The 144,179-nt window shown below is 42.5% G+C and overlaps 4 protein-coding genes across 10 annotated transcripts in view; 2 read left to right on the top strand and 2 right to left on the bottom strand.

The window, feature by feature from the left end:
- Positions 1-20,944, top strand: part of Mtmr10 (myotubularin related protein 10) — a 63,504-nt gene extending 42,560 nt beyond the window's left edge. For all 4 annotated transcript variants that reach the window (XM_027408071.2, XM_027408072.2, XM_027408073.2 and 1 more), the window contains 9 exons: positions 386-473; positions 556-644; positions 1,862-1,992; positions 3,072-3,141; positions 4,032-4,102; positions 7,731-7,900; positions 13,652-13,822; positions 17,156-17,338; positions 17,903-20,944. In XM_027408071.2, the coding sequence (XP_027263872.1) occupies positions 386-473; positions 556-644; positions 1,862-1,992; positions 3,072-3,141; positions 4,032-4,102; positions 7,731-7,900; positions 13,652-13,822; positions 17,156-17,338; positions 17,903-18,499 (1,570 nt within the window). In that variant the 3' untranslated portion in view covers positions 18,500-20,944. The remainder of the gene's footprint in view (positions 1-385; positions 474-555; positions 645-1,861; positions 1,993-3,071; positions 3,142-4,031; positions 4,103-7,730; positions 7,901-13,651; positions 13,823-17,155; positions 17,339-17,902) is intronic.
- Positions 20,945-33,744: 12,800 nt separating this feature from the next.
- On the bottom strand, positions 33,745-69,756 carry Fan1 (FANCD2 and FANCI associated nuclease 1). Of its 3 annotated transcripts, XM_027408075.2 has the most exons (15): positions 69,623-69,756; positions 67,982-69,441; positions 64,674-64,814; positions 62,312-62,513; positions 59,153-59,386; positions 53,009-53,140; positions 51,573-51,681; positions 50,144-50,263; positions 49,183-49,194; positions 42,884-43,048; positions 42,062-42,212; positions 37,433-37,536; positions 36,779-36,973; positions 36,094-36,222; positions 33,745-34,261 (listed from the first exon to the last, which is right to left on the bottom strand). In XM_027408075.2, exons 2-15 carry the CDS (start codon positions 69,198-69,200, stop codon positions 34,124-34,126), a joined length of 3,051 nt encoding a protein of 1,016 aa, XP_027263876.1. In that variant the 5' UTR covers positions 69,201-69,441; positions 69,623-69,756; the 3' UTR covers positions 33,745-34,123. The 3 variants fall into 3 exon arrangements, with proteins under 3 accessions (XP_027263876.1, XP_027263877.1, XP_035298362.1); XM_027408076.2 differs by lacking the exon at positions 49,183-49,194; XM_035442471.1 differs by lacking the exon at positions 64,674-64,814.
- A 3,048-nt stretch (positions 69,757-72,804) lies between these two features.
- On the bottom strand, positions 72,805-88,560 carry Mphosph10 (M-phase phosphoprotein 10). The gene is made up of 11 exons (XM_027408077.2): positions 88,403-88,560; positions 86,023-86,710; positions 85,275-85,423; positions 83,774-83,942; positions 82,206-82,347; positions 80,986-81,053; positions 79,358-79,495; positions 77,343-77,453; positions 74,979-75,086; positions 73,398-73,628; positions 72,805-73,035 (listed from the first exon to the last, which is right to left on the bottom strand). Exons 1-11 carry the CDS (start codon positions 88,489-88,491, stop codon positions 72,886-72,888), a joined length of 2,043 nt encoding a protein of 680 aa, XP_027263878.1. The 5' UTR covers positions 88,492-88,560; the 3' UTR covers positions 72,805-72,885.
- A 307-nt stretch (positions 88,561-88,867) lies between these two features.
- Positions 88,868-115,074, top strand: Mcee (methylmalonyl-CoA epimerase). 2 transcript variants are annotated; one of them, XM_027408078.2, is made up of 4 exons: positions 89,017-89,163; positions 97,353-97,591; positions 99,577-99,914; positions 114,792-115,074. In XM_027408078.2, the coding sequence occupies exons 2-4, from the start codon at positions 97,504-97,506 to the stop codon at positions 114,942-114,944; spliced, it is 579 nt and encodes a 192-aa protein (XP_027263879.1). In that variant the 5' UTR covers positions 89,017-89,163; positions 97,353-97,503; the 3' UTR covers positions 114,945-115,074. The 2 variants fall into 2 exon arrangements, with proteins under 2 accessions (XP_027263880.1, XP_027263879.1); XM_027408079.2 differs by lacking the exon at positions 97,353-97,591 and having other exon boundaries at positions 88,868-89,163.
- Positions 115,075-144,179: the final 29,105 nt, after the last annotated feature.

Raw genomic sequence — 144,179 nt, 5'->3', positions numbered from 1 at the left:
TCATTCATTCATTCATTCAGTGTTCTGCCTGCATGTATGCCTGCAGGCCAGAAGAGCCCCCCCAGATCTTATTATAGATGATTGTGAACTACCATGTGATTGCTGGGAATTGAACTCAGAACCTCTGGAAGAGCAACCAGTGCTCTTAGCCACTGAGCTATCTCTCCAACCCTCAGTCTGCTTTCTTATAGCATCCAGGACTACCATCCCAGGAGTGGCACCTCCTACAGTGAGTGGGTTCTCCTACATCACTCTTCAATTAAGAAAATGTCCTACAGGCCCATCTGGTGGGGCATTTTCTAACTGAGGCTGAGCTATTGTGAATAGAGCTGCAGTGAACATACTGAGACAGGACTCACGTGTGACCTTTTTATCTCCCATCTAGCCTTCCAGAATACTTTGTCGTACCAAGTTCATTAGCAGACCAAGACCTGAAGATCTTTTCCCCTTCTTTTGTTGGAAGAAGGATGCCAGTAAGTGACTTCTATTGGATGTCATTGATGATAATGCCCACTGTTTCTGTCCAGTTAAGTGAGGATTCTGCCTGTCTCCTAGTTCTGGTGCTGGAGCCACTCTAACGGCAGTGCTCTTGTGCGAATGGCCCTCATCAAAGATGTGCTGCAGCAGAGGAAGATTGACCAGAGGTAAGGAAGTGTGGTGGTCAGTGCACTTGGAATCGTAAACAAGAGCAGTCAATCCCTTGCTAATTGGAAATAGTTGGTATTACCACACATCCTATACAAGGACTACTGTTCTGAAAAGAATGAGTATACTAAATTCATCTTTGTTTGATAAAACACTTGTCTTTAACATACTTTCAGAGTACTGTGATTTCTACTTGAGACACTTGAGGACAAATCAAACTTCTTTCAGTTTCATGTGTCTTATTTAGGTTTATGAAGTCAGAATAGTTCAGAAAATGGTTTTAATGGGTTTGCACAAACAAGTTTGGCAATGTCTGCTAAAGTCAGCAGTAACCTCCCTTGACTAGCAGGAAGCTTCTCTCTATTTCACTCATAGCCTCAGGCTCACAGTTGACCTGGGTTCCCACTGTGGACCACAGTTCTCAATGCCCTGGGTCCTCAACTGCTGCCCTTGTTCTTGCTGCCCTGTGCCATCCACAGACTGTCCTGTCTCTCTAAACATCATCTGAGGTCTAAGGCCCCTTCCTCCTTCTGATCTGTGTTCCTTTCTATGAAAGGCCACTGAGGGCCATGGCTTTAGTAGACAACACATTAATATTATCTCTAGCTTGACATCTTCCATGTGGACATCTTCAAGGCCCTTCAAACTTTGTGTCTAAAGCTGAACTCAAGGATATGGCCACCAAACTTCCCCAGCCTGATGCCTTCTTCTTTTCCTTTCTCCAGCGGTAGCCCCTTGTGATTTTGACACTTGGTTTTTCAGAAATCTTAATAAACCCACATTGTCTCCCTAGCTTTACCCCTAGGGTGTTACTGGTGCCATCATTTTCTCTTTCTGTGTCACATTTCATTGGCTCCAGCCACCTGAAAATTACCAGGCCTTTTCACTGTCATTCACTGTCCTGACAGACATGTAACAGGGCTCTTCTCTCCTGGGTCATCTTCTTCATGCTCCTCCTGAACACTCTGTACCCCACTGACTTGGCCCTTATCCTTCTCTCATTTCTGAGGCACCTTATAAGGAGGTCAGGCCTCGCTGTTAGGCATTTCCATTTGATTTATATGTGATGGAGGTCCGATTACTGCCTGTCTTCCCCACTAGGCCCCATAGGGTGACACCATTGTATAATTAGCTCGGGAAGTATAAAATGATTCTGAATGTAAATGTTCTGTCTTGACATGGATGAGCAGATACTAAAGGATTTTGTTTTTACTAGGATTTGTAATGCGATAACTAAAAGCCATCCACAGAGAAGTGATGTTTATAAGTCAGATCTGGATAAGACCTTGCCCAATATCCAAGAAATACAAGCGGCATTTGTAAAACTTAAGCAACTGTGTGTAAATGGTAATGACATTTTTATTTTGTACACATATATAATGAATGGGAATAAAGAATTACATGGGAACTATCAGGAAAAATGATGTTCCCTAAAAATATAGTAGATACATCTAAGATGAAACCCAACCTCTAGAAAAATGAGTCTAAACTTGGTTTTGGAGAGGAAAAAAACTAAACCCTTCTAAATGTCCCTCGAATCATGAAAGATACTGACTACCTTAAAGAAGCATTTACTACAGGCAGAGATTCCTGAGATTTCAGTGCACAAGCTTAGATTTCAAGATTAGTGGCTCAGCTCAGCACGTGTTGAATGTGTAACCTTAGTGATCTAATCTAAATAGACCAGACGGTTACACTGCTCTGAGCATGATGTTTTATGAAGGCATCTTCGGAGTAGAGTGGTTTCCCTTGGAGAGAAACCCTGTGTCTCCTGAGCACGGGGAGAACTGACTTTTTGTGTGTCAGGTCGTGGATGATGGATGAGCCAGCATTGTTGGGGTAGGAGACTTAGCAGGAGTGGGGCCTTGAATGGTTATGTACACCCTGGGCAGGGCAGTGTTTGACTACAGGGCTGTATGCACACAGAGGCCATACTGGCAGCTGTGAAGGTTAAGAGAAGTGGGGAGAGATGGGACTTGGCACAGCCACTGTAAAGCAGGCCCTAGTCTAGACCTCGCTTTCTAGGGAGCCAGGAGTTACCAGCTCTCAGGACACAGTTCGCTGCACTTGCCAGGATTTCCTTGAAAAGGTCAGGAAGGAGATAGGATCTAGGGGGAGTGTTTTCTTCTGCTGTCTTATAGAACTGTAACATGCCACTTTGGTGCAGTGGCCCATACCTGTGACCCCAGCATTTGAGAGGATGAAGCAAGAGGACCCAAAGTTTTGAGTCCAGTCTGGGGCTTTGTGGCAAGACACTGTCTTGAAACAAGAATCAGAACATGTCTGCCTAAATGTTTAATGAAGTGAAAATGTGTACTGCCTCCTCAAAGCTGATTGTTAAATATGTGTGGGATATTGCTTAACTCTTGTGTTGATGATACAAAACTAAGCTTCAGGAGTGTAACAGCGCTATGTATGTATTACAGAGCCCTTTGAAGAAACTGAAGAGAAATGGCTATCTTCACTGGAAAGTACTCGGTGGTTAGAATATGTCAGGTTTGTTTAACTTTTTATTTTGAAATAATTGTAAGCTCACATGAAGTAAAAGATAGTATAGAGAGCGATGTGCCCTTCGCCTAGCATCCCTCGGGGGAACTTCTTATCTAACTGCAGTGCAGCATCCAAACCAGAAAGTCAACATTGCTATAACCTGTAGATCTCATCAGTACCTATCACAGTTCCACCTTCTCCCAGTTTTCCCCTAATCCATGCCCTAGGACAACCATTACTTGAATGTTAATGTAAACCAGCCTCTTTTAAAGCTTGCTCCCCCAACCACGATGAGACAGGGTTTCTCTGTATAGCTTTGTAGACCAGGCTGGCCTTGAACTCACAGAGATCTGCCTGCCTCTGCCTCCTGAGTCCTGGGATTACAGGTGGGCACCACCACTGCCAAACAGCCTCTTTTAAAAAAGTTTTTTATGATTTTTTTTTATGTGCATTGGTGTCTTGCTTTCATGTCTGTGTGAGGGTGTCAGATCCCCTGGAACTGGAACTTCAGACAGTTGTGAGCTGTCATGTAGGTGCTGGGAATTGAACCCTGGTCCTCTGGAAGAGCTGCTACTGCTCTTAACCACTGAGTGATCTCTCCAGTCCCAAGCCTCTTTTTTTTTTTTTTACATATACAGTTGATGAATTTCCCTGATATTATTCCCTAAAGAACCATTCCTGTTAATGCCAACATAAAAATTGAAAGCATATATATATATATATATATATATATATATATATATATATATATATGTATATATATATATTGGATACTGAGTTTTGCTTGATTTTAAACACTTAAGATATATTTATACAAGTGGATAGGATGTCTCATCAGGCAAAGGCATGCATACATGGTAGAAATTTGATATTTAACAGTATTTTTCCCTCTTCAGGGCTTTCCTTCAACATTCAGCAGAACTTGTGTACATACTAGACAGCCAGCGTCTCTCTGTAGTCCTGCAAGGTAATTACAACAATTCCTGAGAATCCCAGGGCAGTCCACTGTGGCTGTTGACTGTTTACACTACTGTAACTTGCTGTTCTTTCACAGTGCTGCCATACCACCCGACACACTGGTGGTGTGAGCTGGCACAGACACTGCTGGCAGAATAGAAAGGCAGACTCTCTTTTGGGAGGTGGGTTCATCCCTGACTGGACTGATACTTGATGCTAATTTCGGCAAGGCATCCTCTTGCCATTTTTCTAATTCAGACAAATCTGTTTTAACTTAAATGCTTACTGATTCATACTAAATTGTGACCCTAAAAATATAATTTGTGATCATATAATTGCCAATAATTTTCTCCTCTTTTTTTTCAATTAATTAAATTTTTTCATTTATTTTACATCCCGACCCAGTTTCTCCTCCCTCCTCTTTAACAGTGAGTGTTCTCATCTTATTGGGACTGAGTCCCAGTTTCTCCATGCATAAAAGGCTTTGGAAGTACTGAGCTTGTTTCACTAACACTTTTAAAGTTTTTAAACCATTAGTTGAGGTCTGATACACATTGAGTATACTGATAACTTAGTAAATAGAGAGCCAAGGTTTTGTGGGTTTTTTGTATGTTTGATTGATTGATTGTGGTCACACACATGCAATGTCACCCGTGTGGAGAACCAAGGGACAACCTCTGGTGTTGGCCCTTGCCTTTCACCTTGGACAGGGCTCCTCTTGTTCATTGATAGGCAAGCTGGCCTGCAGGATTTTGTCTGACAAGTGTTAAACTGTGTGAAGTTTCTTCTCATGAAGCAGGCTCACTTTCTGATAGCATCATTTCCTTCTCCTAGCTTAAGATTCTTGGAGTGAAAAAATTCCAGTTTCCTTGGGGTCCATTGTTTCAATGGTCTGATAGTCAGATGAAGACACATGTGTCTCTTTAAAGTATCTTCATTTCTGCCAGACTAGTTACAGCTGGACCACGTTTTCCTTCTCAGTACAGATGAGGATGCTGACTCATCTCCATCCTTACCATTATTGTCATCTGTCTTATGATCACTCAGGCACAGGTGAAGTGGTAGTAGTTCATTGTACTTTTCCTTTACATTTCTCTAACCCATTTCTTCTTTCTGTTGAGTTCTAAGACTCCTGTATATGTTCTGCATACAAGTTCCTTTAAGCCCACGTGGTTTGTATTTTCTTTTTGTGTCCTGTCTGTCCATTCTTTTGTCTTTTGAAACACTAATTAAAAACTTTGAAGTATAACTTATCTATTTTTTATGAATCATGTTTTTATGTCATAGTTAAGAATTGTTGGACAACTCAATGTCACAAGAACATTTCCCCGTGTTTTGTCTTTATAGTTTTAACTCTTAGAATTTAAGTCTGTAATCTGTTCTGAATGAATTTGTGTGTGTGTGTGTGTGTGTGTGTGTGTGTGTGTGTGTGTGTGTGACAGAGAGAGAGAAAGAGAGAGAGAGAGAGAGAGAGAAAGAGAGAGAGACAGAATGTGTAAGAGGTTGAATTATCTCTTTTGTATGTAGATATTAAATAGCTCCAGCATCATTTGTTGAAAAGACTTTCATTTCTTCATTAAGTTGCCTTGGTGTTTTATGAAAAATCACTCATAAATGCCAAAAGTTTATTTTTACTATTTTATTCCATTGAGCTTATGTTAGTTCTTCATGCTACTACTAGAGAATCTTGAGTGCTGTAGTTCCTCAGTAAGACATTAACTATACATTTTGGTCTTTGAAATTGTTCTAGCTATTCTGGGTTATTTATATTTCTGTGTAATTTCTAGGGTTCAAAACAAAAAGGCTTCCTGTAATGTTTATATGAGTATTCTGAACCCATAGATCAGTTTAGGGAGAATGCTAACTGTATGGAATCAGTCAAACTGTGAAGTGAATGTCTCCCTATGTATTCTGTTCTTCCTTCACTCATCAGCAGTGGTTCCAGACTATACAAGTCTACACTGATTTCTTAAATCTGAGTACATTTAAGGTATTCTTAGATGTTTCTGTGGTTACAGTGTTTTCTTAATTTCATTTCCAGGCTTATTGTATACTTATTGTTATACATTGAGTTCTTATGATCTTATTTATTCTGATGGTTATTTTCTGAATTCTTTAAATTTTTTTCTTGTGTGTATGTGGTATATGTATGCACATGTCTATGTGTGTCCATGTGTTTGGAGGCCAGAGATTAACATTAGATGTCATTTTCAATCACTCTCCACCTCATCTTTTGACATAGTGTCTTTCCTTGAACCTGGAGCTCATAGATTTGACTGGACTAGTGACTGGATCTAGGGATCCACCTCTTTCTACCTACCCAGCACTGGGCTTATAGACACCCACTCAGCTTTTTATGTGGGTGCCATGGATCTGAACTCAGGTTCCTGCATAGCACACATTTACCAACTAAGCCATCTATTCTTCATCCTTGACTTTTAATATACAGGGATTGCATTGTTGACAGGTATAGTTTTAATCTTTTTGATACTGTTGCCCTTTATTTCTTTTTCTTGCTGAATTGTTCTGACACAAGCCTCTTGTACAGTATACTGTAGAAGTATTGAGAGTAGACATCCTTGTCTCATCCCTAATTTTAGGGGGAAAGTATTCAGTCTTTTACCACTAAGGATGATATTAGTTGTAAGGGTTTGAGAGATGCCTCTGATAAGGTTCCCTTCAATTCCTAGTTTCCTAAGAGTTTTTATTAGGAATACATATAGAAGTATGTCAGACGCTAGTTGCCTCTAGATAATGTTATTGGCTTTTATTATTATTTTATTATTATGAATAGCATATTAATTGTTAAATGCTAAAGCAATCCTGCATTCTGGGGAATAATCCATAGATTTTCATAATAAATTGTTATGTTAATATTTTATTAATGACTATTACATCTATAATTTCAAAGGCTGTTAGTTGATAATTTTGCCTGGCTCTGAAATCAGGGTGATTCTAGACTCATTGAAAAGGACAATGGGTGAGTGGCAAGATGCACAACTGTGATATTAGCACTTGGGATGCAGAGATAGGAGGACCATTACCACTTTTGGCTTCATTGCAAGTCTGAGGCCAGTATGGGTTACATTGAGACCTTGTCTCAAAAAGCAAAAATCTGAAAAGAAAAGCAAAATAGCTGTAAAGGGCGGGAAGGAAATGTTTGCCACCTTTTCATGTGATGGGGACAATTCCATTCCATTGATCACTTCTGAGCCATTGCCATGTGAAGTACGTTGTCTGTGGAAAGGTTGTGTTTTATTTAATATCCTTGACAAAACAGTAGTAGAATGTATTCTAGAAAGATGTTGTACTACAAACTGTTAAGATGTAAGAAATGTGAGCAATGAACTGCATCTGCAAATAGTGACATATGGAAGTCTGTCTAGAGTCAGTGCTTCAGTGTAATGACATCTTCAGTGTAATGCAATGAATTAGGATAAAATATTGTAATTTGTTTTACTCACTGATTACTTGCTTTAATATGTCTTTTGGTTCACATGGATCTCATAGTTGAGAGCTGCTGGAACCCACTAAATTTCTCTTACATATCTTGAAGGCAATTTAAGTATATAATGTTGTTACCTAACTTACAGACAGGATTTCTCTCGGTCATCATTTTCTTTCTATTTTATTGACAGAGGAAGAAGGAAGAGACTTGAGTTGTCTGGTAGCTTCCCTTGTTCAAGTGATGATGGATCCACATTTCAGGACAATTACCGGATTTCAAAGCCTGATACAGAAGGAGTGGGTTATGGTAGGATACCAGTTCCTAGACAGATGCAACCACTTGAAGAGGTCAGAGAAAGAGGTAACCAGTCTCACTACCTTACTAGACTTCTCTTAAAACAGTATATTTGTGTGAGTGTGTGTGTGTGAGAGAGAGAGATAGACAGAGACAGAGACACACAGAGAGACGGAGAGAGACTGGGTGCAGGTCAGAGGACAACTTTCAGAATTCATTTCTCTTCTATCATGAGATGTTGGGGTAAAATTCAGGTCTTCATGTTCATGTGGTAAGACTGAGCCATTTCACAGGACCCAAATTAGCACCTTTCAAATATGCATGGGATAAAATTTTGCCATTGTGAAGACGATAAGGGCCTCTTTGTTCATTTTTTTAATATTGATTTAACATGTCCTAGCTTTGTTAGTTAAAGGCTAATAGATTGGAGTCCAATTTAATATAAAAAGATGGCCATGGAGGCAGAGATGACCCCTGACCGGAGAGAATAGAACCAGAGCAACTTCAAGCTGTTTGCCTGTATGCTGTCTTGCAGTTTGTCTCCATATCTCTGGGCCTCAGACACTTGAGTTGGGTATTTAGTTACCAAGATACATACATAGTCCAGTTATCAGAAAATCAAAACCTAGTTTGTCTGCACCATAGTGAGTATTTTAACTGAAAGAACACCATAGTCAGTGTTTCTAGGCAACAACCTGATCCACTCCCATGCTCAATCCTAATGTAGGAGCACAAGATACAGGAAAAAACTAGGCAATTTGACCATCCAAACCTTAAGTCCACAACAACTGATCTAATGATAACGACATGGATAACAAAGACTTCAAATAAATGATCAAAGAAGAGATGACTGAAAACTAGGATGTATTAAAAGACAATACAATTAAACAACTGAGTATAATTTTAAAAAGACAATTCAGGATATGAAAGAGGAATTCAAGTGTCTCAAATCAAATTGAACTTTAGGAAATGAAACAATAAATCAAATAAACTTCACTGGAAGTTTTACCAGTAGATTATATCAAGTGAAACAGATTTTTGGGATGGTAGATAAATTAGGATATTCAAACATTAAATTTTGGAAAGTAGAAAGTAGGAATAGCACATACAGTATTGGGGGTATGTAATTTTTAAAAAGCAATTTAGAACTCATGGACATTGAAGAATGAAAAGAGGTATAAGCCAAAGACTGTTGAATAAAATAATAGCAGAAAATTTCCCAAATTTTGGGAGATGGACATCAAAATACAGGAGGTTTTAGAACCTCAAGCACTTTTGACATAAAAAGAAGACTTGTAGCTATCATAATACAGCTTTTAAAAGGGTGTGTGTGTGTGTGTATTTATGTATGTATATATATGCATGTGTGTGTGTGTGTGTGTGAGCCTGAGTACAGAGTCTGTGGTGGCCAGAAGAGGGCATTAGACTCTCCTGGAGCTGGAGTTATCTATAGGTGATTGTAAACCCACCTGTTGTTGGTACTGAGAATTAAACTTGGGTCCTATACCAGAGCAGTGTCCAGTTTGCTTCTCTGTTTCTGTGATAAACATCATAACCAAAACCAACTTGGGAAGGAAAGGGTTTATATCATCTTACACTTCCAGAGAGCAGTTGATCACTGAGGGAAGTCAAGGCAGAAACCATGGAGGAATGCTGCCTATTGGCCTGTTTCCCATAGTTTGCTCAGCTTGCTTGCTTTTTTTTTTTTTTTGGTTTGAGACAGGGAGACAGGGCTTCTCATGTACTTTGGGAGTCCTGGAACCTGCTCTGTAGACCAGGCTGGTCTTGAACTCACAGAGATCACTTGCCTCTGTCTCCCTAGTGCTGGGATTAAAGGCATGTACCACCACTGGTGTTCTGAAGGAACTTTGAAGAGTTTGGAGGTCCAATATAACATAACCCTAGAACTCCGTAACACAGCTTAATGGGCTATTCTAGTGTGAGTAGGAAAGACAAGAGAAGTGTAGAAATGGAGAATGTAGGCCATGCTCACAGGGTTCCAAAAGGGAACAAGTACTAGAAGCCATTCATGGGGTAGTCTGTCAGACAGTCTAGCTGTGCTATACTCCTGTCCTGAAAACTTGAATGAGACAGAATGGGCTAACTGGTTCAGCAGAGGAAATTTCAAGACAGCAAAATATTCAGGCTGCAGAATGGTTACTGTTCACTTTGTTTACCCAGATTTACAGTGAGAGAGGTCAGAAAGTGGAGCAGGATGATATTAAAAGTACTTCTGGCAAGGGAAAGAGTCTGAATCTGATTAAACTTGTAGACAGAAATGTGCCGCTTGATAGGAAAAGAGCTTAAACCAGATTAAAGTTGGTGACAGGGTCACTGCACAATGGCTGTGATTCTTAAAAAGATTAATGTCATGAAGGGGAAACTTTGAACTTTAGAAACAGTAAGAAACATGCTTTGGGGGCAAGGCCTCGCCCAATGAAAATTCATTTCGAAGGACCTCTGTCCTTCAGAGCACCCTGCTGGCAGATGGCAGCTAGGAAAGTGCTATCCTAGGATCAGTAGCAAGGAACTCAAAAATATAACCAAAATACCTGACTTACAGCTATCTTCTAAGAGATTCTACACCTGGAGCTGTCAGAGAACTTGGCATTGTCCACACGGTTACAGGCATGTAAAATGAAAGAGTGGGGTGGATGTCACATGGAGGTTTGCACCAATTTTTGGTAAAACCATTGGTTTTTATTAAAAGCCACTTCCTATGTGGACACCCAGGTGTGCTATGCCTGAATCTGTGAAGGTGAAACCAAAGTTGTAGTGGGGACCCCAAGACATTGGAGATGTCAACAAGCTGCAGGCACTGTATGGAACTGACCCAAGAGAGAGGCCGTATGTGTCAGAGTTGGAGGGATGTCTAAAAACTCCCATGAGCACACATAACCCATCACAAACCCCAAGTGTCAGGGTTAGAGCCACTTTCCCCTGCTGTTTCAACCTTGCTTTGGTACCGTTTTTTTGTTTGGTTTGCTTTGCTTCATTTCTGCCTTTTGAGTGAGAATGTTTACTCTATACCAGTCTATGCTGGAGGTAACTTATTTTTTAATTTCATAGGGATCACCAGTAGAAGTTTACTGGGAGTCTCAGAAGAGACTGGGCTTTAAACTTTTGAATAATGTTCAAGCTGTGAGACTAGGGGACAGGGACTTAGAGAGAGACTTAATGCATTTTTCACTGAGCTGGCCGTGAGCCTGTGGACACCATTGGCAGAGTGTTGTGTCTGAATGTGAATGTTTACCATTGGCTCATATGTTTGGACACTTGGTCCAGCAACATAGCTGTCTCAGGAGAGTTTGGGATGTTTGGGTGGAGCCTCACTATAGGAAGTGACTTGCTAGTGTTGGGCTTTGTGAATCATAGCCAGGCACTGCTTCCTGTCTGTTCCCTGCTTCCAGATCCATATACGTGTGAGCTAGCAGCTGCCTCAGCTGTCATACTTGTCTGCTACCATGCTTTCTCCACTGTGGACTAGACTCTTTCAAACTGTAAGCCAATACAAACCTGTCCTTCCATAGATGGCTTCTTGTCAGGTGTTTGAGTTCAGTGATGAGACAAGCAACTGACACAACTTCTCCTGATTTAATACGTCATTCAGAAGAATAAAAACAAAACCATCACAATTAAACTGAATCACAGAGCAAATGTATTTAATGGACATCTGCAGGGTATTTTACCTAACAGCTGCAGATTACACATTTTTCCCTGCAGCTCATGAAACTTTCTCCAGAATAGATCCTATTTTAGGACATAGCATTCTTAACAAATGAAAAACAAAAGAGAAGCAATGCTAGCAATACTGTGTGATACCTAACTTCAAGTCATACTATAGAGCAAAGGTAACAAAGCCAGCATCAGGCTGGCACAAAAGGACATATAGACCAATAGGAAAGAAACAGCTGACTAAGAGATAAGGCCATGCAACCGCCCGCACACTAGGGAAAGAACAGTCTCTTTAGTAAATGGTTTCTGAGAAAACCCGATTATCTACATTTAGAAGACTGGAACTTGATTCCTTCCTCTGCCTGTAAAAAAATCAATTCAAAATGAATCAAAGACCTTATAATACAGGAATATTGAAGCATACTAGAGGAAAGCATACAGGGAGTGCAGACACAGGCTTGTGTGGACGAGGGGTGGGTAGAAGCAACTCTTATACAGTGCTGATGGGAATGTAAATTAGTGAAGCCCTCACAGGAATCAGTTTGGCGGCTTGTCTTAGTTAGAGTTTTCTATTGCTGTGAAGAAACACCATGACCTTGGCAATTCTTATAAAGGAAGATGTTTAATTGAGGTGGCAGCTTACAGTTCAGAGGTTCAGTTCATTATCGTCATGGTAGGGAGCACGGGGCCAGGCAGGCAGACATGGTGCTGGCTACATCTTGAGCAGAAGGCATCAGGAAGTAGTCTCAGACACTGGGCAGTATCCTGAGCATAGGAAACCTCAAAGCTCACCCCCCCCCCCAGAGTGACACACTTCCTCCACAAGGCCATACCCACTCCAACAAAGCCACACCCAATAGTGCCACTCCCTATGAGATTATGGGGGTCAGTTACATTCAAATTTACAAGGTTTCTAAAAATCTAAAATAAGAACTACCTTATGATCCAGCTATGCCACTCCTTACTGTATACCAGAAGGGTTAAAGGTCACATACAAAAGGCATTGCCCATGTTCATTGTGAAGTCAGCTTAGGTACCCATTATCACAACTGAATGGTAGGAAAATCCAGGGTATGTATATAAGACATAGTACTGTGCTATAAAACAGAAGGAACTGTAGCACAGCTGGAGATCATGATGGTAAAGCAAAATAAGCCAGACTTGGGAAGACAGATCACCTATTTTCTCTTAGTGGGGAGAATTACTATTAGGGAAGAGGGAGGAGGTAAGTGTAAGAGGGCAGGTGGTAACATTATACATGCATGGAAATGCCATATGCCATCCCCTATTGTATAGAATTAAATGCTAAGCATATCCTAGCTAACTAAATTATCTTTGGAGTTTCGTAGTTCCTGATAATAGGCCATAACAGCTAGGTACTGAGATTTTGAGAGGAATATCTTTGTCATATCTGTGTGGCTTCCTGGGCTCCCTCTTGAGCTGCAAAAGGCCCTTCAATCCTTCCGGGGCCAGGCAGCCAGGTTGGCTCTGTCAGTGTTGTTTCAGAAAGTTGATTAGTGGTAGAGCATGCAAATGAGCTGCCTGCAGCTGCTGCCCAGGGAGTACTCACCATGGCTTCTGGCTGATGCCAAGCAGTTTTATGAAACTTGGGCAATTCCTGGATGGTGAACATTCGGATCAACCAGAAGTTATAAGGTTTGACTGAGGGCTTTGTGTTGCTCTATAGAACCACTTGCAGGATATTTAAACACGTTGTTTGCTTCTCTACAAAGTGTGCTATTACCATGCTTGCCAAGCAAAGAAGAGTTTCTTTCTTTCTTTCTTTCTTTCTTTCTTTCTTTCTTTCTTTCTCCTGGACAGGGTTTCTCTGTGTAGCCCTGCTGTCCTGGAACTCACTCTGTAGACCAGGCTGGCCTCAAACTCACAGAGACCCACCTGCCTCTGCCTCCAAAGTGCTGGGATTAAAGGTGTGCACCATTGCTGCCCTACACTTTTAATTAAATGTTTGTCTTGACATAGACAGGTTTAATTTGTTCATATGGCCTTAGTTTAGCTCAGCCAAGTGTTTGAGGCTTAGGTGTTTTCTTGTTAGTCTCTTTAGCATCATTAATAAGTCTGGGAATGCATGTGACAACCAATGGGAAGCATTAAATAATCTCTTTTTCTGTCTGTATTTGCCAGTCTCCTTTATTCTTGCTATTCTTGGATACCACGTGGCAGCTATTAGAGCAATATCCAGCTGCCTTCGAATTCTCTGAGACATACTTAGCAGTGCTGTGTGACAGTACCCGGATCTCACTGTTCGGCACCTTCCTGTTCAACTCTCCTCATCAGCGGGTGAAGCAGAGCACAGTAAGTGACATGCTGGCTGCAGCTACTGTTTGTATGTAAAGGCATATACATTTTGTGTCTGGTGTATATGTATGCATGTCCTCATGTGTGTGCAGGTGTATGTGAATTTGAAGGCCTGAAGTTGATGTCTGGTGTCTTCCTCAGTCACTTTCCACCTTGTTTTCTTGAAACAAGTCTTTTACAGAACCTGGAGCTGCCCGTTCTGGTTATCTAGCTAGCCACCTTGACACAGGAATCCTCTGTGTCTCCCAAGTTTTGGGATCTCACGTTGCCCCCATCCTGCCCTGCTTTTACATGGGCTCTAGGGTTCCAAATTCTGTTCCTCATGCTTGCATAATCAGTGTTTTATCCACTGAGCCCTCTCTCCAGTGCTGCCCCCCTTTACAACTTTGAAATGTAATTAAAGTACAGTTAACTGCATGTTTAAAATAAAATGTGACTTAAAATTCTTACCTTTCAAAATAATTTCAGAATGCATTAAAGATTTAATTTTATTTTTATTAATGAGGATTTTGTTTTCCTCTGTAAACTGCTCATAATAAATGTGTTTAAGGGTATCAATTACTTTAACTACCTTAAATAGTTTTTGGATTTTTTTTTAGTGGAGCATCAAACACAGGGCCTTGTACATGCTGCTGAATTATAGCCCTAGCTCAATACCTCCCCACCGATATCTTTTATTTTTCCTTCTGATTTCAAGATGATGTCTGTCACTTATTTAGACAGGCCTTGACCTGGCAATCCTAAGCCTTAGCTTCCTGCATAGCTGGGCTCACAGTACTGAGTCGGCTGCCTCACTTGGACTTCTGGGTTACTCCTTGCACATCTGAGTTGGTGATCAATAGCTGAAGACATTTATTTCCTGATAAACCAGTAGAATAAAAGCTCTATTTCAACTGTTTCTGAAGGAGTTGTGGAGCAGGGAATTTAGACACAAAGGTAGACTGAAGTTCTCTGCAGACACTGTTACCATGTATACTCGTGTCACATGGCATCCACTGTGGGTAGATTGCATCTGTGATGACAGTTCGTAGAGCTGGAGGAAGAAGACTCAGGACTAAGACTATGGAGCCATTCTTGAGACCAACCCCTCGATACCACTGGTGTGAACCTTCTTGCTTTGCGTCACCGAATGTGAAGCCACAGTGGAAAGAGCTCAGAAATGCTACAGTGACGGTGGAGGGAAGCCAAGGGTAGCTTCTGTAGGTTTGAGGGATCATCCACTCTGACCCTCTGCTTTACCTCTGAGGCTCCAGTCTCGGTAGTGTGGCCCCAGAGCAGGAATTCTTAATTCTGTCCTGTTCTAGAAAATTCTAGGTCTGTGGTTCTCTCAGAAATAGGGTTGAAAACCCAGCACCACAATGGGTCCATCATGTAAAAGTAGTGTCTTTGGCAATGGAGTACTACTCAGCAGTTAAAAAAAAAATGACATCATGAAATTTGCAAGCAAATGGAAGGAACTAGGAAAAAAAAAAATCATTCTGAGTGAGGTAAACCCAGACCCAGAAAGACAAACATGTTATGTACTCACACATAAGTGAATATTAGATGTAAAGCAAAGGATAACCAGACTACAATCCACAGCCCCAGAGAGGTTAGGTAACAAGGAGGGCCCAAGAGGGAAACATATGGATCTCCCTGGGAAGGGAGAATAGAAGAGATCTCCTGGATAAACTGGGGGCGGGTATGGGGGAATGGGAACATGAGGGATCAGATTGGGCTGGTTGAAGCCTGATGGAGGGGGAGAGTAATGAAAGAAATGTCTTGATAGGAGGGCCATTTTGGGGTTAGGGAGAAACCTGGTGCCAGGGAACCAGGAACCCACAAGGATGACCCTAGCTAAGACTCCTAGCAATACTGGAGAGGGTGCCTGAACTGGCCTTCTCCTGTAGTTAGGTTAGTGACTACCCTAATTGTCATCAGAGAGTCTTCATCCAGCTGATGGAAGCAGATGCAGAGATCAACAGCACTGGGCTGAGCTCTGGGAGTGCAGTTGAAGAGAGGGAGGAGGGATTGTACAAGCCAAGGGGGGTCAAGGTCATGGCAGGAGAACCCACAGAGACAGCTGACCTGAGGTGTGGAAACCCACGGACTTTGGGCTGACATGCATGGGACTGACTTGGGCCTTCTGCATGTGTGTGACAATTGAATAGCTTGATCTGTTTGTGGAGCTCCTAGCAGTAGAATTAGAACCTGTCCCTGGCGCTTGAGCTAGCTTTTGGGAACCTATTCCCCATGCTGGGTTGCCTCACTCAGCCAGCCTTGATGCAGGGGGAGAGCTTCATCCTGCCTCACTTGATGCACCATGCTTTGTTGACTCTCATGGGAGGCCTGCCCCTTTCTGAATGGAGATGGAAAAGAAGTGGATGGGAGGGGCAGTAGATGGGAGGTGGGGGTAGGGAACGAGAGGAGAGGGGGAGGGGAAACTGGTCAGTATGTAAAATAAGTGAAAAAAATTAATACAAAACAGTAGTGCCTTTGGTCAGCTGTGACACCTGCATGTGTCCAGGTATGAGAGACAAAGAACACTAGTCAGGCTATTTTAGCTAGGAGTGAGGAGCGACCTAGAGAGGAATACTGCACCTTGACTGATTAGGGACCTGGCTTGATTAGTGAGAGAATGAGTATGGGGAGGGGCAGGTCTTGTCTCATCTGAGAGTCCTCAGAACACAGAGGCAGCAAGATTGCTCAGCACTGCTGCTTTGGGGAACCTAGGACTCCAGAGAAACTTGTTTCTGTGTTAGGCAGTTTTTACATTGATAGGTTTGAGAAGAAAATCTTGTGCGATTTATTCTGTCTTCCTACAAAGATTTAACATTTCCTAAGGTAAAACTGAAGCCCAGAGGCTCTTGGGGTATAGAAAACTTACTGTGTCCCTAAAATAAATGGCTTCTCAGATATGCACCTGCAGTCTTACCGACTCATGAGTTGTGCACCTTCATTACTGGGAGCTCACCCTTCTGGGGTTTCTGCTTCACTGACTCATGCGCAGGTCTGTCTACTGCATGCACATGTGCACACACATGTACACACGCATGCCTAAAGTCGGGATGTCAACAGTAGTCTAAGGTTTGCGCTACCATTTTAGTGAAAATGTTTTGTTTTGTTCTTAGTGAGCACCTTCATTATCCAGAGTGCAAAGCCTCCTTGGTCCCAAGGCTGGGAACATGCTGAGCAGGCAGTATGCTTCTCTCACTCACATCCCATCATCATTTTCAGAGTAGAGTTGCTGCTCCCATGAGGGCTGAGTGCTCTAGTGACGAACTCTCCTGAGGGCGCAGGCATGAGAAAAGGTGGGGGTGTGTATTTCTCATACGTGTGCTTTCCTTACAGGAGTTTGCCATCAGCAAAAATATTCAGCTGGGTGATGAAAAGGGCTTGAAATTCCCCTCGGTTTGGGACTGGGCTCTTCAGTTCACAGCAAAGGACCGGACCCTTTTCCACAACCCCTTCTACATCGGCAGGAGCACGCCTTGTGTGCAGAATGGCTCCAGGAAGTCCTTCAAGCGCACAAAGGTAAACTGCAGACAGCAGCACAGTAGCAGTAGACACCCCACTCCATACTGGTGCAGTGCCATGTCCTTAGACACGGTGTCTTTACAAGTGTTAGACAAAGGCACTTTGCCAGGAGGCAGCTAGTGCAGATTTTGAGAGGCCTTCCCTTTTTAACTGATGTAATAATATCTTGACTATTTTCTTGGTGATTGAGGCAGGCCCTTGAAGCCTAGTCGCCAGAAGAGATGGCAGATAACGGCTCTGAGTCAGACTTCTCACTAGCCTGTCCATTTTTTCCAGAAATCAGCTAGTGTAGATTTTTTCCTTACCCTCACATTCTTATGAGCATGCACTAAAGCAAATGATACTTGCCTTCCACTCTCCTGACATGGTGATAACTTTGGAGGCTCAATCCATAGTTCCAGAGGAGACCAGCATATGCCCCATAAGGGAAAGCAGGACCATGTCCTCCAAGGCTGAACCCCTCCCGACATCTGTTAACCCTAGCTGGAAACATTACACCACTTGTCCTTTTGAAAAGTGGGAGCTCCAGTAGATTAATGTTAAGATCTGTCTTGTGTGCAGAAAAGCTACAGTTCCACACTGAGAGGAATGCCATCATGCCTAAAGAATGGAATCATCAGTGACCAAGAGCTGCTTCCAAGGAGAAACTCACTAATCCTGAAACTGAAGACAGAGCCACTGCAGCACACTGACAGCCAGAACAGTGGGGTGGATCAGTATTTTAAAGAGTGGTTTTCCAAACCAGTCAACCTCCATGGCATTATCCTGCCACGTCTCTCTGGAACACACATCAAACTGTGGAAATTGTGTTATTTCCGCTGGGTTCCTGAGGCACAGATCAACCTTGGGGGCTCCATCATGGCCTTCCACAAGCTCTCTCTCCTGGCTGATGAGGTGGACATGCTAGGCAGGATGCTGAGGCAGCATCGAAGTGACCCTCTAGAAGCTTGCTATGCAGAGTTGGACCAAAGCAGGATGTACTTCAGAGCCACAGGTCCACACGACACCCTGGGGACACCAGAGTTTCTCTCCTCTTCATTTCCATTTTCCCCTGTAGGGAATCTGTGCAGACGAAGCATTTTAGGAACACCATTAAGCAAATTTTTAAGTGGGGCCAAAATATGGTTATCTACTGAGACTCTAGCAAATGAAGACTAAACAAAGTTATTTTCTGAACATATTGTAAAAAGTCGTATATTTTCCCCTATGAACTGAAATTGCTAATCTAGGCACTTAAAACTGGTCATTTTATATGTAAGAAATTTGCACTAATATTTAAAACTCATCTAATCATGCTGCCTTCAGTTATCCTAAGGGCAGTGTGACTTTTGGGTTTTGTCCTCTACCCTTTGGGTCTGGCTCATTTGGGTCATTTTCAGGACACATTCCCCATTGTTACATATATGATCACAGTAGTGAGGTTTCTCTGCTGTGTGGATTTTGTCAACATCTATTTTCCTACTACCTGTTAAAGGTTATCTGATAGTCAGATTACAACCCAAAGAAGGTGGATAGGGAAGTTCATAAATTAGTATTTAAAGCATTTCCAGGTCATCTGATAAAACTCCCAACAGGCCTCAGTTGGCATCTATATATTTTTCTCTGGTTGAACTTAGCTAATGAGGGTTTGTGTTCTGGGGTTAGACATTATTTTAGTTCACCTCATTTAGGACCATAGATCACTGTGTTTCAGAATCATGGATTTGCTTTAATTCCGTACACTAACTTTTTCAAAAGCACTGTAACTTTAAAGCATTCATTGTAGCTAATTAAACCTAGAAGTGCCTTTGACATAAAGATTAGAGTAACAAAGTATCTAGAATAAGAGAGGGAAATAGTTCCACTTTTTAGAGTTAGGGCATTCAGACTCCACTGCATATTGGGAATAGCTTCTTGCCAACAAGCTTCACCAATAGATAGTAATCTCCAGAGCCACAATTTTGTCCCTCAGGAAGTCACCCTGCAATCTATGGGGTACATCTCTTAAAGGCTCTCTAGGCATCAGATGCACAGCTCTGGCTGTGGCTGAGGGTGCCCAGTCATGGACAGGAGCATGCCACACCCCTACCAGGGGCTGCTGGGAGTGTTCTGGCCTCCCATGATCACATCAGCTGGCATGCTGACATAGGCTAGAACTCCTCCTTAGAAATAACTGGTGGGCTTCGTGACCTGGACACATGCACAGACTAGAGAAGAGGACTTCCCCAATTATTGCCATTTTAATACACAGAAATGCCCCCCTCCGGTTTGGGGGGGGCAATGCCAAGAGGCTGAGAAGCTCATATGAAGCCCTTGTTCCAAACCACACTAAACCTGGTCAGCTTTACAAGGCCAAGTTCCGAAGCTCCCAAGTGCTGATGTGGGGAGGGCTTCTTTTCCTCATTTAAAGGTGGATATTTCCTAGGGGACAATGGCAGTGTCTTAAATCACCACCTTGCATTTCAAAATACTTTATAGTAAAGTGCTGATTTAGTTGGTTTCTTTTCCTAAAATGAATTTCTCCAGATAGTTTGACCTGTATATGTGCTGCATACCCATTTCTACTTTTTTACCTTTTCAAACTGTTTAATGATGTCTTTGTATTTAACAGAACAGATGTTCTTAAAGGACTCCTAAGAAGTTCAGAGCTCATTGCTAACCTAAGGCTTCCAGCCATCTGTCACCTATAGAAAAGGGGCTCTTGTCAACTTATACAAATAACATGTCAGCAGTGAGGAAGCTCCAGTCCCTGGCTGCACAGCAGCCCTGGGCCCTGAGACATGACCACACCCCCACTGGAGCCTGATAGTAATTCCCCCATTTTCATTAAGCTGCTGTGCCACTACTATAAATTGTTCTAGATTTATTTGGGGGTTGAGAATTTATTTCTTTGTAATTTTCAACACTTACATTTACTTCAACTCCTTTAAGAACTTTGTTTTTGTTAACTTACAGAAAGGTCAGGTACTATTAACACTACTTTCTGATGGAAATTGCATATTTTTGTATGGAAATCAATTGTAAATGTTTTTATATTTCCACTGGGTGGTTGTTGTATTATGATTATTGTGCCACTGCTTCCTGTGTATAATATTTGTAAAACAGCTCCAAAGTCCTAGTGTGGCCTATGGTACAGCTGCTTGGTACCTCTGTTAGCAAAAGTGACACTGTGGTGGCAGAAGAGGTAAGCATGGCTGCATGCAGCATACCAAAGAGCTCAGTGCCACCATCTCCAAGGCCCTGTGGGCAGAGCCTATGCTGTTGGTGCCCATGCATAGGCTGATGACACTGGACATTCTAGTGCTAACCCTAAAGGTAGGGTATCTTACTGTTGTTTTATGATGGGAACCAATTCTAAAACCAAAAATGCCTAACTATTTACAGAAAGGACATTAATTTGAACTGACAGAAGATGAAAACTGTTCAACACATTTTTCAACAACATCTTCTTGCTGTAGCAGTAACCTCAAGTACTTAAAACTTGGTGTTGAGAAAAGCTAAAACCTTTGTGCCTAAATACAACTGATGAGCTAAAGTAGGATGAGCAGGTTGACTGGATACTGCTCAACAGAAAGGATGTAAAGGGAGTTCTGACAGCTAAATAAAATTTCCATTGAAACCGTTTGTAGTAGTCACCAGTATGAAACAATCCATAGGACCATAGCAACTGGTGATGGGAGGCTTCTGCTCCTACCAGCACTTGCATATCGTTTATTTGTCGTTTTTGAATACCCTCTAAGATAAGATGTAGAAACAGCTTTCACATCAATTCAGAACTAGCTGTAGTAGGCCACCTGGGTATCAGTGAACTGCTCTAGCTGAGGAATTTTGTTTCCCTGAGTCCCTGGAGACTGGGACCCCATATTGAGTCCTGAGCCTGCTATATAGTTAAGCCACCTCCTTCTAGGTCCCTTCTCTAGCCTGAGACTCTTTCAAGCAGTGGTAGTAAGCAGTCCTGTTGCAATAACAATGTATAAAATTAACCTGATCTAGCCAATGGGGATATTCCTAAAAAGAATGTACTGTTGTACTGACATTGGTCTTGCTGTTGTTAATCTAGCCTCAAGTGCTTACAGAGATATAAGAAGTTAGTGGCATGGAATTATTTTATAATTGTGTTTTACTAACAAGGAGTTTTCCAAAGGCCATTCTGGCCAGGGAAGCAGGTAGCCTAACTGCAGATCTTCACTTCTCCCTCAGCTCCTCCAAATCCAATCCCCCAGTCTCACCCCCAGCTCTGTAACAGACCACCCACTGTAAACTCCTCTTCCTTTCTGCCCCCACCATCTCCAATAGATCACCCAGACCTCCTCTTCTAACCTTCCTTCCCCTTTCTCATTCCATTGTTCCAGCCCCAAACAAGAGCAGGCACTCCCTGTGAACCCACAGGACACCTGGCCAGGGAACCAGGTGGCCTAACTGCAGAACTTCACCTCTCCATCCTGTCCTCTAAATCCAGCATCCCTGTCTCATCCCTAACTCTGTAGCTAACCACCTACTGTGGCCTCCCCATCCTCTCTGTCCCCATCTCTAGTAGACCACACAGATCTTCTCCAACCTTCCTACTCATCCTGTTATCCCAGCCACCAACTCCGGAAGGCATTACCTGGGAACCCTCCTACCAAGCCTGCTAGAGAAGCAAGTAGACCAGTAAAGTAGGTAAGTGATCTTCTCTATCCTCTTCTCCAAATCCAATCCCCCAGTCTCATCCTCAGCTCTGTAGCAAACTACCTATTATGGCCTTTCCTCACTCTCTGCCCCTATTGCCAGGGTACTAAGCAGAACTTGGTTAAACACCCTGCTTTCTTCCTCCTGTAGACCCTTAACCACCCTCTCATAGCCCATCCCCATTCCTAAATGTCAGATCCCAATACCTACAAACACATTTTAACTGGAACTCCTAGTGGCCCCACCTAGCAAAACTCCAGAAGTCCCTACCAGGAGGCACATAATGACACCATCCTGAGGACCACAGAGGGCAACCGAAACCAGGGAACAAGACACCCAACCAGGACAAGACCAGATATCAACACCTAGAATTACAGTCATCACCAACTCAGATGCCTAGATACCAGCATAAAAACACAGTAACAGCCAGGATAACATGTCTCTACTAGAGCTCAGAAAACTACCATAGTAGACCCTGAGAATTTTAGCAGAGCTGAAGAACAAGACAAAGACCATAAAACAAACTTTATGAATACAATAGAGGTTCTTAGAGAGGAGTTAAGTTCCTTCAAGAAATCTCTGAAAACAACAATGAAACGAAATGAACAAAACCATTCAGGACCTAATTATAGAAATAGAATCAATGAAGAAAACCCAAATTGAGGGAAATCTGGAAATGAAAAATTCAGGAACTCAAACAGGAACTTCACAGGCAAACCTTACTAATAGAAGACAAAAAATAGAAGAGAGAATCTAAGACATTTAGACCATCATAAAAGAAATGGATTAGTCAAAGAGAATGTTAAATCTGAAAAAACATCCTGCTACAAAACACCCAGGAAACCTGGGACTATAAAAAGACCAAATCTATGAATAGGAATAGAGGAAGGGGAAGAAACACAGGTCAAAGGCACAGAGAATATTTTTGACAAAATCAGAAGAAAATTTCCCCAGTCTAAAGGAGATGACTAGCAGGGTACAAGAAGCACACAGAACACCAAATAGACTGGAATAGAAAAAAAAATTCCCCTTGGTACATAATAATCAAAACACTAAATGTACAGAACAAAGAAAAAATTATTAAGAGCTGAAAGGGAAAAAGACCAAGTAACATGTAACAGCAGACCTTGTTAGAATTACACCTGACTCTAAAAGTCAGAAGGTCCCAGACAGATATTATACAAACTGTAATAGGAGACCACAGATGCCAGTCCAGGTTTCTTTCTTTCTTTTTTTTTTTTTTTTTTTTTTTTTTTTTTTTTTTTTTTTTTTTTTTTTTAGTTCAAAATAGGAACAAGCTTGTTTCACATGTCAATCCCTTCTCCCTCTCCCTCCCCTCACCCCTCCTACCCTATCCCGACCTACCCCCTACCCCATCCACTCCCCAGGCAGGGTGGGGCCCTCAATGGGGGCTCCGCAAAGTCCATCACATCATCCTGGGCTGCGCCTAGGCCCTTCCCCTTTTGTCCAGGGCAAGAATGCATCCCTTCACGTGGGATGGGCTCTCAAAGTCTCTTCTTACACCAGGGAAAAATACTAATCCACTACCAGTGGCCTCCTAGAGTACAGAGGCCTCCTCATTGACATCCATGTTCAGGGGTCTGGATCAGTCTTGTACTGGCCTCCCAGACAGCATCTGGGGTAGATGTGCTCCCCCTTGTTCAGGCCAGCTGTTTCTGTGGGTTTCTCCAACCTGGTATCAACCCTTCGATCTTCATTCCTCTCTCTCTGCAACTAAGTTCCAGAGTTCAGTTCAGTGTGTATCTGTGGATGTCTGCCTCTGCTTCCATCAGCCACTGGATGAGGGCTCTAGGATGGCATAAAAAGTAGTCATCAATCTCATTTTAGGGGAAGGGTGTTTAGGTTATCCTCTCCACCACTGCCTGGATTGGAAGTTTAAGTCATCCTTGTAGATCTCTGGAAGTTTCCTAGTGCCAGATCTCTCCTTGGACCTATAATGGCTCCATCTAATATGGTATCTCTCATTCTGCTCTCCTCTATTCTTCCCCCAACTCAATATTTCTGCTCCTCCATTTCCTCCTCTCCTCTCCTCTCCTCTCCTCTCCTCTCCTCTCCTCTCCTCTCCTCTCCTCTCCTCTCCTCCAGCTCTCATTCTGGCAGCTCGCCCTCCCCTCCCCTCCCCTCATGCTCTCAATTAGCTCAGGAGTTCCTGACCCTTCCCATTCCTGGGGTCCATGCATTTATCCCCTAGAGTACTTCATGTTTCCTAATTTCTTTGGTGAAGAGGATTGTAGGCTGGTAATCCTTTGCTCTATGTCTAAAATTCATATATGAGTGAGTATATACCATGTTTGTCTTTTTGTGACTGGGTTACCTCACTCAGGATGGTTTCTTCTAGTTCCATCCATTTGCCTGCAAATTTCAAGATTCCATTGCTTTTTTCTGCTGAGTAGTACTCCATTGTATAAATGTACCACATTTTCTCTATCCATTCTTCAGTTGAGGGGCATCTAGGTTGCTTCCAGGTTCTGGCTATTAAAACAATGCTGCTATGAACATGGTTGAACATATGTCCTTGTTGTATGAACGTGCATTATTTGGGTATATGCCCAAGAGAGGAATTGCTGGATCTTGAGATAGCCTGATTCCCATTTTTTTATGTTATTTTACTTATTTGGTGCTGATGAGGGTCAAACCCAGAGCCTCTTGCATGCCAAGCAAGTCTACTGAGCCACACCCCTGATTCCCATTTTTATGAGCAACCGCCATACTGATTTCCAAAGTGGTCTTACAAATTTGCACTCCCACCAGCAATGGAGGAGTGTTCCTTTTTCTCCACATCCTCTCCAGCATAGATTGTCATTGGTGTTTTTTATTTTAGCCATTCTGGCCAATATAAGACAGAGTTGTTTTGAGTTGCATTTCTCTGATGGCCATGGATTTTGAGCACTTTCTTAAGTGTCTTTCAGCCATTTCAGATTACTCTGTTGAGAATTCTCTATCTAGTTCTGCACCCCACTTTTGTCAAAGGCTTTTTCAGCATCTAGTGAGATGATCATGTGGTTTTTCTTTTTCAGTTTGTTTATATGGTGGATTGCATTGATGGATTTTCGTATGTTGAACCACCCTTGCATCCCTGAAATGAAGCCTACTTGATCATAGTGGATGATTTTTCTGATGTGTTCTTGGATTCGATTCGACAATAGTTTGTTGAGTATTTTTGCATCAATGTTCATGAGGGATATTGGTCTGTAATTCTCTTTTTTAGTTGTATCTTTGTGTGGCTTGGGTATCAAAGTGATTATAGCTTCGTAAAAAGAGTTTGGCAATATCCCTTCTGCTTCTATTGTGTGGAATAACTTGTGCAGTACTGGCATTAACTCTTGTTTGAATTTCTGGTAGAATTCTGCAGTGAAGCCATCTGGCCTTGGTCTTTTTTTGGTTGGAAGGCTTTTGATGACTGCTTCTATTTCATTAGGGGTTATAGGTCGATTTAAACTGCTTATCTGTTCTTGGTTTAATTTTGGTAAGTGATATCTATCCAGGAAACTGTCCATTTCCTTTAGATTTTCGAATTTTATGGAGTACAGGTTTTCAAAGTATGACCTGATGATTCTCTGGATTTCCTCAGTGTCCTTTGTTATATCCCCTTTTCATTTCTGATTTTGTTAATTAGCATGCTCTCTCTCTGCCTTTTGGTTAGTTTGGATAGAGGTTTGTCTATCTTGTTGATCTTCTCAAAGAACCAACTCTTTTGTTTCATTGATTCTTTGTAATGTTTTCCTAGTTTCTACTTTGATGATTTCAGCCCTCAGTTTGATTATTTCCTGGCGTCTACTCCTCCATGGTGAGTTTGCTTCTTTCTGTTCTAAAGCTTTCAGTTGTTCTGTCAATTCTCTCGTGTGACTATTCTCCAGTTTCTTTATGTGGGCACTTAGTGCCATGAACTTTCCTCTTAGCACTGCTTTCAGAGTGTCCCATAAGTTTGGGTATGTTGTGTCTATATTCTCATTAAATTCTAGGAAGTCTTTAATTTCTTTTTTTATTTCCTCCTCAACCCAGGAATGGTGTAATTGGATGTTACTCAATTTCCATGAGTTTGTAGGTTTTTTTGCAATTTGTATTGCTGTTGAATTCTAGCTTTAAAGCATGGTGATCTGATAAGATACAGGGGGTTATTTCAATTCTTTTGTATCTGTGGAGGTTTGCTTTGTTGCCAACTATGTGTTCAATTTTAGAGAAGGTTCCATGTGGCGCTGAGAAGAAGGTATATTCTCTTGTGTTTGGATGGAATGTTTTATAGATATCTGTTAAACACAGTTGGGTCATAACTTCTGTTAGATCCTTTGTTTCTTTGTTAAGTTTCTGTCTGCTGGTCCTGTCTAGTGGTGAAAGTGGCATGTTGAAGTCTCCTACTATAAGTATGTGTGGTTTTATGTGTGATTTGAGCTTTAATAATGTTTCTTTTACAAATGTGGGCGCCTTTGTATTTGGGGCATAGATGTTCAGGATTGAGACTTCATCTTGAAGGACTCTTCCTGTGATGAGTATGAAATGTCCTTCTTCATCTCTTTTGATTGATTTTAGTTTGAAGTCTAATTTGTTAGCTATTAGGATTGGTACACCAGCTTGTTTCTTGGGCCCATTTGATTGGAAAATCTTTTCCCTACCCTTTACTCTGAGGTAATGCCTGTCTTTGAAGTTGAGGTGTGTTTCTTGTACACAGCAGAAGGATGGATTCTGTCTTTGTATCCATTCTGTTAGCCTGTATCTTTTTATAGGCAGGGAAAGGCCATTGATATTGAGGGATATTAATGTCCATTGATTGTTTGTTCTTGTTTGTTTTGGATTTATTGTTGGTGGTGTCATTGTGTGTGGATTTCACCCTCCTGTTTCTTATGGTGTTTGGTAGAATTGGATTATCTATTGCCTATGTTTTTGTGAGTGTAGTTATCTTTGTTCGGTTGGAGTTTCCCTTCTAGAACTTTCTGTAGTGCTGGATTTGTGGATATGTATTGTTTAAGTCTGGTTTTGTCATGGAATATCTTGTTTTCTCCATCTATAGTGTTTGAATGTTTTGCTAAGTACAGTAGTCTGAGTTGGCATCCATGCTCCCTTAGTGTTTGTAGGATATCTATCCAGGACCTTCTGGCTTTCAAAGTTTCCATTGAGAAGTCGGGTGTGATTCTGATAGGTCTGCCTTTATATGTTATTTGGCCTTTTTCCTTTGCTGCTCTTAATATTGTCTCTTTATTCTGAAGGTTTGGTGTTTTGATTATTATGTGTTGAGGGGATTTCTTTTTATGGTCCAGTCTGTTTGGTGTTCTGTAAGCTTCTTGTACTTTCATAGGCATATCCTTCTGAAGGTTGGGGAAGTTTTCTTCTATGATTTTGTTGAATATGTTTTTTGTACCTTTGAGCTGTATTTCTTCACCTTCTTCTATACCTATTATTCTTAGGTTCGGCCTTTTCACGGTGTCCCATATTTCCTGGATATTTTGTTTTAAGGATTTGTTGGACTTGAGATTTTCTTTGTTCGATGATTGTATATCCTCTAGAGAGTCTTCAACAACTGAGATTCTCTCTTCCATCTCTTGTATTCTATTGGTTATACTCATATCTTTAGTTCCTAATCATTTATCCAGCCTTTCTATTTCTAGCATCACCTCATTCTGTGTTTCATTGTTTCTATTTCAGCTTTCATACCTTGAACTGTTTCGAGTGCTTCCTTCACTTGTTTGGTTGTTTTTTCTTGGCTTTCTTTAGATTCTTTGAGAGATTTGTTAACTTCTTGAATTCTTTGATGTGTCTTTTCCTCCATCTCATATAATTTTTTGCTTGTTTTTTCTTCTATTTCTTTAAGAATTTTCTTGTTTCCTCTTTAAAGGACTCTATCATCTTCCTAAGATAATTTTTGAGGTCCATATCTTCTTCATGCTCTGTGTTTGGCTTTTCAGATCTTGCTGTGTGGAGTCCCTAGATTCTGGTGGTGTCATTGGTTTTTCTGTCGAGTGTGTTTTTACTCTGTCTTTTTCCCATCCCTTCTTCCAGTGAGTGCAGGTGGCTCAGCTTCTGGCGGCAGCAGGATCACAGAGGGTGGTGGGTGGACAAGGGTGGGGTGTGTCCAGACTCAGGGTGGACCTTCCTGAGGCTCGTGCATCCGTTGAGGTTAGGGCACCCTGCAGGACACAGGGCAGGGTGTAGACAGGGGTGAGGTGTGTCCAGACTGAGGGTTGGCCTTCCGGTCTGGGCTGGTCCACTCTTGTCTGGGGGGTGGGGTTTTTCAGACAGAAGCGAGCAGGGGTTGATGGAGGAGGTTGGGAAACAGCTGAGCCCAGACTCAACTGAGGCTAGCGCACCGGCAGCAGGACAGAGGGCATGGTATAGACAGCGCCAGTCCAGATTTCTATACCCAGCAAAACTTTCAGTCATAAGCGGAGAAAAATAAGACATTCTATGATAAAACCAAATTTAAGCAATGTCTGTTTACAAACCCAGCCCTACAAAGCCCTAGGAAGAAAAATCCCATCTAAAATGATTGACTACACCCAGGAAAACACAAGGAATAGATAATCCCACATGGGAAACACACACCACACAACAACAACAAAATAATGGGAATCAGCAAACATTGCTCATTGATATCCCCCAACATCAATGAAAAAGACTGATAATGTAGGTGAAAACAGAATCCATCCTTCTGTTGCATTCAAGAAACATCTTAATATCAAGGATAGAGTAAAAGGATGGAAAAAGGTATTCCAAGCTAACAGACCTAAGATGGAGACTAGCATAGCCATTTTAGTATCTGGCAAAACAGACTTCAAAACTAATCAGAAAACATAGGGAAGGCCTCTTCATAGTCATCAGAGGAAATACTTACCAAGAAGACATTGCAATTCTTAACATCTATATACCAAACACAACGGCACTCAAGTTCATAAAAGAAACACTACTATAGCTAAAATTACATATTGACCCCCACACACTGTTAGTGGGAGACTTCAATACCTCACTCTTGCCAATACACAGGTCATCCAGGCAAAAACTAAACAGAGAAATGGTGGAGCTAACATGTTGTAAACCAAATAAATGGACCTAACAGATATTTTCAGATCATTTCACCCAAAAACCAAGAATATGACTTCTCAGCACATATAGAACTTTCTTCAAATTGACCACATACTTGAAAATAAAGCAAGCCTCAATAGAGACAAGATAACTGAAATAATACCTTCAATCCTATCTGACCACCACAAATTTAAGCTGGTTAACAACAGAAAGCTTATAAACTCATGGAAACTGAACAACTCACTACTGAATGAAAAAATTAAGAAAGGCTTTCTAGAATGGAATGAAAATGAATTCACAAAACACCCAAACTTCTGGGACACAATGAGGTCAATGCAAGTTCATAGCACTAAGTGCCTACACAAAAAAATCAGAGATATCTCATAGTAGTAACTTACCAACACACCCAAAAGCTCTAGAGCAAAAAGAAGCAAACACCCAAGAGGAGTAAATGGCATGAAATAATCAAACTGAAGGATGAAATCAATAAAATAGAAACAAAGAGAACAATACCAAGAATCACTGAAACTTGGTTATTTGAGAAAAACCAACAAGATAGACAAAACCAAACTAACTAAAATGTCCAGAAAGTATATCCAAATTAACAGATCAGAAATGAAAAGATGGACATAGGCTCATATACCCAGGAAATCCAGAGACTCATTGTGTATTGAACAGGTCTGGCCCCACAGACTCATGTGTTTCTGTGCTTGGCTTATAGGGAGTGGCACTATTAGGAGGTGCGTCCTTATTGGCGGAAGTTCATCACTGTGGAGGTAGGCTTTGAGGTCTTATATGCTCTAGCTATTCCCAGTGTGGAATTCGAGAGACCTTTTGCTGTAGAACTGTCATCTCCTCCAGCACCATATTTGCCTGCATGCAGCCAAGTCCCACTATAATGAAACTCTAAGCCATACCCAGTTAAATGTTTTCCTTTATAAGAGTTGTCGTGGTCACAGTGTCTCTTTACAGCAATAGAAACCCTAATTAAGACAGTCATAGAACATACTTTAAAAACCTATACTCTAAAAATTGGAAAATCTAAATGTATAATTTTCTCAATAGGTACTACTTACCAAAGTTAAATCAAGAACAGATAAACAATTTAAGTAGACCTATAGCTCCTAGTAAAATAGTAGCAGCCATTAAAAATTTCCTGGACAACAATAACAAAAAAATCCCAGGGCCACATGGTTTTAGCATAGAGTTCTACCAGACTCTCAAAGAAGAGTTAATGTCAATACTCCTCAAATTCTTCCACAGACTAGGAACAGAAGGAACATTATTCAGTTTACTTTATGAGGCCACAATTACCCTTATATCCAAACCACATAAAGACTTAACAAAGATAATTAAAGACCAATTTTTTTATGAACATAGATGTAAAAATTCTCAATAAAGTACTTACAAACTGAATCCAAGAACACATAAAAAAAGATCCATTGTGATCAAAAAGGTTTCATCTAGAGATGCAGGGATGGTTCAACATAAACCAATAAATGTAATCCACCATATAAACAAACTGAAAGACAAAACTACATGATCATCTCATTAAATGCAGTAAAGGCCTCTGACAAAATCCAACACCCTTCATGGTAAGAACTGGAGAGATTAGGGATACAATGCACTTACTTCAACATAATAAAGACAATTTACAACATCAACTTCAATGGAGAAAAACTCAGTAATTCCACTAAAATCAGAAATGAGACAAGGTTGTCTACTCTCTCCATATCTATTCAATATAGTACTTGAAGTCTAAGCTAGATCAGTAAGACAACTGAAAGAGATCAAGAGCACTACTAGGAGGTGTGGCTTTGTTGGAGTGGGTATGGCCTTGTTAGAGGAAGTGTGTCACTGTTGGTGTGGGCTTTGAGGTTTCCTATGCTCAGGATACTGCCCAGTGTCTCAGTCGACTTCCTGTTGCCTGCAAGATGCAGGACTCTCAGCTACTTCTCCAGCACCATATTTGCCTGCATGCCGCCATGTTCCTGCCATGATGATAATGGACTGAACCTCTGAAACTGTAAGTGGACCCCCTCAATTAAATGTTTTCCCTATAAGAGTTGCTATGGTCATGGTGCCTCTTCACAGCAATGAAAACCCTAAAACACTAAGTGACAACTTATTCTGAACTGTACTCCTTAAATAGGCAAAGTAGTTGGGTTAGTTACCATTAATTACCGGGCCTTAAAAGAAGCTGATGAGAGCAAAGCTCCTATTGTAGCTCAGGCAGGAGATGGTCGGCCATCAGAGGGCCCTGGATTAGTGGTATGGAGGGTGTTGTAAAGTAGTACCCTTGCATTAAAGCATTTCTGGGGGCATGGAGAGGACCGTGAGACTTCGGAAATAGACATAACATCAATTTCCTGGGAAAGTTAACACTTAGAGGATTCTCCAAGGCCATTCCCCCAATTTTTTAGAAGGGTAAACAGTTGCTGGTGAAGGAAACTCTTTCCAGCCAATCTCAAGAGAGAGTATATACTTCGACTGTGCAGAGCTCCAGGGCTGCTGCTCTTAGGAGCTATCACTTGTGCTGGGGGTGTGCTCTTGCTGGTACAGCTGCTTTTTTGAGCTATTCTAGCCCTATCAGCCATATTTCTATTAGTAACCACAATAAAAAAATTCACTGGCTTACCAAATTAAAGAAATAAATAAGTTAATGGGATCTCATGAAACTGAAAAGCATCTGCATGGCCAAGGACACAGTCATTCAGACTAAGTGGCAGCCTACAGAAAGACCACTGGACTCGGATGGCTTCTCACTCTTCCCCAGCTGTCTCTGATGACCTTGTTCTTAGGCCACATCTATTTCAGTAAGGCATAGGGTTAATTTTCACGGATGCCAGACACCCTTTCTGCATGAAGGAAAATGAAATTCTGAGGTGGTGGAGCTTGTTTATGTAAATAATCAGAAAAAAAGAACAGTATCTGAGTTTTTGTATTTACATTTGCTGTTGAAAACAACATTTCTGACACCTCAACTAGAATATTCTGGATTCTTCACCCCTTGAAAAGAGAACTTGTTTTTGGTTGTGTGTGTCATCGTCTGTGTCCACCATCCACCCCATCAGCTTTGGGGATCAGTGTGAATTGTTTAATATCTTGCTATTCCCATCATACCTGCCAAAAGAATTATTCTAATGCCCCACTCAGCACACAAATTTAAGCAAAGACCACAGAGTCACTGGTTTTTATATTATGTTACACATTTTATTTATTGTGTATATATGAGCACGTGTATACCATGGTACATGGGTGAACATCAGAGGACAATTTTCGGAAGTCTATTCTTTCCTCCTCTGTAGGTCTTAGGCTTCAAACTCAGGTCAGGCTTGGTGGCAAGCAACTTTATACCCTGAGCCACACCTTTGCCCTCCTTAACACTTCACACCAGTGTGTTTATTAATCTGATTGTTCCACAAGAGATAAAGTAAGATACCAGTGGCCAGAACACTCATAATGACAGTCTCACTTTGTAGCCTGGTCTGACCTTAAACTCAACCTTCTGCTCAGCCTCCCAAGCACTAGGATTACAAATGTGAACCACCATTCCCAGCTTTATAGCATGTTTTGAATAGCAGGAGCATTTTCATTGTCTAAATAAAGTGTGGTGATATTTTGTTTATGATCTAACAAATAAAGCTTGCCTGAAGATCAGAGTGCAAAGTTAGCCATACTAGTCAGCTATAGAGGCCAGGCAGTGGTGACACACACCTTAAATCCCAGTACTCAGGAGACAGAGGCAGAAGGATCTCTGCTAGTTCAGGGCCACCCTGAAATAGATGAAACTGATCCAGTCTAAAAGAGAAACAGCTCATACAAAGATGATCCCAGCACTTGGGATCCCATGCCTTTAATCCCAGCACTAGGGAGGTAGAGACAGGAGTGGCATGGCTGGGTGGAGAGAGGAATATAAGGTGGGAGGTGACAGGAGCTCAGTGCAGTCTGAGGAGCAGTGTAGTCTGGAGAACTCTACACTGGCTGGCTGCTTTGCTTCTCGGATCTTCAACTTTAACCCCAACATCTGTCTCTGGGTTTTTATTATTGAAACCAACTAGAATTTGTGCTAAAATAAAGGTCTGCCCCTCTTCTCCATTCTCTAGTAACTGTTGCCATATACCTTATTGCAATTGGTTATTTCCGTATTTTCCTCCTCCCCCCAAACTTCTTTGTGACCACAATTTTTAAACTTTCCAGCTTTTAAACTTTCCAGCTTTTAAACTTTCTGGCTTTTAAACTACTGTACCTGTCAGTTCATGAGGAAACCAAGTGACTTGGTAAGCAGCCCTTTGGCAAATGGGCAGCAGAGTGGGGAGTCTCACTGTCAGTGTTGGGGCTCAGCGAGGTGAGGCAAGAGGAAGAGAAGCCAGGAAAACAGCGACTTCACTTTCAGGACTGGGGTATGTCTGTTGCCTTTGATGATGTGAACCATCTCACAGTCAACTGTGGGAGCCGAATAGGGTCTTAGACCAACTTTTGACAAAATAGGAATAACTGGGGAGAACATTTTTCTTTTCTAACATCTTGGCACACATTTTTATCTCATGTAATCCAAGCTTGAAGCTTGATAACGCATCATGAAGCCACAACTGAAATACTCCAGATTCCTTCTCCCTTGAAAGAAGGAATTTATTTCTGGTTGTCGTCCCCACCCCCCACCCACCCCCCACCCCCCAAGGAAATCAGAGTTTCTATCCTTCTTGGATAATCATGAGACAAACCCAAATTCAGGAATCTTCATTGCCAGGACATTTAGTAGAGAAACATTATTTGTGTTACTTAAAACAACAACAACAAAATAAAAATTAAAAAAAAAAAACCTAAAAGTTCATCATGTTCACTTTTTCCTTTGGCTTTTTTATGGGGGCATTCAGCTCCTACAACGCCCATGCAGACTTCTACATTTTCAACAGTCCATCCATCCGGGTGTTCCAGCAGATGGCAAGTTCTGTGACACACAAACACTGTGCAAGGATGGGTCATTCCCATTTCAGGTGTCAGAACAAGTCAAAGTGAAAAATAGTGCAAACAGCTTTACCCTCTTGAAGATCCTGTCCCAGTGGAAGGTCAGATGTCCCTAAAGAGACACCAAGGTCTCTTTCAGCCAAGACCTTTACTTTTAGCGCCAACTGCGACCACGTGGCAGACTTCCACTTGGGCCCCCAGCTTCTGTAGTTCATCCAGCCAGATCATCTGCTTACATGAAAGGCGATCACTGGGGCCTTTCACTTCCACCAGCTGGAAGAGAAGTTTCCAGACTTATCAAGATTTTAGTGAAACACAGAGGGACCCAAGTGAGCCTCAGTCACTTAAATTGCCACCTATGAAGATGGATCAGTCTACACCACTGTGCATATTTACAACAAACAGACATGCCGCTGGGAGATCCCTTGAGAAAGTATTCTGTGGGAACTAGACAGTTCAGGAGAATTAGCTCACTGAGTCAGTAGAGGCAGAATGTAAAGTGTGCACTGGGTTGCTGTTCCCAATTTTAACCCCTCAATCTGTTATGTTTGCATTTGAACTCAGACTTCATATTTGTGATGTAGAAAAGGAGGGTCTAGTCTCTGCCAATCATCTCAAAGGCTTCATTCCCACAGGAGTCATCCTCGCCTTAGGACCTCACATGATATTTGCTGAGGACACGTCTCTCTGTTCATCACATGAATGGTTTCTTATGTCTCAAGGATCTGCATAAGCTCATTTCACAGAGACCTACCTATCTCTGAGGAGGGTCTTCCTGGCTACTTCTTTGTGATGTTTACTGTAAGACCAAAGTGTTCCCCTTTTCCATGTTTTTTAAAAGATTGCAGGAGGAGGTATTATCTGAGGGCAACTTGCAGGAGTCAGTCTGGGGGTTTAACTCGGGTTGTCAGACTAACTGGCAAGCACCTTTAGCCACCTTGCTGGCACTAAAGTGTTTATAATGTATCAGGTGCAGGAAGCAGGAGCTGGGTCAGTGTTGTTCACTACTGAGTTAGGAGACAGAAATCAAAATAATCAGGTGAAGCCCAGGAAGTGTGTGTGTGTGTGTGTGTGTGTGTGTGTGTGTGTGTGTGTGTGTGTGCGTGTGTGTGTGCATGTGTGTGTTTCCCCCAGGGGTGGGGTGTTAAAACAGGGTTTCTCTATGTGCCTAAACCTATGAGGTTGGCAGAAGTGGGAATAGACAAACATTTCAGGTCTAAAGGAACCGAGAAGTCAGGTAACCTTTTATAGGCATGGGAATCAGAAACCCAGGCTGAAGAATTAAATTCAGTCCTTTACTCAATAGACCTGGAGTTCTATACAAAATAATCAAAAATATTCTCATCAGAGACAACACAAATGGAACTCAATAGTCAGCTACTCCAGCTACTCCCCAGCAAAAGTTATTTCAATCTGCATCCCACAGCAGATAGAAAAGCATCTAAACAGATCACAAAGTAAACATAAAATGTAAACACAGAGCTTCTAGAACAAAATACAAGAGAGCCTCTCTGTAGTTTCAGATTATGTAAGCAATTCTGATACCTGACACCAAAGGTATAGTCCATTAAAGAAGACCAGAATTTGATCCAAATTTAAAATTTCTGATCATCAGAAGACACTAAGAAAATAAAAAGACAAATCACAGACTAGGATGAAATATGAGTCAGAAAAAGCCGCGGGGGGGGGGCGGGGGGGGAGAAGGGAGAGAGAGAGGAGGGGGGAGGAGGGGCAAATACAGGAGAGACAGTATGAACGCATGTGCAGGAACAGGCCCAGCCCAGGGAATGTGGCTTGCTGTAGATGCCTGAGGTCCAGGGTCCATACTGTGTGAAGCCCGACCTCTCAGTGGCTTGCAGCTGGTGACTTATTCTAGAAACAGGATGTAGGTACTGGTGGACTCTCACCTCCATGATGGGGCTGCATGGGACTGCCTGTCTTGCTTGCACCCCAGCTCCTCAGAGAGGCCTCTGAGAAGCTCTGCCCTCAGCCTAGTGGCTATCAAGGAATGGGAGTCAATCCTTCCAATAGCCATGAAGAAAATGGCTAGCACATGGGCTCTGGCACAGTTGCTGATAAAATCACAAACAGCATTCTCTACTGACCTTGCAGCGATGGCTCTGAGAATTCCACACCACCAAGTCAGGGAGGCCCCCTCGGCAGTGCCGAAAGTCAGCAGCCAGACGCCTGCACACACCACTGAGGACTGGACCCCCGAGGCAGGAGACAAGATCCTAAACACAAAACAAAGGAGAGTTACCCACCTTCAGGAAGAGACCCCAAAATGGGCCTGAGCAGCCATCAGAGTACGTCAGTACAATTCAACAAATACGGACAGGCTCCAGGAAGACCAGAAGTGGCTTTGCCACTCTAACAAGGCTCTGGAGTGGCTGGCAAAACCCTACAGGTAAGCTATGACAAACAGCTCTCTGTGGTCAGTTACCAACCTCCGCCTAGTGTGGACATCCTGTGGCACATCTGATGAATGGGGAGTGTGACTCAGCACTTGGGAGTCATCACTCATTACAGAGCTCAGCAGCTGTAGGGCACAGACATTGTGGTCCCCCGCCCTCCTTCAGCCACAAGACAGGCAAAAGGAAAGGAAACTGTGGGGAAAGCATCAAGCTGGAGGCTTCTGAATGTCCCCATGTGTCTATCAGGCTTGGGAGTGAGTATCACCACACAACTCACACATGCAATCAAACACATCTGTGTGCATTTTCATAGATTTGCCAAAACACAGCCGGTACTTTAAAGGAATGACTGACCAGACCACAGGCCAAGTATTACCTGAGCTTGCTGAAGGGAAGTAAATCTGTCCCAGCTGACCAGGGAAGCCACTCTGCCTTGCTGGGCCTGCCATGCCTCTGTCACCCAGGCCTGCAGGCTCACGGCAGGGGCGCTGTGGATGAGCTGCAGCCTGGCTTCCAGGGCTTGCTCCCTGCTCGAGAAGAAGCTGTCTGTGCACAAATCCAGTGGGGATGCCTGTGTGGAAGAGAAAGGAAACTTGTCTAACATGCCTGGGAAGGGCACTCAAACAGGGATGCCTGAGTCCTGCAGGGTTCGGAAGCTAGCCAATTGGCTGGCACATTTTTTTTTTTTCCTCAGAAGAGATGAATAAAAATTATCAGATACATGTAACTTTTTAAGTTCTTATCCTGGATTTTTAGTGGTGTGAGAGGCCTTGGCTACAGATGTTCAGCTGAGGATGCACAGTACTTAAAAGTTCAAAATGTAATGTTGAAGGGAAACTAGGCTTGGGTTAAAATCTACTAGTTCCCCTTTAAAAATAAAAGGTCTTTTATTATCACCACTGGGAGTAGGTCCCAAAGATCACCAAGAAGCCACGTTGCTGCTGGCTCCAGAGCCTGATGCAGAGGTGGGTGTGAAGCACAGGCAATTGCAGGAGAGGCCCTGGTGGGCTGGATGGTGTTATCAGGTTACCTGGTAGGCATTTCTGAAGACATCTGGTATCCCATCCATGAAGATGATATCCCAAAGCAGGAGGCCACACAGGGTGCTGAAGGTGGATCCTTCCCCATGAATTCCTACAACGATGTCACACAATGAGGAAAAAGACTAGCTTTATCTGCTTGTTCAAGAATAGCATGGTGGCTAGGCATGGTGGCGCAATGCCTTTAATCCCAAAACTGGGGAGGCAGATCTCTGTGAGTTCAAGGCAAGTCTGGTCTACATGTGAGTTCCAGTACAGCCAAGGCTACACAGAGAAACCCTGTCTCCAAAAACCAAAACAATAACAAAAAAAGACTATTATGATGACCTGATGTAAATGCTACTTCAGGGAATTTACAATAATTGAATAATTAAAAATAACTGAAATAGGGTTGATTCCGAAGGACATGCCATTTTCATGCTATCTCATTCTTCATACTATATTCTTTGTATGTAGAAGCTTTATTTAAGGGGAAAATTTCAAATGAACATTGGAAATCCACAAAGCAGTGGTTCTCAGTACTGGTAGACAGCTTAAGGGGCAGGCTTGTTTTTAACAAAGCAGGTTCCCTCCCTCTGCTGGAAGTTCTAAATGAGTGGGCAAACTAGGCTGGGTGCAAAATTCACAAGTTGGCTCTGGCTCAGGCCCCTGGCAACCTACAAGAAGTGTTTTCCCAACAGGACTGACAATAGGAGGCCAGGCATTCAGGGCAGCCTGCAACCTCAGACTCCCCAGTACACTTTCCATCCACTTGGTCCACTCATTCATTAAGTGGCTTTGGCCTGATGAGGTTAGCTCAGTGTTCCTGATAGGCAAGGCTTCTACAGAAACTGCCAGCTGTAAAGACCTAGTTCCAATGCCAACCTAGTGCTGAACACACAATCACGGAGGGACAACCTCAGGAAATGGTTGTGTCCTATGCTTACTGCAAGTCAGCAGCAGGGTCTGGAGAGCAACGAAGGTCTTAGCATAGACTCCAGACCTGTGTCCCTCAGAATCCTGACTCACCAGCTCCTCTCTCCAAGCTGGGTGTCTGCACAGCTACACACCCCCAACTAAGTAAGGCAGCTATGTGGCTATCTTTCCAGCTTCCTATCATGATCACACTGGCAATGGAGCTCAAGAGAGCACAGAGGAGAAAGCAGCATGGGTCAGGTGCTCAGGAGTCTAGTTGCTGGCTTCCTGCTCACATGGGGGGTGGGGGGAAGTGGTGGTAGCCAGGGGCCATGCTCCTCTACCCTGAGCTCCAGAGCTGTGCTGAGCTTTTGTTCCCTCTCAGTTCTGGCTCCTGTCCCTCTGGCTCATTTCCATGATGCAAAAGGACAGAGTGAATTCGGCTTGCTCAGCCTGGCTGAACCACATCTTCCAGCTACTAGGAGTGTTTACATCAGGATACCAGCCTCTGGCCTGTTGGGAAGAAAGCTGGGCCTAACTTCCAGGTTTCTGTCCCTGTGTGAATATTACCCAGTCATTGACACAGAGGTCAGAGTTGTTCCTGACCTCTGCTATGCTCTGAATTCTCACTGCGGTCATTTTTGGTGTCATCCTCCTGCCTTATTCAGAAATAGTTTCCCCTGGAGGGTTTGAAATTGCCTCCTCACAAATGCCCTCTAGAATGAAGCCCAGCAGCTAGTTGGCTCACTGTGGCCACATCAGTTTTCTAGTATATTAGAATATAAATTTAAAACATCTTGTATGGAAATATTTAATGTTCTGGAAAAAGAATTGCTGGCTTCTTTTCAGGCTCCTGGCTAAATTGGAAGCATTTTTCTGTGTTCCTTTCATAACTGCCCTTCCTCTAGCTACTAAACAGGACAGTTTACATGTCTCCTGTGACATCATCGTGGGCCTGGAATTTCCATTCTGTTCTATGATTTCTAGGGCTTTCAGGCTCACTGCGCCTCCCTCCCAGTCTTCATGGTGTCAGCATTTCTTCCCTAAAAAATGACCCCTGTGAGCAGGAAAGATGTGAGGAGATTAATCTCAATACCCAGCAGGGAAAAAACTTGTTCTGTAAAATCCTGCCTTCACAGCCCAACTAACCAAGACCCCACACGACACCACCTAGCTCATGGTCCTGGAGTCGTTTCTTACTAGTAACCCTACAGCATGGGCACAGGGAGAGGTCTACCTGAACACAGGGACTGGATGTGGTGTCCCAGGAGAGAGCCACGAGAGCCACAAAAGTACCATGGGTGAACATCAGGATTTGCTGCCATCTGGGGGAGAGGAGGATGGTGGAAGAGGCTGAGAGGGTTTGTGGGGCCAGCAGACACTCTTCTCCATCTTCACACAGCACTGGGGTCGGCATCATGCATGGCAAAGTATTTCATAAAAAGTAAAAACAGCCAGGTGTGGAGGCTCATGCCTTTCATCCCATCACTCAGGAGATAGAGGCAGGTGGATCTCTGTGTGTTCCAGGTCAGCCTGATCTTCATAGTGAGTTCTAGGCTAGCCACGGACACACAGGGAGACTCTGTCACAAAAAAAAAAAAAAAAAAAAAAGAAAAGAAAAGAAAAGAAAAAGAAAAGAAAACAGAGCAAGCCCTGGGGCTTCCCAGGCCAGCTGCTCTACCTTGCTCCTTGTCTGACACCAGGCAGGGAGCCTGCGCTGGCTGGAATTCTTCCTCCGGGATTGAATAGTGCTTTCCTACTTATTAGATCTTACGAAGCAGGCTGGGGTGGACATTTGATTTTTTCAGGTGGAAGTCAAGTGTTCAAGCCTCTACTTTTCTCTGGGCTAAAGCATCATTTACTCACTGAGCCCAACTGTGAAGGAAGACTAAAAGGGGGAGAGAGGCTGCTGTTGGCAAGTATACAAACTCAAGGAATTGCCAAATGACATAAGCAACTAGTCGACTATAAAAAAAAATTAAAAAATAAAAAACCTTTTCACTACTGTAATGCATCAGGGCTACCACCCTGACAAGAGAAATGCCAGAGTAGCTGTCATTCTGGGTGACTGCAAATTCAGCTCTGCCCATGTGGGTCCAACCATGACACATGTGGTCTCACTACCCACTGCTTGGAGGCACCATGGTGTCAATGGGCCCTGCCAGAGCCTCCTATAAACAGGCCAAGGAATTCTAAGAGGAGAGCTAACCACTCAACCACCTGACTGCCCATCGCAGAAGGCCCTGGAACACCCAAGTCAGGAACATGGAGGAGGAACCAGTATGTTTTACACTCATACATGTGTTTTTCTCAAACGACCATTCTCAGATCCCAGATATGGAACTTATCAGTCAAATGTACGTCACCCTGATAGGCACACAAACACATTCACCAGGGTTAAGTGCCACCCTTTGGGACGGTATGTGTCACATGCTGAAGTACCCCAATACCCTAAGGGCAGCATAGCAGGACAGGTGGAAGGGCAACCAGAGGTCAGGTCACCTCACTCTCCAGCAATGAGGCAGGAGGACAAGAGACTGTGAGAGGAAACACAGAAACTGGACTCAGGGTCCAGGCCCTTGTGGTAGGTGTCCAGCTTCTGCCCTGATCACACTTCTTACAAAATCTCTCAATTCTATGTTAGTCAACATGTTACCGTAGTTTCTCACTGGAGTTTCTCACTCACATCCAGTGAGCAGACTAGCAGGGCCCCTCAGCATCCCTCCTTCCTACCCTGCAACAGCTGCCAAGACTACCAGGCTCCCAGCCCTGAGGCTTGTGTTCTGGGAAGCTAGCAGAATTCCTGTTCCACAGGCTGTTAAGCTTTTTAGAAGCTGGCCTCTGAATGAAGCCTACAGAATCCCAAACAGCCAGAGGCAATCCTGACCCTGGTCCCCTGGGTTTCTAGTTTAGAGATAGAAGTATCCATCAGCAGCGCAGGGCAAATTCTTACAGAAGCATCTCCTTTACCACACATGGGTACACACACACGTCCCACAAGTGCAAGCGCACCTGCCCCTCCCACCAGGAAAAAGGAAACTGGAACATCTGGAGGGCTGGAGAGAGCGTGGGCTCAATGAGAAGCAGAGTACTGTGTGTCCTCTCCCTGACTTTGCTTCCATTAGTGGTGCCACAGATTCACTCAGAGGTCCCTCTGCCAAAGGTGGGGCCAGGGGAATGAGGAGCCACCAGTCACGGGAAGGGAAGATAGAAGAAGCTCCCAGTCTGACACAGGTCTTCCTTCAGGTCTGGTGTGAAGCTCATTTCAAAAGGAACTCAAAATCGCTGCCTTTCCCAATGGCCTCTGAGAGCGTCTTTCAGGCTCCTCACACCTATGGCCTCACTGTGTGCCTACTGACCTCCGACACACTGGTCCTGTACTTCAAGGACAGCTTCATTACCAGACAGTCTCTTCCAGGACAATCCTGTCCTTTCTCACTGTCTCTACCAACCCCCAGCCTCTGGTGGCAAAGACCAGACCTTACTCCAACCACCCTACCACAGAGCACCATCCTCAGAGCCAGCAAGTAGCAACACTGTCGAAACAGCAGAAACCCTAACAAACAACAGAATTCTTTTTCACACACATCTGGCCAGCTGTCACTTCTACTGAGGTAAGACAGGAGAGCAGAACAACCCGCTACCAATGAACCATCCTACAACACTCTTCCTCCATTTGCTGCCTGGATGCCTGGCTGGGCTGCAGGAACCACTGCTCAGCTTACCCTGGTCAAAGCCACTCCGCCTGTAGTAGTCCAGTGCTAGCTCCTCCACAGAGCATAGGATTGTGGTGGGGTTGGTGGTGTCTCCAGCCTCGATGACAAACACAGACTTGCCCATTCCATGCTGTGGACACAGCCTGCCCGTGATGGTCACCTACAATGGTAGCAAAATGTGTTAATCAAAGTCAGGTGTGGTGGCGCACACCGTTAGTCCCAGCACCCAGGAGGCGGAAGCAGGTGTGTCTCTGCGAATTTGAGGTTAGCCTGGTCTATACAGTGAGTTCCAGGCCAGCCAAGGCTACTACATATTGAGACTTTGACTCAAAACCAAAACCAACACACCTCGATTAGCCTGTTTCAATGGAAGCCCCTGAAAACCTGTGACATCCTGGGGATAAGCCTGCCTGCTCCTGCAGAGCAGAATAAATGGTATGTGACCCACCCTGGCTCACTTGCAAGGATGTGACTGTCCCAGCCTTCAAAGAGCATCTAAGAGGCCCCCAAAGAAACAGGCAAAAGTGGTAGGCGCTGAAGTTCTTACTCAGCAGTTCTGTCATTAAGGCCTGGTGTGGCCAAACGGGGTACCTCAGGGGTATCAGAGAAGAGAGCAGTATAATGAATGGATACAATGGTGACATCAATGTCCCAGATGAGCATTAGGCCATCCTGAGTCCAAGGGGAAGAACATATTAAAATGATTCCTGGGGGACCTCCACTCAGAATAGTCTAAGTAAATATGCTCAAATGGAGGACACCCAAAGGACAACTGGGGATGTGGCCTGAGATTCACCAAAAACAAGCAAAATTCACCCAAAGGACACCTACATGCTTAACATCTCCCACGGCGATTTCTGGCAGCTGGCTCAAGAGGTGCTTGTATTTTTTGCAGCTTGGAGACTCTCTCAGGCGCACAGCTCGCTGGTAGAGTGACAGTCGGTGTCCTGTCCGCACTTGCGGATCTGCCAGGCCTTCGCTGATGCACCTAATTGCCTAGCAATTAACAGGTCACATGTCAGGCTCCCAGAAGTCAGTTCTGAAGGCAGCAGCTGTCTACTTAGTCTGACAAAAATCCTCACAACTAATGATGCCACTTTAGCAAATGGGCAAACAGTGCTCGGAGAAATACAAGCTATTTCCTTAGGTCATTCTGACCGCTTTAACCATAACCCTCACTGTCAAATGTGCTTCCGTACGGCAGACATGCTGTCACTCATGTGACTAGAGTGAAACCACCTGGCAGGAGTGAAGACATCCTAGGGAGACACTTGTGCCCTTCCCTTCCTCTATCAGACTACTGAGACAGCAGGTCTCAAGAAACTGACATTTCCCTGAAGAAAAGGCTGGGGCCTGGGGACCAGCCAGAAAAGGGGCTTGTCTCCTGGACACAGCTCTGACAACTGGTCAGGCCACCTTGCAGGAGACACTGGAGCTGAAACCAGGAAGTTCCACCCTGGGCAGGGCCACACCTGGCTCAGAACTGTGTGGCTCTGCAGCCTCTAGTCCTCTATTTGTTTCCCTCTGTGTACACATTTAGTTTTATTATAATAAAGCAACACGTACACTTTTAACCTTGAAAATTGAGCATCACCTTTGTTCACCCAGTGGGAAAAAATTAAAAATAAACAAAATTAAAGTGCGGGTGGGTGGGGTGGAGCTGGACAGATGGCTCAATAATGTTACTGGCTGCTCTTCCAGAGGACCCTGTTTCAGGTGCCAGCATTTACATGGTGGAGTACAGCTGTCTATAATTCCAGTTCCAGTGAATCTGATGCCGTTTTCTGGTGTTCAGAGGCACTGCATACATGCAATTCACAGACATACATGCAGACAAAACACCCATAGATTTAAAAAAAAAAAACTCCTTTAAAAAAATTACAATACGATAAGTCCATTTCAAATAAAATTACTCTGATGATCTCTGGCATAACTGGAGAGAATTTACTTTAAAGATGTTGCCTCGTGGGCTGGAGAGACGGCTCAGTGGTTAAGAGCACTGCCTGCTCTTCCAAAGGTCCTGAGTTTAATTCCCAGCAACCACATGGTGGCTCACAACCACCTATAGTGAAATCTGGTGCCCTCTTCTGGCCTGCAGACATACATGCAGGCAGAAGACTGTGTACATAATAAATAAATAAATCTTTAAAAAAATAAATAAATAAACAAAGGTGACACCATTAAAAAAAAAAAAAGATGTTGCCTCGTAGGGCTGGAAAATAGTTAAGAGTACTTGTTGCTCTTGCAGAGAACCCAGATAGCTTAGGTTCCTGGCACCCACATAACGGTTTGCAGCCAGGTTTAACTTCAGCTTAAGGAGATCCAATGACCTGCATGGGCACCAGGCACTCCCATGGTGCACATATATACATGCAGGAAAACACACATACAAAATAAAACTAAGAAAAGAATTTTTAGTGTTATTTTTAACTGTATCTTCCATTACATATCACAATTATGCAAGCTATAAGAGAAGCATGTTGTCAAAATGCCGTAAGCCACCCAACACCCCAACCCCCCCCCTTTGCTGACCTTCTATACATTTAAAAACATCTCCCTTTTTATTAAGCAGGAGAATATAGACAGACACATGTTGGGAAATACTGTCCATATTCACAGAGACACAGTGTAGTCTCTGAGCCCAATATCCAGAGAACAGAGAGAGAGGCTAGAATTCTATGTAGTGATACAAAAGGCCAAGCACCCTCCAGCCTCTGGCAAGGCAAGGGAAGCAGGTCTTCCCCACAGGCCACAGTGGTGTGAATTCCACACAGTTTTTGTTGAGATCAGAAATGATAAAGATAAATTTAGGACAGAAGAGTGGGGAATTCTGTATTTTGTTCAAGTTATTTTTTTCCCTAAGTGGAGAGTCACAATATTAAGAAAAGAAACCCCCATAAAACAGGGCCACTGAGCAGAGTCGGGGACAGCTTTTATTCTTAGTGACTAGAAAGATCAAAAAGAAAAGAACCTTTACGGGTTAGACTCCATCAGTGTCAATCATCTTTTTCTCCATCCTCGTCCCCCCCCTACACCATCGTCTTCCCCTTCATCTCTGTATCAGGAGCCACGTGTACTACAAGGGATGAGGTCAAACATCGCCTCTGACGACCTCTCCCGAGTCTCTGTACCTGCAGAGAATGGTTAGTAAACCTGGTGAGGAAGACCTCTGGACCTTCACACTGTCCCTCTGCATTTAAGGTAGCGTTTTGTCAGATCCTCTCTGAGGTCCCACTTGATTTCCTTGGTCTCTGATGTTAGATCGCCACCCTCACTTGGATGAAGTTCTCTGGAGAGAACTTTATTTCTCATCCAAATAACCCCCCCCCATTGCCAGATGCTGTCCCTTCTCCTCTGCTCAGACACTACAGTGCCATCATTCTCCCCAGGCAGCGCAGATCCTCATGGACGGCTGACCAGGTTGCCACCTAAAGGTCTGGGATTCTGGAAGAATGGTCGGCCAACTTTGATCTGCTTCTGCTCTCTCAACGTTTCCTCAACGACTTACTTATTAAGTATATTTCATTTTGTACTTCAGTATGTTCAAATGCTTCTTGCTGTCCCTTTCCTGAGGTCTCCATGGCCCCATCGTGATGGGACTGAGCTCTTTCTACTGACTGACCACCAGAGCCAGCAAGGTACCACTGGGCTGTGGGACTGGGAAGAGTGGAGAGTTGGGTAGGGTACTCTCTTGCCCTCCCCTGTGCTTGCTGGAGTGAGCTGCCTTCTGTTAAACCTTAAACCTCATGCCAGGACCCCAAAGATGGACACACTCACTCTCCTCTCTCTCTCTCTCTCTCCCTCTCTCTCTCTCTCTCTCCCTCTCTCTCCCTCCCCCCCCCCCGTGTGTGTGTGTGTGTGTGTGTGTGTGTGTGTGTGTGTGTGTGTGTATGTGTGTGTTTGTATGTGTGTCATAGGACCTCTGTGTTTGTCCTTTCCCAAGGTGGCTACACAGAATACAGAAAGCAAAGAATGCTTTTTGGTATTACTTATCTCTGCAATTGGCCTTCGAGGACAAAGCCTAGCTTATTAGTGCTGTCAGCACCCAGGCTCTGATCCTAATAACCCCGTTAATGAGACCCCAGCATCTAAGTCCTCACCGAGACCATGACCTCAGGCTAAAGTCACAGGCTAAAGGAGACTTACTGCAAACCTTGGTCCTGTGGCTCTCGGGACATCACCTGGGAAGCTGTAGGAGTCACACACACACACACACACACACACACACACACACACACACACACACACACACCAACCTCACTGATAAGAGCAGGGGTCTCCAGAGCAAGTTACATAGTGACTCTCAGCTGCAGGCAGGACTGCAGAGTGAAGCAAGGTTCCCTACTCAAGGAGGGAGGAACCTACAGTTCCTATTTTCTAAGACTCTTCACAGCATCAAATAATAATAATAATAATAATAATAATAATAATAACAATAATAAATCTGCCAGGCATTGGTGGAGCACACCTTTAATCCCAGCACTCAGGAGGCAGACGCAGGTGGATCTCTGTGAGTTCGAGGCCAGCCTGGTCTACAGAGCAAGTTCCAGGACAGGCTCCAAAGCAATACAGAGAAACCCTGTCGAAAAACCAAAATAATAATAATAATGATAATAATAATAATAATAATAATACTCTTTACAACTAAGCTGAAATACAAAAGCTCCAGAAAGACACCGTTCCTTATCTACTAAGATGAATACACTCAGAAAAGTAGAAAAAAGAAACAGTGTTTTAAAGATGGAAGTTTCTGTCCTACCTGGTCCCACAACTGCTTTGCCCCAAATAAGCACACAGATGCTATATTATAAAAGTGTTAGCTGATGGCTAGGGCTTCTTACTGGCTAGCTCTGTCTTAATTATTAACCCATAACTACTAATCTATGTATTTCTACATGCCCTTATCATACCAGAGAACTCCTGGAATGTCTTATCTTCCTGGTCTCTACATGGTGTCTCCCCCTGGCAGCCTCTCTCTGCCTTTCTCCCCAGCATTCTCCTCATATGCTCCCACCCCCACCCCCACCCCCGCCTATTTTCCTGCTTCTACTGGCCAATCTGTTTTATTCATCAACCAACAAGACAAACATATATACAGAAGAACATCCCCCATCAGTGTTGGTAAGGATGTGGAAAAACCAGAGCCCTCATGTCTTACTGGTGGAAATGTAAAAACAAAAGTTTGGCGGCTTTCTAAAGAGCCAAACATAAAATTGTCACAGGAGCTAGCAGATCCTAACAAATTAAAGGTACATCCCTAAAGAATTAAAAACAGGTACTCAAGGAGTGGTGCAGACCCTGTATCCACGGCATCAGTGTTCACAACAGCCAAAGGGCGGAGGGAACCTGAGCACCCATTCACAGGTGACTGGACAAATACACTTGGGTCTGCACATGCCACAGCATCACTCATCTGTGACAACAAATGAAGTCACAACGTGCAGGAACAAAGATGGAGCTTGGAAGCAAGCACCGAGTCAAACATACCAGGAGCCTGGGTTATTTAGGGTAGTCAACCAGACTATTGAGAAAGGGTTAAAAAGAGTCAGGCTGTGTTAGCATCCATCAGCAGGAGGCTAGGGAGATGGTAAAGCACCTGCTGCTGCACAGGGGTGAGGACTTGAGTTTGCATGCTCAGAACCCATGGGCAGCAGGGCACCATAGCAACCATTCCTTTGTAATCCTAGCACTCCTCCACCAAGATGGGAGGAAAAACGAAAATCCCCTGAGCTCAAGGGTAAGCCAGTATGGTGCATGCTGCAGTGAGCCAGGGGCCCTGTCTCAAACATGGTACAAGCTGAGGGCCCTACCTGACGTTGTCCCCTGACCTCCACATGTATGCACTCATACACACACACACACACACACACACACACACAAATAAAAATTTAAAGAAAAGCTGGACATTGGTGGCGCATGCCTTTACTCCCAGCACTAGGGAGGTAGAGGCAGGTAGAGGATCTCTGTGAGTTCGAGGCCAGCCTGGTCGTCTACAAGAGCAAGTGCCAGGACAGCCTCCAAAGCCACAGAGAAACCCTGTCTCAAAACAAACAAATAAACAAACCCGAGGAATGAATGAAAGCTCAGGCCTTGAGGAACTATTCGGGTCTAAAGGATTCAAGAAGAGTGAACAGATACTGCAGCGCTCTTGGTCCCTGCAGAGACATCAGGCTGGGAAGCCTGGCATGGGGGAGGATGCCATTGTGAACCCATCTCTTCCCAGGGAATGGCAATGGCTACCAGAGGCTTGTGTCCTGTAGACAGACACAACACACAGAAGACAGAAGACACGGTGACGGGATAACAAGGGCTGTGTGTAAGGCACTGAGTTACTAGGAAAGGCTAAAAAAGAACATGAACTTAGCATTGATGAAAACTAAGTCCAGCAACCTGTCTGTCCCTGTGACTACAGGCAAGTAGCATTCTGAGAACTGTGAACGAGGGGGACTGGGGAATCGGTAACATCTTCAGCTGTAACTGCAATGAAAGGCAGAGGTAGCACAGACGCATGCACTCTCCCTTCCAAGCGGTTCTAGGCCTGCAACCACCCTGCCCTGTTCTTTCAGCCTCAATACCACGCCCAGCTCCAGGACAGAAAACAGCGTCTGCTGGCCACTCATGGGCACCTGAGATAACAAGGCACTGGTTTAGTAGAAAGTAGTAAAAGCACTACATCATCTTCTCACATTCCGTGGGCAATGTTTTCCAACCCTCTCTCCCCGATTGACTTAATGTACCACTGGGAAAACAAACCCTCCCTAAGACACAGCCCCCCTCCACCCCGCCCCATTCAGTTCAAACACAGGGCTAGAAATGGAGACGGTCAGGGAGGGGACCCGAAGGCAGCCACACAAAGAGTCACTGTTACCCTCCTGGCTCAGAGACAGTGGCCTCAAAGGCCCCACCCTGCCCAGCCACATCAGTGACAGAATCTATCTATTTTAAGTCCCCAAGATCCCTGGGGTCTGCCAGAGAGAGAGAGAAGGTGGTCTGCTCCTGAGGGGGGCGGTGGCAAATGCCCTACAGAAGCACAGAGAGACACAATAAGAAGGAGATAGTCTCCCATCAGCCTTTGTTTCTAGAAGCACTGAGTAACAATTAAATAAAACCAATTCCAGGAAGCCACAGACCCTGGGGTCAATCTGAGAGAGAGAGAAAGGGAGAGGGGAAGAGGGGGATAGGGACAGACACACACACACACACACACACACACACACACGGAGAGAGATGGGGGGAGGGGGGAGAGGAAGGGAGAAGGAGAGGAGAGGAGAGAGAGAGAGAGAGAGAGAGAGAGAGAGAGAGAGAGAGAGAGAGAGAGAGAGAGAGAGAGAGAATATGAGTCAATATGAACCCGCAAGTGCCGAGACACATCTGATCCTCCCGCTCCTTCATTCCATTTTATTTCTGGAGCCCACTGTCAATCCCCTTCCCCTCCCAGATAGCAGTGTTAGAATCATCCCTGCTATTTTAGGGTGGGAGACTGAAAGAACCCAATCAAAGAATATTAACAAAAGGAAAAATATCTTCTAACTATATTTAGAATTTCTTTGCATTTATTCAATTTTTATTGTATAGTCACATTTGCTAAATTAGTAGTTTCTAATGTTTTGATGAAAATTAAATGTTTAAAAATTTTTGTTTTATCTAGAGAACTTTTCCATGTATTATATAGAAATACATCAATATTAATAAAAAAAATCATACTTTTTACTGTTTTTGCAGAACCATAGACTAATGAAAGAGGAAAAGGATAGGGGGAAATGATGCAATTATATTTTAATTATAATAAAAATAAATGGTTAGGCACGGTGGCACGTGCCTTTAATATCAGCACTTGGGAAGCAGACGCAGGTGGATCTCTGTGTGCTCCAAGGCAGCTGGTCCATGTGCGGAGTTCCAGGACAGTCAGAGCTACATAGTGAGCCTCTGCCCCACCAGGAAATAAGTTAACTAAAGAAAAGTGCTTTCCTCGACTGTGGCAGCTCAGTGGCAGGGTGCTTATTTAAGTACTCATGAGGCCCTCAGTTCCATCCCCAATGCTATTAAAAAAATCACTTTCAAGTCAAACAGCCTCAGTATGCTGCTGCTTACCGCATCCAGACGCTTCAGGTGCTGGTGCAAGTTAAGAGCTAGGCGATCCCACCAGCGGCCTCTGCTGTCAGGACAGTAGATTTTCTGAGACAAGAGGCTTTCAAGTTCCTCCACGGCTTCCTATGGCAGCAAAACAAAACAAAACAAAACAAAAACAAAAACAAAAACAAAAAAACAGTTGTTAAATGCTAGAAGCATGGGCTCTAATTATAGTCGGAGGTCAACAGGGCCGGTACAGTCCCTTTGCAATGAAGGCCAAGGACTGGGGCTGACAGGCAGGAGTTTGAGATGTTCTCCTGCATGACCATTTAGCTGCCTGAGCATCTGTACTTGACCCCAGGTCTCTGCCTGGTGGTGCTAATCCCTCGGAGGTCTGGGAGCAGCCATAAGACTTCACCAAGTCTCTTTTGGCTGCTCAAGGCCCCTGAGGACCCTGGCAGCCAATTGTTGGCTGGTGCTGGCAAATGCTGACACTCTGAGAACCCAGAAGGCCCTAGACTCACTGAGATTTGAGGTATACTGTCAGACAGGACAGATAGAAGATTAAGTGCACACAGGAAGGAAGAGAAATCTGTAGTCAGATTTTTATTTGGGGGGGGGCACCAACTAGCTCACAAAGACATGGAGACTTATTATTAATTATGAATGCTTAGCCTTATTTTTTTTCTTGGTGAGCCAGTGACTTTATTTGACTTAGTTTAAGAGAATACATGACTCAGAATTATTTATATCACCCAAAATTCCCACCTCAGCATCCCTCATGAAAGCTGTATAACAGTAGGAGTCCTGTCTTTAGTTGGTTATTAGTCAGGCTTCTCTAGTGAAACATAACTTATAGACTGAAACACAGACACACAGACACACACACACACAGACAGACAGACACACACACACACACACACACACACACACACACTACTTAATTTTCAGCTGGTCATTTCCTCTTTGTAAAATATCATTTCAATATAGAAATGACACAATAAAAGGGAACTCTGGCAATTTCTTAATCCAAATGTGACCAAATTGTTAATTTGTGACTATAAACTATCTCCAGACAATACATGACAGATGATAAGGGGGTGTGAGCTTCTTTGGGGGAGGTGATGAGCTTTTTACCCACAAGATTGAGGGTAACTATAGAGCCAGCCTCACACCACGCTCTGAGACCCAGGTAAAGCTGACTGGACTCCTCCCAGGCTCCGTCCATGGCCAAGCCTTCCCAGTGTGCACACTCGAGTCACAAGCAAACAAAATGTCTACTGGCACTGGCTTCTCCCTACCAATCCAGGACAGCAGGGTGCCTATAGTAAATAACCTTTCATCAGGTTCTTGGTGCTGATGTGAGAGTGGGAAACACTCACAGCCCAAAAGTTTTCACTCCCATGCGTATCACAGTCCCATCAGTGAAGGTGGAGGAGGATGCTCTGACCTCGTACATTCGAAGTCTCTCCAATACTTCTACAGCCCGAGAGAAAATCCTTGTGTAAATCCAGCCAACAGTAAAGCATCGCAGAAAGAGTGGCAAGGCCTCATGGTATCTGAAACGACAATGCATGCCCGAGGTTTAATGACTGCCTTACTAATAGAATTATAAGATGTGACAGAATACTGAACTTCAATCTTTTTTTTCCCCCTTTTTCAAGACAGGGTTTCTCTGTGTAGCCTTGTAGACCAAGCTGACCTTGAACTCACAGAGATCCACCTGCCTCTGCCTCCCGAGTGCTGGGATTAAAGGCATGTGCCACCACTGCCCAGCTGAACTTCAATCAATCTTTAAAACCATATATTCCAATACTTTGAGTTATACGTACAATTTTCTGCACCACAAACTTATATCATCATAGCCAAGCCCCTGCCCCAGGACACTCAGTGGGGTGAGATGAGAACACCAGTAAGGTTTTAAACTGAGGTCAGCACAAACCTGGACAAGCCTTCAAACTTCCCAAGATCAGCAACAAAGGGTGGGTGCAAACTTCTTTAAACTTCATTTAAAAATACATTCTACTTTTTACCTTTCTGTATACTGCCACAGCTATTTAAAGTTAAGTTCATTTTGTAACTGACATATAAACACACAAAAACTAATTGATGGAGTGTTACATGATATTCTAATACATGCCAACTCTGTAATCAAGTTGAACCGTCTACCTCTTTAAATATTACTCTTCTGATTGTGTTTCTATTTTGGGCAGTGTCTCAGTTAGGTTTACTGCTGCTGAGATGAAACACCATGACCGAGAGCAACATGGGGATGACAGGGTTTATTTGGTTTCCACTTCCACATCACTGTTCATCACTGAAGGAAGTCAGAACAGGAACTCAAACAGGGCAGGAACCTGGAAGCAGAAGCTATGCATTGGACATGGAGGGGTGCTGCTTACTGACTTGCTCATCCTGCTTTCTTACAGAAGCCAGGACCACCAGCCCAGGGATGGCATCACCCACAATTGGCTGGGCCCTCCCCCATCAATCACTAATTAAGAAAATGCCTTACTGGTTTGCCTATGGCCTGATCTTACAGAGACATTTTCTCAATTGAGGTTCCCCCCCTCTAAGATGACTCTAGCTTGTGTCAAGTTGACACAAAACTAGCCAAGGCACGGAGGTGTCTGTGTTCAAGTGTGTGCAGGTACCTGTGTACGAGGAGGCCAGAAGTTGACACTGGGTGTTTTCCTCAATCCTTCTCCATTTTTTTTGTTTTGTTTTAGTCTTAATATTTCTAGTTTATTATTTCATATATACAATGTAGCTTCCTCTATCCCCAGCCTCTACCCCATCACCTTCTTCTACTCTCTTGCCTTCCTCAAGCTATGGGTTCCACCCACAACACTGGAAAACAAAACAAAGAAAACACCCAGCACTCACCTCAGGGAAGGGTGGCTCTTCAGTTGGTCCCAGTCCCTTTTTGCACTCTGAAAGAGCTCCTTAGCTTCTTCCCAGTTCCCACTAGCCATCGCAGCTGAAATGTCACTCAGCAAGTGTGCAGCCGCTGCATATCTAAGGAAAATGCCATGCAGGTCTTAAGTCAAGGAGTCCTTCCATGACAATTCCTACATCCTGGCCACCGGCTTATGTTTGAGAGCGTGAGGGATGTGCAGGATATGGTGGTGCCTGCCTTCAATCCCAGCACTGGGAAGCAGAAGCAGAAGCAGAAGCAGAAGCAGAAGCAGAAGCAGAAGCAGAAGCAGAGGGTGGGTGGATCTTTAAGTTCCAGGTCTACAAAGTGAGTTCCAGGCTACCTAAGGCTACCCAATGAGTTCCTACTTAAACACACACACACACACACACACACACACACACACACACACACACACACAAAGTGAGGTATATTTAAGTTGGATCCAAGAGATAATATAGCTCTCCCCACTACTCAGAATGGCTGTGACTAATTCAGGCTGCCCTACTAGGAAGACAGAAGCATCTACACTGTAAGATCACAAAGCTGGCCCCATTATATAAACACTGTGATCAGATCAGTACTCCAGGGTTCTGTCATTCACTTGTTCAACGGAGGCACCAGGTAAATCTGTAACTGGCTTCAGAATTGTGGCAAGAGGTCAGTTTGACACAGTAAGCAATGTAGTCAGAGGTACCACTGGGACCATGCCCAAGCCAAAAGAATGACAGGGTATTTCCAAAGTAATTAGGAACACTTGGGGGAGACCGCAATGATGAAACTTTATGAACTATTTGGTGGGAAGAAATATGACTTTCCATTACTTTCTTAGATATGAAAATCAATGGCATGTAACTAACAGACTCTGAAATACTATGAGAGCACAGTCTTGTATTTTAGGGAAGAGAAGAATGCAATACAGTTAACGTTAACAAGAAACATCTTGCCTCCAGAGGCCAAGTTTGCTCACAAACCCAAAGTCCTCACCCAAGGTCATGACCATCAGAAACACATTTATGCTTTATAACTTTCCATTGTTTTAGAAACGGAGACACCAGTCAGTACCAAAATGACATATGAAGTAGCAATGAAAATAAATTTATGGTTGGGGGTTCCTAAGACCATCAGAAATAGTGTTTTCTGATGGTCATGACCCACAGGTGGAGAACTGCTGCCAAAGACACAATTATTTATGATATGCTACTGGACAATCCAAGGTCAATAAGGAAACAGAAAAACATGGTCAGGGCTGTAGGTCACATGATAGAGCACTCTTCTGCCACACAGAAATTCCTAGGTTCAGTCCCCCGCACTACATAAACCAGTTGTGTTGGCACACATCAAAATAAGAGATTCAGAACTTCAGCGTCATCCTTGGGTTCATAACACACACAGGGGCAGCCTTCTCAAAAGAAAAAGGAGAACGTCTGGAGGTTAGGGCAGGCAGGTGGTACATCCTCCCCACCTCAAGCCATCACCAGGACAGGGGCAGCATCACAGCCGATCCAACTTCTACCTGAACCAAGCCCACCACAGTTTACCCCATCTCCCTCAGTTGCCACCTGGCTGCTAGTTCTTGTCACCATCTGAACTCATGTGGACAGTGCCCATCCCTCATCTGCCCCAAAGCCACAGCCCTTGCTTCCCAAACCTCTTCTCAATGGCACATAGACAGGCTGATCTCAAACAGTATTCTCCTCCCCGCCACCAGCCCCCTCCCTGTACCCACTCTCTCCCCACCTTCTCCCCATTCCCAGCCTCCTCCCTGCACTCACTCTCTCCTCACCCCCAGCCCCCTCCCTGTACCCTCTCTCCCCACCTTCTCCCCATGCCCAGCCTCCTCCCTGCACTCACTCTCTCCTCACCCCCAGGCTCCTCCCTGTACCCACTCTCTCCCCACCTTCTCCCCATGCCCAGCCTCCTCCCTCTGTCTACTATCTCTCCATCTTCCCCTCCATTCCCAGTCTCTCCTCTCTACCTACTGTCTTTCTCTTCTCAAGTCCAGCCTATTCCTGCACTGTCTCCCCAACCTCCTTCCATTCCCAGCCTCTTTCCCTACACCCACTGTTTGTCCTGTCATTCCCACATCCCCAGGCTTGTCTCTCCTGACACTCACTCCACATGGGTGGCTCCTCCCCCAGGTCTCCAACCTCAGCGCTGAGACATGGAGGAACTCCTCCTGCCCATTGTTGCTCCTGTGTCGCTCTGATTCTTTGGAAGAACCTGCTGCCTCCTTCTGGCCACCTGTTAGCCTCATGGGCACAGGCAGGCTGCTGCTATCATCTTCTGATGGCTGTCTGACTGCCTGTCTCACCTCTGAGACTCCTATCCCAATAACCCAAGGACTTCACCTCCAATGAGGATGAGGAAGAGCATTTTAAATATCCATTTCTCTACCTCCCATCACCCACCAACCTGCCCGTGGCTACTCAGAGCCATCTATTGACAGTGAACTATGTTGTCTTCAAAATTTTGACCTCAGGTATTTCATCCACTGGCTGCCAGCCAAAGCATCCCAGCTAATTTAATTTAACACAAGCAATGAACCCTATGGCTCAAAGCACCCCGGCTGCCCATGGCCACTATGACATGTTGGCCACAAGCACTCTTGGTCCTCATGACCTGTATATTCATCTAGAACCAATCAATCCAGCTCTCTTGGCATGCCCTGTTCAGTGGGCCACACAATATTGGTGTGCACGCCAGCTCTCTCCTTATTGTCTGTACCCAATGCCCTGACTTTTGCCGAAGGAAATCATAGGATGGGGGCTAACTGGTCCTACTTGACTCAAGATCACAGTTTTGAGTGAATACTAGCTCCTATCTTTACTCCCTAGAGGCCAGGCTAATAACATTGCAACAAAACAGCGAAACTGCCTTGCCCTCACATTCCCCTGCAGCATGCCAAGGGTGATTGATACAAGAGAGCATCTACTGAGTGGCTGGTGGTACCCCGCATCCTGCCCCCTGGCCTTGACAGCTGTCCCATGTTCTTCTAATCATCATCTCTTGACAACACCATCACCCCAGGTAGAATGCCAGAGCCAGGCAGAAGCCAGCCCCGTCCACTCCTATCTGCCTCCTAATACCTAATAATGGTCAAGCTATTTCTGCTTCCAAACTGTTTTTGATATACTCAACTGTGTCCACTGTCACCACCCAGTCCCTATGTCACCAACATCCCTCACCCGGACTACCACCAAAGTCAAACTAGCCTTCTTCAGCTCTCTGCTCCCCTCTGACTTCTGCTCCATAAGACTGCTCTGGTGAAGAACATGGAATACCCCCTTCAGCAGCTTCCCAATACTGGAAAGACCCAGGCTGAGCCCCATCTCAGTGAGGTCAAGCATCCTCTGGTCCCTGCAGCTTGTCCTTACACTGCTGCTCCTCAGAGTCAACACAGCCAACTCTCCCATGCCTCAGCCTGCCTTCTTACTGAATGTGTGCACACCCTGGTCCAGGCATGGCTACCTTCCCATTCTCATGGCTTGTTTCTGATATCAACTCTCCAGGGCCAATCTCTGACACTACTTATAAAGTAGAACTTCTGCAGCCTACTTCTCAATGGTCAAATAATTTTTTAAAAAAAATTTATTACTTTGATTTTATGTGTATGTGTGTTTTGCCTACATGTATGTAAATGCACTGGATGTCTACCTGGTTCCCACAGAAGCCAGGGGAGGATGAGACAGATCAGATCCCCTGGAGCTGGAGTGACAGATGGTTGTGAGCAGTCATATAGATGCTAGGAGCCGAGCTAAGTCCTCTGCAAGAGAAGCAAGGGCTCTTAGCTGCTGAGGCCACTCCACAGCCCTGTCACATCATTTTTTCCCCCATTTTTTTATTTAAATTAAAAACAAGATTGTTTTACATGTCAATCCCAGTTTCCTCTCCCTCCCCTCCTCCCCTGCTCCCCACTAACACCCTACCTATCCCATACCATTTCTGCTCCCCAGGGAGGGTGAGGCCTTCCATGGGGGATCTTCGGAGTCTGTCATATCCTTTGGGATAGGGCTTAGGCCCTCCCCCATGTGTCTAGGCCGAGGGAGTATCCTTCTATGTGGAATGGGCTCCCAAATTCCATTCGTACACTAGGGATAAATATTGGTCCAGTACCAGAGGCCCTACAGATTGCCCAGGGCTCCTCACTGACACCCACATTCATGGGGGATCAGTCCTATGCTGGTATCCCAGCTATCAGTCTGTGGACCATGAGCTCCCCCTTGTTCAGGTCAGCTGTTTCTGTGGGTTTCACCAGCCTAGTCTTGTCCCCTTTGCTCATCACTCCTCCCTCTCTGCAACTGGATTCCAGCTGTCACATCATTTTTATACACTGATTATTATGTCCCCAGTGAATGGTACCCATGAAGGCAGCAACCTTACCTCCTTCTCTGCCTTAACTCCTGAGACTCACAACCTAGGGCACAGGAGGCTCAGTGCACTCAACACAGCTTCACCAAATTACTGAGTACCACTTATCTCAAGTGCAGAAGTGGGCAAAGGGCTGTCAGGTCAGCTGTCATGTTACAGGGCTTGTATAGTATGGTACTTTCAGAGGTCAACTAAATCCAATTTCATTCACAACCAATGGAATTTTAATTACTTCATTATAGCATAGGTACTTCCCAGAAAAAAAAAAAAGAGTCCCCTCTCTTATGAACTTACCACCTGTGGTTTTGTCAACTACAAAACTAAAAGGTAATTTCTTTACTATAAGGGTAGTGATGACATTTATAGCAATAACTAGCATATATGAGGCACTAAACAAAGGCCAGATTCTAAGTATTTCCCATGTGCTCACACATATCTATAAGACTAAACCATCACTCTCTCTTGTCACAGATGAGGCAACTGTGACAGAGTAACTTCATCATCCTGAGTACAATGAGGCTGGAACGGGGCTTCAGGGTATGTAGGCTCACGAAAGAGAAAAGTATAAAGCCATGAAGAATAAAACCCACAAAAGACAGGAGACATCTGCAAACAGGGTAAGTCCTCATCTGGCTAGAGGCTCACTCCAAATGAACACAAGCAAGACATTAGAAGCAAAATGCGCTAATATTGGCTTCCATCAACACTGATTTGATTCAACTTTCCAATGACTTCACCTAGAACACTAGTGTTCTAAACAATACTTAATGCTCCCTAAAGCAAAGGTCTGAATTGGTATTGGTTAAATTTGAGATATAACTCTTAAATCAATAACAAAAAGTGACAAAACTCATTTTTCTTATAAGAGCTGCTTTTTCTTTTTTTTTAAGGAAATATAACAGCATGGTTGTGTGCACCCACATAAGCAACACTCACATGGGTCAAGAGTGTAGGGCAAAAGGACTATGATTACCAGGCCAGGCCAGGCTATTAGGCCAGAAAAACCCTGCCTAAAAACAAACAAAAAGGCAATAAAATAAAATAAGGTATTTCTTTCTTTACAAATTTTTCAATCAAAGCCCATTGCTGCTCACACCAGCATTCATAAAATCCACATTGTATTGTGTAAACCCCCAAGCTCTAACTCACCACATGTGTGATCCTCACCACAGGCACAGGCTCTCCTTGGTCTGCTCTGAATGCTGTGACTGGGAAAACATGTTCTGCCTCATTCATCCCAACACATCCACAAGGCAGGGTGGCCAAAATGCCTGTGTCACAAAAGTGTTTCCTGCCACAGCTACTCAGGAACAGAGCCCGGTGATTTTTTTTTTTGGGGGGGGGGGTTCGAGACAGGTTTTCTCTGTGGCTTTGGAGGCTGTCCTGGAACTAGCTCTTATAGACCAGGGTGGTCTCCAACTCACAGAGATCCGCCTGTTTCTGCCTCCTGAGTGCTGGGATTAAAGGCGTGCATCACCAACGCCCAGCCTCGGTGAAAATTTTTGAGCTATAACTCGAGACTCACTGACTTGGCAGCCTTAGTCTAAGTTCCTGTCTGAATTTTCATGTAGATGCAGAGAACACACAAGGAAGGCGAAGGATGATAAAATTGGAAAATTTAAAATGGCTGTAGCATGCACACCATGTTTCTACATTGGCTGGAGAGAAAAAAAATAGTTAAGATCTCTGATTAAATTTTAAAAACACACATAGATATCATAATGACTTAAGCGTGTCCCTACCTGATAAGGTCCTCTCTGTCCCTGAAGATCTGGGTCTTCCGACTGACCGTGTATTGAGGAAATTCCATTCGGCCCAGATTGACCAATAACACAGTAGAAAGCTGGCCTTGACCCCCACAAGCAGCTTCTTCATCTTCCATGGAATCAGTCAATGAAAACAGCAGCAAGATGCGGGAAAACACAGCCCTAGGGCCTTTACAGACCCGAAGGGACCGGCCAGCCAAGTCTTTAGCTCTAAAATACAACAATACAGAATCACCTCTCTGGTGTTTAAGCATTTGGGCATAGATTTTACAAGCTATCCTCAGCTAAAATAAAGAGAACTGGCAGCCATTGTTCTAAACATGCAGCAAATTTGTCACCCTCTGCTGTGTGACAATTGAGTGTTACTTAGCGTTTCTGGAGCTCAGAGTCTCACTTAGGACATGGAGGAAAACAGTTGAATTTTTATCTCCAAATTGTGTTGTGTGGTTTTTATTCAATATTGGTGCTTCCTGCCTCAGCACAGACTATGTGGGGTGTACCAGAGCTACAAACAGTCAAAACACCAAGGAAACTTATAAAGGAGAGTATTAGAATGCATTACCTTTGATATTAGCGCCCCCCTCTGTTTTTTGTTTGTTTGTTTGTTTTTTCTGAGACAAGAGTTTCTCTGTGTAGCCCTGGCTGTTCTAGAACTTGCTCTGTCAACCAGGCTGGTCTCACAGAGATTCACCTGCTTCTGCCTCTGAGTGGTGGGATTAAAGGTGAGCGCCTCTACCACCTGGCTCTATCCATTATTGATCGGAAGGTCACTTGAAGACTGGGCCCCTGGCTCTGGTCCTCACGAACAGCAGCAGACCCCTTTCTTTGGTGTGCTCACTCATCTTCTCACTGCTTTCTATTACTCTAAGACCAAATTCTAGTCAGAGAAATCTAAGACCCACAGTCTCTACAATAGGCCTGCTTTTAAAAATGAACATGTATTTCTGGATTTGTGTGTGTGTGTGTGTGTGTGTGTGTGTGTGTGTGTGCGCGCGCGTGCACGCGCATATGTGTGTGGGCACGCACGTGCCACATATGTGTAGAGGTCATAGCACAATTATCAAAGTCGGTTCTCTTCTTCTACCATGGGGGTCCTAAGAATCAAGGTTAGGTTCTTGGAGGCAAGCGCTTTTACCTGCTGAGCCATTTCACCAGCCCCTATAATAAGCTTTTGAAAAATTAAAGATAAATTGTTCCCCCAAAAAAGAGAGAGGGGTACCTAAAGATGGAAGGGAGAGAGGAAGAGAGGGATGGAGGGGATAGAGGGAGGGAGGGAGGGAGGGAGGGAGGAGGGAGGGAGGGAGGAGGGAGGGAGGGAGGGGGGGAAAGGAAGGAAGGAAGGAAGGAAGGTGAGAAGAGGTACTTAAACCATTACTAACAGAAGCTCTTGGCAGGCAGCAGCTGAGATGAAGTGATGCAGCCGCATTCAAGGTCTGGTGTTATTCCAGTTCACAAAACCGTCTGGAAACACTGCCATTCCAGAACATCTGGAGGCATCTGCAAGGTGAGTTTGGAGGTCTGAACTAAATCTAGGGCCACAGCAATGGGTTTCCTTGGCCAAGATACCATTGGTATTTAGGCTGGGTAACTCCTTGTTTGGGGGTTTGGGGGCTCTCCTGTGCATTCTATAACAGGATGCTCAGCACATCTGTCTTCACTCACAAGATGCCATTAACACTGCCCCTCCCCCAGTGGTGACCACCAGAAACCGTCTCTAGATGGTGCCAGATGCTCCCAAGGGGCAGTCACCCCCAGTTGAGTCAGTGGCCCTAGGGAAGGCTTCATACCTTCTCATTTGAAAGTTTCTCAATGGAAATCAGTTGTTGATATCTAGGGGCACTGCAGAGGTCAAGTGACACTTTGAGAGTCCTGAGACACAGGAGAGGGATCCAGCACAGCAGCAGCTGATTGAAAACTGCTCATCTACAGAGGCTGCCCGAAGCACCCACTCCTGACCTGGGGTGAACCTCAGTTTCATCTGCTGGTATCTACTGGCCTGTGCATGCAGCGTCCAGCAAAGCAAGCCTCCGGGCTGAAGAAAACCATGCAGGGACTCTTAGATTAAGCAAGCACCAATTTCTGTGTCCTCAGTGGGGAGCCATAGCCATGCACAGGTAGAGCTGTGCAGATAATCTTCAAGGATTTCAGTACAAGGTAAATAGCCCAGAGAGAGTTATCTCCATGCAACTCCAAATCCAGTGTTGAAAACTGTTCACTTTCTTTCTCTTACTACACCTGGTCATATCTAAGTTCTGATAATGAAAGCTGGTCATTTTAATGCACATCAACTTACAAAATGTGACATATAAGGTTTCGTTTAGTTTAAAAATAAAAGCAGACAAAAATAGTATTTTGAAAACAATTAACATACCAAGTAGATAAGGATCTCATACTTCTGTAGGTACGTACACTTTTTTTTTTCTGGCACTAGGTGCTGAACCTGAGGCCTTGCACATACACATTAGGCAAGTGCTTGACCACTGAGCTACAATCCAAGCCCCAGGACTTCATACTTCTGTAGTCAATGTCTACACACATAATTTATTAAAATGGAGTCATTTATGAAGAGACACATGTAATATACAAAATAAACCAGTATCTCATTTTATCCTCAATTGCTCCGGACTAATTCGTGTCAGGCTAAAGTACATATACTCTGACTTTATAGATTTCAAGGTAAAAGAACTCCACAGGTTTTCATGACTTTCCCTAAATTAACAGCTCAAGTACTTCCTAAAGATCACAGAAACCCCCCAGAGCACTGGGTAAAATTTAGGGGGGGGAGAGAGATGCATATAAGCCTGGCTCACAGCACTCCAATAAAAAGCTTCGTAAATTAAAAATGTGACTGACAGCTGCCCTGAAGGCTGCAAGAACAGCAGTCAGGGATATTTTTAGTTCTCTTAGATAATAAATTATGGATACGCACCAAAGATCTATGCCTTTGCTTTACTGCCTACTGATTTTTCTTGCTTCTAGAAACTAGTAGTCTTAAAACAAGAACTTTCAATAAAGCACTGAGACAGCAGAGTAAAGGCTTTCAGTTGTCAACCGCAACGCAACTGGCATGAGCAGCCACAGTCTGAAGAGGTACGCACACAGCAAACATTTTCACTGATACAAATGGCCACAGACCTTTTTAAAATCACTGCTCTGATTCCAGACTGAGTCTTGCCCCAGGTGCAGACCGAGCGCTGTCTGGCCAGTTTGAGAAGGGCATCTACCAGCTGCTGCTTCTGCCCAGCGGGACTCGCCAGGTGGAAGGTTTTGGCCAGGGCTTTCAGTTCAGGGGCAGAAAGGAGTTCAAGTGCATCAGAGAGTTCTTGCAACTCAGATTCTGAAACAGTTAACAACAACCAGAAGTTCAAAGAGATATATAGAATTTACTATTGTCTAATATTACTTACTCAGGGAAGGAAAAGAATTAGCTAGATAAAAATAAAATGAAATTTCTCTATAGAAATTGTAATAAGTTTTCCAAAACAAGCACAAGTTTGCCAAGAGTTCATCAAAAACCCTTTCCATTGAAGACTACAGATAACAGCCAGGTGGTGGTGGTGCACGACTTTAATCCCAACGCTTGGGAGGCAGAGGCAGGCAGATCTTTGTGAATTCGAGCCAGCCTGGTCAACATAGTGAGTTCTAGGACAGAGAAACCCTGTCTGAAAAAAAAAAATCAATCAATCAATCAATCAATCAATCAATCAATCAGTCAAACAAAACCCACTGTAAACACAAACTATGAACAAACATTACTGGGATACAGTCTCCATCTTGCTCATCTGTAGCCATGTGAGGTGTCCAACTAGGTCACAGAGGAAAGTGACTGCCCACTCTCCTCCACTCAGCCCTCTATTCCATGATGCAGCTTGGAAAGCCTTAACTGGGCTCAGTCCTCCAACACCCTGCTATGGTGAACCCCAGGTCCACACCAGGCCAAATGCACTGGGCTGAATCAGACCCAGCCATTTGTCTTTAAGACATTCAGTTTCGGGTGCTATCTTCTTCCTCCATTTGTATGTATTTACTGGGTGTACAGTTCTAAGGCCCTGGGGACACTGCAGTGAGCAAGGTCCTTGACTAAAGGGAGCTCATCTCCTACCATAATAATTACTCATGCTAGGCAGGAAAGGGTGGTATAAAGGAAAACAGAGCTAGGTGCTGTACAGATGGCTCAGCAATTAAGAGCACTTGTTGCTCTCCCAGAAGACCTGGATTCGGTTCCCAGGAGCAACACTATCTAACTCCAGCTGCAGGTGACCTGATGCCTCTGGCCTGGGCACTTGTACTCTTAAGCACACGCCCACAGGCACATAATGAAAAACAAAATTAAGTGAGGCCAACAAAGCCTGGGAGGGTGGGCAGATGCTTTACACAGGATAGTCAGGCAAATCTCTTACAAGAACACAGTGCAGAATGTAATGAGGGACAGGTTTGTGCAGTAAGAAGGTGGGCACTGTTCTATGAAGAAAAGACATTAATTTCAAGCTTATGAAATGAGAATGCATTTACCATGATAAAGACTACCAAGGACTGCAGTGTGGCTGCAAGATGCAGAGGAAACAGCCATGAAGTGTCCACGGTGAGCCATCGGGGCTCTGGTCTTGCTAAGTTATATGTGTCCCCAGTGGCATGCCCTCTGTCAAACATATCAACCTATAGAATTTTCATCAGATCTTCCAAGTCAGGAGGAGAAAAGGATCAACTTCTACCAAGGAATGGAAAACACTACTGACCGCTCAAGCCAAGCTGCTATTGTACCCCCACCCTTCCCCAGCATGCGCCACCTCTACCCATCCATCCACTCCCTAGCAATCACCCATCATCATCTTTACCTACTATTCCCACTACAAACTCTTCCCCCCAAAGCCATCTACTATGATTGTTTATTTTGTCAAAAGTATCCACAACTTGAACTTGGCCGCACACCCCTCATTCTCCTTATGCCCCTTCCCATCCAGTACTGTACAGGACAACCCAGGGCACCCTCAAGAGAAGACAGATTGTCTGGTGTTCACACGGCTCTAATTAAACTCTAATTAAATTCTACAGGTCATCAACATACAGGGGTGGTATGTGTGGACATGGCAGGGGTAGATGGTTTTAGAGGAAGACTTATTTCTTCTCAGCTGGTTTGGTTTTGTCAGAGATGAGGAATTTGAACAGGGTGAGTCAAGTTCTCACCGGAAGACAAAAGCTCCAGAGGGATGTCCCCTTCTATGGCAGTGCATTCCATCTCCAGGAGGGAGACTGCACTTGCACCGGGATAGCAATGGCAGTTGGCCTGTCACTGCCCTAGTGGCCTTCACCCAACCTGACAGTCTTAGGTCACATGATAACCTGTTGCCCTCAACTAACAGCTTCTAGGTTTTTTTCTTAAAGCAATCATTATTTAGCAGACACTAATCAGGAGATGGCACCACACTAACATGCTCACAGAATCCCACTGAAAAATCTTAAATTCCATTTTCCTCTCAGCTCCTCCCTCTAACCATACCTGTCTGTAGAAAGCCTGAGTCCTCTAATTCTTCAACCACAGGGGTTAAGTCTGAGGAGATCTCTTCATACTCCAGTTTACTCATCTTAATCCAGGTTAATTTACGTTGAAAGAGCCTTACATACAACTTCTGACCACTAGCTGCAATAAAGTTCAGAAAAACAGCAAAAATCATTAGCTTTCTTCTCAAAAACATACGGATTCCATTTACTTTTAGACATCAGGCAAATATGTATTATTAGAAATATACACCTTTTTTCTTTATGTATGATACTGGCATTTCATGGTATAAACCATTAAAAATCTAACTTATCAATAAACACTGGCCATATCAAAACTTCTAAAGCCAAATTCTCCTTTTTTTTTTTTTTTTTTTTTTTTTTTGTTTTTCCAGACAGGGTTTCTCTGTGTAGTTTTGGAGCCTGTCCTGGAACTAGCTCTTGTAGACTAGGCTGATCTCAAACTCACAGTGACCCGCCTGCCTCTGCCTCCCGAGTGCTGGGATTAAAGGTGTGCACCACCAACGCCCGGCTAAATTCTCCTACTTTTTGATGCAACATTTCTACTCCTCAGAGAAGCCCTTTCCAGAATTCTAGCTATTTTGTTCTCTGCTTTTAGTTTAACACACGTGCCTGCTAGTTTTATGACAACCTGATACAAACTGGAGTCATTTTGGAAGAGAAAACTTCAATTGAGAGAATGCCCCTACCATACTGAGCAACCCTGTGCTGTACTTTCTTGACTGGTGAATGACGACTAATAGGAGAAGGCCCAGCTCTGTGGGCAGTGCCACCCGAAGGCCAGTGGTCCTGTGCATTTAAGAAAGCAGGCTGGACAAGTCATGAAGAACACTTCAGTAAGCAGCACTCCTTCATGGCCTCTGCATCAGCTTCTGACTCCAGGTTCCTATCCCATTTGGGTTCCTGCCCTTGAGAGGACCAAACAGATGCCCTAACAGGCTGCAGTCTTCTCTCATAGATCAGGCCTCAATTTCAGTTTTCTGAAATTGAATAAGCAGTTTCTGAGGGAACCATGGACAAAGAACAATCAATCTCCAACACCCCCGACAGCAAGAACAAGGAGATCTGATACATGAAATACCAGGTCTGAACCACAGTCAACAGATAACAAGGATAAAGCCTGGGACTTGTCCAGGCCTGTCCAGAAATGGGAAACTGTAGCCTTGACCAGCCCCTAACTAGCCTTAGCCAATTAGAACATACTAATATGACTGCCACTCATTTAAGCCAATTGTAGATAAAAGGACCTAACTGCCTTAGGGCCTCCCCTCAGCTATACTTAAAAGGAGCCTTTGAGCTCTGCTGGTGGTCATTACCATCTTGCCTTTGCTTGGGATGGATGGCCCCAGCATGCTGGGATAAATGCTCTTGCTGATTCCATACATGGATGGTGGTCTCTTGTGGGACTTCTCCAGGACCTTAGCACCCCGACTTCCCTCAGTGATGGACTGTGATGTGGAAGTGTAAACTGAAATAAACCCTTTCTTCCCCAAGTTCCTTTTGCTCATGGTGTTTTATCACAGCAACATAAACCTTAACTAAGACATTATTCTACTTTTGATTAAAAGAAATCTGAACTTCCTCCATAAAATGCCTTGTTTTGATCTATGCAAACCTACTTAATTAACCTACTTAGTGCTTCCTTAAAACCCTGATTGTCTTTAAATTTCTGCCAACTACAAAAGAATATAATTACATTCCTTGAAACTTCAACATTTCTTTCCTTTAAGGAAGCAGAAGCAATTAGCAGCAGCAATTTTCACCTAAAGTACATTGTACATGGCCAGGCATGATGTCAAACACCTGTGAGCCCAGCACTCCAAAGGTGGGGGCAAGAGGATCAAAGTCATTTTCAACTACACACAGAGCCCCAAGCTACCCAAGACCCTCCCTCAGAAAGACATTTTAATGAATAAATAAACAAGCAAAAAAAGACATGTTGTATATGATTTTCCATAGAAAGCAACACAGAAAATCTGTTGAACTTGGCTTGGGCAAACTGTTCCTGTGTTTCTGTTTTTCTTTCCTTCTTTCTTTCTTCCTTTTTTTTTCTTTTTTCTTTTTTTTTTTTTTTGTTTGTTTTGGTTTTTTGAGATAGTTTCTCTGTGTAGCCCTGGCTGTCCTGGAGCAGAAATCCACCTGCCTCTGCCTCCCGAGTGCTGGGATTAAAGACATGCACCCTTACTGCCCGGCTCAATCTGTTCCTACTTCTAGGCTTTGGAGAAGCAGCGATACCAACTACTTAGGAAGTCACATTCCTACAGTCAGAACCCAACCAGAGAAATCCGACCACTCTGGATAGGAATCTGTTATGTCATCACATCCATCTTCTAATGAGAATCACACAAACAGAAGCTGTGGACATACTTAGCTGTGCACACAGAATTATTTGCATATTCAAAAATAACACCACCGTAAATCCACTTACCTGGTGGATTTTGTAGTAATGTTCAATGTTCAGGGTTTTTTCTTGGATTTTAATGCCCCAACATGGCCACACTTCATTAGAAGGCAGTGTGGCCACCAAAGCAGCTTCTTACCTAACTCCAGAAACTCCATGGCTTGGGACTAACAGTGACAGCCACACAAGGAGCCACCACTGGCTGTCAAGAATTTAAGCAACAAACTGGTCTTTTTATGTACCAATTTAAGCTTGCATTTTTCCATTTCTTCCACACCGAAACTTTACTCACCACTGCAACAACTTCACTGGGGAAACTCTCCCCCAGTGTAGCAGTTTATAACCACATCCACCTGAGGATTTTAGTGTCCTTGAAGACACTGGATGCTAAATAGAAAACATCCTCAATGGGAAGTTGGTCACAAGACAGAAACATAGTTACACTCCTGTGTGCCACTTCTGTAGTTTTCCTTTTTTTAAAATCTGGACACTGGACAGCTCTTGACCACCACCAAAACAGACACACAGCATGAGCCAGGCACACATTTAATCCCAGCACTTGGGAGGCAAAAGGCAGATCTCTTGAGTTCAAAGCCAGCCTGATCTACAAAGCAAGTTTCATGGGGACAGCCAGGGTCACAGAGAAGTCCTGTCTCAAAAAGCCAAGGGGGGGGGGGGGTTACTGCCATTTTAATTGAAGTACTGCTTGCACAGGAGACATCACCAGGGACAAGAACTTGTTTCAATTGGGCCTATCCTTGACACAGACCTTGTAAGAGGTCCCACAATACTCCCATAGTGACTCCTTGTGGTCATTACACTACTGTCCCTTACATCACACACAAATCAGATAAGGAAGACTTTGAAAGCCAACAGGCTGAAGATACCTGACAACTGGTAAAACTTAGTTATAATCCCCTTCTCCTGGTCATCAAAGAGCTTCATGTCCTCTTCATTCTCAAGGATGGCCTGAAGCACCACCAGAAAGCTCCTCAGGTAGTACGGATGGTTCATTGGGGGCTGGGTTGTCTCCCTAGGAACATCACAACTGGATCCCTGCTCTGGAGGGCTGTAAGCAATTTGTCTCTTTAAGGCTCGTCCACCTTGCCCAAGCTCTCGGTTGTTATTCCCTGTAGAAGTATCTGCTGGATTGTTTGATACCACCTGGTTACCAGACACTGGCATTTGAACCTCAGCATCAACAGTTATTTCCACCTCTTCATGGCTGCAGGCCTCAAGCTGTTTAGCTACCTCCACTCCTCTGGCACCCTCTTGCTTTACAAGACTGTCACCTGGAGCAGACTTTATACTATTTGAAAGAGTTAAATCTAATGAAAATAATGATGCAGTGGGGTCTGAAGATGCAGGGGCGAGGGCCGACTCTCTGCAGGAAGCTTCTCCGCTTTCATCTCCAGTTATTTTATTTCTCTTTACTGTGTGTTCGGAAGCATCCTCTTTCGTTAGAGATGCACAAGAAAAAATGTTTTCCTTCTGAGAACTGTTCAAAATCTCATCATTGTCCCCCATGTCTGAACAGTTATCGACCAGGCTGGGGTCAGCTGTGGACGGTGAACTCCGTGGACAATGACTGGCTAGTCCCTCCTTCTTATCCAGTGATTTTGTGTATTTTCTCGACAGTTTAGATGACAGACTCCCCAAAGACATAGTTTCCACATTCTGATTTTGAAGCTCGTTTTGATTTTTGCACACAGAATCGCCTTTAAAGTAGGGACTGGTCTTCTGCTGTGTGCCCAGTTTTGAACCACATCCGGCAGGGATTAAAGTTCTCTTTGGTGGTGACAACTTCTGGGATGTTATGTTTTCTAGAGCAATACCAGGTAAATTTGACCTTGGCACAGTTGGATTCGTTAATCCAGCCTGCACAGGCTCAGCCTGAACGACGCCACCATTGTTAGCACAGGACTCATCAAGATGCCGAAGTAGGTCGTACCTAGGCACCATTTTATGGCAAATTGAACATGCGAGTTTAGCAGGTGGTGCACTGTGAAAGTATGAAATAATCGAATGAGATCGGCTTTTTGTAGTTTTGCTGGTAGATAAGCTTCTACGGGGTCTTTTTTGGTCAGGTGATTTCCCTTGTGACATCACGACTATTAGAAAGAGTGAACGACCCAAGAAGAAAATTCGGGTATTCTCAGGTGAAGGACCGCAATGTTTTACTTTTACTCCCTTGGCTTGAATTAATAAAAGGTACGGGCTACCACCTCAACAGACAAGACAGCGGCCGCCCCGGGTGAAGGACCCCAAAGGTTTATTTTTACTCTCGCCTCGAACTAATGCAAGGTGAAATAGCATTTGGTGTCGGTATTCGTTCAGTTTCTTCTCCCTACAAAATAAAATGCATGAGTTAAGTACATTTTTACGCATTAACGGGGTCGGGGGACGACTGAAACGTGGGAAGGCAACTTTAGGAATGAGAACCCTGAGCTTGACAACGGATCGGGACTGTCCTGAAGCTCCGCGCAGGCTGTGTCCCTTGCATTTTACAAGGACCGAGCTGCACTTACTTCCAGGCTCTCACTAGAACCATTCTTCTTTAAAAGAGGACGCTGACTCTCTCAGACTCTTGAAATCACTGCAGCGGAACCCGCCACAGCGTCGCACGAGGGCCCGCCCCAGCATCACGCTGCAGGCATTCCCAGACGATCCCCGCGACTGCACTTCAAGGCTCGGCAAGTAGAGGCCAGAGCGATCGAGCTGAGGGAGGGTGGACTGAGAACTGGAGGGTGAACACTCCCCTAGCAGGTCTTTTCTATTGTTTGCTAGATGAAATATGAGGTATGCATGTATGAATGTGTCTATAGGTGTGTGTGTATGAATGTGTCTATTGGTGTGTATTTATGAATGTGTTTATAGGTGTGTTAGCGATAGCAAAATGAGTGAAAGCAACACATGACTGCACTGCCTTGAGTTCTTTTTAAGTCATACACCAGGGTAGCACAATACCAACCCTTTGTGGGTGGTAAATTAGGGATGCTACTGTAATTCCTTTTTGTTTTGTTTTTTGTTTTTTTCAAGACAGGGTTTCTCTGTGTAGCCCTGGCTGTCCTGAACTCACTCTGTAGACCTTGGCTGGCCTTGAACTCAGATATACCCTGCTTCTGCTTTCCCAGTGTTGGGATTAAAGGTGTTTGCCACCATGCCTAGCGTTCCTGACACAGCTGAAAATTAATTCAAAGAGATACAGTTAAGATATATTAACCATAATAAATGTATTATAATTAATTTGAATTGACAGAGGAAAAAGCAGAGAAAGTCAGAAAAAAAGAGAAAATAAATAACAAAACCAAATAAAATCAGGTCAATAATGACATTAGATGGTCATTGATTCATATAATTAAAAGGTAAAATTAGTCACATAACACTTAAAATGTAGTTTCTTTCTTTTTTTTTTTTTTTTTTTTTTTTGGTTTTTTCGAGACAGGGTTTCTCTGTGTAGCTTTGGAGCCTATTCTGGCACTCACTCTGGAGACCAGGCTGGCCTAAAACTCACAGAGATCCGACTGCCTCTGCCTCCTGAATGTTGGGATTAAAGGTGTGCCCCACCAACACCCGGTTTAAAATGTACTTTCTAACCATGTGTCACAAACAAGAGCCTGGTATAACAAATCATTTGAATTTTTAAAAATCGTGTGAATTTTAAATCCACAAAAATACAAACCCCTAGGATTGTGTAATACTCAAATCACCACTAAAAGTCACACCTAAAGGTATAGAGAGACCATAGGATTACTCAAAAGCATTTATTCAGAGGAAAAGGCTATACCAATAAATCCTATTTTAAATAAAACCTTGAGAAAGTTGCTTACTCGCCTTTAAGCCCAGCACTTGGGAGGCAGACGGAGGTAGATCTGAGTTGGAGGCCAGTCTGGTCTACTACATAGGCTTCCTGGGACAGCATAATTTGGCCCTGTCTCAAAAACAAACACAAACTTGGGGAAAACTTTAATGTCATATTAGTGGTGTCATAGTCAGAAAATGTCCCTCAAACTCATGTGTTAAAACTTAATGGCCAACAGAGAAATAAATGCCTCAGCAGGTAAGGCCTGAAAACCTGAATTAGAACTCCAGAATCCATATGGTAGGAGAGAACCGACCTAAAAGCTGTCCTTTTGCCTCCAGACCTGTGCAGCATGCTGAGGACATAGCCCTTAGAGATTGGATACAATTAGCACTATTGTAAAAACACTTTGGGCACAGGGACTAGCAATGGCTCAGAGGTTAACAGCACTTGCTGCTCTGGCAGAAGACCTGGGTTCAGTTTCAAGCAACTGTATCAGGTGTCTCCTAACTACTTGCAACTCCTGTTCCCGGAGGCCAATGTACATGCATACATGCAGGCACTCACACATACACATCATGGCTTGGGAGATGGAGTCCTGCCCTTCTACCTAACCGCCCAAGGACGAAGGAACAAAATGCCATTTTGATGCCGACATCTCTCTCACCAGACATTATTCTGTCTGAATTGTTAAGTTATCTATGAAGTACCCAAATGTAGTTCATTGTAGCAGCACATGTGCACTCAGAAAACCACATGACCTAGTTCTGTCCAATGAAAGCTGGTTCAGCTTTAATAAAGAACTCTAAACAGGATCTTCTTCACCTTTGGGTTTGGTCTCTGCAGTCCTTACTCTTAGTCTCATTCTCCATCCATCTGGATTAAGGCTTGTGAGTCACATGATATTATCAGTGAAAGGCATTTTTCTGAGTGGGGAGGTCTCAGCAATAGACACCTGGTGTCCCCAGGGGACTCTGAAGACTGCCAGTCTGTATTCCAAGCTCTGTTGAACCTGTTGCTTCTGTATCTCACTATGAACATCTAGCCTGTGCTAATCGTTTGTCCCGGTATTACGATTTTCCAAAGGGAAAGATAAGCCACCTACACAAAAGTGCTGTTTTGTGAAATAACAGACATAATGGCGGGAGAAGAAATCAAGAACTCAAAGGGCTATGTAGACAGCTGGTTATGAGGGATGTGACTGGCTCTGGGCTTCTCCTAGCAGGCGACATGGTACATCAGTGGAGTCAGCTGGATAGCACTAATGCAGGCAAGGGACTGGGAAGCTCAGACCGGTTTCACACCCAGAGAAATCAAACAGGCTTTCTATCTGGTTTTTGTTATTTGGGGTGTTAACGTGGTCTAACCTGGCCTCCAACTCACTTTTTAGCAAAGGAAAATCTTGAATTTCTGATCCTCCAGCCTCCTTCTCCTGAGTGGCTCTGATTGTGGGTGTGTCCCAGGGAGACTTCTAAATTCAGTCTGCCACAGCACTGTGAAGTCTCACATAGTTCCCAACAAGCAAAGGTGGGTCTCTGCTGGCTATTTACATATTTATTTTTTGTCAACTTAACACAAGCCAGGGTCATCTGGGGTAAAACAAAACAAGACTGGGCTGTAGGGAAGTGTGTGGGACACTTCCTGGATTAATGATTGATGGAGGACCCAGCCAACTATGGATGGTGCAACCCCTGAGTAGGTGGTTCTGGGCTGTATAAGCAGCAAGCTGGAAAAGGCACAGAGAACAAGCCAGTACACAATGTTTCTCCACTGTCTTTGCTCCAGTTCCTGCCTTCATGTTCCTGCCCTGAGTTCCCTCAGTGACAGACTGACTGTAAGGCCTTTCCTCCACAATTTACTTTGGTCATAGTCTTTATCAAAGCAACAGGAAGTAAACTAAGAATTTACTTTACTTAGATTGGTCTCAAGAATTTTAATATAAAACAGTAGGACAGAAACTTACAGATTTGTACATTAAATTCAAATATATTACAGCTTTAATTTATGAACAGAAATGTCCTGTTTTTTCTTCTTTATCTTTCCTGGTTGTTTTGCCTCATTGATCTGCATTTTTACTTGATCTTGCAATTTAGAAAAGAATGCCTGAGATGACTTTAAGGGCTTGTCTTTTCGTTCATCCTGCAGTTAAAACAAAACACAGAGATGTTACAAAACATGCTTATGTAAGAAGACTCAAAGTATAACAGTACATTATGATCACAAGAATGAACAAATGCACAAACATGAAAAGCCACTACAAAAACTCAATCAGCAACCTTAACAAATACATTCCATTACTACAGTACCCTTGTACTTTAGGGAAAAGAGAGGAGAAAACTTGCTGCCAGGCCTGTCATTATAAAGGACTACAGAAAGCCTGAAGGGTGCCAAGGCCACCGCTGAGCAGTGTGCTCCTGAACCCAGAGGCAACTCTGAAACCTGAGTTGAGAAACAGCACACACATGCCATGAAGTCTCTGCCAGGCGCCTCTCCCCACTCACCTTTAGCAAGGACACTTTGCCTGTTTTAGTCAACTGTTTCAGCTTCTCTGTAGCTGCTGCTCTGCTGGACTTCCCAGGCTGATCTGGGTTCTTCTTTTCAAGCAATTTTCTACGCTTCTCCTTCTCCTTTATTTTCAAATGCTTCTGATATTTCTTTTTCCTCCGTTCCCGTTTCTTGTCTGTAGCTGTTTTCTCAGCAGCTGTTTTTATATCTCCAGCTTTATTTTTCTCCTATAAAAGAAAAAACAAAAAACCCTCCAAATTAATAAAAACCTTAAACAACCATCATACTGGTTATTCCATCTGCTGAGGAATGGATGAGAAGGTGAGTGGCCAGTGGCTGGATGTCTGTGGCACTATGAGAATGCAGAACAAGTTATTTGGTTCCAGAGACCTCTGGTAACTCTAAAGCCTACCTTTGCCCTTTGCCAGAACTGACTCGGAGTAAGAGATCATCCCCAAATGAACTCACAAAGGAAACACAGAGAGCTAGGTCCTCAAGCTGACAGTACTAGCCAACTCGTGTTCTCCAACATGGTCACAGGACATGTCTGGTTCAGCCTTGGCTCTAAGCTGTGAATGGTAGCCCCTGGATTTGGATGAGGGAAGTCCTAGAGATCAATAAAGAGAGGAAGCAGGGAATCCTGTCCCCAGTGAAGACTGGTATCTTCACTTCTCCTGAGCTGTCAGCTCATCATACCAGGTTATCACTGGCACAAGACGGCAGAGCTTCTGACAGAAGTGCCGCCTGTACATATAACAAAGCAGGTGAGACTGAAAAAGAAACCCGGATGCTACTCTAACAGAGAAGACATGAGCCTGCCAGAAGATACTTTCTGTAAGGCAAGAATTTCCATGTTCAAAGGTCAGAGAATGTCCGCACCTGGTATAACCGATGTTATATCCAGTGTCCAAATGGTTTACTGGATTCTAGACTTCAATGCTGGTAAGCTTACACTGTCCTTTAAGATTGCTATGGACAAAATCAGCATGGAGGTGACTACTACTAAAATATACTGGATTTTCACAAGACGGAAACAGGCACTTTAAAACATCTATAATAATCCTCATATCTGCAACTTTCACTGATGCCTAAATATACAAGATTAGTTTCTAAGTACTGTATAAGTAATTATTCCTCTCACTATGCAGGCACCCATATTCATAGAGGACCAATTCTATGAATTCTACCCCAAGTTCCCACATGCTCAAATCTTATATGTAAAATAAACTATTTATGTGACCTACATTCATGCTACCATATATTTCTAATTGTGCATGGATTACATGAAGCCCTTGGACAATCAAAACGCTACACACAAATAGCTGTTGTAAAGTCTGTACTATGTTCAATATAGATTCAGTTTACTTTACTGAATATTTTCAATGTGCAGGTGGTTGAATCCATGGATATACAACTCAGCTACAGAGGTATGGGGTGGGGGGTGGGATATACATAGAAATTACTGAGATACACTGGAATAAAAACTAAAGCTCAAGGAAAGTCACATTAAATAAATGCAGATCTGGCTGCAATGAACTTCCCTGCAGTTACTAAACATTTCTACACTGGCTTCTTACCTTGATTTCCTCTGGGGCCAGGAGGGCTGCATCACTGACACTCACTGGGGCTACTTCCTCCATGGTTATGGCTGGTAGATTCGATACCACTTTAATTTCAGGAACAGGCTAGAAAAAAAAAATGAGGCATTTAGTGGGGGAAAGGAAATGGAGCCAAGATCGTCCAAGAAGTTCTTTATGGAGTTGAATTCCTCTGCATATATGCTATGGTTGTTGGGGGGAACAGGACTACTGACAGTGAAAGGGGTGTCTCTGACTTTCACCTGCTCTTAGGACCCTCTTCCTTCTGGGTTGCCTTGTCAAACCTTGATGTAAGGGTTTGTAGCTACTCTTACTGCATCTTATTGTGCTAGTTTGGCTGATATCCCTGGGAGTCCTGCTCTTTTCTGGGGGAGATGGAAGAGGGGGTGGATCCTGGCAGAGGGGAAGTGGGGTACGAACTGGGAGGACTGAAGGGAGAGAAAACTGTGGTGGGAATGTATTGTATCGGAATGTATTCTATATATGGGAGAAGAATAATAAATTGTTCTTTAAAAAAAATCACACACTGAAAATAAAACACAAAGCCAAACAAAAGTAAAACATTACAGTACTAACTGGAATGACAATCATGACCACTGGCAGCATCAAACCATTCCAATAGTATTTACATCTACAGATCTATACAATACTTCTGCCATAGTCAACTACTACTCTGTATCACCAATGTGGACATTCTCAAACAATCCCATCTACTTAATAAAATATATTGATTTGTTATCAGCTTGACTTTGTTATAGAAAAATCTAAGTATTCTGAAGAAATATATGAAAAAAATGCTTATGAGAAAAATATAGATTGCTTGATAAACAATTCAAGCTACTAGAAACCTATCTTTATGTATTAGCATGAAATGGTATTGTTTATAAAAACTAAAATAATGCATATGAGGGAAAAGTTAATGGCTCAATATTGTGAGGGGCTATATAGGTAATCATAGCAATTGTCATTTCAAGATGACAACATCTAAGCCACACCCAGAGGACAATGTTCCAAGGAAATGTAATAAGAGCAAAAACACACAAGAAACAGGACAGGATCCCAGACTCTAAGCAAGAAGAAAATGTGGAATGTGAAAAAAAAAGAAACAATAACAACAACAAAAAATCTCTTCCAATTGGGCCACTGTTCAGATATTCATGAAAAATACTGTGCTCCCTCAAAATCAAAGAGAAACAGAGAAGCAATCTCAAAACACAATACAACATGGCAACTGGTAAACAGTTCACATCTGCAGAGATGGTCTGTGAAATACAGATCCAGATATGAAAAGAAATATTAGAGGAACCTGTAACAGCCATTGGCATTCCTAAAGAGTAAAATGCAAAACCACAAAATCTTTTGAAGCAAGGCAAAACAGGTGGAGGAAATAGTTCAGTGGGCTAGATGCTTGCTATAAAAGTGAGAGGATATGAATTCAAATCACCAGTCTCCATATATTAAAAAAAATATGGGCATATCTGCACATGCCTATTAAGCCCAGCGCTGGTGAAGTGGAGACAGCAGAATCTGGAGCTCACTGACTAATCAGTCAGTCTATTTGAAACAGTGACCTTCAGATTAAATGAAGAGACCTGGTCTCAAAAGATAAGGAAGAGAGCAGTAAAAAAGACACTTGCTGTTTTCCTTCGGCCTCTGCATGCTTCTGATAGCTAGGGCAGTCTTTAGTTCATTACACTTAAACACCTCCACAAGAGACACCAAAGGGCAACATGTGAGCAACACCAACACGTGGTTCAAGCCTGTTTCATGGAACCACAGATGGCTGTAAGTAGATGGAGTTTCAAGGGGTCAGGAGATCCTCAGCCTGCCCAGGAAAAGACTCAGGACTGGAAAGGGGACTGAGAAGTCTGGACGGCACAGAACACAATAAGAAGCACAGAGCACATGGGCCCAGTATTAGTTCCGCCGCTCCCACATTCCAAGCTTCAATTTGCTTATCTGCAAAATGGAAACAGTTAAAAACACCTTCGTGTTTTGGGCAGTGAAAATGATGCAAGCAAGGCACTTAATGACTTGCAGCAGCCATCAATCACTGTGAGGGACAGATACCATCACACAATTAAACACAACTGAGAGGGTCAGGAGGGGAGGAATCACTGAAGCTCAGAACTGAAAGTGACCAGGGAGGGGCCTGCTGGAGAACTGGGGGAAGCAGTACAGAAGGAAGAATTAACCCAGGAACAATGTGACCCTCCATTATAGAAGCCCTTTGTAACTTACAGGAGCGTGTCCTGATACCCAACTGAAAAGCCAGACTCCCTAGAGCTCAGAGCTATTAACTTCACAGATGCAGTTTTTCCACTGAACTGTTCATTCACATACCGGTTTGGGGATGAAGTGGAAGTTTGATAGGGCATCCAATTGTAGGAAGAGAGAATCCATCATCTTCTCAATTTCTACATGCTCTGGATTTTCTTCTTCTTCGGTTTTTTGCTAAGTGAGTAAGGTCAGTATCAAGAGAAGTATTTTGAACAGCGTACCACAGTTAGAACATTCAGTCAACAAGGGTGCCCTAGTTTCTCAGAACCACAACTTTAACTATACAGCAACATTCCAGCCCACTGTGGTGGCACTCCTTTAATTCCAGCACTTTCGAGACAAGGCAGGCAGATCTCTTTGAAGTTTAGGGTCAGACAGGGCTACATAGTGAGATCTTGTCTTAAACAAAAGCAAAAACATAAAAATCCCTAGCCAGGGATGATGGTGCTACCATAATTCCCAACACTCAGGAGGCTAAGGCATGAGTACTACCAGTTCAAGACCAGCTTGGGTTACATAGTATTACTTTGTTTTAAAATGGAAAGAGAGAAGAAGAATGTTCCAAAAGCAAAAATTACAGGTGTCAGCACCATAATGGTGCCAATGCCTAACAAAGACCATAAGGGGTACATGTTTTATTACTCATTACCTCTGACATTTAGAACAGTCTAATTCCTTGGGTATTTTCCTCCAAGAGTTAAGCTACTCACAGTAGGATCACTAAATTTAAGGAAAACTAACAAATATTATTGAGGATGAAGAAATTTGAACAATAAGAATTAGTGGTAGCAAGTAAAATAATGTAGCCCCAATGGTATCAAGCTTAGCAGTTCACAGAAGGTTAAAGTGTTAGCATTTCCCTCCTAGATATAAACTCAGGGAAACTAAAGTAGATGAACACACACACACACACACACACACACACACACACACACACACAGAGAGAGAGAGAGAGAGAGAGAGAGAAGGATTTACTATATCCAGAAGGTAGGAACAGTCTGCATGCTCATCAACTGAAGTACAAATCAAGAAACTGTGGCACATACATAAATGGGATAGTATCCAGCAATAAAACAGAAATACAGTAATGATATATGCTGCCAACATAAAGACATAATGCTAAATGAAAGTCACAAAGTGTGTGACTTCATTTATACGGGCAAATTCACAGAACTAGGGGGTAACACAGCAGGGATGGGGAGGAATAAGAAATAGATTGGTGAGCAAGGATTTGGGGAACTACAAACAAAAACTACAGTAGGTGCTTCTGAATTATTCATTTACTTATTTTGGTTTTTCAAGACAGTCTCACTATGTAGCACAGAACCAACTCAAAATATGATTATCCTTCTAATAAGTCCTCTAAGTTCTAGGATTTCAGGAGTGCACCATCATGTCTGAAAAACTGTGTCAAAAATGTTTTTTTTTTTAATGTTATATGAATGTAATTTGTTCAAGATTTATTCAGATTAATCACACTGATATGGAAATGACAGCCATTTAGTTCTATAGTCTGGTAATTTTATATTTGTTCTTCCTCTGGCCCCAAATAGGAAAGGCTAAGATGGTCTTTTGTTTGCTTGTTTTTGTTCTTCATAATTCAGACAGAGGCGGGGGGGCGGGGGGGGGGGCCGCACAGGGACAGGATGAGACACAGGAGTAAGAAGTTACTGGATCTCTGTGCCTATGGCCCAGGTAACATGACATATGTCATTAGCTCTCATCCCAATAAACCTAATGCCAAGAAATAAAAAAGCCTACAGATCAAGATAATATCATAAAGATATAAAATAGATCAATTACTTCAAATATCAAAGAAATGGGATTTTAGAATTACAATACCTTATAATAACTGCCAGAAAGTCAATAGCTGATTATACAAATTAAGATCACCAATGCTCTTTGAAGAGCAAACCCCAACTCCTCCCTTGCATTCAGGCGGAACATTATGAGCCCTCTATTCCCGGCATGTGCTGTTACACAGGTATCTGAGAGCTAGATTAGATCAGGACAGACTGAAGGTCTGGTCCTCTTCTATTTCTTTAGCAGTCACAGCCTTGCCTTGGAGGTCACCTTACCTGGTTGAGTTTGATATACTCCTGCTCATAAATCTCAGCAAGGCTCAGCTTACTCTTCTCATGATCTAATGTCAGGCGCTTCTTATATTCATACGCATCCTCTTTGGGCTTTTCTTTTCGTTCTACATCATCCCAAGCCTGAAAGGCAAATATATTAATAGAATTCAACATTTATTTCTATGCTCTGTAAGAATTATAGCTTTGTAAGAAGTATAATGTTCAATTTCAAAAGTGATTGTCTGGGGCTGGGGATACAGCTCAGGTGGTAGAATGCTTATCTTATGTGCATAAAGCCTTGGATTCAATCCTCAACCCAACATAAACAGGGCATGGTAGTCCCTGCCTGACATACCAGCACTTGAAAGGCTAAAGCAGGATGATCAGAAGTTCAAGGTCATCTCAGTCTATTTAGTGAGTTCTGGGACCATCATCTATGGGCACATGAAACCCTGTCTCAATGATAATAATTTAAGACAGCCCACACCTTGATCCCAGAACTTGAGAGGCAGAAGTAGGTAGATCTGTGAGTTCTAAACAAGTCTGGTCTGCACAGTATTCCAGGCCAGCCAGGGACACACAGTGAGACCCTGTCTCAAAAAACAAACAAACAAACAAACAAAAAAACGGGGGTGGGAGGGTGGAGTGGGGTGGGGGGGTTGGGGTTGGAGAGATGGCTCAGAGGTTAAGAGCACTGACTGCTCTTCCAGAGGTCCTGAGTTCAATTCCCAGCAACCACATGGTGGCTCACAACCATCCATTATGAGATCTAGTGCCCTCTTCTGGTGTGCAGATAAACATGGAAGCAGAATGTTATATACATAATAAATAAAATCTTTAAAAAAAAAAGGGGGGGAGAATTTTGCCCCAGCCAAGTCCCAAATATTAAAGAGAGGACATTAGCCCAAATATTCCTTCTGTCTTTATTTTAAAATCAGTCTTTCCCTTAGTTACCAACATTGATTTCCTTATAACAAATTTCCTTATAATTCAATTTGCTAGGAATTGAACCAGAGCCTCACAAATGCCAAGCAAGAGTTCTACCAGAGCCACACCACTAGCCCTTACATTTAGTTTATTTTAGAGTCACTTCTTCAGCCCACCTTACTATGTGATTAAATTAACCTATTTTTTGTACTCCATTCCAAATTTTGAGATATTCTCATGTAGCGCCCGCCTGCTCTTGCTCCTCCATGTTAGACTCATTAAGGAAGACTCTAGTAGGACAAGTGTCACATACTTGTCATATAATGCCTGTTTTTATTCTACGCTTACAAAGCCAGATCAACTCCCCAAATTCTGTGCTGGACCATTAACATCTAAAAAGATCCACCTTGATTTACTACAGCAGATACTGTGCCTAGACGGAGAAAGGGTCATGGGCATGACCACAGCAAGCCAGACGCCCATCAAAAGATCCAGAACAGACAATACAGGCAATGGCTCTGGCCACCATTCCCATCAGGCACATTACTTTCGTGGGAATGAGCGAAGAGCTATGCCCTACTGTGAAGGAAAAAGACCTGCGTCTTGTCTCTTTAGAGTCAAGAGGATCAAATAAAAATTAAGAAAGCACTGTTTCTAAATATTGCAGGGAGAATTAAATTGAAATCCACTCCATTCTTACTGACCTGATCTCGTATCCTCTGTTTAATGATATCCTCTAGATGGAGGGTGGTTTCCTCTGTGATTACAGGTGCTAAGAGAAACATAACGTGTTCGTTAGAAAAACGCACATCAGACCAGGGATTCTCCAAAACAGCACCTGGGAACTTACTAAAAGTACACATTCTTAGGCCAACCATACACCTTCTAAATAAATCAGACAGTAGAGAATTTCTTATAGTGTTCTGTTTATAGGCCTGCACCCTGACACAGTTCATTGAATTGTTAACAATTAAACTGTAAACCCTGGCTACCCGATCGAGTTCTTTTTTGTATCCATTAAGTTCAAAGCTGGGTGTGATGGCATATGCCTTTAGGTGTAGAGGCAGGCAGATCTCTTGAGTTAAAGGCCAGCCTGGTCTACAGAGTGAGTTTCAAGATAGTCACAGCTATGTAGAACATAATCTGTTAAAGGGAAAAAAGAAAAGAAAAGAAGTTCAAATGTGTTTACATTTTATTTCCATAAAAGAGAAAAACAGAACTCACTCACTTCCTCCCACCCAGCCCCTTGTGTATTGAGACAGGTGTGTGTGTGGGGGGGACTGACAGTCCAGGCTGGCCGAAAACTTGCTAAGTAACCCAAAGATGACTCTGAACTTCAGATTCTTCTGAAGCTCTCAAGTGCTAAAAACAGGCCACCATGCCTGGTTTTTGCAATACAAGGGGTCATATCCAGGAATTCAAGAATTCCATCAACTGAGCTATATCTGTAATCTTGAAAGGATATGGTAAATGACAACATTTCTACCCCAGAGGCAGGATCTCTATCTGAACCTTCAGACATCAATTGCAAACTAGCTGGTCAGCAATCTCCAGCCATTCTCCCATCTCTGCCTCCTCAGTGCTAAGATTACAGGATCTTTTTGTGTGGGTGCTGGGGATCCCAACTTGGGTCTACATGTTTGCAGAGCAAGTACTTTACCAAATGAGCCATCTCCCCAGCCCCTGACAATTTGTTCTTAATGATGGGGGAGGGGTAAACACTGGAGACCTAAGGCAAAGATAGCAAACTGTTACCAACTGGTGAATTCAGTTAAATAGCATACCATGATACTTTTCTGTATGGTTGCAAATTTTTAAAACAAAAGACAGGGAGAAAGTAAACATTATTTAAAATCTTTCTGAAATGGAACTACAGAAAAAGCACAAGGGTAGACATGCTGCAGAAGCTCAGCAGGTACCATACCCATTCTGACAGCATGGTCAAAGTGGAGTGTCTCTTCCAGCAGGCTGTTTTCTGGCCGCTTCTGTGCTGTCACTTCCCCTTGAAGCTGCCAAGGCTTTTTCTCCAACAATTCTTTTTCCAAAGATGCAATTTTCTCATTCATCTAGGAAATAAGACATGAGTTATTTTGATATGTTATGCTTACTAATGTACTAAGCTCCCCAGAAGCACTGGTTCTTTGGGGGCTCTGTTCTATTAAAATGATAAAAATCTGCATAAGCCACAAGCACGATTAATTTTTACAACATCTTTAAGTAAATTCTGTCAGGAATATTCATTTGCTTTGATGGAGCCTGACTCTTGACTCCACACCTGAATTTCTCATCTCTACCTTGTAACAGACAATTTTAGAGACATTAGCAGACATGAGGCCAGTTTTATATTATGGAGTCCTCCCGTTTTCCCACTCATCTTTCTGTTCACTTGTAAGGTCTGTCCAGGATCCTTTGTAAGTAACAACACTTTCACTTTTGCCTTCCTTGGCTTTTGCTTTTGTTGCCACACCAACAAGTCTAAAATAGATGGTAGGTTACAGTGGGGATGGTAACAGTGGACAGTTTGTCTTACTCTTATTAAAGAGATGTTTCTAGAATCTGGCCAATAACCATGATGGTAGCTTTGGTTGGACCTGATGTTATCTGTAGTTCACTGAATAAAAAAAAAAGAATAAGATAAGGTTAAATCTCCCTGACATCCCTGGAACTGAGAACTATGCTTTATATTGAATGAAAACGTTGAGTGAGGCCCATCTGACTCCTGGCATTGCTCTCACATTATTTTGGATTCATGCATCACAACCAAGAATGTGGCCGAAGATAATGTGGATATTTATGTGCTGGATCAGATACAGTTAGTCCTGTTTATACATTCTACTTTACTTTTTATATGTGGGTATCAACTAAACATTACATTATTTACTTCTTGAATGTTTGTATAGTTCCTCGGGGAAACCACATATTTTTGGGAGTCAGAGAGAAGAGTGAGGTGGGAAGACATTAGGGTCGTAACTCATTATAAAGTTATTTAACTTTATATCTCTTCTAGGAACACGGTAACAATCCAGAACTTAATTACAATTGCTTTTGAGAAATAATTCTTTAGGTAGTCTTGATATTTCATTTTCTACTTGTTCTTATTTCTGTGTGATATAATTTTAAGATGAGTAAGTGACAGAACCAAAGGACAAAAGCCAAACTAAAGTCACTAAAATTAAGTTGCATATCATCTATCTGGCATTCATTTAAGAGACATACCTCCCCCAGCAGTTAAAACATTTAAAAGAGGGTCACAGGATGACTAAGCAGAAGCATACCGAACAGGCCACATAACCCAGGAAGGTTTGACGCTCACTATGTAGCACAGGGTGTCTTTGAACTCAACACAATCTTCCTACCTCAGCCTCCCAAGCACTGGATTTACAGGAGCACACAATAACTAGCTTAGTATACATAGTCTTTAGGGAGCAAGACCTTTGCTTTTAAAAGACTGGGTTAGTTAGAGAGTTTCCACCATGTTGAATATATAACTACCTTCTCCTGTCTCTTTTCAAAAGAGGATTTAACTTCATCAGATTCTTGCTTTACAGCTAAGGGACTCGTGTCTTCAGCCTCATCCTCTGGCAAAGCGAAGGTTACTCTTTTCGAGCCTTCTTTAAGTTGCTCGCCACCCTCACTTTCTTCCAGGTCGTTATCTTCATCCCTATAATACCAAGATGGTTATTAAAGACAAGTCACTAGCAATACAAAGATAAATATCCCAATTGTAAAGTACTTTTTAATACTTAATGTCATTCAATATTTAGAACTTCCAAGGTTGCCAAGTATACAAGGAACGAAAGGGATTCTTTTTAAAATTTTAGTTTATTTATTATTATTTTGTATGCATGGCATGTGTGGGTGATATGTGTACCATAACATGCAAGTGGAGGTCAGAGAAAAACTTTTGTGGATTTAGGGGATCAAACTTAGGCTTGCATGGCAAGAGCTTTTATCTACTGGGTCATCAATTCACTGGCCCAAAAGGAAGAGATTCTTGTCTTTGTTTTTTGTTTGTCTTGAGACAGGGTCTATTTCTATATAGCCCTGACTGTCTTTGAGCTCCCTTAGTAGACTAGGCTAGCCTAAAATGCACACATCTGCCTGTCTCTGCCTCTGCCTCCCAAGTGCTGTCTCTGATCTAAGACAGCACCATTACTCCTGGCTGAGTAAGAGATCTTCTGGTGAAATGCTTGCTATGTGGAAATAGAATTGAAAGAACTAATATTGGATACATTATCAACCTATGATACAAAATTCTTACTTAAACATTAGGAGCTGGAAAGATGGCTAAGAACACTGGCTGCTTTTCTAGAGGATCTGCGCTCAATTCCCAGCACCCACATGTGGCTCACAAGTGTTTGATGACTCAGTATCTCCAGTCCCAGAGGATCTGACATCCTCTTCTTACCAAACATACACTTGGTGAGCAGACATACATACAAACCAAAACCCCATACACCTAAAATAAACTTAAAAAAAAAAAAAAAAAAAAACTTCTTAAAAACAATGTGTTGGGCAGTAGTGAAGTATACCTTTAATCCCAGCACTAGGGAGGCAGAGGCAGTTGGGTCTCTAGGCCAGCCTGGTCTACATAGCAAGTTCCAGGACAGCCAGGGCTACAGGGAAACCCTGTCTCAAAAAACAACTGACGATGACAACAAAACAAAAAGACCAAAACCAAGCAACAACAACAACAAAAAAAAAACCACAATCCAAAAACCTCAGAACCCCAAAACAATGTTTTATCGGCTCAAAACCCAATTACAAGGTCCTTATTTATAATATAAAAGGCCGACTGCTACTGTTGGTGCAAATTTTCTTCTTTAAATAATCACAATGTCCCTTGAAATTCAGAGACCTTCTACTAGATTTAGAGTGTAACTTCTGTTATGTATTTGACAACTGAGTATATATTTTACATCTATGACTGGACCACTCCTGCCTACAAAATGAAGAAGGATTTGAAATGAAATTTCAAATTTCAAAAGCTCACATTTCAGAAATGCTTTCTTCTGCTTCCTCAGCAAATTCTTCCTCTTTGTTAGAACCTAAGTCATCATAAACGACACTAGCGATGTCATCATCACTTTCAACTGGATTGAAGAAATCTTTGTATTTCAGATTCCTGGAACTTTTGCTTGACTAAAATAAAGAAGATTTTTCAAATGTTTAAAGATAGAAAATTGTATAAAAACACTCTTGCATACTATACACACATACAAATTGCTAACTTTAATACTACCCCAACCAAAAATAGCTATTAGGGAAACTAGCAACTAGATATCTACCTTAAAACCATAAGGACAACTGAAGCACAGCAAATTGAAAGTATATACCTACTAATAACACATAAGAGTACACTACTCCATATCTCAAAACTCCTAATTGCCATTATTAAAAAAAAAAAAAACCCACCCTCCAAATAGATCATCTTAATAAGCCTCTCTCAGCCGTTTGCTCCATTTTTATATTTATTTGGGGGAGGCGATGTAAGGGAGGAGTGTTTTTTGAGGCAGGGTCTCATCACTTAGCTCAGGCTGCTTTTGAACACATATTCTTCCTCAGTCTCCCACTTACAATATTGACACTCCTGCACCACGGGCTCAGCGTTTAAATTTAATGAATTTCTTCAATTTTTTTTTTAATACTGTATTTTGCTCCAATGAATTTTGAGGCACATTAAATCTCTCCTTAGGAAAACATGACATTTAATTTGAAAGTTTCTTTTCCTAAAATCTTACCTTAATCTTCTGACGTCCAAACAGCCCTCCCTCATCTTCATCTGAATCAATGTCTTCAAAAAAGTCAATCTCCTCCTCCTCCTCTTCATCATCGGGTCTTTTTTCTTCTTCTTTTTCTACCTTCTCTAGAAAGCTCTCCATTTCAGATAGTTTGAAGAATTTATCATCCACTACAGACTTTTCTCTTGGTTTTCCAGGTGGTTTGGTTTGCATCTTGGTCTGCTGTTCCAGTTTGCTAATATCAAAGTCAAGGTCAGAATCCTCATCACTGAAGACGGGGCTTTTCCTTGGATCAGGTTTGGTTGAACTTCGGTCTCTCTGCCCCACTTTAGGAGCATCAGCAGCCACATCTGACAGCTGTTCCTCCTCTGCATCAGTCTCCAGTTTCTCCTGGCTCTCTACCTCCTGCTCCACCTCCGAGGCATCCTCTTCACACTCCTGATCTTCACTTTCTGGGAGAAGGCTGAGATCTTCATCCTCAATGGTTTCACTAACTGCATTCTGGAAGTATTGTAAGACTGGTTCATTTTGCAATTCTAGCTGTTGCCAAATCTGCTCATCATCAAAATTGTTTATCTCAAGTTTCTGTAAAGGACTTCCAGAGATTCGGCCATTCTCTAATATTTTATTAAAATCATAAAGAACTTTGGTTAAAGAAGTGAAGTTTGATGCTAGTCCATTTTGAATCCTATTGGGAAAGGAGATTAAGTGAAATGAATTATACCCAATAATATCAAGCATTCTGAAATAAAAGAAAAAATCAAAAGCATACCTTATTTGCAAAATAAAGTATAAATGAAGCATCAATTTTAAGTAAAGTATCTTGCTGATGAGCCAGAAGAATCTGACTTTACTGTATACATTGTAGGCTGGACAATCACTACTCATCTACTTGCCTGAACATACCTACTAAGTCAGCCTCAAATTCTCAAACCTGAAGCAGGGCGGTGGTGGCATACACCTTTAATCCTAGCACTAGTGAGGTAGAGGCAGGTGAGTCTGAGTTTGAGGCCAGTCTGGTCTACAGATTGAGTTCCAGGACAGCCAAAGTTACAGAGATAGCCTGTCTCCAAAATCAAAACAAATTTCCAAACCTGCTACATTATATACACTTTTTTTTTTTTTTGAGACAGGGTTTCTCTGTGTAGCTTTGGAGCCACACCTGGCACTCTGTAGACCAGGCTCACTATATACACATTTTATTACTCATTTGGCAAGTGATTGCCATTTGGCTGTAGGTTTGGGAAAGTTTCTCTAACGATAAGACATCTGAAATGAGATCTACAGATTGAGATCTATAAGTAAAAGAGACTACCTAATAAACATTTGGAAACATGTACTGTGGTTTCAGAAATGAGTTCAGGCTATGTGAAGAACAGCAAGACCCAGACAGTTATAGTGCGATGAAGGAAGCAGAGTATAAACCTGAGGTTACAGATGCTAGGGAACCAAGACCCAAACCATGCAGGGTTCAGAGATAAGAACTTGTCAATTAAATATAGTAAAACACCGAAAGCTGCAAGCAGAAGGATGAAATGATGAACTACAATTTGGAAAGAGAATTAATAATAAAGGTAGATTTGTGAGAAGGCTTGAACAGCTTCCCAAAGGATGACAGAGGTTTATATTGGAGTCACAACAGTGAGTATGGCAAATAGGAATCAAAGTCTAAATATAATTTAGATAGGATTCATAGGATGCTAATGGATCAGATAGAGGAAATACAAGACAGAGAAAAATGATGACACCAAGTAAGTAGACTAGCTGACTATGAATAAATGAAATGATAGAATTTGCCATTTATTGAGGCAGTAAACGTAACTTAGGTAGTGGAAATGGGTAAATGACTAAAAAGGAGAAGAGTATTGAGGGGAGAGGATACTTTATTTTGGACACAGTGAAGATGTAATGTTAAGAGTATGGATCTGCAATATAAATCTGAGTAATACTTTTCTAGACTTTAACTGAAGTGCTAGGAAGAAAGTTGGGAGTCTGCCCTAATTTTCAAACTCAGACGTGAAAGTGCACTGACAAGCAACAAGTACGTACTTTCAGAACAGCTTAATGACTGGCAGGCGGTGGGTATTTTGAAGACACATATCCAGAAAGTGCAATCAGCACGGAATAAGACAGCATGTGTCATAGTCTCTCTGGACGCTAATAACAGAGCTTTGTTTTATTTCAATAGCATACAACTAAGAGATCTGCACTGTACTGCGTTCACTGATGAAATTTTGACAGGCCGAGAGAGCAAAATCTGTCTGAAATTGGGGTTAAGCGACCTGTACTCCCTTTCCTGTCTTTCATAAGTTGCCGAACGCCGGCCCGCCCGGCATCCATGCGAGGCGGGCCGGCCTCTCAGGCTTGGAGCTGCACTTACGTGAGGAAACACTCGGGTCGGTTGGTGGCTTTATTGACTTCCTTCAGACAACGTTCCAGGGTCTGTCGACGGGTCACGCGAGGTGCCATAGCTGTGAACTGTGGCACCACGCGAAGGCTAAGAGACAGCCGGAAGCCTTCTGATAAACAGGCACCCTCTGCAACCTGAAGCTCAGAGCCAAAGATTCCGCGACGCACAGGTTCCGGCCAGGCACCCAGACGGTGCCTATACCAGCGAGCACCTTCTATTGCGCATGCGTGGAGGCGGGGCAGAAGAACCGGAAAGATGTATTGTTCCTCTCAATCGCCTCATCTCTTTCACCAAAAGTCTTGTTTTGTATTTCTAAGAGAAATACAAGTGATGTCGTGTGATTGCTTTCCTTTTCTGCTTTCGTATTTTAACGGAAGAGCAGCTCGCTCCACCACGGCCTCGCTTTTCCCACCCTCTGTAGACATCAGTCAAGCTCCCGACCTTGTGGCCCCGCCCCTGGCTTTACGCCCCGCCCCTTGCCCTTCCATTTTCCCTGCTCTCTTCAGCGGCGGGTCAATCCCCAGACAGGGTGTTCCCGCCCCTGGACTCGCGCCCCGCCCCGATCCTGTTTTCCACGCCCACTTCAGCTTTAAACACGCCCCCAGGCTTCAGGCCCCGACCCCTGGCGGCTTCCCTAGTCCAGTCTGCCCTGCTAGGTCGCTGTGCCAGCGTGATGTTTCACGAGATGAAGTGCTTAGTGAAGGCCGCCGCGTTCGCTGCGGGCGCTACAGGTGAATAGCGAGCACCGTCAGGGGCGTCGGGGCGCGGGGCACGCTGGACGGGAGGCCACGGGTGGCCAAGGCCTGGGTCTGAAACGCTTGGCTTCTGGAGCTGCTTGCCTTAGCGCTGGAGTTCCTTATTGATCCTCTCTCCCTGCTGTTGTGTTGCCCTTGGCAAACATGGACCAGTCAGGTAACCTGCCCGGGAGCACAGGCAAGGCAGGGACAGCAGTTAATCAGGAGAAACCAGCAAAGTGGCGAGCCCTGAAAAGTCTCTCAGAGTCCAAGCATGTTTTATGCACTTAGCTATCCCATATATTTTTCATTTGACATAAAGAGGAAAGAAACATTAGGATTTGTAAGTTCTTTGAGTTCTTTTGACCTCCATCTCTTTTATTGATAAGCAGAATCATGGTAACAGATGGCCAAGTTTTCTGCCTGTCTCACTCTCTTTCTCCTCTTCCATTTTCTTTTCTTCCTTCCTGGTGGCAGTTACACCTAAGCCTGAGATCTTCTATAATTGGGAAGAAAATATAAGGCAGTGTCATCCCAGAGTTACTCCATTACATTTGCGACAAAGTCTTTAGCTGGCATGCTCAAAAGGTACTCAAGGGAATGAACTTTTGTTAATATTATACTTCCTTCCTGAAAAGTTGTCTCCTCATCTTTTGAAACCTACATACCAGTCATCTTTCAAAGTTGATTTTTTTTTTCCAGCCTTTCTGGCCAATCACAAAATTCTTTGTCTGTCCTATCAAGTTCCCAAGGCAAAGTGATGAGCTGAAGGCAAAAGAAAAAAACAACAAAAAAGTACACCTTAATAGATTTTGCTGCTTTATAATCAGTTTAGTACAGTGAGATACACATACATACGTGTGTGTGTGTGTGTGTGTGTGTGTGTGTGTGTGTGTGTAAGAGAAAGAGTGTTGTATCAAAAGACAGCAGAGCACAATAGGTTTTTGTTTTGTTTGGAGTTTTGTATTTTCTAGACAGGGTCTCTCTGTGTAGCTCTGGCTGTCCTAGAACTTTCTCTGTAGATCAGGGTGGCCTGGAACCATAAAGATCTGCCTGCCTCTGCCTCCCGAGTGCTGGGGTTAAAGGTGTGTGCAACCACCGCCCAATTTGACCAAGCACAATAGTTAAAATGATTTTCCGATTAACATCTAATGCTGAAGTTTTGCTAATATTTCCTGTTGGTCTGTTTTCTATATGCCTGGTCAAATGTCAGTCACCATCTTAGATTGTCATAAGTTGTTTTCTGCAAATATCTACTAAGGCAAAATCACATATTCTCTCATAGCAAACTCTCTTAGAAAGCAGGCATGGCTTGTCAGACATATACTAATGACATTAAAAATTGAGGATCTGGGCTGAGACAGTAGCTCAGTTCCTAGAGTGCTTTGTTAACATGCACAAAGCCTGGATTCAGTCTACATTGCTACATAAACCCGGACAGTGGCACATACCTGTAATCTAGGCACTTGGGAAATAGACATAGGCGAACCAGAATTCTCAGCTGCTGTGGTAGTTTGAATGTAATTGGCCCCCATAATCTCATAGGGAGTAGCACTATTGGGAGGTGTAGCTTGTTGGAGTGGGTATGACCTTGTTGGAGGAAGTTGTGTTACTGTGGGGGTGGGCTTTGAGGTTTCCTATGCTCGGGATACTGTTCAGTGAGTCAGTCAACTTTCTTTGCCTGCAAGATGTAGAACTCTCGCTGGGCATTGGTGGCACATGCCTTTAATCCCAGCACTTGGGAGACAGAGGCAGGCGGATCTCTGTGAGTTCGAGGCCAGCCTGGTCTCCAGAGCAAGTGCCAGGACAGGCTCCAAAGCTACACAGAGAAACCCTGTCTCGAAAAACCAAAAAAAAAAAAAAAAAAAAAAAAGATGTAGACCTCTCAGCTATTTCTCCAGTACCTTGTCGTGCTGATAATGGGATAATGGACCCAATGCTGAAACTTTAAGTGAGCCCTCTCAATTAAATGTTTCCTTATAAGAGTTGCCATGCCCGGCATTAGTGGTGCACATACTTAATCCCAGTGCTCAAGAGTCAGAGGCAGACAGATCTCTGTGAGTTTGAGGCCAGCCTGGTCTACAGAATGAGTTCCAGGACAGCCTCCAAAGCAATACAGAGAAACCCTGTCTCAGGGGGAAAAAAAAAAAGAGTTGCCATGGTCATGGTGTCTTTTCACAGCAATAGAAACCGACAGCTTGAGACCCAGTTTGAGACCAACCTAAGATACATGTGAAGGGGACTCCTGCACAGCGGGGGCTCACTCCTAGACCCCAGATTCAGCACAAACCACACCCAAACACCTGTTTTCACAGAGACCCTTTGTTAAACAAGGAAGAAAAGTTAAAGTACTGCTTTCTGACTCAGGCAGAAAAGCAGTAGCAGATGACCTTGCTACTAGATGACTTGCTAAGTGTCATTTTTAAGAGGAAGAAAAGAGGAGGTCTGTGTTAGAATGGGCTAGGGTGCAGTAGTAAAGGAAATAGAGAACCAGGGAGAAGGGGAAGGGGACAAGGGATGTTTGTCCTGGAGGGACAAAGGACTGCCACTGGATAGAGAGGAGACACATGTGGCTCACAGGCAAAAGGCAGTTTATAAAGGTGAAGGGGGAAACCCCAGGTTAGGATGAGGTGTTTTTATTTTAATTGGACATGTTAATTAGGTGAGCCAAAGGGGGCTTCTCATTGCTGGACCTTGGTAGTCAGCCTCAGGAGGACGAAGTGGCCAAATAAGAGATTAGAACTTGGTGGCAAGCCTTAGGAATGTGACCTAACCTACCTACCTACCTACCCTCCCTCCTTCCTTCCTTCTTTCCTGCAGATTTTTTATTTGAATTAGAAACAAGATTATTTTACATGACAATCCCAATTCCCTCTCTCTCCCCTCCTCCCCTACCATCTCCCCCAACTAAAACCCTACCTATCACATATCCTTTTTGTTCCCCCTGGATGGTGAGACCTTCCATAGGGGGTCATCAGAGTCTATCGTGTCCTTTGGGATAGGGCCTAGGCCCACCCCCGTGTGTCTTGGCTCAGGGAGTATTCCTCTTTTTTTTTTTTTTCAAGGCAGAGAGAATGGGATGAAGGAAGGACAAGGCCTGCCAGAGCCACATAATTGAATAGGCTAGTGTCCCTTCAACTCTATCTCAAAAATGAAATAATAAATCTTTTGTGTGTGTGTGAGAAGCAAAGGGTTGTGAAAGACTCCGGGTATAGTTCCATGGAGTGTACTTGTCTAGCATATGCAAGGCCATGGGTTTGATGCCCATCCATGGAACAAAAAGGAAAGGGAAGGAGTTGTGGAGGAATGAGTTAAACATAGTAGTTTCCCAACATCAACTCTGATGTCTGACAAACCTAGGCTCAAGGCTCTGTGTTGTTCTGTTTTTTCTCTTTGGCTCTTTGTCTTTTTTGCTCTTTTGGCTTTTTGGGGGGCCCACCATCCAGCTCCCAAATAAATCACACATGAGGCTTATTCTTGGTTATAAATGCCCCAGCCTTATCTTGGCTTATTTCTTGCCAGCTTTTCTTAAATTATCTCAACTACCTTTTGCCTCTGGGTTTTTTCCTTTTCTTACTTCTATATGTCTTACTTTCACTCTTACTCTGTGGCTGGCTGGGTGGCTGGGTGGCTGGGTGGCTGCGTGATTGGGTGGCTGGGTGGCTGCGTGATTGGGTGGCTGGGTGGCTGGGTGGCTGCGTGGCTGCGTGATTTGGTGGTGGTGGCTGGGTGGCTGGGTGGCTGGCCCCTGACATCCTCCTCCTTGTTCTCTCTTTCTCCCTCATTCCTTTTCCTCCTCATTTCTCCTATTTATTCTCTCAGCCTGCCAGCCCCACCTATCCTTTCTTCTGCTTCTCTGTTGGCCCACTGTTCAGCTCTTTATTAGGCCATCAAGTGTTTTAGATAAGCAAAGAATCACAGCTTCACAGAGTTAAGCAAATGCAGCATAAACAAATGCAACACATCTTGAAATAATATTCTACAACAGCTCTGCTTTGCCACTTAAGTGATGTTGAGGAAAAGAACCTAATCTCTATAGGCCTAATTCCATACGTCTGAAAATGGAGGCCATAATATCCATCCTATGGGGTCATGGTAAAGATTAAATAACATAAGGTATTCAGTGTACCTGAATCCTCACCTCTATTTTATGGCCATGTAGACTAAAAGGCAGTCAGGCTGCCATACTGTGCCCCCTCATATTTCAGCATTTGTGCTTTCACAATGTAGTTTGGAAGGACTGCACATTTGGTAAGATTTCATAATAGCATTGATTAATAAATAAAGCAATGCAATAAAACCATATGTCTGTACTTGGGAAAGGGCAGAACCTAATTTACCCATCCAAGTCTGCCCTCCACTGAAGATGAATCCTAGCAGTTGGCAAGACATGGAGAGCTCCTGGAAACTGGGGCATATAGCATCCGTTGTGGGGAGCTGCTTTATAGCTTACCCAAAGGCAGACTTATTGTTTAGTTTCCATTTCTATTGGTATATGAAAAGTCCCCAAGTGATAAATGTGAGTCACAGCAGCTTTGTTTTATTGTGTGGGTTATAAGCAACAGACTAACTCAGAAAGACTGTACTGTTGATTCCTTTACCAAAAAGCAAATATAGTGGTGTGTGTCTAATACTTTCTAGCAGCAAAACTCCATCAAAATGTTAGTAGTCAGAAAATACCTGAATACTTTCAACCATTTCTAAAACGTACCTCTTGATAAATCTTCCCGAATGAGAAGTGAGTTAGAGGCTGGTGGATCATGTCTGTAATCTTAATATTTAGGAATTAGAGGCAAGAGGCTGCATGACATACCACTGAAGTGTGTGTGTGTGTGTGTGTGTGTGTGTGTGTGTGTGTGTGTGTGTGTGTGTGTGTGTCTCGCTACCCAGGGTGACACCCTTGAAGAAAACTGATTCTCCCTCTCTTACCAGCGTCAGTGGCCAGTAGCTCATCAGCTAGAGGTGGGACTTCATGCTCACTATTTTTTCCATGTTGGGATTCTGTCTGGATTGAATTTTTGCACGTCTTTTGCATGTTGTCATAACTGCTCTGACTTCATATATGAGGCTGCACTGCTGTGTTCCTTGTAATCATCCACAGCTTCTAGTTCTTAAACTCTGTCTGTCCCCTCTTCCACAGTAATCCTTAAGTTTTAGAGGAGGAAATTCGATATACATATATACATACATACATACATACATACATACATACATACATGTATGTTTCATTTAGGACTGAGATCTATTTTCTGTACTTTGACCAGTGTCAAGTCTCTGTGTTAATTACCATCTACTTAAATTGAAGCTTCCCTCATCAGCGTTGGGAGATACACTAATCTATGGATATAATAAGTCATTAAGTCAGTTTAAGCCGGGCGGTAGAGGCCCACACCTTTAATCCCAGTACTTGGGAGGCAGAGGCAGAAGGATCTCTGAGTTCGAGGCCAGCCTGGTCTACAGAGCGAGTGCCAGGATATGCTCCAAAGCTACACAGAGAAACCCTGTCTCGAAAAAACAAACAAACAAACAAGCAAACAATAAGTCAGTTTAATACTAGGCCCATTTAGCAGAGTGATAGTAGAAAGTTCTCCCTTAGGGACTATGACCCGTCTAGTCTCAGTTTTATGCATTGATAGTGGTGCTTGTGAAGTGGGCCGTTAAATCCCATCAGAAAGTTGTCGGTTATTCTCATGACGTTTGTGCCACTGTTGCACCAGTGGGCATGTCTTGTCAGCCTGGTGATTGTAGCTGTCGTGGATCACAGTAAGGTAAGGCTGGTGATTACTTTACTCCTCCAGCAGTGTGCATAGCCCCTATAGCAGTGAAAGATAAGACAGCCATGATGAAGCTTCCAGTGAGTACCAGCTTTGTTTCTTTTATGTTCTGTTACTTAAATATGTGGTGTCATCAGCAATAAGAGTTCTGGAGGGTAACCAAGAGCATTGGCAATAGCTTGTAGTTTGGGGACTCTATGATATCTGTTAGCCTAATTACTTCAAAAGAGGTAGCCCATTTTTGGCAGTGGGCACTGGGCTTCTTATTTGTTATCCTGTGTGTCAAATAGAGGCATTGTTGCCCCATTATAGGGTGACTCCATTTAAATGAGGGGTGTGTGTGTGTGTGTGTGTGTGTGTGTGTGTGTGTGTGTGTGCGCGCGCGCGCTTCTACAGGAGTACGTTTCCATATGGTCTTTAGTGTTAATTATCCCTTCCCATATTCCCTCCTATCCCCACTCAATTTAACCCTTCCGTTCCATTATTCCCCTTTATACTACCATGTTCTATCTCCTGTTTTTTGCACTCCTGTTTTTAACCCTTTTGTTTTATTAGTGTCCTACTGGTTTATTAATAGATAATTATGCATTGTAGTTTATTCAAGCAAAGTAATGCTTCCTTAATGGAGTAATGACAAATTAAACATCCTGGAGGTCAGAGGACTGAAACCGTTATACATTCTGAGCTGGAGCAGAGAAACCTACAACTAGAGTTGTGACTTTCTGAGGGTCAGAATAAACACATCTTTACAAAGTTACCTTGGGGCTGGGGAGATAGCCCAGCCAGTAAAGTGCCTGTAAGCATGAGGGCCTGAGGGCTGACCCCCAGCACACATGTAAAAAAGTTAGGCATGGTTTGACCCCTTTGCTCATCACTCCTCTCTCTCTACAACTGGATTCCAGGAGTTCAGCTCAGTGCTTAGCTGTGAATCTCTGCTTCTGCTTCCATCAGCTACTGGATAAAGGCTCTATGGTGGCATTTAAGGTAGTCATCAATCTTATTATAGGGGAAGGGCATTTAAGGTAGCCTCACCACTGTTGCTTAGATGGTTAGTTGGTGTCATCTTTGTGGATTCCTGGGAATTTCCTTAGTGCCAGATTTCTCCTGAAGTCTATAACAGCTCCCTCTATTGAGGTATCTCTTTCCTTGCTCTCCTTCTCTATTCTTCCCCCAACTCGACCTTCCTGATCTCTCATGTTCTTCTCCCCACTCCCCTTCTCCCCTCCTCTCTTTCCATCTCCCTCCCCCCCTCCCCTAGGCTTCTAATTTACTCAAAAGATCTTGTCCCTTTCCCCTTCTGGGTGGGTGTCCATTTATGTCTCTCTTGGGGTCCTCCAGTCAAGACCATATTGGGGAAACACACAGAAACAGCTGACCTGAACAAGTGGGAGCTCACGGACTCCAGACTGCAAGCTGGGGAACCTGCATAAGACCAAACCAAGCCCCCTGAATGTGGATGTCAGTTGGTGGGGGGCTTGAGCAGTCTATGGGGCCACTGGCAGTGGAACCAGAATTTATCTCTAGTGCATGAACTGACTTTTTGGAGCCCATTCCCTATGGAGGGATAATCTCTCAGCCTACATACATGGGGGAGGGTCTGGGTCCTGCCCCAAATGATGTGAAAGACTTTAATGATTCCCCCATGGGAGGCCTCACCCTCCCTGAGGAGGGGATGGGGTGGCATGGGGGGGTCAGTAGAGGGAGTGGGAAGATGGGAGGGAGAGGGAACTGGGATTGGTATGTAAAATAAGATTGTTTTAAATTTAAATTAAAAAAACTTAGAAAAAAACAAAAGCCCCCCAAATAATGTTGAATATGAGTCGTCCTTGTTTCTAGCTTCTTTAACGGGAAGTACTAGAGGCATTTGTGAGACCTCAAGATTGGCCGGAGCCCATATATGGCAGAGTCCTGGCAACAACCAAAATGGACCATCTTATGGCCCTCAGGGGGATACTTGGGGTCCTTAAGGTCAGGGTACAGGCAGAGTTGGAATGAGGGCATCACTTTGTTGGTATAAATGTGGGCTTCAGGCAGGATGCTGGTAGGGCCTCCTGGCGGTGTATTCTCCTTACTCTGGGATGTACTGACATTGACTCCACCATGAAGTGACCACTGGCATTGAACTTGAGGTGACTGTTGGTGTTGGGCTTGAGGTGACAGCTGATGATGGACTAGAGGTGACAGCTGGTGTTGGACCTAAATTGACTGCTGTCTTTTTTTTTTTTTTTTTTTTTTTTTTTTGAGACTGGATCTTCCTATATAGTCTGGTTGGCCTGATACTATGTACACCAAAGATGACCTAGAATTCATGGCCATCCTGCTACCTTCTAATCCCACAGGCTGGGATACATCCTTTTAGAACTTATTTATTTTATTATTGAATTGAAACTAGGCTTCCTATGTGTATCCTAGGATGCCCTCCTCTTCAGTTTAAGAGCCTCCTAGAACCCTGGGATGAGTAGGATCATCTAACTTGACTTCGAACCAGAGACTTCAGCCACTCTAGCCTGTGCCTCCCTGCCAGCTGTATGTAATTCTGCCCCAGCTGCACCTACCTCGTCTTATGGTCGAAGGAGTTCCCACAGAATTTAGAGCATTCCATGTACAAAGATATAAGGCTGTCTTCTTTGGTGTTAAATTGAGACTTTCTGGTATGTATATGTGATGGTTTGATCAGGAATGGCCTCCATTGGCTCATATTTGACTGTTTGGTTATTAGAGAGGCACAACTAGGAGGTGTGACCTTTTCAGAATAGGTGTGGGCTTGTTGGACAAACTGTGTTACAAGAGTTGCCATAGGGGGAGAGCCTAGGCCCTGCCCCAAATGACTTGACAGATTTTGATGGGAAGGAGAAGGAAATTAGATCGTTTCTAATTTAAATAAAATGTATAAAATAGTTTTATTTAAATAAAATGTATAAAATTGTTTCCAAAAAAAACTTAGGCATGATTGCACATATTGGTCCTAGTTGTGGCTCTGGGGAAGGAGCACAGGCAGATCTCTAGAGCTCACTGATCAGCCGGTCTAGCCAATCAGTGAGCAAGACCTGACTCAAAAGCAAACATACAAGGGTAGGGTGAAGGATACCTGATTTCATTCTCTGACCTTTGTGAACTTGTACACACACACACACACACACACTTGGCTTGATGTGGTAATCCATAAGATATACGAATATCAAAATATCACATTATAAATGTTCAGCATTTATACTTTATTTATAATTATAAATTACAAAATATAAATTATAAGCTATAATTCTAAACATACATTTATAAATTATAAATCTTAATTTATGATTTATACTTGTCATTCATACCTCAATAAAACCTGGGGGATCACATTATTTTTAAACTCTTTATTCCAAATTGTTTGGTCTACAAAATTTTATCCACAGACTCTTATTGGCATGTGATAATTTGAATGTAATTGGTCCTCATAATGTCATAGGGAGTGGCACTATTAGGAGGTGTGACTTTGATAGAGTAGGTATAGCCTCATTGGAGGAAGTGTGTCACTGTGGGGGCAGGCTTTGTGGTTTCCTATGCTCAGGATACTGCCCAGTGTGTCTGTGCATTTTCTGTTGCCTACAAGACTTAATACTATCAGCTACAGCTCCAATACTATATCTCCCTGCATGCCACCATGCTCCCCACCATGATGATAATAGACTGAACCTCTGAAACAGTAGTCAAGCCAGTAAGCAGCACTCCTGCATGGCCTCTGCATCAGTTCCTGCCTTCAGGATCCTGCTGTGTTTGAGTTCCTATCCTGACTTCCTTCAGTGATGGATAGCAATGCTGAAGTATAAGCCAAATAAACCCTTTCTTCCACAACTTGCTTTTTGGTCATGGTGTTTTGTCTCAGTAATAGAAACCCTAACTAAGATGTTGCAGAATCATACCTTTTCCTTCTTTATAAAGTTCATGTAACTATTGAAAATATACAGTCTTTTATTCACCATGTTGTACACCTATCATCTTTATCATGTTGCAAAATGTTTTCATAACCCAAAAGGAAACAATTCCCTGTCTCTGTTACATTTCTATTGCTATGAAGACACCACGGTCAAGGCAACTTGTAGAAGGAAGAAGGGGTTTATAGTTTCAGAGAGTGAGTCCATGACCCTCATGGGGGAAGCATGACTGCAGGCAGGCAGGCATGTCACTGGAGCAGCAGCTGAGAACTTACACCTTTATCAGAAAATGGGGTGTAGAGAAACAGACACCAGGAATGGTGTGGACTTCTGTCATCCCCAGTGACATAGCTCCAACAAGATCACATCTCTTAATCCTTCCCACACAATTCCACCAAGTGGGGAGCAAACATTCAATTATATGAGCCTATGGGAGCCACTCTCATTCAAACCACCCCAATCCCTATTCTCCCTTCTCTCCAGCCTTACTCTCTCTGCTGTGAGCTGTTCCGATGCTTGAGATAAGGGGGACAGACTGTGTATGACTTTTATGTTCAGCTCTTATCATTTAGCATGATGTGTGCAGAGGTTCTTCTGTGTTATAGCATCAATAAAGTTGGATGATAGCCCATTGTTTTCCTGCGGGAATATTGTTGCTGTGAATGTCAGTATATGCATTTTACAGAGATATTAATGGCCATTCGATTTTTTTTTTCAAGGGCTTTTCTCCAGAGTCCAAACTCCAGTTGTCTCAGGGAAAAATTTTTCCACATCACAGTCCCTGCAGCACGTGTCAGGTCCTGTGTGGAACCTGGGCCGGCTCAATCATGTGGCCATAGCAGTGCCAGATTTGGAAAAGGCCTCGGCATTTTATAGGGATGTTCTAGGGGCCCAGGTAAGTAAGGCAGTCCCACTTCCAGAACATGGAGTATCTGTTGTTTTCGTCAACCTGGGAAACACCAAGATGGAACTGCTTCACCCACTGGGAAGTGACAGTCCAATCGCAGGCTTCCTGCAGAAGAACAAGGCTGGAGGAATGCATCATGTTTGCATCGAGGTATTTTATTATCTTAATATCTGCTGTTTGAAATCTCTCTCACAAATGCTTTGTACTGATTAAGGCTGCCTGTGACCAGACTCCTTTATTAAGGTTTTTAAAAAATAATTGATTTAACTTTATTTTATGTGCATTGGTAAGAAAGTGTCAGATCCCCTGAATCTGTAGATACAGATAGTTGTAAGCTGCCATGTGGGTGCTAGAAATTGAACACAGATCTTCTGGAAGAGCAGCCAGTACTCTTAACTGCTGAGCCATCTCTCCAGCCCCAGTCTTTTATTAAGTTTTAAAAGGAATGGTACTATCATTCTTCTTTAAAGGTGAATGTGTGTGTGTGTGTGTGTGTGTGTGTGTGTGTGTGTGTGTGTGTGGTGTGCATGAGTGTGTACCAGTGCACATTCATTCACTCCTTTTCATATATTTTGAGGACAACTAGATCTAATAGACTTAAAATAGGCCACCAAAGTGGGTGTACTGATTAAATGTGGACTGTTTGTAATAGGAATGTGCTTTCCACTATCACTATGAGGCAATTAGGCACATGAAGAAAGTTTATGAAGTAAGAATTTCATTAACATGCTAAGGTTTTAGTTGCAATGCCAGGGGTTGAACTGAGGGCCTCATGCAAGCTAAACATGTGCCAGATGCTGAGCAACACCCCAGCCAAAGTATTCCCATAATTCTGATCTGTCCTTTAAAAATTGAATAACTTTCCAGGCAGTAGTGGCTCATGCCTTTATTCCCAGCACTTAGGAGGCAGAGGCAGGCGGATCTCTGTGAGTTTGAGGCCAGCCTGGTCTACAGATTGAGTTCCAGGACAGCCAGAGATACACAGAGGAACCTTGTCTTGAAAAACCAAAACAAACAAACAAATAAATAAATAATTGAACAACTTGTTCCTTATTACAAAACCAATTATTTTCAATTACTGAAGTTTTAAAAAATTATACCCCCCCCCACCATACCACACCATGCATGTGGAGGTCAGAGGGCGACTTTCAAGAGCGGGTTTTGTTTTCACTCTGTGTTCTGGGGATCATAAGGATTGGTGGCAAACACATTTACTCACTGAGCCATCTTTCTGGGCCCCAGTTTTTAATATCTCCTAAACTGCATTTTGCTAACAGTGTCCAAGAAAGAATGAAGAAATGTTTGACAAGAGCATTCTCAATAGAGAATGTTTATCTGTAGATGACCATGTTGAGATAACTGACTTTGAGGCTACCAGCAATGCCAATTAGGCTTCAATTTAAATTAACTTGATAGGACAATTGATCAGCAAGACATAATGAAAAAATTAATGGCACAGTCCTAATCCAGAAGAGAGCTAGGTTGAATGAAGTCAAGGATATATTCATACGTGAGAACCTACTTCCTGCTAAGTACCTAGAATTAAGCAAAAATACATGGACTGTGTTCCCAGTGAGGTGGGGATATTTAAACAGTCAAGTGGGCTCTACTAGGATGATAGAATTAAGATGTGTGTCTTATCAGTAATACAATGAGGTAGAAGTTGATTGCTTGGCTCAAGGAGCTGGAAGGTATCATGGGGCATTGGCTATAATGACTGTGAAGGAATTCCCCCAGAGAATAGGGAGAGAGAGCCACTACAGCGGAGGGAGGCGGATGTGGAAAGGCCGTCATTATAGCTAACAAACAAATGCATACCCTTTGGCATAAGTGAAATACTTGAGGCACATTGTTTTCTTTAACTCTCATAGCTGCTCTATTAGGATTATACTATGACCCATATGACAGGAGAAAAAAAAAACTGAGACTTTATTAATTTGCCCACAATAACACTAGGTATACATGGCAGGGCTCAGGTTCAAACCAGATTTCTTCTGTTTCCAAGGTATACACTCTTAGCCAGTTGCCTTCATTGTATGATCAAACCTTAAAATGAGAGGTTGGGGAAGCTATCCAGCATTAGGCCAGGGAACTACACACAGCCTTCTTTTTGTCCTTTCTTTCATCCTTGGAGGTTGCTTTGGCTGCAGGTTTTATCAGTGGACAGAGGGTTTGTGTAAGCCCCCGGTATGAAAAGAGCTGGACCATCTGCCTTTGAGTCTACTCTCCTTTCTCCTCCACTGTGTGGTCTAGGTTCCACATCAAGAGAGCTCATGCCATCAAAGGAGGCCAGCTGTGAGTCAGAAGTCCAGTAAAGTAAAGAAGAGTGCCAGTCCAGGAAAGTAACAGCAAACTCAAAAGTAGAGATCAAAAGAGGGAAATAGAAATGTTATGAGTATAAAATGAAGGCAGGTGACATGTGACAGTGTGGAAAGTGCTCAGTCTACTTCAGTCTGATACGCATCTGTTGCCCCGAAGCCGCCACACACAAAAGTGGCTTAATTACATGGATTTCCCTTTCCTGTCCTGAACTGTCACATGTGGTTTATGGGGCTGCCTCAGTCACTGCTGTTCAACAGCCAACAGGACAGGAAATCAGAGAGCACCTAAAGAAAAGTGCTTATGAGGTGACTTGGGAATTTTATCTGTCACCTCTCTTCTCTCTCTCTCTCTCTCTCTGAGTTTTTATATGTGTGTGTGCCCACAAAACTAGGGAGGACTGTGGGGCCTCTTCTGATGGTAATAGGCAGGTTTGAAGAAGGCCTTTTTTGAGAGCAAGTCCCTAGATCCTGCCTTTTTAAAAATGCTTGTGAGTGTTTTGCCTGTGAGTAAATATGTACCTGGTATCTAAAGAGGATAGAATAGGGCATATTAGGCACTGGATCCCTTAGAACTTCAGTTACAGGTGATTGTGAGCTGCTAGGTGGCTGCCAGGAACTGAACTTCTGGAAGAGCAGGCATGCTCTTAAGTACTTAGTCATCTTTCTAGCTCTTAGATGCTGACTCTTAACAGGAAGAGCCATGCTTTCCAAGTGCTGTAATCATGAATGTGTTCTGAGAAAAAGACCAATGTGAAATTTTTTAAGCTATAAAATGATTTGAGTTTCTAATTATCTGTAATGGGGAAGTTGGGATCAGCAGCATTCACATATGCAAGAAGCAACAATGTTTCTAGCCTTTGGGAACAGAATACTCCAGGTTGTTGAAACTGACAAGGTAGAAGGGTCCTAAGCACCACATCACACACACACACACACACACACACACACACACACACACACACACACACACACACACACACACAGACACACACACACACACAGACACAGACACACACACACATACTCACACAGACACACACACACATACTCACACAGACACACACACACACTCACACAGACACACACACACACACAGATACACACAGATACACACACACAGACACACACACACACACACAAACACACACACACACACAGATACACACACACAGACATACACACAGACACACACACACACTCACACAAACACACACACACAGATACACACAGATACACACACACAGACACACACACACAGACACACAGACACATGTAGGGGAAGCTGTAGCCACGCCTACTTAGGGGCTGGCTACAGGTGTGTCTGACCACGCTTGTGAGGGCGTGGTCAGAGTGACGTAGTATGACTGTGTTTGCTCTTTTGGTTTTACTTTGTTTTTTGTTGTATAGGCTGTTGTCACGCCGGCTGGCTAGGTCGCTCTGTAAGTAAGGCTTTTCCCTATTAAATACCTTTATATTTCTACCTGACTCCGTATTGGTAATTTCCCACCATATCTGGTTGTCAGAAGTGGGATGTTGGAGCCAAACAGAAATGTAGTGGGATTAGGATTGTCTAATGAGACCTGAAACTATACATTAAAATGATGTAAAAACTAAATACTGGTGGAACCCTATCAAAATACTAGCAGCAACTGGGAAAGCTCACTAATGGTTAAGAAGATCTAGCAAATAAAGACAAACTTTATATACTGTAAGCATAACCAATCAGCTTTAAACAAGGCCTTTTAGAATGGAAGTATACTCCAGCTGTTGTTTTAAATGAAGCAGATTTGATGCTGGAATGCACAGTCCTCCTTGGGTGTAAAACTCCAAAATGAACTATAAATGCATCTTGGTTTTGAAAGCAAAATATCCAAGTCACTTGGAAGTTGGCAGTACTCAGTATGCAAGCACCTTTTAGCAAGGTTGCTCAAAGGGCCAAGCAATGAGGTGAAAGGACTGTCCTGGCTCTGTCCAGACACCTGTTCTGATTCAAGCATAACAACAAGAGTAATAACACCTAAGGTCCCTTGCTTAAAACATAACGAAGAAATACTGGCAATTATCTACTAACACCAGATGCATGAGCTGCTCTCATTTTTTTGTCTTTGTCTTAAATTCATAGAGTAAGAAGAAAAGAACTGGGGAAAGGACTGGATGAAAATGTTTAAAATGGAATGATCAGGGTTTGGCTCTTATAGTATTTTTTTTTCAAGGGCTATGCTGGCTGCCAAGCAGTTAAAATAAAGCTAGCTGCGCATAGTTCAGACACAGTTTACTTGCATTAAGTGAAGAGCAAGTGGCATGAGGTATAAACAGAACTATGTGCACATGACTAGTCTCCAAGTTACTATTTAGGCTAAACATGACTTACACTTCTCACCTGTCACTTGACCAGTGGTGTAAGAGCGAGCAGGTACCAACAGTGTATCTTGGCACAAAATGATAAAGTGATTTTGGCTTAGTCATGTACTAGGTACCACAGTAGCCATGGTACCAGTGCAGTAACTGTTTAGCCGACATTTTATATACAGACTATAGGTATGGCACATTTGGATTTTACTGCCAGCCACAGCATGTGCTCTGAGTTCCAATACCAAACTGGGAAAGTAACGTGAACACTCAGAACTGAAATTTTCCAATTAACCTAGTTGGTACTAGGGAAATGGAATGCCACATCCATTGATAGTTTCTAGAATGGTAATTTTAAGAAAAAGGTATCTGACTACAGACACACAGACACATATACACACACACACAAAGGGTTTTCTCAGCTTTCTCCAGCAGTTTGGTTGTATACATCATTAAGATATCTATGTCTGTATCTATGTCTATATCTATCTTTTTGTTGCATGACTTTTCTGGGGAGACATGTAAGAAATGTCTCTCTGAACTCAAGGACACACAACCCAAAGAGTAACCAACTCATCCAACTCCATTTTGATGAGTAGCATGGGTTTAACTTACCAGGTGGTATATAGATACCTAATTGCAAAGTTGCCAGCACCCTGCCTACCAATCCCTTATTTTACATGTCTCTCATTCTACAGCAGAATTGATACCATACACATAGAGCACGACCTAGTATTAAAGCAGCAGAAGTGGCAAAGGCTTAGTAGATAGCAGGGCTTGAGCAAACTCAGACCCAGCAAAGCTATGTTTGTGTTCATTCTGTCCTTGGCAGGCAGGCAGAAAGGATAAATATGAGGAGAAAGCTGGGAGGAAAGGAGAAGAGAAGGAATGAGAGAGAAGGAGGATGACTTCAGGGGCCAACCACCCAGCTGTACAGCCAGACACAGAGAAAGAAGGAGAGAAAAGGTATACAGGAATAGAGAAAGATAAAAGCCCCGAGGCCAAAGATAGGATAATTTAAGAAAAGCTGGTAAGAAACAAGCCGAGCTAAGGCAGGCGTTCATAACTAAGAATAAGCCTCCATGTGTGATTTATCTGGGAGCTGGGCCCCACAAAACGCCAAAAGAGTAAAAGAAAACATCACACAACATTTTGGCGTACCAACATGGGCCTATATTTCCATTCAGAGCCCAAGAAAGCTGGGGCGGGGGAGGAGAAGCATATGGCCCCTTTAAGAGTTTCTGCCTACTGGTGAGCTCTTGAGCAACCAGTACATTAAGAACAAAAAATGAAGTAAAAATGCCTACCACAGTGAAAGCATCAGCATTCTAGTGCTCTAGGAAGGCTGAATGCAGTTCCTGGTGAGACGAACCTCCAACTGGCAGGCGGGCAGAGCCAGGCAAGAGAGCTGCTCTGAGGATCCAGGTCGTAGCTTAACAGTCTAAAGTTTGCTCATGCACTAAAAAAAAAAAAAAAAGATATGCAGCAATAGATGGAAAAAACTTCTCAATAGGTTCCAGTGTGTTTTACAATGTGCGTAGGCTCAAGAAAGAAAGAAAATGGGTATAGGCAGTTAGAGAACAAAATAAATAGTTTAAAAAAATGAAGTCTTTAAAGAGAAAGTAAAGTAATATAAAAGAAAAAGTCATTGTAAAGATGGGAAATACACAAGGAATCTGGATCCTGTGTGCTATTGGGTTGGCTTTGAATTTTTTGAATGCTGATAAGCAGACAACAGCTGCTAAGAACATCACACAACAGTAAGTGTTCGTAGTTTTCGTAGGTCTTTTGCCATTTCTTTCATAATATCATCCTTGTTTTGTCATCATAAGTACACCCAATGGAGAAATGGATTTCTTCTAGTATCCTGTGTTCTTTCTCACTGGGACCCCATTCGTAACCTCTGATTTCATAGTTTCTGCTGTGAACACATTTTCTGGCTCTAGAAGTATGAGAAATCAGCATCTGTTGATTGTAACCTGCCCGGTTTCTGGTACTGTGTGACACAATATGAGCAGATGAGACACAACCCTATACAGTGAGTGGAAGCCACACATGTTAAGAGGTCCACACAGGATTGGTATGTGGAGTACAATAACCTCTGCAGTGTGAGGGAGAGACAGACTCGTGTGTGTGTGTGTGTGTGTGTGTGTGTGTGTGTGTGTGTGTGCTGGGGGGGTAGAGGTTGCCTGCGTGGGGGCATCAGGGTTAGTGACATGTAGAGTAGATCATTGCAGGAGGATACGATGGTTAACATAGGAAGTCAGACACCGGGTGTTATGGGATGTGTGTCCTCATGGGAATTGGTGTGGGTTCATAGTCATGGGGGTAAATTCATTGGGCAAGTATGGGAAAGAAACAAGATGAGGAAGTTCTTCACACTAGGACTCTTGGGTGCATAATTTGGAGGCCTAAACAAGATGAGGAGTCTGGCCAGGTGTTGGTGGCACACACCTTTCATCCCAGCACTCGGGAGGCAGAGGCAGGCAGATCTCTGGGAGTTCAAGGCCAGTCTGGTCTACAGAGTGAGTGCCAGGATAGGCTCCAAAGCTACACAGAGAAACCCTGTCTGGAAAAACAAAAACAAAAACAAAAAGATGAAGAGCCTATGGTTTAGGGAGAGAGGCCCCCATGCAGGGGAGGCGTGTCATAGCATGATGAGTGTGAGCTGAGGTGGTGTGAGGAGTGCAGCCACAAGGGGTGGATGAGGAGGCAGCCCCGGCATGGTGGATCAGTGCAGTGTAGAGACTTTGCTGGGGTGGGGAGGCAGCAGAGACTCGATGTCTCAAGGGATTTAACCAGAGGGGTGAGTGTATCAACATTAATGGGAACTGGGAAGAATGTAAGTTTTGATTTAAAGATGTTGTTACTCTTGCAGGCTGTCAAGAAAAAGTATATAAGAAAAATAATTATTTTTAATGTAAGATATGTAAATGGTAAAAACATGCAGCACTAGTTACAGTTTTGGTGTTGGAATGGTCACATAACAGAAGAGTTGTTTTCCTGTTCATGTTTTTTATGTTCTGGTCCTTCCTCCTTCTTCGAGTCCTATATAACTTATGAAAGTTATGTGATTTTAAAGCAAAAGGTTAGTGAAATAGGTTAGTTCCTTCATCCTGAGCAATGCTCTCCAATCAAGAAGAGAGAAATTCTGCTTTGAAAAGTAATTTCAGGGACCTAGAAAGATAGCTCAGTAAGCTTGCCACACAAGTGTAGCAAGTGAGAGTAATTGAAGAAGACATTGACTTCTCACCGGCAAACAGCCACACAAATAATAATTTCAGTGTAGTCCAGTGGTGTCTCACTTCTGTTATCCCATACATCCTATAGGCGAAGGCAGGAACATCACTAAAGCCTACATGCTCAAGGATAGTTTGGGCCACATAGTGAAAGGACCTTTAAAAACTCGATTTTCTTTTTTGCTTCTAATAACCCTCCTTAGGAAATCTTTTTGCTAGTGGTACTTGTCCCACTGTCTCCTAGATGTGGGGATTTCATGGGATGGCAACATTTACAGAGAACAAGGCAAAGCAAAACAGGTGGACAGTTTGATGAGATTTCACTACATACTAACATTGTTTTATAGGTGTATTTTATTACAGAGAAATATGAAAGCACAGTATGCCATCATCCCCCTTGTCTTATTTAGAGTTCCTGTTGCTGTGAAGAGACACCATGAGCACAGCAACTCCTATAAAGAAAACATTTAATTGTGGTGGCTCACTTACAGCTTCAGAAGTTTAGTCCATTATCATCGTGGTGGGGAACATGCTGGCATGCAGACAGACACTGTGCTGGAGAAGGAGCTGAGAGTTCTACATCCTGATCCACAGGTGAACTGTGTGTCACACTGAGCATAGTTTGAGCAGAGGAGACCTCAAAGCCCACCCCCACAGTGACACACTTCCTCCAACAAGACCACGCTTCCTAATAGTCCCACTCCCTATGGGGACCATTTTCTTTCAAACCACCACAACCCTCATATCCCCAGGGACCTAACTCCATCCCATGAGGTCCCACTGCCTAAAGGTTCCACCACCTCCTAATAGTGCTATGTTCTGGAGATTAGGTCTCTGGGGGATGCTCAAGCAAAACTGTAGCACCTGTCATTAAAATCAGACTTTAAAAGTGTTTCACTGTCAACTAGTGAACATGTCAGTGGAGCCCAGCATTTGGGAAATGCCGGACACAGGTGCTACCAGACTTTGTAGCAAATAGGGAAACCTAGAGGAAGGACCGAGCTGACGATTTAACAAGCTGCTCAGTTTTCTCTCAGAGATCAGGCCTCAACTTCAGTTTCCTGAGACTCAACAAGCAGTTTCTGAGGAAAACCCACGAATAAAGGGCAGTCAATCTCCAACACCCCCAACAGCAAAGAGGAGGCCTGGCACATGCAGTACTAGGCCAGGCCAGGCCTGAGCCAGCCTGCACAACAGCTTGAGAACAAGTCCCAGGCCTGCTCAAAAATGGAAAACTGGGCAGGGACTTTAATCCCAGCACTCAGGAGGCAGAGGCAGGCAGATCTCTGTGAGTTTGAGACCAGCCTGGTCTACAAGAGCAAGTTCCAGGACAGCCTTCAAAGCCACAGAGAAACCCTGTTTCAAAAAAAGACCAAAAAAGGAAAACTGTATCCCTGTCCAGCCTCTGACTAGCCCCAGCTAATTAGAATGCACTAATATGGTTACCACTTGCTTAAGCCAATCATATCTAAAATGACCTAACTTTCTTAGACACTCCCCCTCAGTAAGGCATAAAAGAAGCCCCCACTTCCTTCTCCCATGGTCCCCATCTTGCCTTTGTGTAGGATGCTGGGCCCCAGCATGCTGGAATTAAGAAAAAAAAAAGATTCTTTGCTTTTACATAGGACTTGGTCTCTTGGTTGTGTTTGGGGGGTCCTGACTCTGGGCACATCACTAGGGAACAAATGTCACCTGATACCTAGGAATACACAGGAAGCCCCTGAAGAGAGACAATTTTTATAGATTATTATGGGGTGCCTGTGGAGGCCAGAATGGGACACTGGGTCTCATGGATCTGGAGTTACAGGTGGTGGTGAGCCACCCATTGTGGGTGCTGGGAACTGAAGTCTGGGAACAGAGTTGGGTGTTGTAGAAAAGCAGCAGCAAATGCTCTTAACTGCAGAGCAATCAGTCCTGCTCTACTCAGAGTAATGTGATGTTTATACAGTTCACTTAGATTTAGCCTTTAGGGTAGGATTGAAACATAAATATTTAATCTAGACTTTTCAGTTAGCTGTAATAGATTTAAATCAGTTTGAGGATTGAATTCATTCATTATTGCTATCAATTAACAACATTACATTTTTATGTAAAATGAAGTCTCTCTGTTAAATCAATCAAATTCTCATGAGCTATTAAAATGGCACATTGTTACTTGTTTGTAGCAGTTTGCTTGTTTGTTCAACTGAGAATTATGTACTTGCAGGATACAAGGTAAAAAACTTGCCTTGCAGCAAAGAAAATTTCATTGTCACTTTAATTTTTTTTAGATTTATTTATTTTATATGTGTAAGTGTTCACCAGTATGTGTGTACATGTACCACTTTCTTGCCTGGTGCCACAGAGGTTGGAAGAGGGCATTGGGTCCCCTGGAACTAGAGTCACAGAGGGTAGTGAACCACTATTGTGGGTGCTGGGAACCAAAACCAGGTCCTGTTAGAACGTGTGCTCTTAACCACTGAGCCATCTCTCCAGCCCCACACTGTCATCTTTAAAAGGGGCCACTGAGTACTTGAGATGATAAAAATTTAACTGAATCTTTGGAATTCTAATTATGTCAATGTAAGCATTTTAAGTCTTGGGTAACTGTCACTATTAGCTCACATTAAAAAGGGACAATCAGCTTCAGCTACAAACTCACACTAACACACTCAGTGACTGGCAAGAAGTTAAAGAGGGATCCAGTAGCCCAGATTTACACTAATGTCATTCAGTACCCCAGAGAACTATCAGCAGCACAACTGCAAGTATGCAAGATAGTGAAGGCATTTTTAAAGATGGGTGTTACTGACCATGTTGTTTTTATTACTGCGGGGGGGGGGGCAAAATTTATTTCCCAAAGCAAGTTGTTGGGGTTTTTGTTTGTTTGTTTTTGCATTTCTTAATAGCTATTACATGTATTTTCAATTCAGAAAATAGACAGCTTGATTCTTCTTGTAATCATCAAACAAAGCAGTCAGAATATTATTTTGTGTGTTTCTGTGTAGTTTTTCAAGACAGGGTTTCTCTGTGTAGCTTTGGAGCCTGTCCTGGAACTCACTCTGTAGACCAGGCCTGCCTCAAACTCACAGAGATCCGCCTGCCTGGTCTACAAGAGCTAGTTTCAGGACAGCCTCCAAAGCCACAGAGAAACCCTGTCTCGAACCCCCCTCCCAAAAAAAAAATAAAAGAAAATAACCCAAACCCTTAAGAGTGAGAGTCCCAAATGAGGCCAGGTTAAGGGATGATAAATAAAGAAGGCAAAGTCAAAAACTGGGATGGGGAAATTTTACACAGCTTCTTATATACTATTTACAGGAGGGGAGTGGCCAGGTCATCAGAGAGCTAAATCAGGAGGTGTAGACAAAGAGAACACATGATAACTCCACACAGCATTAGGACTAATAACCACAGCCCAAGGGGAAGAGAAAGATCCTCAGAAACTGTAACCTTGGCTCCCCTGAGATCTGGACCTTGCCAAGTCAGCCCCTGGATGAGGACACCAAACTACTGCTCTCTTTGTCCTTTCATTGGGACCTCTAGAAAGCCTTGGGTCGGTCTGGTTCTCAATAAGAGAACAAGCCAGGAAGAGCAAGCCAGTAAGCAGTATTCCTGCCCTGACTTCCATCAGTGAATAGTGTGATCTAAGGGCTGTACGATGAAATAAACCCTTTCCTCCCAAAGTTGATTTTGGTCATGATGGTTTATCTCAACAAAATAAAGCTAAGGCATTTAGTTTAGGATTACTTCTTAAATTATAAACAATTAAATAATACACTAACATATGAAATGTGACATCTAAACTGTAGATATGTATGCTTGGGTAGAATGGTCTATAAGTTTTTGCCATAGTTTGAGGTTATCAAAAGGCATCATACTTATAAATAATATATACTTATAAAATTTCAAAATGACAAGTAGAAAAATTATGAACCCCTTGTTATGCCCAGTTCTCGGGACCCAAAAAGAACCACTGCCAAGGAGACGACTCACCAAATGCAAAAACAAAGGTTTATTATCAAGCTAAAACAAAGATTCCACCCACTTGGGTGCAAGTGGAATACAGCTTACAGCTAAGGGTTTTGTTGTTGTTGTTGTTTTGTTTTTTAAGGGAAAGTCCACAAGACTGAAAGTATCGAGATTACAAAGCCTCTGTGGATACATAGGATAAAACAATAACTGTATGTTTAAGCAGGATACAATTGAGCAGGATATTGTAGGGAATATAAGTTTGTTAATTATCTCCTGGGCCAGGGATTTTTACAACCATGAGTTGATGGCTATCTGGTCTTCTATAGGACCCAGAAATGTTGACACTCCTGGAGTGTGTTATCTGTTCTTAGGCCTCTAGTCACATACCCAGTCCTTTGTTTAGCCTTATCTGTTGCCTTTGGGAGCTCAGAGGAGCTTGAAATTTTTCTTTTTCCTATATGGGCTTTGAAGTCTAAGTTTTTAGACTTTTATTGATGTTTCCTATTTCATCCCTAAACTTCAATCACCCAGTTAACAGTTTCCATGATCTTGACACATCTTTTTTCTTTGTTAAATCATCTTAAAGTAATTTCTAATGTGTCATTTTGCCCTTACCTATCAAATAGGTACTCACTAGGTAATATTATGCCAATCATCATTAAAGGCAGCTCTCTGAAATGAGGATCTATACATAGATACTTACAAAACAGAGTTAAAGGTGTTATTTTATAGTTGGCTTTCTCTAACCAGTATTTAACAAGATCCAGTCATTACAAATGTGACTGACTTCTTCAGATTATTTGCATTAAAGAACATCTTATTATTAGTGTGATACATTTGTCACAGTTACTGAACCAAGGTTGAGCCACTGTTAGTAACTAATGTATAGATTTTTTTCAGATTTCTATACTTTTCATCCGGTGTCCTTCTGTTGTTGTGCCAGAATTTCATGCCAGATTCAGCTGTCATGTCTCCTTGGATTCCCCTGACCCATGACAGTTTCTCATGCTTTCCTTATGTTGGTGATCTTGACACATTGGAACCTTTCTGGTTCCTTTTAAACTGTCTGTCGTTGAGGGAGATGTTTTTCTCCTGGTTGAACTGAGATTCTTGATTTGGAAAGGTAGCTGCCATTCTTATTGTCACGTGTCAATAAATGTAACACAGTAAACAAGACACTGTTAATGTCATTATTGGCATTAACTTTGCTCATCTACCTAAGAAGTCAGTTCATTTTACCACTATAAAGTAACCATTCCTTTTTTCTATCCATACTCTCTCTTTGGAAGGTAGCCTCACTTAATAAATGGAAAGTTGCATCAGCCTGCACTTATGTCTACAGCTTCAGCTTTTAGTAGCTATTTGGATCTATGTGGGTTGACATACCATAGAATTAAAAAAAATACTTTCTATTATCTGGGGTGGGAGAGGTGGCTCAGCAGTGCTCAGCAGTTAAGAGCACTTATTGCTCTTCTGGGGGACTCCAGTTCTATTCCCAGAACCCGCATGGCAGCTCATGACTATAAATTCAGTTCTAGGGGATCCAACTCTCTTCTGTCCTCTACAGGCACTGGGCCCACACATGGTGCACAGACATACATGTAGACAAAACATACCTGTACAAATAACTCTACAAAAATTTCTAAGCTTTCTTATTTCCTCTGGCTGAAAACTCATATTCTCCACTAGATTCAAATACTCTTCCAAGAAGCCCTGATCCAATAACTAGAGAACAGAATCAGAAACCAAGGTCTGGGTTTCTGAATTGCTTGTTACTTTTGGAGTGTCGTTGGTTCTAAGCCCTTTGACTAATAAATGTGTCTGTAGTTCTGTATGTAACCCTGAAGAACACATGGGTTGTCATTCAAAATCCCATACACTCTTACCAGGCCCTACAGCCTAAGCCATTATTATTACATGGAGCTCCCAGTGTCCCCATCACTTGTCTGACCCCTTTTCTTCAGTACTGCAAATAAACAAGACCCATTGAAGAGAATCAGCCAAGAATTGAAATCACAAGTTTGTGGTGTTAAGATGGAAGTAACATTTTGCTAGCAGCTTTGTAGTGGTTTTCATTTCTAGTTTTAATCTCAAAGGTCATAACCAGGTAGGATTGGGGGTGGGGGAGCCAGGGGAGCTTGGGATCAGGGAAACATATTTGCTGAATACCTACTAAGTGCAAACTGCTAAAAACTTAAGGGCCACTTTATTTTAGTTATTCACACAGTAGATGGTTGTGCTGGTAGATTTCCTCCACTGCAAGAAATAGCAGAGACGATGCACTTGTAAAGACGATAGGTGTATTCTGGCTTGGAGCTCCTAGTCCATGACTTATTGTCTTCATTACTTGTTAGAAGGCAGCACATGGTGGCAAGATGCAAAAGACACCAGGAGAGGACCAGCTGTGGCTCCACTGCCTCCTTCAAAGGCATAGCTCTAATGCTCTGAGACTTCCCTCTAAGCCCTACATACTAAAGGCTTACCATCTCCCAACAGCACCATCTGGGGAGCACATGTTTACTAAAGAACCCTTGGGGAACTTAAGATCCACATATAACAAACTTCCCCCCCCCATTATGGTTGGAAAATGCAATTCCCTCAGAAAAAGTTTATTCAATGTTAAAAGAAATGTCTAAAGTATTTGCTGGGCATTGGTGGCTCACACCTTTAATCCTAGCACTCGGGAGGCAGAGGCAGGTGGATCTCTGTGAGTTCGAGGCCAGCCTGGTCTCCAGAGCGAGCGCCACAATAGGCTCCAAAGCTACACAGAGAAACCCTGTCTCGAAAAACCAAAATAAATAAATAAATAAATAAGCATAATATACTGTGTAGGTTGCAAAAGGAAACAGCCACTAATGAAAGGTGTTTGGTGTTGCAGTTTTTATCTCTTTTCTTCCTGAAAAATTTAGGCTTATTTTGTGTGGTGCCTTTGTTTTTTTTTTTTGTTTGTTTGTTTGTTTGTTTGTTTTGTGCTGAGGGTGAAACTCAGGACTGCATACACTCTAGGCAAGTGCTCCAGGAGTGAGCTACCCTACCCCAGCCTATGTGATGCTTTAGGAATAGTCCTGGCTGAAGGCAGAGGAAACAGATGGCATGAGCTCAAGACATACAGTAGCATTTGGTATTCTATCATCTCAGGTGTACCCATATTTTTCTCCTTTTTCCAGGTGGACAATATAAATGCAGCTGTGATGGATTTGAAGAAAAAGAAGATTCGAAGTCTGAGTGATGAAGCCAAAATTGGAGCACATGGGAAACCCGTGATTTTCCTCCATCCCAAAGACTGTGGCGGGGTTCTTATAGAACTGGAGCAAGCATAATTTATAATTGTGAGACACTTAATTGACCTGAACAAGCCTTATCAACACTATCAGATGTATTGTGCTACTGCTTCTACTACTTAAAACTTCAGATTAATTACAGAGAGATTAAAATATATGGACATGTATATATATGCATATTTGTCATTTAAAATTGGAGGAAATCTTAATTAGCAAATATTTGGCATTGTTAAAAAGATATTCCTAGACACTGCACCCAACTTTTCCACTCAGACAGTTTTCCCACATCCTTCTCCAGGGTCTGTCCCAGTGAATCTCCCTCCTTCTCCCCAGTTATACCTTCTCCCCAGCCTACTAGATCCAGCCCAGGGCCTACATCAAGTGCTCCAGCTTAATCGTGCCTCCCCGGCCTGCTCTGCGAGTGATATCCAGGCTTCTTCTAGGACCCTTCTACCTAGCTAACAACTCAAAGGTCCTTTCACACTATATCCAACGTTTGTAACCAGCCAGATATACCTCCACACCCTGGCTTGGATCAGAAGGCACATCCTGTACATTAAACCAGTCCCCTTGGTCCACCTGATTTCCAGCCTCTAGGGTGAACCACTCCCAACACCATCTCTTCTTCTCTAACCTGCTCTGTCCATAGAGAATTTCCTAGATGAACTATAAGACACAATTTAAAAGAACAATCATAAGCCTCATCAAGGAATTTAAGGAGTTTAAAGAAGACACAAAATTAAAGAGAAAGAACTTGGGGAAATAAAAACCCAAGTGATGCTCAAGAAAACACAAATACAAGGCTGATGGAAATGGCAAAGACAATTCAGGACTTGAGAATAGAATCCAACGAGGAAATAGAATCATTGAAGAGGACTCAAGTTGAAATGAAGATGGAAGTGAAAAACCCAATAACTTAACTGAAAAGTTCAAAGGAAAGTCATACAAATTGAATGAATCAAGTAGAAGAAAGATTTTCAGGACTCAAAAGTAAAGTAGAGGATCTAGACCAAATAAACAAGGAATATGAGTACTTTATAAACAAACAAACAAGAAAGGAGCATACAGAAGACATGAGACCAAGAAGAGCCAAACCTTTGAATTGCAGGCATAGACAAGAGAAAATAATTCTAAGTCATAGACCAGATCTTCAATAAGATTTTGGAAGAAAAAGTCCCCAAACTAAGGAAAGAAACACCATAGAGGTAAAAAAAAATACATACAGAGCATCAAATAAATCCACAAGACGAGGAGGTCCTCACAATATAGCATAGTTAAAACACAAAGTATATATAATATAGAAAGTGTATTGAAAATTTCAAGAAAAAATAAAAGTCACATCTAAAAAGGAAAAACTCATCAGAACAACAGCTAATTCCTCAATGGAAACTTTGAAAGCCAGAGAACCTAAAGCAGTGCATTCCAAGTCCTAAAAGACTATGACTGCCAACCTAGACTAATATACCTAGCAAAACTATCTGCCAAATTGAAGGAGAAAGAAAAACTTTCCACAATATAAACAGTCTTAAAAATTATATCCAACACACCAAACCTAAGGAAAATATAGGAATATTTAAGACCAAAGAGAGGAAGGACCATAGCAGAGAGACTGTGGAAGGAAATATGAAAGCATAATTATTAAAATACAAGGTAGCACTGAGAACAGAACACAAAAAAATCAACATAATGACCACAGTTAACACACATGCTTCAACAACAGTTTTAAATATCAATGGCCTCAATTCTACAATCAAAAGACACAGGCTGACTGGATGGATCAAGAAACAAAACCCAACTAGCTATTGTCTACAACAAAACAAAACACCTCTTAGCTTTAAAGATAAACTCTGCCTCAAAGTAAAAGGATAGACAAAAGTACTCTAATTAAATGAGACCAGGAAGCAAGCAGGCTCTATCAACTTAATATCTTACTAAATAGACTTTAAACTAGAACTAATCAGAAGAGATAAAGAAGGACACTTGATTCTAATCAAGGGAACAGTTAACCAAGAGGATGTGACTATCCTAAACATACACCATACTTGGGTGCCCATTTAAAAAAATACTACTGGATTCAAGGACACAAACATCAGTCCATTAATAGTAGGTGATTTCAATACTCCACTTTCTCCATAGCCAGGTCGTCTGAACAAAAAATAAACAGAGAAATATCAGAATTAATTGACATCATACGTCGGAAGGACTTGATAATTGTCTATAGAGTATTCTACCTAAACAACAAAGAATACACAATCTTCTCTGCAACACACAGAAACTTTTCTAAAATAGACCACATCCTGGGACACAAAACAATATTTTACAAATTCAAAGAGATTAACATCACTCCTTATGTTCTATCTGATCACAATGTAATAAAATTGACAGCAAACAAACCTAGAGTAAATATACAAACTCTTAAATATTAAACAACTCATTACTGAATGGTGAATGGGACAAAGATCAAGAAAAAAATAAAAATTCCTGGAGCTACATGAAGATGAAAACACAACATGACAAAACCTCTGGTACATGTTGAAAGCAGTCCTAGGAGGGCAAAGTGCATACATTAAAAAATCAGAAAGAGCTCAAATAGATGGCTTAATAATGCAACTCAAAAAGTTGGAAACACAAGAACAAACTAAATCCAAATAATAAAAATCAGAGTAGAAATCAGTAAAATAGAAATGAAACAATACAAAAACCATCAAAAAATGAATCTGAGATAGTGCTTTGAGAAGATATAATAATAATAATAATAATAATAATAATAATAATAATATTAAAAAACATTTCAACTAACATTTCAGAACCAGAGAGATTCACAGCAGATTTCTACCAGCCTTTCAAAGATCTACAACCATTCCTTCTTAAAGTATAAAAGAAAGAAAGAAAGAAAGAAAGAAAGAAAGAAAGAAAGAAAGAAAGAGAGGGGGAAGGTGGGAGTGAGGGAAGGAAGGAAGGAAGGAAAGGAGGAAGAAAGGAACAGGCGCACTCTCAAACTCCTTCTACAAAGCCAGTATCATGCTAATACCAAAACCATGTAAAGACAAAAACAACTACAGGCCAACATCCCTGATGAGCATTGTCAAAAATACTTTCAAACATAGAGTTCAATAAAATACTTGTAAACAGAATGCACCAAAATTATTACACACCATGACCAAGTCAACTTTATCCTTGAAATGCAGAGATGGTTTAACATCTACAAGACAATGTAATAAATCACACAAATAGACTTAAAACATGATCATCTCAATAGATACAGAAAAAGCATTTGACAAAATTCAACAGACCTCTATGATAAAAGTTCTAGAGGATGAAGAATTAGAGGGAACATACCTCAACACGATGAAAGTTATACACAAGAAACCCACAGCCAACATCATCTTAAATGAAAAAAACTCAAAGCAATCCCACCTATTGTGGGAATTACCAATACGGAGCCAAGTAAAAATACAAGGGAATTTATTAGGGAAAAGCCTTACTTACAAAGCAACCTAGCCAGCCGGCTGGGCAGCAGTAAGTACAGCAAGCTGAAAATGAAACAGAAGAAGGGGCGGCCACGTGAGCACCCTCACTCTCAAACCTTCCCTACATTACCACGCCCTCGTAGGTGTGGTCAGACACACCTGTAGCCAGCCCCTAGCAGGTGTGGCTACAGTGTCCCCTACAATTCCCCTTTTATTCTAAAAGAGGATTAAATCTTAACAGTGTAAAGTATCCAAAATTAACAATCATAAAGGTGAAATAAAAGAAGATACAACAATCTGCTTATATTACATCCTAACTATATCTATTTTAACTAAACCCTAAAGTCATCTGAAAGAGGTGTCCAAGCATGAACACCTCCTTCCAATCTCAACCATAAACAATAGGAAGCTATCCCTAACTAGGTATATACACTATCCTAAGTGACAACAATGGGTAAAGGGGACATAGCATCCTCCAAGTTACTTCCTGCTGAAATGGGACGGCAAAAGCCTCGTGGAGTCCTGTAGGAAGAAAATGTTAGTATAGTGAAAGTCTTGAATGGATTGTATCCAGTCCATGTTAGTTGGGATTTGCTTGATTGAAGATATCGATTGAAATCCTCAACTTGATTGAAGACAGTACCCAAAACTCTGACCGGAGTGTCAGTTGAAATAGAGCAAGTTGGATCCAGTGCAGTCGAGGAGGTGTGGCCCATTTTCTTTCCAGGGTATCCAGGGATTGCTGTCAGGCACGTCTTCATTGGCTGTGTGTGACTCAAACATAAGTATTAGCAGAGAAATGTTTGCTTGTGTAAGTATGTATACTAGAAAAGGCAACCATGGGAGCATAATGATTATGAGAGGGTGTACACCTTGAAAGAAAGAGGCAAGAAAAGACAAAGTTACCAAATTCTTCTCTTATTCTGTATTACATCAATTGGCTCCTTGATATACAATACAGAAACTCTAAAGTTTAGTTAAACAACATGCTTGGATTTTAGAGGAGGAAAGCCAAATCCACCTCTAAAACCAGCATAGGTTTAATTGAATAGGGACTAGGAAATAAAGAGAAATAGAGTTCTCTGAGAGATAGCTGTAAAATTTACCTTATGGCATGTTCCTTTTGCTTGATGGTTATAGCTACCTTCTCAAGTATCTACCCATGCAGTGTCCTTTGCATTCTGGAGATGAGTTCTGTGAAGATAAAACAAAACACTTCCCTTTCCTTTGGGAGGTTTCAATTCAGTTTATGAGCTATACATTAGTAGAATACCTGTCAATTCTCCTCGTCGAGAGGTTTTTTCCTTTTCAACTCAAATCTTGATCAACTTTGATGGTTTCCAAAGTTTTTCTTCTCCTGTGGAAACCAATGCAAAATCCCTACCCCATCATAACACATGTCCTGGTTTTCATACAGCGGTTAGTACATCTTTGAAGTATATTGGCTGATTCAGTTCAGCAGTTTTTTCTGTAGTGCAGTGTCTTTCTGCAGCTGTTTGTCCTTTCTCAATGGCATTAAGAAAGTTTAATGTTAATAAAGCATTATGCAACTTATGTTTGGAGGGTTAAGTCTTCCCAGCCTGTCTATGGAGCATCTCCTTAAGTGTTCTATTAGATCTCTCAACTACTGCTTGTTCCGAAGGATTGTGTGGTATACCGGTGACATGCTTTATGTTATAATATTTGAAAAACTGTTCTAATTTTGTGGAGACATATACTGGAGCATTGTCAGTTTTTATTTGTGCAGGTATACCCATAACTGCCATCACTTCTAGCAGGTGTGTCATAACAGAATCAGCTTTTTCAGAGTTAAAAGCAGTAGGCCATTGAAACCCTGAGAATGTGTCTATAGTATGATGCACATATTTCAAATTTCCAAATTCTGTAAAGTGAAAGATATCCATCTGCCAAACCTCATTTCTCCAATGCCCTTAGGATTACGGCCTGCTGGCAATGGAGTTTTACTATAAAAGGAACAAGTAGGACAGTTTCTCACTATCTCCTTGCCTTGCTGCCAAGTGATAGAGAAGTCATTTTTCAAACCTTTGTTATTTACATGATGTTTCTTATGAAATTCTGAGGTTTCTAGCACACTTCCAATTAATAAACTATCAGTCTCATCATTGCCTTGTGCTAGTGGGCCTGGCAGACCGTATGGGATCTGATATGTGTAATGTATATAGGATTGCTTCTGTTTCTGATTGTTTCCTGTAATTGTATAAACAGTGAAATTAATTCTGTATTATGAGTAACAAATTCTTCAGTCTCAATGTGTAACATGACTCTCTCTGCATATTGAGAACCAGTAACTATATTAACAGGTTCTGTAAAATCCATGAGTACCATGAAAATTGCATATAATTCTGCCTTCTGTACAGATGTATATGGACTTTGAACTACTTTACTTACCTCACCTGCTTTATAACTAGCCTTACCTGATTTGTTGGCATCAGTGTAGAAGGTAAGAACTCCAGAAATGGGAGTTTGTCTTACAATGTGTGGAAGAATCCAGACTGTCATTTTTATGAATTTAATTCTGTCAGTTTTTGGATAATTGTTGATAATCATTCCCAAAAAGTCAGTAAGAGCTATTTGCCAATATTCATTATCCTTCCACAAGAAGGAAATTTCCTCATTAGTTAAAGGTACTGTAATTTCTGCTGGATCTTTTCCAGTCAGTTGCCCTTCAGAATCAAATCAGAAATCTGTTCTATATATGTCTTTAACTTTTTATTCTGTTTATGTGGCAGAAATATCCACTCCAATATGGTGTCTTCCCTCTGCATCAGAACTCAAGAAGGGTATTCTCTGGATGGCAAGATAACCAGAATACAGTCTAAATCAAGGTTTATCTGATCTACATGTGCATCCAATATTCTGTTTTCTTCCCATTGTAATTCTTTTTCTGTATCAGCAGATAGTATTCGAGGACTGTTTAGGTCCTTATCACCTTTACGGGTCATTTTTAAATACTTTAAGTCATGTCCTTCTACACCAATAATTGTCTGCAGCTGAGAAATTTCCCCTAATAATTTCTGAAGAGAATTAAGAGTTTGATAACTATCTCTCCTAATTTGTACCTTCTGTGGCCTGATTCTTTTAAGTCTATTTTATAATCTAAATAGTTAACAGAATCTCCTCTTTGTATCTTTTCTGGGGCAATCTGTAACCTCCAATGAGGTAGAACTTCTTTCACCATTTCTAACATACGTTTCAGAGTTTCCTTATTGGAATCTGATAAAAGAATATCATCCATGTAATGATAAAAAAGAGATTGTGAAAATTTCTTACGAATTATTTCCAAAGGTTGCTGTACAAAGTGCTGACACAAAGTAGGACTATTTAGCATTCCTTGTGGCAAAACCCTGCACTTATATCTCCTAACTGGCTGTGAATTATTAAGAGTTGGTACAGTAAATGCAAATTTTTCTCTATTACTTTCTTGTAATGGTATTATGGAAAAACAATATTTTAGATCATTTATTATGATCGGCCATCTTTTAGGTATCAAGGAAGGTAATGGCATTCCAAGCTGTAGAGAGCCCATTGGCTGAATTACCTTATTTATGGCTCTCATGTCTGTCAGCATTCTCCACTTACCTGACTTCTTTTTGATAACAAATACAGGAGAATTCCAAGGGCTGGAAGATTCCTCTATATATCCAGCATCTAACTATTCCTGAACTAGTTTTTCTAAAGCCTCTAGCTTCTCAGAGTTCATAGGCCATTGTCCTACCCAAACAGGTTCATCTGTAAGCCACTTCAAAGGCAGGGCCTTTGGCTCTTCTGAAGGTCTATCATTTGTACCTAGTTTCTGTACATCCTGGATAGTTGGTAACCGTTTTCCATAGTGTCTTACCAGATATTTTCTACTATCTAAAGATTGTACTATAATTTGTATCCAACACTGGAGGAATATTAATCTGAGTATTCCATTGCTGTAAGAGATCACAATCTCAGAGATTTATAGCTCTATCTGCCACATATGGTTTCAGTCTCCCTTTCTCTCCTTCTGGTCCAATGCAGACCACCGAGTGAACACTCTGTCGAACTCTAGATAGAATTCCAATTCCTAAAAATTATACATTTTTCTCTCTAAGAGGTCATTTCTGAAGCCAAGACTTTTGGGTAATAATAGTCACATCTGCCTCAGTGTCTACTAAGCCAGTAATAACTTTATTATTAATTCTCACTTTCAACTGAGGCATTTTATCATTAATAGAAGTTTGCCAAAATATGTGTTTCTCGTTTTGTCCATTCACATTTGATTCTTCATCGCTATCCAAACTACCATCTAGAGCAGTATTTCACAATAGGCAAAGAACTATTTTTCCTGTGAGAGATTGTCTTCCACTGCTACTGGGAACGACCTGACCTTTCTCGATGTGGGGGACTTCTTGAGGCCCCCCACGGGGGATTCCTGGCCTTAACAGGTTTCCTTGCATGTCCTTGGTCGGTCTACATTCATTGGTCCAGTGTCTGCCCTTTCCACATCTTCTACACAATCCAGAAGGCAGTGGCCTTCCATATGAGGCATTTGTGTCGGTGGGACTCTTGGGGCACTCCCAACGGGGCATAGGTTTGCAAGATCCCGCTCCTGACACCAATTATTGTTTGATTGCCAATACAGAACCAGGTAAAAATACAAGGGAATGTCTTAGGGAAAAGCCTTACTTACAGAGCAATCTCTGTAAGTAAGCAGGGCAGCAGTAAGTACAGCAACCCGAAGGTGAAATGGAAGAAGGGGCGGCCACGTGAGCATCCCTCACTCTTAAACCTTCCCTACATCACCCTGACCATGCCCTAGCAGGCATGGCTACAGTGTCCCCTACACCCACCAATGTTAGGAATGAGACCGGGATGTTCACTGACCCCACTCCTTTTCAATATTGTGCTCTGAGTCCTACCTGGAGCAATAAGGCAAGCATGGGAAATTAAAGGGGTATAACTAGGAAAAGAATTCATGCTATCCCTATTTGCAGATAGCATGATATTATACATTAGAGATCCCCCAAATTCTACCAGAAAACTTTTTGAAATGCTAAACATATTCAACAATGTGACACAATACAGAATTAACTTGCACTAATCAATAGCTTTTCTAAACACCAACAATGAATGTACAGTGAAGGGAGAGCATGGAGACATTGCCATTCACAGTTGTCTCAAAGAAAATAAAATATCTAGGAACACACCAAATGAAGTAAGTGAAGAGTCTCCATAATGAAATTGTTAAACCACTGAAGAATGTAGAGAAAGACACTAAAAGATTCAAAGATATCCTATGTTCATGAATTGGTAAAATTAATAATGTGAAAATGACCATTTTACCCAAAGTTATTTACAGATTCAATGAAATCCCAGTCAAAATTCTTATTCATTACAGAAATAGAAAAACCTATCCTAAGATTCATATAGAACCACAAAAGATCCCAGAGAGACATAACAATACTGGGTTAAAAGAACAACACTGGAGGAATTATCATTCCTGATTTGAAGATATGTTACAGAGCCACAGAAATAAAAATAATATGATATTGACACAAAAAGCATCATGTAGACCAATGGAATAAAATCAAAGGCCCAAACATGAGTACACATAACTTCAGCAATGTAATATTTAATATAGATGCCACAAACATAAGCTGCTGAAAAGAAAGCATCTTCAACAAATTACCCACCCAACACCATCCTAAGAAACTTGCTTAAATATATTAATGGGCTAACAGTGAAAGATCAGAAGAATAGCTTTCATACAAACATATGTCCAAAGAAAGCTGGACTGGCCATATTCCTGCAGAGTGAGTAAATTTCAGAAGGAATGAAATGCCAGGAATTTAATGGTATAGAATGCTCCAATGTACACCAGATACAACCAGAAACACAGAACTCAAAACTGACACAATAAAAAGAGGAATGTAGTAACCATTTGTAACTTCAATGCTCCTTTCTAGCAATGAGTAAAAACACCAAGCAAAGTAAAGAACCCTATAAAGAACCACAAGGTTACCACCTACTGATGCTGAACATGCTTTCCTTTGATCATTCGTGGAACATACCTGGTATTGTCAAACACGAACAGGATTAATCAAGGCATAAAGACTATGTCCCAGTCACACCAGAGTCAAATCTTATCATTAGCAGACAACAGCAACACTCCAATAGCTTACACATTGAGATGAAGCAAGTCTTAAGGGAAAATGAAAATGGCAATACAACAACCATTTTATAAAATTCATAGGTCAATTAGAATTTAGTAACAATATGTAGAAAATAGCACATGAACAGGTTGTATAGCCACCCAACACCCAACACTCTGATTTTGTTAGATATGCATCCTTAACCCCATGCACACATGCAAGACTCAGGAAATCCTCCCAGTTAGACTTTAATTCCATCATTCTTGTCAGCATTGGGTTTAAGGTCAGACCATCCATACTTATATAAAGCAGGAAAGGAAGGTTCCGAGCATCTGAAATGTTCTCTTCTACTCATTAGTAAGGTCAGAACTGGAGGAAGTTAGCCTAATATCAGAGGCGAACAGGGAGACAGACATCTACAAAAAGTTGGCAGGGTAATGAGAAAAGGCTTACATTTAGAAGTATATTTAATAGTTAATAGTGAATTGAAATTTGTTATATTTGTAGGATGTTTAAATTTAAGAAAAAAATTTGTAGTAACATTATTTCTTAAAATGTTAATTATCCAATACATTTACATAATTTTAAAAAGCTTGAGATTCTTTGAAAAGTAAAATTAAGATGAGCAAAATAATCACACCTTAATAAGTACCTAAGCTCTATCTATGTTCACTCATTCTTACATTTTTTTGAAAAATTTTCAATATAGTAATATAATTTTAAAATAAATTGGTTTATACTTTTTTTTGTTTTTCTAGACAGGGTTTCTCTGTAGCTTTGGAGCCTATCCTGGAACTCACTTTGTAGACCAGGCTGGCCTTGAACTCACTGAAATTCCCCTACCTCTGCCTCCCAAGTGCTGGGATTAAAGGCGTGTACCATCACCACCCAGCTATACTTTTGTTTTTATGACAGTTTATATTTAATAGGTTGAAAATTATTTACATCTAATTAATTAACTCTTCCATATATACTATATACTTTTTCTTTTCAAATAGACTCCACATTCTATGGCAGTGTTGTTGTTTACAGCAGTATTGGGCAAAAAGGACAGTTCCAGCCTCTACTTGGCAGGATAGCCTCTTCCCCATGAGGAGTACATTCCCTACAACAGATAAATCTGCACTGCTACAGCAGCCACACTAACAGTCTCCATTAGGTTCTGTGCAGCGCATGCTGTATGCTTTGGACATATGTATGGTGACATAAACCTGCCACTAAGGCATGCAGAAAGGCTTATGCCTGAAACGCCTCTGAACTCTGTCTGTACAACTCCTACCCCAAGTCCTGTCAGCCACTGGTTATTTCATATCTCCATAGCTTTTTTCCCTTCCTTCCTTCCTTCCTTCCTTCCTTCCTTCCTTCCTTCCGTCCTTCCTTCCTTCCTTCCTCCTTTCCTCCCTCCCTCCCTCCCCCTCCTCCTCCCTTTCCCTTCCCTTTTTCCCTCCTCCCTCCCTCCTTTCATTGCCTTCCTTCCCTCCCTCCCTCCCTCCCTCCCTTCCTCCCTCCCTTCCTTCCTTCCTTCCTTCCTTCCTTCCTTCCTTCCTTCTATCCTTCCTTTTTATTTCAGACAGGATATGATACTGTAGAGCAGGTTCGCCTAGAATTCACTATGTGGCCCAGGCTGCTTAAGAAAATGGCAGATAAATATATTTGATGTGGGTATGGTCTTCCCACAAGAGGAGTCACCTCTTTTTGAATAATTTTAATGTTCAGAGGATCTTTAGTGACGGCCCCTCTTTCATTTCTGATATTAGTTACATCCACCATGTCTCTTAATGAGTCTGAAAAGAGCTCACCAATTTTGTTGATCATTTTCAAAGAATCTTTTAACTTCATCGACTCCATTTTCTCTTTCCATTTCTTGTTTGTGACCTCATTCTCTTGTGCTCTAGGATTTACTTGTTTGGTTGTTTTCTGGTTTTCCAGGTAGGAATTGAGCTTCACACGTGCCTGACAAGTGTTCTACCACTGACCCACTTTCTTGCCCCTTCTGCTGAATGTTGAGTGCTATTTTGTTGTAGCTTGCTTTGTGTTTAGTTAGTGCTTCCTTGTCCGGGTCCTAAGATGGAAGCATAAACAGTTGGTTTTAGAATTTTTTTGCTAACATACTCATTCAGTGCCATAAACTCCCACCTAATTGCAGCAATTTTATTAGTTCTGAATATTTTTAAATTTGTTATTTCTTAGACCATCTGTGATATTTAGAAGTGCCATGTTTAATCATGAAGCATTTTGGTGCTTACTAATCATTTCTGTCACGGTTTTCTAGCTTGTGTTGATCTGAAAGTATCCCCTCTCTTTAAACTTGCCAACTGTGTGTCCTGGGCCAGAATTTGCTCTGTTTGGTGACAGTTTCATGCAGGTTTGTGGACTCTGCTGTTGGATGAGGGGTATGGATGTCAGTTATCAGCAACTGATGAGTGCTTTTGATTTTAACTGTCTCAGCTGATTCTCTACCCGCTGGAATTGAATTCTCTGACTATCATAATATAGTCATTTGGGCCTCACTTTTAATAACTCAGATTTGCTCACACACTTTGATGTTAACCAGGCACACAACAGAGACTGTTGTGTATTCTTGGAGAATTGCCCAGTTATTTAGCATTCTAAAAAGACCTCTTTACCTCTAAGAATTTTCTTTGCTTTACAGTTTACTTTCTGAAATTAACATCACCGTTCAGTGTTCTTATGGTTGGCATCAGCATGTCTGTCTTCTCCATCACATTCCCTGTATTCTGTAGGGGTCTTCACATTTAAAGTAGATTTCTTATAGACAACATGTAGTTGGGTTGGCTGTTTTCCTTTTGAGTCAGTCTGTCAATTGTGTATCTGAATGATCTTAGATAATACACTGTCCACCTTATGGGTTACTGTTTTCTGTTTGTTGCTCTGTTTTTTCCATTACTTTTCTGTAATTTTTATACTTTCTGTGGTTTTAATTGAACATTTTTGGTTCTATCTTCCCTCCTTTCTTAGGTATCAATGATACATTTTTGAAATTTTCTTAGCAATGCTCCTGGGGTTTGTAATAGGCATTAGCAACTTATATACCTCCACTTTCTCCCCATTTTTCAGATTTATTGGGGTCTGGGTGATAAAATTAAATTATTCAAAGTGTACAACATGATGTTTTTGATATAAGTATCTACTATGAAATGAGTGCTGCAACCAGGCTAATTAACACATCTACCACCTCAACTAGTTACCTGGGTGTGTATAATTTGAATACTTAATATCTACTTTCTTTTTTAAATTATTGAAGTTTTTCATACAATATATTTTTATCATGTTCTTTTCCCTCCCCCAACCTCTCCCAAGTTCATCCCACCTCCATACCACCCACCTACTTCTGTCTTTTGAGTCCCCATTGAAAAGTCAGGTGTTCCTAATGGGCCTGCCTTTATATGTGACTTGGTCTGTTTCCCTTGCAATTTTTAATAGCCTTTCTTTGATCTGTACATTTAGTGTTCTGACTATTAGTGTCATGTTGAGTTGATTTTCTGTTCCAGTCTATTTGGTGTTCTGTGTGCTTCTTGTGCCTCCATAGGCATCTCTCTTTTTTTTTCAGATTGTAGAAATTTTCTTCTAGATTTTAGTTTAAAAGTATTTTCTATACCTTTGACATGGTTTCTTTTCCTTCCTCTATGCCTATTATTTATAGGTTTGGTCTTTTCAAATTGTCACAGATTTCCTGGTTGTTTTGTGCCTGGATTTTTTAAAATCATTTTCTTTGACTAAGGTATCGATTTTTTTCTATCTTGTCTTCAATACCTGAGATTCCTTCTTCCATATCCTTTAATCTATTTTGACATCCTAAATGCTAAATTTTTCATTTCCAGTTTTATTTCATGTTTTGTTGGTTTGCTTGCTTGCTTTGTTGTGTTTTTGTTTTTGATTTTTTTTTTTGAGACAGGATTTCTCTGTATAACATCTCTGACTGTCCAGGAACTCACTTTGTAGACCAGGCTGGCCTCAAACTCACAGAGGTACACCTGCCTCTGCCTCTTAAGTGCTGGGATTAAAGGCACACACCACCACCACCTGGTCAGTTTGGGTTTTCTTTAGTGATGAGATTCTTTTATTAATTTTTACTTTCACATCTTGAATTGTTTTCATTATTTTATTCAACTGTTTTTTCACAGACTTTATTAAGCGATTTATTTATTTCCTTTTTTAGGTCCTTGAGCATATTCATAACTGCTATTTTGAAGTCCTTGTCTTGTGTTTCAGCTAAATAGCTTTTCTCGGGACCTATTGCAATAGGGTGACTGGCTTCTGGAAGAGGTGTATTGCCTTAGTTGTTTGTGTTTGTTGATTTTACATTTGTTCAGCCTTTTGACTCTTAGGTTATACTGGCAGCAGTGAGTCCTTCATTTCATAAAAAACCCTGAATTCTGAAGTTTTCAAAGACATATTAAACCATTCATTCATTTCTGTAATAGTAGTATTAAACTACTTTTTAAATTTTGTTTTGAGGCCATGGAGTGATGTTTCCATGGTTAAAAGCACTGGAAGTACACTGGCTGTACTTCCAGAGGACCTGTGTTTGACTGTGTTTGATTCCTAGCATCCATATGGTGGCTCACAACTATCCCCGTAACTCCAGCTCCAGAGGATTCAGTGCTGTCTTCTGGACTCTGCAGTCTTGAGATGTGCCTGTGTTACACAAACATACATAAAAGCAAAACACCCATACACACAACAATAAAATAAAATGAACTGGCCAGTGGTGACAAACACCTTTAATCCCAGCACTTGGGAGGCAGAGGCAGGCGGATCTAACCTCAAGGACAGCCTGGTCTACAGAGCGAGTTCTAGGTCAGCCAGGGCCACAGAGAAACCCTTCTCCAAAAAACCAAAATAATAATAGTAATAAGAAGGAGGAGGAAAGAGAATGAGGGCGAGGAGGAGGAGGAAGAAGGAAAAAGAAGGAGGAGGAAGAAGAGGAAGAAGAAAGAAGGAAGAAAAGGAGGAGAAGATTTAGAAGCAGGGCTACACTGTGCAGCCCATGTTGGCTTGAAGATTTTTGTGAAGTTCAGGCAGGTCTCAAAGATTAAGCCAGCTCAAATTTCAGCAGCCCCACCGCTTGCACGGATGCTGTTGGCAGGAGACAACTGCTAGGGAGGGAGAATCATTTCTCTTTGGGGGTGTGGCCACTGGCAGGTGTGTCATGCCCTAGCTGATGCCCCACAGCAATGCTTGTATGGACAGCACTAGTTGGACTTAGGACATGAGGACACTAAGAACTTAGGAGGAAGATGTGTTGTGGGAGATATTGGGAAGGTTGGAGGAGGAAATGAGGGGTAGATCTAATCATATTGCAAAATTCTGAAGAATAAAAAAAATTATAATAAAAATCTTAGTTGTCCTGCTTCAGCAACCTTAGTCAGCTTTGAACTACTGTTTATATGAGCCAGTTGACACCCTTTTTCAGACTTTTTGGTGTGTGTGTGTGTGTGTGTGTGTGTGTGTGTGTGTGTGTGTGTGTGTACTCACAAGTGCCACAGAGTGTTTATGGAGGTCTAGCACGTGGGGCTCACAGGTTGAACTCAGGTCCTCAGACTTACCGGAAAAAAACCTTTACTTACTGAGCCATTTTGCCTACACAAATTCCTTATTTTTTTTTACAGCCAACCTGAGTTGAGGCTTCTGTTACTGGAAACTGAAAAGATCCTAATTACATAAACAAGAAGCAAGCAAACCCCAATTGCAAAGGCCCAGCACTCACACTGATTAAGTCAAAAGTTTTCCAATAAGGGCAGGAAACTGGATGGATTGCTTCATTGCAAATGGGCTCTAAATTATATAGTTTCCTTTGAAACTTGATTTTAACTGCTTGATTAACAGTGGTTGTGGTTACTACAGGAGTGCTTCAGGGTGTCAGTTCAAAAAAAAAATGTGCTATTGGTGCTCACTTAAGACAAAGACAAGTAGGTCATTTACTTTACTTGTTGGACATCGTATTATCATAGCAAGTATACGCACCTCCTGGAAGTCAAGGCAGAGATACTAAACTCACGGAATATGGGGATCTAATTCAGACCAAAGTCTTCTCCAGGAGAGCTGCAAGCAATTCCTTGTCTGCTTAGTGACTGTTTCCTTCTTTGAGGGAATGCACAGGGGTCTGTGGCAGTTTGGGCAGTGGGGCTGGGCAGTACAGAACTACGTAGCCTGGGCTGACCTGGGTCTTGCAATAGAGACCAGGCTTAGCGTGAACTCAGAAAACTGCTTGCCTCTTCCTCTGGGTACTGGGATTAAAGGCGCACACCACACCTGGCCATTTGTGGCAGTTTTGAAAGGTGTTGCAAAGCATCATGTTCTAGAATTACTAAAACAAATCTTTATCTTCTTTGCCATTGGGTGCTGCATCTCTAGATAAATTCACCAGGACCAATGATCCAGGACATAGCAACCAGGGTTAGACAAGTTGAGAAGTGGGGTGGGTGAGAAATGTGAGTTAGCGACTCTGGGATGGACTGGGCGGCTGCGTACATACTGGCTCCTTTAAATCTGCATGCTGCTACTCAGCTCATCCTTTTGCAGAATTCTGACAGTTGGAGAAAGAATAATCTCAGCATCCCACAAAGGAACACACGACAAGGAGAAGTAACCTGCCAAGGCCGTTTCTCCTTTTGCAAATAGGGAACAGCAGATTCAAGTCTGGGCTAGCGAACAAACTCACCAAAATGACCACTGGCATTTATCCCTGACATACAGGTGGTAACTGTCTTGTCCCACTGATGAGAACTCAGTTTCATAATCTGATGTGATTGGCCGATAGGTGGGAAGTGGAAGGGGAGGTTCAGGAAATGTGAGCCCGGGTTGGGATGATAGAAAAAAAAAAGTTTCTGACATGCCACCCAAATCCCAAGTTGTGTGAAGCTGGAGAAGCTTAGAGACAGAGATGTGTAAAGCAGCTGCATTCAGGTGCTGTGTGTGTGTGTGAATTGTGTGTGAATCACATGTCCTGGTTCAGGTTCCCCCAATTCCTCTTTGACATCCTCTTTGACATGAGGTTAAGGAAGGAGAGACATCGAGTTCTTTTTTTTTTTTAGATTAATTTATTTATTATATATACAGTGTTCTGCCTGCGTGTATGACTGCAGGCCAGAAGAGGGCACCAGATCTCATTACAGATGGTTGTGAGCCACCATGTGGTTGCTTGGAATTGAACTCAGGACCTTTGGAAGAAGAGCCAGTGCTCTTAACTGCTGAGCCATCTCTCTAGACCAACAGCAGGGTCTTAAACTGTACATAAGACAACTGGTTGGAATTAGCTGAGGTTTCAGCTACCCAATGCCCAACATGGTCTGAAAGTATTAAATAGAACATTCCAGAAGTAAACTATTCTAATTTTTAAAACCTCTTTTACAAAAGTATATTGTTGCAACTGTTCTCTTAATTTTAGCTGTCGATAATCTCTCAGCAGACCTAATTTATGAATTATGCTTCATCACCTACACTTGTTACTGAGGGAGTGCAGCAGCCACAGACCCAGTGTTATCTGCAGCTCCAGGTGCCCACTGAGGTCTAGCAGCAGATCTTCTACAAATCAGGGGTCTGTCTACTGATGTAGGCAGTCCATCTGCATTAGCTGTATTCCCATCAAAAGTTTGCATTTTTCTGTTGTGTTTTATAATGTACAGGCTAAGTTATTTAAGTGTTCAAGGCCATTTCTCTTACAGGACTGCATAGCAAGACCTGGCGATGTCTTCCTCTACTGTTCATGAACATTCCAGGCTTCACAGATGGGAAGACAAAGAATGTGACCTGGCCTGGAGCCAGTCTCTTTCCATTGGTCCCTCAGCGTTGGTACAGGAAGGAGACCTTTGGGAGCATAGGAAGTCCCATGCCTCCCCAGGCATTGCACGTGAACAGACAAGAGAGTGATGGCAGTTGATGCTCCCTCCACTCACAGGGGAAGATCCGAATGCGAGTACCTGCCTGGCTACCATGTAGCTGTCAGATTGTGGGGTTCGTATATTTCTTTTGCTCTTTGTCATCATTTTTGCATTCATTAAACATGTCAATGCACTATCCTGGGGCTACCTATGGTGTATTTTTCACCATAATTAATAATATAAAATTCTGACTTGTATATCAGCTCCATGAGTTTGGCTAATATCAACCTTCGGTGTCGAACAAGTTCGAAAGTTGACAATTCCTTTGTGTTTGACTTGGAGTGTGTTACATACGTTGCCTCATTTCAGGGCAGCCTATGTATGTGTATGCATGAATGAATTAGCAATTTCCAGACATCAGTGAGCAATGGTTACAGATATGTAGTTCTTCAAAACCAAAGCTAACCCACAGTCTACACAGTATAACCTTGCCTGGTGGAGAAACCCGAAAGAAAATTTCCTCTTTAGGAAAGCTCTGGTGCTTCTAGGATATCTATGTCCTCCAGTTCATCCCCATGATGACTATGGAACATCTTCCCTGCAAATGTCTCCCTATGAACTCATGGTATACACCAGAACATGCCATGATAAAGCAGTTGTTTGAGGTACCATGGATCCTGTATCCACCAGAAAACAAATGAGAATGTCATGCGCTGGGACCCAGGGTTACTCTCCCTGAGAGAAGAACTGCCATCAGGGGGTCCAGGCTCCTCCATTAGGGGGTTCCCTGGGGGAGGGAAGCACAGAAGTCAGATACAAGCTCAGGGGCTGTGTGAAGAGGTGGGAGTGTCGGCTCTACAGGCCACAGAGACAGATAAGACAAACAAAAGCCTTTCAGAAAGCCTGCAGCAAAATATGGTTTGGAATAGCAGCCTCCAAATTAAATTCTTGCTTACCTCATAAAGCCACTAGGGAAAAAGCAGGTAACGGCCCTGTGTGCAGGCCTGGTGACCTGACTTCCATCCAGATCCCACAAGGTGGCAGGAGAGAACTGAGTAAGAGAGTTGTCCCCTGACCTTGTATGCAGTGGCTGGCAAGCAACTTCTCATTACACGGTCAAACAACTGTAAAGTGTGATTTCTGGAAAACCATAAACACTATCTTTCTTAAGCCAAAGTGAATTTGACTTTCTGCACATATATAATTTTAATAGACCGGAAACTGCTATGGTGTGGAGGTGGCATAAGCTTGCCCCATAATATTGGGTCCTGTTTTGAGGCTTGGTCCTCTGTGCAGGGGAAGGCCCATGGGTGATCTGGGTGTACTCTCAGAAAGAATGGTTGGATCCTAAATGTGGTCTCTTTCTTCCACTCCATAGCAGTTTTCTGCCATTATCATCCACCAGGAGTCGGGCTGCTGGGGGGATCTTGATGAAGACCGTATCATACTGTTTGAACTCCTAGCATCATAGTTTGGGGCTTAACAAACCTCTTTACTATATAAAGTTACCCTGCTTCTGGTGGCCTATTATAGGAACAACTGAAGGGACCTGCAAAGAGGGGGTACTCCTTTCTGGACACTGGACTAGGCACGGACCACACCCAAACACCAGTTTCCAACACAAAGAGATACTTTATTAAGCAAGACAGAGAGGCAAGGTGGTTGAATCTGAATTGGGCAGAAACAATAGCAAATGGCTTTGCAGGAGTGATTGTTAAAGGGAAAAAGCACGAGAGTGTGCGGGGTGGGGGTGGGGGGTGAAGGTGGGGGGAAAGATCCAAGTTAGGATGAGCTAGGATGCTTTGGTAGGTTCTGATTGGACATGGTAGTCAGATAGTCAAATTGGGAATTTTGCTAGCTGGTCCTCAGTGGTCAGCCTCAGGAATGGGTCAGCCTTAAGGTAGGGGCCGAACAAGGAAATGGACTTGATGGCCAGATTTAGGAATGTGGAAGTGCCTAAATGAAGGAATCTAATGGCTTAGCTAGGGAGAGGGAGTGGGGGAGGGCAATCTCTGCAGGTGCAGTGTTTGCCATGCTTGCCATGCTTGGGCCCTCGACAACAATGTGATCTAAGAGCAAAAACCTCTATCGCCTACCTTAAAAAGACCATAAACAATCTTTGTCAAGATTGTGCCTGTGACATTGGCTGTGGGTTTGTCATGTGTGCCCTTTACTATATGGAGACGCTGTCCTGTGTTTCTAGTTTCTAGTCTCTTCAGGGTTTTTATTACAAAAGGTGCTGGATATTGTCAAAAAACCTTTTCTGCATTTATTGACGTGATCATGTGACTTCTGTCCTTGAGTCAATTTATGTGATGGATTATATTTATTGATTTCCTTAAGCTGAACCAGCCCTACACCTCTGGAATGAAGCCAACTTCATCATTATAAACAATCTTTAGGATTTGTTCTTGAGTTTGGTTTGCAAGTATTTTATTAAGAAGTTTCATGTCTGTTCATCAAGAAGATTGGTTTACAATTTTATTCTTTCTTTCTTTCTTCCTTTCTTTCTTTCTTGTTTGTTTTGTTTTGTTTTGTTTTGTTGTTGTTAGTATAAAGCAGCAAAAAAGGTCCCTTTGGTGGCCTGTCCAAGGTGAGCTGCTGCGAGATCACACCTTGTAGCAAGAGATTTATTGGGGAGGGGGAAGAGAGTGAAAGGACATCTTGGAGTAGGGACATGAGAAAGAAATAGAGGCAAAGAGAACAAATAAGACAGTGAGAGTGACCTAGGGTGGTCGGGACCTTTAAGGAGGCACGTGTCTATATGAACTCCACACAGCTCTCAACTGTGAGCAACTGGACTGGGGAAGTGCTGCCTCTGGTGGCCGTGGGTGAGATGAGGTTAGAAGCCTTTATTCCTTTTCCAGTTTACAGAATGACTTGAGAAGGATTGGTGTGGGCTCTGCAGAGCACCCCTTGTCCCCAGAATGCTGCAGTGAATCCATGGGGCTGAACTTTTTCTAAGATGGAAAAGTAGCTGAAAACTACTGATGTCACACACTTCTTTTGTGATGGGCTAATCTGTGGTATTATATCTTAATGCAGTGGCTCTATGAAATTGAGTGGCCTGAATTTGATGTGCAGATGCTTAGAACTGTGATGCCCTCTTTGTGGGTTTTCCCTTTAGTTGACATGAAGTGACCTTTTTCGTCTCACTAGTTTCAGATTGGAGTCTGTTCTGTCCGATATTAGAACAGCGACACCTACCTCTTTTCTAGCTTCGTTTGCTTGAATGCCCCTTTCCATCCTTTCACCCCAAGGCGTTATTTGTCTCTAAAGACAAGATGAGTTTCTAGAAGGTAGCTAATAGATGGATCCTGATTTAAAATCCAATTTGCTAGTCTGTGTCTTTTGATTGGAGGAATTGAGATCATTAGTATTCAGAGTTATCATAAAAAGGTATGTATCAATTCCTGTCACTTTATTGACTTTGTAGCATTTGGCCTTTTCCTAATCCTCTTTTACTTAATAATATTTTTAGCATCCTTTATTTCTTCCTTGTTGCAACTTGGATGTGTGTTTTTATCCCCTTTGATCTGAAGAATTCATACCAATTCCCACAGAGAGCTTGCTTAGTGGTCATAAGCTCCTTTGGTATTTTTTGTTTTTTTGTTTTGTTTTGTTTTCAAGACAGGGTTTCTCTTCTGTTTTGTTTTGGAGCCTGTCCTGGAACTCACTCTGTAGACCAGGCTGGCCTTGAACTCACAGAGATCCACCTGCCTCTGCCTCCTGAGTGCTGGGATTAAAGGCGTGGGCCACCAACGCCTGGCTCTCCTTTGGTATTTTATCATGGAACATTTTTATTTTTTATCAGTTATGATAGTTTGCTGGGTATTGTAGCTTGGGAAGGCAACTGTGGTCTTTTAGGACTTGAAATACATCATTTATTACCTATATGGTTTTTGAAGTTTCTGTGAAGAGGACCAATTCTTATTCTAATGGTTTTGCCTTAATATGTGAGTTGGTGTTTCTCTCATGTAGTTCTGAAACCACATTCTTTTCTCTGTATACATACTATAATGTGACGTAGGGATTTCTTATCTGATCCTACCTATTTGGTATTCTGTATGTCTCTTAATACATGGATGAGTCTCTCTTTCCCTAGACTCAGGAAATTTCTGCTATGATTATATTGGAAAATATTTTGTATGCCTTTTGTATAGAGGTCTCCTTCCATGCCCATAATTCATAGATTTGGTCTTTTGTCCCAAAGATCTTGTATATTCCATTCATATGTGTCTTTGAATTTATTGCCCCTAACTAAATGTTCCAGTTTCTCCACCTTATCTTCAGGCCCTGGAATTCCTCCCCCTTGATACATTGCTGGGACTTATTTAAATTTTCATTTTCAGCATCACTTTAATTTGGATTTATTTTCATATCCTGCACTGACTTCTATATTTCATTCCTCTGTTTTCTTTTTTAACTAAATCAGGCATTTATTCATGCCCTCTTTCATTCATTTGAATGTATTTGCCATCCATCTTCTGAATTCGTCGTCTGGAATTTCATCTTAGTCACTCTCATTGGGGGCATTTACTCTGAAATCAGTAGATCTTAGAGGGGACATGTTGTCTTTATTTTTCATGTTGATTATGGTTTTGCACTGGGAGTGTGTGTCAGGAGTTAGACCACTGTTTTATTTTTTAAAATTATTTAGGTTACCTTTCTTCTTTCAGTTGGAAGTATTTGTGATGTACTATAATGTTTGTAGGGAGTAGGCCATAGGGTTGGGGCATTATTTTCCTTTGTAAGCCAGGAATCAGAGGACTCCGTTCTACCTCCTAAGTTCCTCTGTTACAACAGTCACTACGAGGGGATAAATCCACTGTGAAAACAGAATAATAGCCTACTATACAAAAATAACCCTTAAAGTGCCAACAACAATAGGGATGAAAGAAAATTGATAGCATTATGTGTACTAACATATTAGGTATTGTGGGTATAAGTGGAAAAAAAAGAAAATAGAAGAAATAAATGCAGTGAAACTCTAGTGATTAAAGTAGAGGAGGTGTGGTAGGAAGCAGAACTGTAGGGGCAAAACAGTGGTCTGGGTGAGAGAATTCAGACTAAAGGTCACACACACACACACACACACACACACACACACACACACAGAGAGAGAGAGAGAGAGAGAGAGAGAGAGAGAGAGAGAGAGAGAGAGAGAGAGAGAGAGAGACCGAGAGAGAGACTATCAAATAATGTGGAGTATCACTTGGGAGGCTGAAACACAGAGACCCTGAAAACTTGGTCAGACTGTGCTTTTGGGGAGAGAAAAAAAAACAAAAGAAAAGATTAAGGAGAAAAATGAAGAAGGAAGGCATAAAATAATAAAATAAAATAAAATAAAAATTGGGCAAAAACAGAGCAAGGCCAAGTTGGCCTTGGGTGTCAAATTCAGATGGGTTAGACATAGAGAGAAAGCAGAGCGGGAATGCAAGCTGTAGAAACGGAATGGTCTGACTGTGGCTGTGTCAGTTGTCAGTGCCAAGCACCCCAAGCACTGCTCGGGAGAGGAAGTTTTGGCTTCTCCACCTCTTATCACTGCTGCTGACCTGGGCAAGAGCTTTTGTCCAGCTGTTTGGGTGTCCATTATTTTTTCTGATAATTTATTTTTCAGCTTCCTCCAGATTATTCCCTGGAGAATCTTGCCCACCCTGCCTGAGTGTCATCCACCATCTCTGGTTCTGTTTTTATGCCTGTGTACACGTGTACATGCTGGTCTGTGGACACACATGTATGCGAGCTTTTGCAGAGGTCAGAGGCTAACCTCAGTGTTGCTCCTCAGGAGCTGTCCCCTTTGTTTGATTGACTCACTGGGACCTGGAGCTTGCTGATTACACAGATCTGCTTGGCCAGCGAACCTCAGTGGTCCACCTGCCTCCACCTTCCCAGTGCTGGGATTACAAAGGCAATCTACACACCTAGCTTTTTGCATGGATCCTGAGGGTGGAATTTGGGTTTTCATGCCCTCGCTGTGAATACTTTACTTGGGGAGTTGTCCCCCAGCTGTTTGTTTTGGCTTTTGGATGAAATTTTTACCTGTTGTTCTGTTAGGGCCATCTTGGGCATTTGCAAAGTAGCAGTGAATTGGAGAATTTATTGAAGGTTAAACTATTCTGCAGTGTGAGAGAGTTCCTCTTCTTAGGTTAAAAACCTCACCCAGGCTGAAGTGGGATGGGGAGACACTCTCTCTGCCTTTTAAAGTAGGTCACTTTCACCCTAATGTTGGATCTACAGATATCTATCTATCTGTCTCTGGGTCAGCAGAGACCTCTGACACCTTCTTTGTGATATGGCTCATTTCTCCATCTCATCGTTTGTTTTTGTTTTTGTTTTTAAGTGAATGTTCAGGGGTTTTGTACTTCAATAACTATCCACACCCTACTTCCTAAAGTTGAAAGTAAAGGTGCTGCTTGTAGACTTACCAGTGAAAGCCCGTCCTCATGACAACTCTTGCATGTTCCCTGAGAAAGTAATTCTGTCACCACAGCTTCTGCATCGTCTGGGTTCTGGTTCTTGGATCCCTCTTGACCTCAGTTTCTTGGTGTTTCCTCCCATGGTCCTTTCGTATCTTTGCTGCTTGTGTAGTGATTTGGTGAGAGAAATTTTATTTATTGTGCAGCGCCCAACCCTGCATTACATAGGGGTTTCAAATTTATTATCACAATAGTGCTCCCTTTTTTAACCACACTGTTTTCAACATCAGGTCACAACTACAACATTCATTTTTACTTTTATTTTTGTATGTTTACTTAACCCATTTCTAATTTATTTATTTTTATTAGAAAGAAAATTATTTTACATGTCAATCCCAGGTCCCTCTCAAAATCCCAATACAATTCTTCACAGACCTTGAAAAAACAATTCTCAACTTTATATGAAAAAACAAAAGACCCAGGATAGCCAAAACAACCCTGTACAATAAAAGAACTTCCAGAGGCATCACCATGCCTGACTTCAAGCTCTATTATAGAGCTATAGTCCTAAAAACAGCTTGATATTGGCACAAAAATAGACAGGTAGACCAAGGGAATCGAGTTGAAAACCCTGCTATTACCCCGCACACATATGAACACAAGATTTTTGACAGAAAAGCTAAAGCTATACAATGGAATAAAGAAAGAATCTTCAACAAATGGTGCTGGCATAACTGGATGCTGGCATGTACAAGACTGCAGATAGATCCATGTCTATCGCCATGCACAAAGTCCAAATGGATCAAAGACCTCAACATAAACCCAGCCACACTGAACCTATTAGAAGATAAAGTGGGAAATACCCTTGAATTAATTGGTACAGGAGACTGCTTCCTGAACATAACACCAGTAGCACAGACACTGAGATCAGCAATTGATAAATGGGACCTCCTGAAACTGAGAAGCTTCTGTAAGGCAAAGGAAGCCTTCATTTTTAAATTGCTTCACTGGTATGGTTGATCATAAACAGTACATACTTAATGTGCATAATTTCATAAGTATTTTCTCTCCTGGAACCAAATGTCCCATCAGATATATGAATGTTATGCATTTCTCTTCCATTTCCATGGCTTGTCTTTTAATCCTCTTAACGGTATCTACTGTGACACAGAGTTTCTCATATTTATGGAGCCTATTTACCAGTTATTTCTTCTATGACTCATGCATTAGTCGATTGCCAGAAATCTTTGCTGAGCCCAAGGTCACAATTTCCTCCTAGGAGTCTAGAACTTCTATGAGTTCAGGTTTTATATTTATATCCGGGTTTCATTGGAATTGATTGTCATGTATAGTGCAGGATATGACTTAAAGTTCATCTTTTTGTGTACAGATATACATTTATTCAAGCAATCTTTTTTTTTCAAATTTGTAAAAAGCAGACACTGATGGATCCTGGGGACTTGCTGCTCAGCCAGCTTAGCTGAAATAGCAAGCTCCAGGTTGGAGTGGGAGATCCTGTCTCAAAAAGAAAGGTGAAGATAGCTAGCCTCCACATATCTACCAATGAGCATGTGCAACACACACACACACACACACACACACACACACACACACACACACCAAGACAGACAGACAGACACACACACACATCAAGACAGACAGACACACACACACACATCAAGACAGACAGACAGACACACACACACATCAAGACAGACAGACACACACACACATCAAGACAGACAGACAGACAGACAGACACACACAGATCAAGACAGACACATAGAGAGGTGGATACAGTAAGATGGACACATAGATACACCTACAGAGAGAGAGAGAGAGAGAGAGAGAGAGAGAGAGAGAGAGAGAGAGAGAGAGAAAGAGAGAGAGAGAGACCATTGCCTATAGATAGGTGATTCGATTTTGGGACTCTATTCAAGTTTTTTGGTCTATCTATCTTTTTGTGCATATGGCCTGCATTATTTTTGTCACTTTTGTGATGTCTTTTCTAAAATATTCTTTTTACTTTCTCCTTTTTTTCTGTTATTTTGTGACAGGTTCTCTCTGTGTACCCTTGTCTGGTGTGGAACTCACTATGTAGGCCAGGCTGACCTCAAATTTACTGCCTTCCTTGCTTCTCAAATGCCGATTAAAGGAGTAGGCCACACACCTGGCAAAACTGCTACTTGAAATAAGGAAATGTAAAGTACCAAGCCTTGTATTTCAGAGCTGTGCTGGCTATTGTAGTCCATTCTCATTACAATTTTAGAGTCTACTTGTGAATTTCTTCAAGGAAGTTGCTATGGTTTTGGTTAGACTCATGCTGTATTTGTATCCTGGGAGGCACCTACAATCCATGCTCAAAGCTCATACTGTTTATCACTCTTGAGGCCATGGAACCCGGGAGAATGGAGCGGATAAATGAGGCAGCCTACAGTCTCATGTAATAGCCACCTTTATCAGAGCATTGGATAATTTATACGTTGATGGTTAAGAGAGTCACATGAGTAAAGTGTCCAATCACAAGGGTGAGTTGCACATGGCAAAAAAACATGCTTTTTCCATAGCGGCCTAAATACAAATAACAATAGCCAGCTGTAATGAATAACATGAAGTAATCCACTACACTTGGGTGGAGCACAAAAGCATAGTCCAAGAACAATTCTGTGTTTTTGAAGAAACTGAGGTCACAAAACTCTTGTCTTGGCTTCCTGGAGTGTTCTCACAAGCAGTCAGAATTCTCCTTGTCAAACACTGCTTTCCTTGAACTATAGGAAAGGAAGCAGCATGCTTTACTAAATAGTTGCTTACTTTTTAAAAAAGCTTCCTTTTAAGCGCTCTGCTTTTGAAATACAGTAGTTACTTTATCCACACTCTCCCATAGCGAGAAAACAGCAAGCAGAAAATCTGGGAAATAAATAACTCATGACTTTGAAATTGTGTCTGGCCTGAGCAGCGTGATAAAGCTTGGTATTGTCCCTCTGCTCTGGCTGATGTGACTTTTACCAGCATAGTCACTATTTCTTGATATTTCAGTTCTTAGTATTTTCTATTGAGTCCCCACTGTGAAAGGTAACCTTTTCTCTCCTTCTGTCTCTCCCTGGACCCCCCATTACTCTCCCTTCCCCCCACTCTTTCTTCCAGTGTTCCATTTTCCCGTCTTCCAAACATAATTTTACTTAAATCGAAGTGTGTGTGTGTGTGTGTGTGTGTGTGTGTATGTGTGTGTGTGTGTGTGTGTGTACATTATTACCACCAGCTAGGAGGTAGAGTGGTTTGTTTTCCTTCCCTACAAAAAAGCTTGGACATCTGCAAGGAAAGTTGAGGATTTGTAGTATGTTCCACTCTCCAACCAGCAGGAGCCCTTGGTCAGCATTCTTTGATTTTATTTTATTGGCATTTTTTTGGGGGGGGGGTTTCGAGACAGGGTTTCTCTGTGTAGCTTTGGAGCCTATCCTTGCACTCGCTCTGGAGACCAGGCTGGCCTCGAACTCACAGAGATCCGCCTGCCTTTGCCTCCCAGTGCTAGGATTAAAGGTGTGTGCCACCAACACCCGGATTTATTGGCATATATTAATTGTACCTATAGGGTTATACTGTTGCCCTGGGGTTTCCTTTGCCTCTCTTCTATGAGGGTCACTGTCTTCATTTCTCTTCTGTTGCTCTGAAAAAGGAGTTTGGCCAAAGCAACTTAAAGGACAGAGGGTTTATTCTGTCTCTCAGTTCCCAAGGGGCTGAAGTCCATTGTGGTGGGAAAGTATGGCACTGGGAACGGGAGGACAGCCTGTCAGGTCGCATCAGCAGTCTGGAAGCAGAACCAGGCTATGAAACCTCAAATCCTAACCCTAGTGACACATTTCCTCCAGCAAGTCTGCCTGCTGTAGGTTCCACAGCCTTCCCAGACACCACCATCATCTGGGGACCAAACGCATAAGCCTATGGGACACATTTCATATTCAAGCCACAACAGCCATGCTTTGTAAAACCTGCTAAATCAATTAGGAATGGTTTGAGATGCAAGCAAAAGAAACTCTACCTGATGTGGTTTGCAGAAATTGAGGTTAATTTCCCAGGTAATATGAGGGGTGCATTTGAAGACATTGGCAGAGGCACTCCATGACACCAGGGTGATCCACTCTCTGGTCCCGCCTCCACGATTAGCACACACCTGTACAGCTACCATATCTGCATATAGGAAGAAAGCCAAAGAAGGAGATATGGGAGGGAACTTTACAAAGACAGTCACAGAATGTCACTGACTCCTAGTCCCTTCGCACTTTTCTAAGCTCTGTTCATGGGTGTGGCTGAGCAGTGAGTTAGTACCAGGATCCCGCTGTGGCATGCAAAGCTGTAGAGGGCATCTTGGGCACCCTTTCCTACAGAAGATCTTTAGAGATGGAACTGTTGATGACAGAATTTACAACATTCACATATTCACTAATGCTACCAAAGCAGTCTTTCCATTTCCACCAGTCATTTATAGGACTACTTATACCCAAAATCTTACCAAGGATTGGTGTTATCAGAATTACTAATGTCACAGTGTAATGGAGGAGAGTGGCATTTTATTTTAATGTTAATTTCTGTGATTATTGGAAAGGCTCAGTCACTTGTTTTTCTTTCTGTGCTGTCAGTTAAACCTAGGTTCTTATGCCCATGCCACAAGCCCTCTGCATCCACGCCTCCATCACCAGCTGTTGGTAAGACTACTTGCTGAACAGGTCTGTATTTTTCTTTTGTTAATTACCAACCATGTCCTTGGCCATTTTTTTTCCCACCAGCAGGCTTCCCTTTTCCTACTGACTTACAGGAGTTAGTCTGTATGCACTAATTATTGGCTTGGAAAGAATTTTGAAACATTTCTGTTTGTGACTTGTCATTTATTTTATTGTGCTTGATCTCACACTGGAGGTCTTCTTAATTTTTTTTAGAGTTTTCTTTTTTACTGAAATTATATCGTTTTCCCATCCCCTTTCCTCCATCCAACCCCTCCCATAGCCTCTTTTTCTTTTATTATTATTATTATTGTTACATATATATGCATGAATATGTAACACAGCCTGCTGAGTCCATCTAGTGTGGATTGTGTGTGTGTGTAATTTCAGGGTTGACCACTTTGTATTGACCACTTAGGAGACTGATTACTGGGGAAGACTAATTGTACCTCCTTCAGCAGTCATTAGCTTGTAGATCTTTGTCTAGGGGTGGGGCCAGGTGAGATTTCCATTCCCACATTAGTGTGTCCATTGCTGTTGTCACTTTTCAGGTCTTATTTAGCCAGCTCTATTGTTGAAGTATGGTGGGTATAGCTTTTCTGTCACTAGTTTTTTGTTTGTTTGTTTGTTTTTGAGACAGTATAGCCCTGGCAAGACTGGAACCATATGGACCAGTTGGCCTGGAC

Source organism: Cricetulus griseus, chromosome 3, assembly GCF_003668045.3.
Source record: "Cricetulus griseus strain 17A/GY chromosome 3, alternate assembly CriGri-PICRH-1.0, whole genome shotgun sequence".
In the NCBI taxonomy this organism is placed as follows: Eukaryota; Metazoa; Chordata; class Mammalia; order Rodentia; family Cricetidae; genus Cricetulus; species Cricetulus griseus.
The sequence above is the reverse complement of the archived record's forward strand: the minus strand, read 5'-3'. Positions and strand labels throughout refer to the sequence as shown.

Bases quoted from the DNA above. Each gene is read 5' to 3' on its own strand.
- Fan1 (XM_027408075.2), bottom strand. From the start codon at position 69,200: ATGTCACAAGGGAAATCACCTGACCAAAAAAGACCCCGTAGAAGCTTA. The intron at 59,387-62,311 runs GTCTGTGGCCAT...GTTGTATTTTAG, and splicing joins AGAGCAGTGATTTTAAAAAG to AGCTAAAGACTTGGCTGGCC. The intron at 36,223-36,778 runs GTAATACTTGGC...TTTTGTGTTTAG, and splicing joins CTTCCCTTCAGCAAGCTCAG to GATCTTGTCTCCTGCCTCGG.
- Mphosph10 (XM_027408077.2), bottom strand. From the start codon at position 88,491: ATGGCACCTCGCGTGACCCGTCGACAGACCCTGGAACGTTGTCTGAAG. The intron at 82,348-83,773 runs GTAGTTATATAT...CTTATTTCCTAG, and splicing joins TTGAAAAGAGACAGGAGAAG to ATGAATGAGAAAATTGCATC. The intron at 75,087-77,342 runs GTATGTGAATGA...TTTTTTTTCTAG, and splicing joins TCCACTTCATCCCCAAACCG to CCTGTTCCTGAAATTAAAGT.
- Mcee (XM_027408078.2), top strand. From the start codon at position 97,504: ATGGTCGAAGGAGTTCCCACAGAATTTAGAGCATTCCATGTACAAAGA. The intron at 97,592-99,576 runs GTATGTATATGT...TTTTTTTTCAAG, and splicing joins TGTTAAATTGAGACTTTCTG to GGCTTTTCTCCAGAGTCCAA. The intron at 99,915-114,791 runs GTATTTTATTAT...TCCTTTTTCCAG, and splicing joins TGCATCATGTTTGCATCGAG to GTGGACAATATAAATGCAGC.